The sequence below is a fragment of the Astatotilapia calliptera genome, chromosome 10 (assembly GCF_900246225.1).
Source record: "Astatotilapia calliptera chromosome 10, fAstCal1.2, whole genome shotgun sequence".
NCBI classification, from domain to species: domain Eukaryota; kingdom Metazoa; phylum Chordata; class Actinopteri; order Cichliformes; family Cichlidae; genus Astatotilapia; species Astatotilapia calliptera.
This window is the reverse complement of record NC_039311.1, coordinates 21,047,655-21,191,833: the sequence shown is the minus strand read 5'-3', so window position 1 is coordinate 21,191,833 and position 144,179 is coordinate 21,047,655. Positions and strand designations below refer to the sequence as shown.

The following is a 144,179-nucleotide window of genomic DNA, read 5'->3' as shown; positions in this document are numbered from 1 at the left end:
AGGTGGGATATTTTATGCAGAAAAAACTAATTGGGCCATGTATTAGAACTATAGGTGGAAGGTATTTAAGAAAAGAACTTTCAGATTCTATGACTTAATAATATTATATTAATAATTATTAATAAAATTACAATTGTTCCTGGACAGAAGAATTAGCTTTAGTCATTGTATGTTATGCTTGATTAATTTCTGACTTTTCAAAGAAGTCAATAGGAGAACGTGCACTTTTGCGCTGTATGTTAGAATCCAGATTGTTGCAAAGCTAAATCTGGAAGGGGGCAAATATTTTTTTATGGCACTGTATATCAGTTTTCTCTTCCGCACATTTTGAGCACTTTTTAGGACATGTCATATCACTGCTATGCAGATGACATTCAGCGGTAAATGGCTGACAATTACCTCTGAATAAAGGGAAGGGAAAACAAAACTCCTTGTCTATTCTCTTGCCATATTTATGAATTCTTCTCTCATAAACCTTAGGGTAGGTTTTGACTCTGCTTTCACTCTGGATGTTCATGTTAAATCTCTTGGTTTTATCACTTAGGAAATATTTCCAAGTTGTGTTCCGTTGTGTCACACTCTATTTTGGAAACTGTTATGCATGCATTTATTTCATCACATTTGAATTCACTATTCACTTGTCTCACAGTTTCCTTGGAACACTTGCATAACTCTGTCAGGCTTCTGACTTTGTACCTGTACAATGTTTCCTACCGTCACACTGTTGCTAATTCAGTTGCACTGACCCCTAATTAACTTTAGAGTCCTATTTAAGATTCTGATAATGACTTTTAGAGCCCTGCATAGACAAATACCAGTGTACATCAGCAAACCTTTACATCCATACATCTCCAGCAAGTCCCTGAGAGGGCTGTATGGAGGTCAGGGGCCGCTGACTGTGCATCATACAAGCCTGAAAACTAAAGAAAAAAGCGCTCGTGTAACATTGGTCCCCAGACTCTGGAGCTTTCTCCCACTGAGCCTGAGAACTCTGGACTGTGCTTAAAAAGCAGCTAAAACTATTTATTTTTTTGCTTTAGGATTGTTGTTGTTCATCACTTTTTGATATTTACCTTGAAAGGTGCCATTAAAAAAAACTTAATTACGCATGTATTGCAGGAAGATTTGGAATCTTCCTTGATTAATAATCTTTACAACAAGTTCAGGTGTAACCCCGTGTCTGCATGCATGTGTCTATTCACATGTACTCCTGCTCTCAAACAGCTTCCACTCTGTGTTACCCCTTTCCCCCCCGTTGTTCTTCTTCTCAGGTGAAAGGGATCCTGGGAACAGCCAGGTTCCAGCTTCCCAAAAGCCTCTCAGTGCTCAGATTTTACAATGGAACAAAGATTGTCTCAGTGTTGTAATGCTTCTGGGAAACCAAACCCAAACTATAATGGGCACAGTTTGACAACTGGGAACTAAGAAGAGACTGAATGGAAGCCTGGACCTACTGTATAAGCCTGGGAAATTAGATTTCTACACTTTAATAGTGTTTTAATATCACACATAAATATTGTGATACCCAATATCAAAATTACAATTTAATACAGTGCTGTTAGTCTTATTATTCTTAATATTATTAGTGCTGTGATGTCTGTCTGCATTATGGTTATTCCCAGAGGATGTGGCAGTGCTCCAAGCAAGTTCATATTGTGCTTTTGTACAGTAAAATACTTAACATGATCAGATAACATGTTTTAGCAATTTAGTCCAGAGATTAGTCTATAGTATAGCCCAAACTAATTTGTAAGATTCATCGCCAGCCATGTTACAAACAACGTATGGGAATGAGAGAGCTTCAGTTGCCTCAGGGACTACAACCACAGTAAGAAACAAATGTTGCTGAGGAGAAGAATCCTCCACTCTTCTCTCACCTTTCAACTAAAGCCTAATCATGATGAGAAGGGATTATCGGCACAGGCCCAGCGTGAGTCCAAAAGAGTGCACGATGTGGGGGAGTGGCGGCCCAGGCTGTATGACACGTAGTTAGGAAGAACATACCTCCCACCATTTATCAAGATAAATAACTTTTGTAACATACCAGCACTGCTATAATGGATATAGTGGCAAACAGCTCGATTCAGCATGAATGTGCATGAATCCCATCCTGTGCTACCATACCAGAGAATGAAATGAAATCTGAGAAAGAGCAAGAAGGAGCTTTCTCTCTTGGACTAGTTTTCAAAACTGACTGGGTACTCAATTTTGTTAAATTATAGCTGGTTAAATCCAAGACAGAACGTGATTTTGGAAGATATTTGTACGATTTACTAGAGATGTAATAGAGAATGACATGAAGTAAAGGTCTGTGCATCCAGAAATCAAACACTGTGTCTCGTTATCTTGTGGTACGTGCCCCAATCATTGCATCCTGAGCTGGTCAGACTTGCCATGGCAGCAAACCATCATTTTCTTTGAACAGAAACCCAACAATATTGAAGATCACGCGAAGAGAAAACAGATGGTAAAAGCAAACAGGAGACATGCGTAAACCCCACCAAAAAAAACAAAACAAAAACAGGTGATGAATGATTGAAAGTGCATTATTCATCGGGTGTGACACCACAACAGAGAGTCCAATGGTAAACATGTGTGTTGGTTTGGGGTCTAGTGACTGCCTCAACTCTGAAACAGACTTTCTACTTTGGGTTAGAAACTGTAGGCTTGGCCTGTCTCTCAGTACTCTGTGAGTGGTATGCTCAGGGATTTGAATGTGTTAGTCAATTACCTACTAATCATAAATTTATGTGTGTAAAATATTTGCCTGTACATATCTGTGTAGATAGGAAAACCTTTTCACTTTTTTCAGTCGATCTACCATATCCGAAAATTCTTTGCACATGGTACTGTGTTACCTCACGACAAGAAACTCGAGATTGAACCTCCTGGTTGGTTGAGGCCTGTCTGTGTCTCTATGTTTTCCCTGTGCCTCTGTTTGAAATACATGCAAATTAATTTAAATTGGTCATAGGTATTAATGTGAACAATTGTCTGTGACATACTGACCTGTGTGCACCCCAACGTCTTGTCTTATAACTAAAGGGATAGGACCCATCCCCTCTGCAACCCTGAGCTGGATAAGCGGTTAAGAAAACGGATGGATGGCAAGGGCAATCAGTTAATGGATACAAGATAAACGTTAGCTGCACTTAACAACAAAGAGTCATGCTTTAAAAATTAGCTGGAGTTTTGGAAACCTGTAAACTTAATCTTTCGTCATTATTAGAGCATTCACGTTTTCTGACAAGTCCAACCTTTACCCTGGCATGCTGGACTTACTGTATTCAGAGAGATGCATTGTTCCTGTTCCAAATGATTTGTATTGGTTAAAAAAAACAAACAACTGGATTTCCCAAATCTTCCCACTGCCCATTTACACATGAGTAAAGTATTGGCAGCTTTAGCAAGCTACAATCTAAATCTGCAGGCTTCAATCTGAGGAACTACAGAGAGAAAAAAAAACTAAACCATGCAAAGGCCCTAATCTGACAGTTTTCCAGTCATTCATGGGGTCTACCTGCAATCTGTCTGTCCGTCTGTGTGGGTGTGGTCATGGCTGTCTGAAGTTTCTGAAGTTCAGAGCAGAGCATTGTACAAAGTGACAACCCCATCAAAGAGACTGGGCCTGCATAAAAGGACATTTTATGACTCTGCCCTTCAAAAGAACAGTTTGAAGAGTTCAAAGCACACACACAGGCTGTGGATGGAAAGTTCAGCGCAAAACCAACAGTGAGACAGTGAGACGGTGGAAGAGAGAGCGAGGGGGGGGGGGGGGAGAAAAGTGAGAACGAAACATAAAAGGGAAAGAGAGGAAAACCCTCAAAAGCTATTTGATATCTTTCATCAAAGAGCGACACTAACCTGCCGCACTTTGCATTTCCATCTCGATGCTAAATCTCCAACATGAGGTTGTCATTCTCCCCCCACCCGACGCACATCAATCCCAGCCGTGGTGTTTGATCAACCTCACCAGTTTGCACGTGCGTTTTTAGGGCACACACCTTCCAGCCATATGCCAGGGATTTCTTCTGAAGACAGGAAATGTCATTTCGTGATTTACAGCGAGGTACTGATGTTTGGTTAAAGCAGAAACAATGGCCAGTGCTCATGGTTTGCCCTTTTGTACACCTTTCCAGTACAGTGCAAAGATTTAAAGCCTCAGCTGAATCATCTGGCCCAAAGGCAGACACAGGCAGACACCTACTGTGTTTTTAATTAATGGCTGCAAATCAAAGGTGGCGAGCTACATTTTCTTTCCAAAAAGCTTTAAAGTCATAGCTTGGATATTAAAAAAATAAAACGTTAAAAAAAGAAATCCAGTAAAATATCTCCATTTGATTCATATCATTTGTTTCGCATCAAACCAGTTAGCGAAATATGTTTATTCAGATTACTTTGGGCCCTTTAGAACCAACTAATGCTCATTGACCACAGTGTACCCATTTAGTGGCTGCTTGCATGTTGCAAAACTTCAGTAGTCTCAAACTGGTTTCTTGAGCATGAAAATGGCTTTTCTGGATTTAAAAGTCCTCTGCATTCACCAGATCTCAGTCCAGTAGAGCAGCGGTCCCCAACCTTTTTTTGCGCCATGGACCACTTTAATGTCAGACAATATTTTCACAGACCGCCCTTTAAGGTAAATACAACAAAATAAAATGATACAACCAAGACAAAAATGGTGGTATTTTGTAAATAGAACAATAAAAGCGAATTAACTAATGTAATTGTGTAACTTTATTAGCAGCGTCCTCCTGAATCGCGCCAACACTGAGAGTAACATCCTCCCCTGTGTCCCTCAATGCTTTCTGGTCACTATGGTAACGTGTAATTATTTCTTTCAAAATGAGACCCACAACTACAGCACGGGAAAAGACCCAGGGAAACCGAGTTAATGATAAAAAACACTGAAAACCATACATTTCACAGCTGAGCCTCAACTCTCGTGGCCCGGCACCAAACGACTGACAGACCGGTACTGGTCCGTGGCCCGGGGGTTGGGGAGTGCTGCAGTAGACCACCTTAGGAATATGGTGGAACAGGAGAGTCACAAATATGAATGTGACTGGAATGTCTGAGCAATGAGTCCAGCACCTTGTTGGATCTTTGCCATCAAGGCTTAGTTTTGGAGACAAAAGGGGGTCCAACCTGCTACTAGCAAGGTATACCTAATAAAGTGACCACTGAGTGTAGTATATGCAATTACAAAGGTGAACGCTTATGTTATATACATGTAAAGAATATAGGATTCGCAGTGGCCACAGTACTTCACCTTCATTCTGGTGTTGTTTTTCCACAGCTCAGCTGAGTTACTGAAGTTTACCAGAAAGTTGCTACCCTTGTAGTGCAAAGCACTCCAACATCCACTGAGTCATAGTCTTTCTTGTAGTCAGTCCAGGCAATGATCGGGTTGCCTTCCAAATGTTAAACACAAATCTTTCTCAGATAACTTTAACAATAACAGTGTTCAGAGATCCACAATGAGCAAGTAATCCAACAAATCAAACCAAGTAAACACTAGTGGGTATGACATGAAAGTGCTCTTTTCAACTGCTAGAATGCATCCTAAACTTCAAAATAAAACCCCGTTCACATCTGTGCACACATGGCATTTTGTTTTTTTCATTCCATGCATGTGCGGAGTTAAGTGTGCTATTCTGGTGCTGGTGATAATTGTGGAGGTGTGAGAAGTATGGTGTTGGAGGTGGCAACCCTACTCTCACCACCTTAACTAATCCCCCAGTAACAAAAGCCTGCTTCTCTGCTCCGTTTGACACTGAACCCTGCTGGACTCTGCCTCGGCTGTTTACAGTTTCCCTGCTCCTGCTTAAATGTGGCTTTACCTCCCAAAAAAAGGGTGTGGTCGTGCTAGAGAGATGGTTAGCGAGGCAGAGGAGGAGGACAAATAGGTGTTTTTTTAAGCAGAAATAAGGGAGCTATTACATCGGAGATGCAGAAAGGAAGGGAGAATCATCGGTGGGTGGTGAGTAGAAGAGGAGGAGGAGGAGTAGGAGAAGGCGGGAGAAGACCCTGTCAGGGATTAACCAGCCAGCTGCTCCCTCAGGGACCAGACCTGAGCGACACTTTTATTCTGATAGGAAGAGCAGCTCGAGAGAGCAGCGAAGAAGAAACAGAAAGAATAACTGAAAGAAGTTGAGGGATAACAGAAGGACAACTGGGATGGGATAAAATTTAATTTAAGGTGTTCATTTAGCTAGCAGACATGGCCGGAGGCCATCCAGTGTCAGGGCCAGGAGTTTCAGATTCAAGACAGCACACTTTGAATGTAACTGAGAAAATTAGCTAAATAAAGCAACAAATCAAGTCTTAGTGACCCCGTAGTTTCCTTTTTCTTTTCGGCATGCTTATTATCACTCACTTTAGGACAACAAACTACCTGTCTATGGTAGTTTGTATGGTCAGGAACCTTCACCTGAGCACTTGTTGTCTCATTGGTCACCATCTTTGACCCTTTGCATTAGTCTTCTGTCAGAATCACAGGCATTGTAATTTAGTGAAAACACACAGAGCACCAACTAATACAGAACATTAACCGTTGATCTAATATTTCAATATTTTCTGTCCCCTAAAGCAGTAAACCTCCTTTTTTGGTAACTTTTACAGAAAGGAGAGAAGAAATGATCGATCCAAGCATTTGATTAGACACAGATTTTTATGCTAGATGCCTTTCTTGATGTAATGCTGCTTTGGTTCAACACTAGGGGTACACAAGCTAGAAAAGTAGCAATAAAACACAATGGAAATGTCTCAATATGCACACAAAACTATGGAATCTATCTTTTAGCATTGATAACTTTTTTTGCTTTTGTTTGTTTTTCGCCATACATCCGTAAAAAAAATGTGCTATTATCTCAAAATGTGTCATTATGTCAACCTTCTACAGGAGCCCTGCTGACAGGCTGAATGACAGTTTGGTATGGGAGTTGCTCTTCCAACAGCCAAAATCACTACAGATTGTGGTAGAGGTGGCAGAGGACATATTTTTAAGAGCCTTCCTGCCATTAAGATCCTCTACCTCCAGTGGTGCTTACGTAAGACCCACAGTATTATTGGGTATCATAGCCATCCAGTACACCAGCTATTCTCCTGGTTACTGTCAGGTACACGATACAGGAGTGTGGCTGCAGGGATTACCAGATTAAAGAGCGATTTTTATTGTCAAGCCATCGGACTCCTCACCTGCAACACCTGACACCTGACTGCTGCTTACAACTGTCAGATCTCTCATGTGCAACATGCTGCTTAGCACTGACCTCCCACCTTATCTACATGTGAATATTCAACAATGTTTATTCATTTCTTAGTTTTTTTTTGTTTTTTTTTTAAAAGCCTTACTTATCTTTTTTTTTGCTACTTTTTTTATCTTGTGAAATTTTCAGATTTTGAATGTTTTGTTTTGTCCTTTCATCTCGCCAAACATGTTTCGTTGTAATGTTGACCCTGTGTGAACTTACATACTCAAACAGGAACAAAGTTTCAGGTTAGATATCTCAATTTTGTATTATCTGAAAGTTTCTACTTACTCAGAAGTTTGAGCCATCCATCCATTCGCTTCCATTTATCCTTTTCAGGCTCGCGGGGGGCGCTGGAGCCTATACCAGCTGTCATAGAGTACACCCTGGACAGGTTGCCAGTCTGTCACAGGGCTAACACACAGAGACAGACAACCATTCCCGCTCATATTCACTCCCACGGGCAATTTGGATTAATCAGTTAACCCATCCCCACAAACTGTGGAAGGAAGCCGGAGTACCCAGAGGGAACCCACGCAAAGAAGAGGGGAACATGCAAACTTCACACAGAAAGGCCCCGGCCTGATGGTGGAATTGAACTCAGGACCTTCTTGCTGTGCAGCAACAGTGCTAACCACCATGCCACCGTGCTGCCAAGCTTGAGCCAGTCAGTTGAAAGTTTTTAAATGTGAAACTTGAAGTTTTGAGATGATAACGTAGCTCTTCCTGATGGGTTTTTTTTCAGTGGTGGATACAAACCTTTATATAAAACTGTGCTACTATTGGCAAATTGTTTCGTTTTTTTTCTTTTTGGAAACCTCCTAAAATTAAAGTTTGATTAAAACCTTGTTCTGTAAACCACTATGATTGTGTACAAGGGAAAACATACGAGGATTGTCTCTTTGACCAGCAAATTATAGACCTAACCCTCTGCCTGAATAATGCCATTTTTTGTGCCACCATTATTGTGAAATAGTAAAAAATAAGTTATATATGAGTTATAAATAAAAAATATTACTTCCAAAAAATGTCTTTTGCATTTATTAGCAAGTTATTAAATGCACTTGCACTGGTGATAAATTGTGAATCATTTTATTAAAATTAGATAATATAAGATGCATTTGGCACCATTACTGAAACTCTCCATACAACAGTGTCTCTAGCGTTATGTACCAAGTTTAGTTTTACTTAATGTGTCATGTGTGGCAGAGAAATGTGTCCCTATAGACCGCAGAGACAGAATGAATGTGGTCATGGTTTACAGCCCACAGAAGCTGTACATCTCTTTACAATGAGCCACTAGTATTGATATCTCCATCAGCTCGATGAGACAGCAGGCAGCTCAGATGCATCCCTCGTGTTCATGTGGCACGAGACCTGAACCCATGCGACAGGAAATATTAACATGCTACCGTAGCATCATCCAAAAGATTGAAATTTAAAAACCCTTGAAGAAAACCTCCTACAAGATCATAAAGTATGAAGATACAGCAGAGAGTTTTTCTTCCTTTCCTTCTTCTCTGCCTCTCTGTCTTTCTTTCTCCATATGGCAGCCATTTGTCTGGAGGAGGTCTGTCAGACATAAATAATAGGTTATGAAAAAACAGACGGAGGGAGGGGGGGGGACGCTTGCTTTCTTCCTGAGGGACGGGATCTCTAGAGGGCTGGTGTCCTTCATGGCAAAACAAGGAAAAAGTGAGACAGAGGGAGCGAGAGAGAGTGAGAATGAGGGGGACTGAAGGAGAAACTGAAAGAGAGGGAGAAAAAGCAAACTTAGAGCAAGGAAAGTTGACCGGCAGAGCCTCGCATATTTGAGCTATGAGTTTCCGCACTAAAACATGATGAAGTTTGATTAATTGACCAATCAGTGCAGCAGGAAGGAAGACGAAGAGCCAGGAAGAAAGAGAACGTGAGGGAAAGACGGAGAAGAGAAGGGGGAAAGGGAGATGAAGTGCAAGGCAAAGAACATTAAGGCCTTCTCAAGTTTGTGTGCGTTGATTTTCATCTGAAACCAATTAGTTCCAAACCACGAAGACAACACCAAGCCTAGTTTTTAAAAACATCCTCTCTCTTTCCCCTCATCTTCCCCCCTCCTGTCCATTCATGTGTCAGGCTCTGCAGCTCTCTGCTGGGTCTAGACTCCTTTGTGTGTATGCATGCAAGCATATGAGTGCGTGTGCATGTGTGTGCGTGTGTGCGCACTTAAAGGCATTGTGATTAACATTCGCCCCAATTCGCTGAGGGACACGCATTCTAAGCCCTTCCTTCCTGCTCCGAGTGGAATTCTCATTAGCTGATAACTACTTTTCAAGAGACTGCTGCATTCCTCTGCTCGATACCAGAGGCCTTACACACACACACACACATGCATGCACGCACACACTCGTGCATGTACACAGACAAACGCAGGCACAAATGCACAGGCAAAATCATAGATACAAACAAGCATTCTCACTGGCAGGGAAAACCACAAATGGAACACTCTGATTTTGGACCTTTTCCCCCTGTTTTCATTTTGAAAAGTTTCATGGCTGAAACAACTCTCATACCTGCACTACCAAAAGTTTCCGCAACCACAGACAGGTAGACAGGCAATAAAAATTTCTGATACCTTGCTTCCTGCATTATTCTGTCTTCCAGAGACTGAGGACCAAAGCACTTTCCTTATTAGATTCAAGCCAGAAGTTTATGGTATCTGTTACCAAATGCTCTCCAGCATCTTTCACTCACTTCCCAGGACAATGACGCTGTCAAACAGTGAAATATATAAAGAGAGGTGAAGGTGTCTGTTTTTAAGTGGGAGCAGACAGAGGGGTTGGGTTGGGGGGGGGTAGACGGCGACACCTGGCGCTCTGTTTTCTCATCATCATCACACCTCATTTGGATTCATCATATTGTGAACTTTTGGCAGAGTTGTAGACATTGACTACAGCCAGAGGACATTTATAGTTCCTTTGGGGGCATGGAACCTGTTAATGGGGAAAAGAAATATTGTTATATGTCAGAAGGATTTAAAAAATAAACATATTAGAAAGGATTTGGGACGACATCCATGAAAAAAGAGCAAAAATGAAAGTTCTCTAATCAGCCAAGTCTGGCAACACTGTTACAGTGCAAAAGGTAGCCTGTGAGCGATTAGTCAACAAATGACCAGCTGTCTCATATTCTTCTATATGTAAACTCACCTCCTTTGCCTCTCCATCTGCCTCTCTGCTTACAATAACAATGGCGTGGACTGTTTTGCTTTGCGACATTCAACTCTGTCTAAAAAAACGTCGCGATTTCTCGGGTGCTCAAAGTGCGCCGCAGGCTCGATTTTTCACGTCAACGAATGGGGCTATTAATTTATAATGTGTAATGCAGAGCGGCCTGGTTGTTGTAGAGGAGGAGTGCGTATCAGAAGTAATGGAGAAAGGGAGACTGAAGGGAGGTCACCTTTAAATCCTAAATTCTAAAAAGATTTTTGTGCAGGATCACTGGGGCAAGACACATAATGCAAGTAAGCACTATTTAAATGATGCAAACACAGCAGGGCGTAAGGGCACAGCAGAAACAAGACACAAGTCATGAATCAAAGCATGTTTGTACTGTCCAGTTCCACAAAGGTTCAGAAATCCTGTTAGTTCACAAAAAGGTGGCCACAATGTTGCCTTGCATGTGCCTGTAACTCCTCTTTTCCGCTTGTCAGCTAGAGGAAATCTAAAGTTGTTGCTTTTTTCTGTTAGTATTTCATCGCTCGCAAGCCGCAATTTGTCTCTGTGCTTCCTCTTGTCTACCTGTTGGACCATGCTCTGTTATAGGCCAGTATTGCCACCTACTTTGCTCTCACTCAGCCATTTGTCTGGCTCCTTCCCCTCCCCAGGAACACTTCCCCTTAGCCTGTAAAATGATCACCGGCTGGCTACTTGATTTGCCTCTCTTTCTCTCTGTCTGCTCTTCTTTCTCCCCCTTCCTCTCATCTCCTCTTATTTTCACTCTCTCTACTGGCCTCCCGCTCGCCCACCCCTTTATAACCTTAAGTCTCGTGGTCCTTCCTCTCATTTCTCTTCCTCTATCATTTTGTTCTTCTTCCGTTGCTCCTTTCCTCTCTAAAATGGATGCTGTTCCCTGGGGAGTGGTCAGCAGAGAACAGAGGAAGTAGGAGGAACTTACTGTAGAGCTAAAAACTGATGCTCCTTAAATGAAGGCTGTTAATTCAAGGAGGTATTACGTGTTGGCAGTTGAGGTAGATGAGACAGGCACTCAAAAGGTCCTAAAAGGATTTCCTGTCTTAATTAAAACTGATTAACACAGTTTGTCATATTCAGCTTGATTACCACACTTGGAAAGCTAGGTCTCATGGTTTCTTTAGTGCTCCACATTACCTGCAAACTTACTGCACAAACATTTTGGGCTATTTTCAGCTAAAATATGGAAAAGCATTTACTTGTTATACTAAAAGTTTTGGACTATATGTTGCCAGATTTTAAAGTGAGCAGAACACCAGCCGAAAACAGGAGCAGCTTGCTTTACACAGTCAATAACCTGTAGATCAAACAATCACGACATGGTGTGTGGTTGCATTATAGTCAGGGTACAAGGAGTCCCTTTGCCACAAACTGCATGCTGTTCCAGCTCTGCACCATTCCTGAGTTTGTTTCCCTGCTGTTGTTGCGTGATCAGACAGTCTCAGAGGCCCCTGGTTGCACTGGCTGACTCCACTCCTTTTCAATGGGGTCTTCCGCTGTCATAGTCACAGCCGTGGCCCTGAATTCCCATTCCCGTACACACATAAACGGCCCCTTCCAATCCACCCATATGTGCGCGCACACTCACAGACATCAGGGGTGGTGGTGGAGGCTGAAGCCGGAGGTGGGGAGCGCATGGGGATAGCCCCAACCGGAGGCACGCTTCTAGACTTGTGGATGAGGCAGAAAAGCCATTATGAACTGTTATGGTTGGCTGATCGCTCCCTTTCAGCTGCTGAGCTGCAAACAAAAGCGCCAGGCAGAAGCTAAAATAATGGATCTCTTTTCGGCACGCCCCCTCCGGAGCGTATCTGACTTTGTGTGATCACAGATGCATGTTGAGAGGTGGAGGGGAGTGTGCGTTTGTTTGCATCTATAAGTGCACGTTCTCGGAGAAAGCATGCGAAAGTAGAAACGTCATTTTTAGCAACCCATTCAAAGGCCGGGCTGTTTTCTTGAATGGGTTCATAAATAATAGACTTTCATTGACCAAAAATGTTCACAAGGGGTGATGTTCAAAAGGTATTAGTATGATCCTCAGGTGTTACCAGGGAAACAAGGCTATTTTTAGTAAAACACACACACACATATTGAAACACACAAAAACATGGATGCATAAATGTGGATACAAACTCCCACACGGACATGGAAAGAGCCACATCATAGTGAGTAAGACGGTGTACAGCCCTGCTTGCTTAGATTGCAATTGTGATATTAAATATCATCACCCACACAAAGAAAAAGCTCAGCAGTGATGGTTGAACTCATTGTCATACTATTCTTTTACTACTAGGAAGAAAATGTGGGTTTGAAAATTATGCGGCTTGTCTGATTTACAGGCAGTCCTCAAAATATGTTTGCAGTTACCACTGTGTAAACAGCCTGCTTATTTTGAAAGGGTATTACTAGCACAGCACAATGGTAGTGGCACATCAGCTCCTGTTATGTCATTGCTTTCTGTGACATTGAGAGGAGTTACAGCTATCTATCCATGCACTGGTCTATAAATAGACCTGGAGCCATTTATACACCAATGCCACTCTGTGATGCTTTAATGCTGCTTTTTCAAAATAGGATTATGTCTCAGTGTTATTCTTTTATATTTCTTTACATTGCTGTTTTACAGAGATTTACAAGAAAAGGAAAATGTGTATTATTAGAAAACATACAAGTAGAGATAATATATTTACTTTTTTTTTTTAACAAAAAGAAGATGACTCCAGCACTCATACACTAGCATCTACTGACTATGAGTTTCTTCAAATAGGCACATGCTGAAACCCTCGCCCACTGTTTTCTTCTTGAACCCATCATCGTAGACGTCATCTTGTATTCTGTTTCCCTGAGCGTATGCATATCTGCTCTCTATATGGAGACCAAACTTGCCACAATTGACCTCAGACTTGATGCGTGTGAAATTCTGTGTGTTGCACAACTACTAAGCAAACATCTGCTTCCTCCGTGAGGTTTGAAACAAAACATTCAAACACTTAAAAGGGCACGCAGAGTACACTCTCCACCATAGCCAGCCCATTATATTTCAGTGATTTGGAGCTTAGCTAGAACTTTCCTTGCCCGTACTCCACCCCACCAATCACATTTCATGAAATTCGGCCTGTTGATTTTTCCATTATTTTGCTGACAGCCAAGCAGATTAGCAGAATGATTGAATATCTTATATGCTGTCAGTACAGAGTGGATTTTTTTGTTGTTGTGGAAAAGCTAATCTACTGTATACTGAATGCACTCCCTAACAGTTGGCTACACTTTAATGTCTTGTGAAAATGATTGTTTTGGCTTAAGGCAGACACCAGACTATAACCTGTGTTATAGGTTATATCTCCACCTGGACTTTGTATTTGGGAGCTGCCAGGTTAGAGGCTGTTTAATGTCTGATCTGACTAAAGTTCAGTAGTGAAGACATGTTTTCTTTGTTCACAGATACCAATAACTTGATTGGCATAGATTCTCAGAATCAAAAAAGTGCCTGCCTTAGTTTGATTGATGTCATGTTATATGTGCAGAATTTCCTAGTATGAAGAAATGAAAAATACTGTGCAAGTATAATGAAAAACCCTTCCCCTCTATCATTCATTAGCCTAACCGCTTGTTTTATTTGTACAAAGATTCCTGTAGCAGCTCAACTTTTATCTGAATGGAAACATCGGAGGTGCTGTCAGTGCTGTTTATGACGCCCATTCACACCACAGTTACAAAACTCCTGTAATCAAACTCACAAATCTGTGTGTTTTATAAAGCTACAGCGAAACGGTAACTTTCCCTCCTGCTAGATTTGCTAAACTGAATAAAAAAAGATGAGATCACAGAGTTTAAGGGGTCTTTTTTTTTCTCTCGTGAAAATACAGTTGAATAACATTTTCTTACAGTTAACAGGCAAATTTCTGAGTAGAGTTGATAGAAGTCATTTGTTATCTGGGTTGTTTGGACTTGAGCGATATTATAGCACAGACCAAGCTCTTTACACTTTTCCCACCCACCAAGAAAGCTGCACTGACTCAGTCAAAATGTTTTTTCCTCTCATTGTGCCTGATTCAGAGTCACAAACGCACAATTGACTGTTTCTGATGAATTTTCCAGTGATCTATTTCTGCCCAAATGACGTTAATCAAAGATATTTTTATCCTGTTAATGTCTTCCAAGTATTAGGCGTGTATATATGCATTTATTTAATTTCATATTAATAATAACTTTTGGAAATCCTCTGTTTATCGAGTAAACAAGGTGTTTTTACACTTTACCCAGTTTGCTGCTCATAATTTTTCTTCATCTCTGTCTTAAAGCCTTTTATTTGGGCATTTATTTATCTATTTTTAACATCAACTGGAGATGTTCACAGCAGTACCAAAGTACAAAAAACTTCTTTTCAACTAAAAAAATTCCAATTTCTAAGTTTTGAGAAAAGCATTTGACCTTCTAAGAAATCTTTTTCGGGTTCAAGGGGAAGGGAAGTGCTAGAGATCTCTTTTTCTGAGGACTTACAACACTGACAGTGAAGGCAGCTCTTGGTGACATACAACACTGGGAAATCTGAAGCAGTTTCTTGACATCAGGCAATGTAATGATATGTCATGTCAAGAATTAGACACAGCAGTTGGGGGTGGGCGTCCGGGTGCACACCGGCTCACTCCTTGGCGGCCGCTTGTCGGGGCCTGGGGCCTGGGGCTCGCTCGGGCCCCTTTGGAGGTGGGGTGCCCCCGGCCTCTCGGCCTAGGGCTCGGTCACTCAGGCGCTGACTTCTGCTCCGCGGCTGCTGGGCGAGCCCTCATCTGGGACTCTCCTCAGCTCTTACTGGGACAGTGGCGCGGCTGCCCCTCTGTTGGTCTTCCATGGTCTCTTGTGTTCTGGGGGCCTCTGGATGTCTGGAGTTTTGATCTCCTCCATACCCGCTTCACACCCTGGAGGACGGGGCTGTGGCCCCCCCACACTCCCTAGCAGATCATTACATGGAGAAACCTTTGGAATGCAAGCATGCTGATCCACACAGGTATGCACACACGGGTATTCACAGACGCGGACTAAAGCTTTCTTGGCTGCTGCCTCAAAGCACACTGTGCGCTGTCTATCTTGCGTGCTGCACAATATCGTTTATTACTTAGTAAATACTGATATCTATGACTAGCTAGTTTATTGTGATGGTGCTTTGTTTTCTCTATTATTATGTTGCTCTTTGTTGTTTGCTGTCTCCTCTGTTTGTTTTTGTTTGTTTGTTTTTTTTTGTTTTTCTTTCTCCATACAGGTGACCCAGGAGGTTTTTTTTTTTTTTCTCTCTCTTCCCCCCCCTTCTCACCGTCTCTTCTCCCCTTTGGTTTTCTTTCTTTCTCTCCCCCTCTCTCTCTCATTCATTCCCCCTGTCCTATTTATTTAAAAAAAAAAAAAAAAAAAAAAATGACAAAGGATGAACTGAAGCTCTGCCATCACGTAATGTCGCATACTGCTGTTTCTGATGTCATTTAGAAAAAAAAAAAAAAAAAAAAAAAAAAAAAAAGAATTAGACACAGCAGATTGAGCAGTTCCGTGTTACTACTGTGCTCACTCTCAAAAACCTCAAAAATATTTAGTTCAGCTGCTTATTGGATCATAACCCAATATTTGGTCATATTGGACTGCGGTTATTAGTGATCACTGGAGTCAGAGGTGTTCCTATAGTGTCGTATTTCTGTGGCATTTTGGACTATTTAGGTGGGCTATTTGGGCAGGAGCCTAGTTTGAGTTTTGAAAAAGGAGGAAGGGGATGGGTGAGGGATAGGAAGAAAGAATACAATTACAGCTTCCAGTCTTAGAAGGCAGATCCGGATCCATTAGCTCACTAATCACTAAATCAATAGCCACCAAAGAAGCTGGTAGTTCACTTAACCGTGTCTGAATCACATGCGGAAGCGTTGTGCCTTGGGGAGGAGCACTGACTATGCACACCCTCATCTTTAAAATGGCCTATAGGAAAGCAATACATTTTAATGGCAGGTGACAAAACTGCCAAACTATGAACGCTGAAATAGACTAACAATGGAGATTATTCTGTAGATGGGCTCACATATTCCTGTTGCCCACCCGTAGACATATCTCTTGCATTTATCTTGCTAGACTGCATGCAAAAATAATACATGCAGATATTAAAACTATGTTGACTGTAGAAGAAAAATCTGTGCTAATAAGAAACAGGGTTACATATACGGAGACTCTATTCTCACAAATTCCTACTTCAGAATAAAGCATATATATAGGAGAAGAGAAAACCGTCTATATACCCATTGTTCAGCAGATTTTGGTGCAGAATTTGAATCTGGAACACCTTCTCAACTTCCAACTCAGGAAAGTAGAAGGAATCTCAGAAACCCTGAGTTAACAATCCTAGATGGCGGCAAGGAGCATAAACAGGATGTAAAACAGTTAAACTTTTCATCTGTACTGCCACTGTTGTGTATTTTTGTCTTGCTAAAAAGACTTTATCCATGAATGTGCTGCAGCAGCACTTTTAAGCACAAAGAAAAATAATGCATTATGCTGTACTGATAGTGATACCTGAAGGACTCTACCTTGCCAAGGACCAAAACAAAAACAAATTTGGTCTTTGATTGAGAACAATTTAACAAAAAACATGACATATTCTGATGGCGTGAGGGCAGAGCTAGGTTTACATGAGTAATCTCCCTTTCACTAGGTTTGTGGTGTCAAAGTTGACACACCAGAAGAAAAAGGAGTAATGGCTTCCAGGACAGACAGTTTTATATTGCAACATACCATAAGCGGGCCATCTATATCCTACTCAGGACAACAGCAATAGCGCTAGCCTTGCTTTTTTCCAACACATGAGCCCTGGGGTAAAAACTACTGATATAATCATGTCACCGTCACGGTCACCCTTGTAGCACAGGACATATTTTAATGCTTTGTCTATATGTTAGACAAGAAATCGCTGTGAAATTTGGTAAAAAAAAATGTAATAGATGGTGGAAAAATAGCATTTTGTGCATAAATATAGTGATATTAACAATATTAATATACAACATGATCTATCCCTATATGAGTATTCTTTTTTCTAAAAGGAAAGCACTAGCTCCAAGTGTGCTGTCAGTCCTGATAATGAGTGATTCTTGGTCATGTGTGAGTAATAAAGCCCAGCACACTGTTTATTTCCTCAACTTGACCTCTTTTTAGAGCATGCATAACTAGGATTATTACACCAACTGCATTGAATGATTTCAGCTTTAACATATTCAATATAAGGTAAGTGCGTGTGTCTGTGTGTGAGAAAGAGATTAGCTGTAAGAGATTAACTGTAATGGCTCTAATTCAGAATTCATATAAGAGGAAAACCGTCCATTCATCATATTTGCTTCACTTGACACAACAACAAACATTTCACTTCATTTTGCTTTCTTTCACCCTATATCTCTCTCTTCCCTCCTCTTATCGCTCTTACTCTGCCTCCATTTGACTTTATTCTGCTCTGCATCCCCCCTCTTCTAAGTCTCTTCCCCTTCCGGTCTTCCCATGGGCCCACAGCCCACAGGAGACAAGGTGATGTCATACCTCCGCTTCCTGGCGATGTGGGTAACTGTACACTGTGTGCCTTGGGCCATGGCAGAGTGTGCGTGTGTGTGTGAGTGTACGTGTGAAAATGTGTGTGAGTAGCAAGTAGGTTATCTTTTTGAATGAGAGACACAAATGGAAAGAAGAGGAGGAGAGAGACAGTAGTGGGATGATTGTGAAATTTGTTCCAATAAAGTTTAATTTGTGTTTGCACCATACAATGTTTTCACTTAACTATGGTCCAGTTATGATCATGTTTTTTTGTGGTTATATGCAGTTTTTTGGACATAAATGTTATATATCAGCAAGTCCTCTAGCCTAATCTGTGTATTTGAAACAGCATTTTAACAGCGCTGTGGTAGAATCAGCTATATTCCTCAGTATGGAGCCATAGGCTAGTTTTGTGCCCAGAACTTAATAAATGTACAGTAAATACCTTAGCACTGACAAATCTAAGTATGACTTACATTTAATTTCTGCAAATAACATAGTAAAACGCAACCTTTAATTCTTGTATCATGAGCAGGAAATCAAGCATATATGTCTTACATACTTTTCTCATCTGTTTCATTTGGTTTTGTATTTATGGTTAGGCTTAGGGAAAGATTTGAGATTACCTTAAAAAAAGAAATTTGTTTTCATAGTTTTCATAATAAATACAAATTTAAATAATGGACATAATTTAGAGAAATGTTGAACCTCAGTGTGGAACGTTCCATGTCATCCCATCCATCCACCCTGACCTCCTCCCAGCTTCCAGCATCGTCATCTTCAAAATTTGCTAAGACCGCTTAGATTTGTTGGATATAAGATAAGATCAGATAGCCTTTATTAATCTCAGTTTTCTCTTACCGTAGGTGTGATATATGGTTGACAACATGAGTAGACATCAGTCTTGTTTAAGTCTGAGAATGAAAACCTGTATAAGTGATATTAATATACATGATAAGTTTGTGTCAAATGATTTCAGTACAAAACTCACATAACTGAAATTGTTAAATATCTAAGGCAGCACGGTGCAACGTTGGTTAGCACAGCACAGCAAGAAGATCCTAGGTTGAACTTCAGCATCTGGGCTTTCTGTGTTTGTTTGCCTGTTCTCTCTGTGTGCTCTGGTTTCCTCTCACTTCCTCCCACAGTCCAAAGATACAGTTAATGGGGCAGAAGAAAGTGGATGGAATAATAGCTTATATTTAAAAGTTGATTCGTTTGCATGCAGTATCTGTAAATGTTGCTGAAAACCTTTCTGGTACTGAGTTATTACTAATATATTTTATAAGTATGTATGCATGTATGTATGTAACTATAACTGAAACTGTTTAATTGAATTGAATTTTCTTGCATTTTCTTGAATTTTCTTGAATTTTCTTGAAACCTTGAGTAGCAAGCAAAGGACAAAAAGTTAGCTATGTTTGTGTAGATGTTAGAGAACTGATTTTAAACATTCCCACAGTTTTTGTAACCTGAGTATATGTGTTATTAAAAGCAAGTTCTTGGTATTCATTTTAAACAAAATTATACTTTAAAACTCTCTCAGACAGGAGCAGAGACGAGAGACTGGATCAAAGGGAATCTGACAATAACTAAACCACTGAGAAAAATGAGATCCACCCTCCCCGCCTCCCCTCTTGTACCTGTAAGCTCTGCCTGTGCCCTAAGCCCAGGGCAATAACACTGGATAGCAGCATGAAGCTGTAAAACAATGTTGAGATTGTGCCTGAAGCAGCTCCCATATAAATCAAACATAAAACCATGCTGGCACTGCAGTCCACCTTGGCCCGCAGCAGCACTTTGAACAGACATCACGTGGAGCTTTCACCTTAACAAGAATTGCTTGCAGCTCCAATGCACTTACAGTAAATGGATAGTACTGTGTGTTTTTATTTTTTCTTAACCTTGTTACTTTATTGCTTATACCCTTACACAGTTTTAGGTTGGATGAGAGAAACGTTTGCAGCATTTTTGCTGACTTGACTACAAAAAAAATAATTCTGACATGTCTTTTAAAATAGTTGACGAAGCCTGAAAATCTAACAGCATTAGCCACATTTAAAGGTTTTATAATAAATAACTGTAACTTATATCATCGAGGATTTAACCAACCAGTCCCAGATTCAGCTCCAAACATACAGAGGCACTCTGTTAAATGTCTTCCATGCCAGTGTTATGTTTACTATGGGTTTGCCGAGGGTTTGCTTGGGTCAGCGTGAAATTTCATCATCTCAGTGAACATGAGGCAGACGTGTGGACATCCACATGGGTTGCAGTTTTTTGTGACCCCTGGACTTTTCCATGAGACACTACACTGCAACACACTAACTCCACAAGCCTCATTCATGTATCCTTCCTTTGTGAAAACCAGCAGTGATGCGGCAACCAGCATTGAAATGTATTCATTTGTAGGCTCTGCACTGTTTTTAGGGTGTTAGATGGTAGGACCTAGTACCAGGTACTCAAGCAGGGATCCAAGTGATCTAAGTCAGTGATGTCCAAACCCAGAGGCCTCGAGGGCCGGTGTCCTGCAGGTTTTAGATGTGTCCTCGATCCATCAAAGCTGATTTAAATGGCTAAATTACCTCCTCAATATTTCTTGAAGTTCTCCAGAAGCCTGGTAATGAACTAATTATTTGATTCAGGTGTGTAGACCCAGGGTGATATCTAAAACCTGCAGGGCACTGGCTCTCAAGGCCTGGAGTTGGCCAAACCGGAAGTAATCCAAAAATGTAACGTCAACAGACTACAGCCTGTTGTCATCACCAATTGGCTACTCAAAGAGACATGAGAGTGACTCCTTCCTGAAAACCAAAACCGCCATTTTTGAAACCTGACAGTGAGGGAAATGGCTATACAAACACCCTGGTCCTGGAGTTTGATAAAAAGCCTTAGACTGGGTAGCAGGTATACCTTTGCCTCGACATCCTCAATTACTGACTTCACGGGACTTTCAGCCACGTTGAGTGGATGCACATAAGGTGGAATTGTAGTGGAAAATGTGGAAAATGCCATATTTTTTTGTGATACCCTTGATTTATCAATAAGACACTACTATATAATACAACAACTACACAGGTGTCCATCAGGCAGACTCCTAGCAGACTGGAAAAAAGTGTGCTGTGACTCTGAACATGGTATCCGGTCTTTAAGTCTGCTGTCATTAGCTGTTTCCCGGTCCAAACTCTGCTTCAGATCCCAAAGCCAAAGAAACACTGCAGCATCACTGAGAGTTAAAAACTGTCTAAATTCTTTCGTCTTTAATAAAATGATCAGTGTGGCTGCTCTACCAGGGGAAACATAAGTTTAAAGTTAAGTTTAAACTTATATTTTAAGTTTAAAATCCAGGCATCCATGAAAACAGAATTTATGAAATTTAATAGAGTTAGAATTTAGCAGGGAGTTAGCTTGCTAGTTCCCATCTAAAGATGATACACCATGTTCTGACTGAAAAATTAAAACTTACAGATCTGCTATCACTTCCGACATAAATGAAGACAGAAAACTAAACAGCAGTGATGTTTGCAGGGTTACTGAAGTCGGGCTAACTGGTATATAATTATGTGCTAGGTGGTTGCTAGCTATATGGTTAGCATGATATAAACACAGTGAAGCTAATGTATGCTAACTTTTTTCCACTCGATAAAAGTTAACACGAGGGTGGTTAGGGACAAATTTCAATTGCATGCCAGGATGCTTTAAACTGACCGAACCTCAGTCAGGAGAACAATTGAGATAATCAATACACAATATGAGGTTAGTCATTAATCTTACTACAGCCCATGGCTGGGCTGTAGTAAGATTGTAAGGTTTTAAAAACTGATCTTTAAAATGAACAGTGATAATAAAAACTGAGAGAGGCCGACAGTGGTCACTGACCTTTTTTAGGGGCTTGTTCAGATTAAATAGAACAAGATACAAAGCATTAAAATATGTTAAAAACACAACAGCCTTAATAAACTCAGAGCAGTTGGGAACTGGGAGCACAGTTCATACCTCATTACTAAAAGACCAAATAGTTGCTGGTGTCTGATCAGGTGGATGTGGGTGTGAGTATTTCAGAAACTGATGATCTACTGGGAATTTCCCACACAACCATCACTAGGGTTTAAAGAGAAGTAGTCGGGGGTAGTATTGTGAAGGACATTTTCTTTGCATCCTACAACCAACTGAGCATTGTTTGAAGGCCACAGCCTCACTGAGTATTTTTGCTGACCATGGTGATCCTTTTATGACCACAATAAACCACAGTATCTTCTGATAGCTGGATAATGAACTGTGTGAAGCAAACTAAAATAATCTCAAACTTGTACCTTAAAAGTCACTAGAAAAGGGGGCCCAACATGGCAGTAGCACGGTGTACCTAATCCAATTACAATGCAGATTACTAAGAATCTTTATTTTCTAACCCAGTCTCTCCTTCCTTCTCTCTTGTCCTATTTGTTCATTTTTCCAAAACTCCCGACCTCTCCCTCGTTGCCCTCAGTGTTCACCACCTCTTCACCTACTGAAGTCGGCAAACAATGAACCACTTCAAAAGGTTGGTTTGCTTTAGACATTCCTTTTTGGAGAAGGAGAGAACAATTATAGCTACTCCTTTGGTCTGGGAACACGCAAAAAGGATGTCACCTAAAAACAGAAATGAAAGGAAGTGGCAACAGGATAAAATAGGGAGTGAGTAAGACATAAAGAAAGAGAGAGAGGAAGCCACAGTATCCTGCAATGACATGGCTGCGGCCACAGCCAAACACTCTGAGTTATCTGGGATGTGTGGTATTTAAGATATTTGCCATAAATAGGATCCAGCTGTTTGTTCAGAACTCTATTTTTCCTTTGGTCTGACAGGTTTTTTTCTCCTTTTTATTTTTGTGTCCTGAATGAAAGGAAAAGGAAGAGGAAGAGATAAGAGGTTAAACTCAGACATTTCTTTCCCAGACAGGAGACTGGGCAGCAGCACAGAGAAGAGTGGGAGTAATGGCTTTGCTTACGCATTTAGTGCCAGAATAAGAACTATTCCATGATCACTTCCAGGAGAATGAAAAGAGGATACTGTAATGGCTTTTTCATCATGTTCCTGACATTTGTGAAGTCATGGTTTTACTTAGAGAAACAGGCTTTCTGTTCCCATTGCCACATAAAGAAACAAAATTTATTATATTATGTTGTATTATATAATATTATGTGTTTAAAAACAATTGAGTTGGAATGAAATGGAATGAAAAAAGAAACTCATAGTTTCATAACTTTTTCTCAAAGTTATGGGAAAGCTGATGATTTTTTTTATGGTTTAGAAGTGAATAATACTTAAACAACTTAATAGCAAGACCTTTCCTTTGTTCTGAACGTCATCAGGAAGTCTCAAACGTCAGTCATACTTGGAAAAATGAAGTAATAAAAGGTGTTTTCAGTGGAAGGGGCCATAACTCAGTTAACTCAGTTTCCTGCATAGGATACTGTGAGGTGCCATTTGCCTGGGTGTCCTCTAAAGATTGTAGATTGTGTATTGTAGCTTTCATCACAGAGTGTATCTGTGAATGTTTTTTCATCTCTTGTGGCAGAGTGCAGTGTCAGTAGTGTAAAATTCCTGAGCGTTGAAAAGGATTAAAAAAAACGAAAAGCAATGTGACTTCACTCCTAATTATTCCACTCGGGATATTTTTGACCATTCGCAGGCGTCATAGCTGCAGTTGGTCTAAGTGTGAGAGCGTATTTGTGTATGTGAGACATCGCAGCTGAGACGACAGGCCAGCTTCCGGTCTTGATAAAATGTGTGTGGGTGGGTGTGTGTGTGTGTGTGTGTTGGCTTCCCAACTAAAACAATAGATGACACTGCTCCCACATTTGTGGAAGTACAAACAGTGATTTAGAGAGTCACACTTAGCACGTGTAGGACTGTGGGTGTCTGTGCACAAGTCATACCGAGTGCAGGTATGACAGGGGAAACAATCACGCTGTTATTGTCGTCCCTCTCTTACTATTTTTAGGAAATTTGCAGGATATGAATGTTTAGAAAGTTCTGCTTTGCAATATCTGGTAACTGTGGTTATGTTACACTTTTGTCTGCACTTGATTTTGATGATATTGGTCATATGCATACTTTCGCCTCCACATACAAACCTTTTCATAATATTTTATCAGAGGTGATCCTTTTCCCACTCCTCTCAATAGCTTTGCCTTTTATTCACACTGAACTTGTTAAAAGAGGATTGAAATATCGCTGCTGCCTACTGTGGAGTTTAATTCTTTTATTTCATTGGAACCTTTTAAAAGCTTAAATCTTCTTGTTGAAGCTGACACCTTTAGGGGTCGACTCAGTGGATCAGCTGCTTCCTATATTTATATAGACCATATATAAATTAGCAATCTATGAGACTACTTACATTTAAAAAAAGATTGAATATTAAAAATAACTCTTGCATCTCTGTCCGAGTAACCTAGTTCAACATTACTGTTATTAAAAGTGAATTAACAGTGAAAAATCAATTTGTTTAATAGAAACAATGTCTCATGAACACAAATAATTAAAATCATGGGTATACCCCAGCAACCTGTAATCCATCCACTCATCCATCTATTCATTTTCTATCACTTATCCAGATTTGGGTTTGTGGGGGCACTCTGAGCAGAGAAGCTGAGACTTCCCTCACCCACCTCTTCTAGCTCATCCTGGGGGACACCGAGACGTTCCCAAGACAGCTGAGAAATGCAATCTCTCCATTGAGCCCTCTGTCTGCCCCGGGGCCTCCTCCAGGTAGGACATGCCTGTAATACCTCACCTAGAAGACGTCCAGGAGGCATCATAGTCAGATCCGTGAGTCACCTCAACTCGTAATTTAAATGCTTTTTGTAATGAGATCATGTTTCACATGTTTCATAAAGGTCATTAAAAGGAAAAAAAAGTATAATCTTGCAGCTCTGTAGCACACTTTGCACAGAGGGATCAATAGTTCTGCTTGTGATTGATCACATGACAGTTTTCATATAGGAGCATAATGGATAATAAAGCATGAAGGTTCCGTTTAAATTTTGGATGGAGAAAATGAATTGGGTCAATCTTACTTTACAAACAAGGTTCCCTCATAGACTAAGACTTTAGTTATTATTTAGTTATTTATTTATATCAACTAAGGTGTTCTTGAAATTTTCAGGAACTAATAACTCATAACCTCTATTTGTAAAACCAAGACCAGGACCATTTATATGAGGTAATACCAAAACAGGCGAGTTTTCTGAATACACTGCATTACTGCAGTTCATGCAGTTCCATACAAATGTAGCAATAGCTTTGTATATTTAAAAGAAGACTGCAGAAAAACCATAATGTAGATGCTGTACTGCTCTATTGTGCTGAAGTGAGAGATGAGTGTGAAAGCAAAGCTGATGATTTATTGGTTATCAATGGTCCTACCCTCGCCTGTGTCCACCTGCTGTGGGTAGTGACGGAAAGAATTAGAACACTGAAACCAGCAGTGGAAATGAGCTTCCTTCAAAAATGTTGGGCTCGCCCTTAGCGATGTAGCGTGCAGGGGGAGGCTCTGACAGCAGCCCCTACTCTTACACATTGAAAGGAGCCAGTTGGGGCAGTTGGGGAATCTTAGTAATATGCCTCTTAGATGCCTTCTAGGTGAGGTGATTTCATCCATTTCTAAATGGTAGACGATCCTGGAAAGAACCAGGAAACTCTGGAAAGATTATATCTCTCAAGCTGGCTTAAAGTTTAGGACAATATTTCATGTGGGAAAACAACTTGTTTGATAGGAAGTTCAGTTTTTTGGGAGCATATCGACACATCAGCAGATGTAAAGCTCATAAAGACATTTATTATGCTTTAATTCACTATTCTTTCCCCTAAAAAGTTCCGCAACCAAGGCGTGTTAGCAGTTGCGCTAGTTTATTATGCAGTGACAGTAGTTATTATTAGTAGTGTTCTAATAAAACCTTTCTTTGTGTTGATATTACAGTCTGCAGACGGGGTTTGCACTTACGAAAGGTTTTGATCTTCTCAGGATTATTTCTTTCTTTCCTTTGTTTTTTTTAAACAATCTAGAAAGGACTCTCTTTGCTATATAGTAGTTGAGCTTATTTGTTGAACCGTACCATTTGCTTCTGCTCTGAGTACAAGATGCATTTTTGCAGCCCAGCAGAATGTGTCTATCCAGCAGAAATCATTTATTAGGAAAACAGTTGCAATAGGGCAAACCACAAGCATCCGGACGATTCTCTGAGTTGTCAAAATGCTCCTTCTCGCTTTCTCTGTCCCCCTAGTCTGCCTTCCTCCCCCATTGTCTCAGAGTGCAGTAGCAGATGGGGAGACAAGTGTCAGCATTTCCAGTTGGATCAGCTGACGGATATGCATCCCCTGCTTCCGTTCCTGTTGGTGTGTAAATGTTTGCTTGTGTGGAGGAGAAAGGTGACATGACAGAAAGGTAACATGTAGAGCAATCCTTTTTTAATATCATGAATTATTATTTCTTTGGCCTGCTTTAAAAAGCAATAGACTGTATTTGTTTCTCCCCCGTTTACAGGGCTTGATTATTAAGATTGTTGCTTAACCAAATCTGCATCTGTCTAATAAGAAAATGCAATGCAAACTTTCCAGAGGTATCCTCTCTTTGCTATACAAACTTTGTAAACTTCCCTGATAGGAGGGAGGAAGCAACACAGAGAAAGAAAGAGAAGAGAAAAAAGAACCATAAAAATTAAAAACAGAAGATAAAACAAAAACAAAATAAGGAAGAAGAGCTGTTTGAAGAAAATTGATGCGGGAACGTAGTAGGATGGAGCAGGAGATGAAAGTAGGCTGGAAATTGAGAGAAGGGCAGGAAGGGAGAGTAAAAAAAAAGACGGAATTGAGGAAAGAGAGACGAGTAACAGATGAGAGAATGTGTCCTAGTTCCAGCGTGTGTACGTGCTGATTGCTGTGTGTGTGTGTGTGTCTGCTAGAGTGGTTTGTGTTGCAGGGATCTTGGCTGCTGTCAGGCTAGGGGACTCCCAGAGGAAGCCAGTCCTTGTTCAGTTTACAGTGAATGATTCCCTTCCTGCCCTGCACAGCCCTGCAGGCCAATGGCCAACCAGGTTTGTGTGTATATGTGTGTGTCTCTGGGTGTTTGTGTACTGAGCTGCTTCATAGGGTGGCCTGCTGGAATGAAGGAGAGACACTGTCCTGTAAATGAGAGGTCACAAGTTGTGTAATCGGCAGTGTTTGTCCACCAACAGCCATGTGTCCACTTAGAGTCCTTAAGAAAGAGAGGTCTACCAGTTTTTTTCTTCTTCTGCACATGAAATGTCTTCACAGCATTTTTGTGACAGAAAACAAATTTAAAAAGCAGAAAACTTTTTTTTTTTTTTAAAGCATGTTTATATTTATTCTCCTTAAGTCAGGGACTATACATAAAGAACTCATACTGAAAGCAAAGGCAATTGCTATGCAGAATTGCCCTTTACAGAGAGCTTCATATCTAAATTACTATTAGTTTAGTTTAGTTTAAATGTTATGATGCATTGTTTGCTCTAAACGAATTATCTATGTCCCATATAAATGTTTAGAGTGTAAATAGTTGACAATGACAAAAGTTGATACATCAATAGAGAATTTAAGATTATTGAAAAAATTGTATGGTAAGACGGATTACAAGTATTTTAATTTAGCTCTAATTTAACTTGTGCACAAAATGATTATTTCAGTAGGAAAGGGCAGACCTATTGCTCAACTTGAAACAGTAATTTGTCACACTCATGGTGCTTGGATAAGTAATAATCCTACTGTAATGTTCCCTGCCAACTCTGTTTAAATCCCACAATAATATGGGACTTGTTGGAAACATGAATCAGCTCCAGTCCTCCCGAAAAAATTTTAAACCACGCTCCAGTGTTTCCTCCAGGATATTTTCCTGGCACAGTCGACTCTAAAACAACGTTTCAGGCCATGTTCTGTTTCAGCCGTTACACATTAAGTGTGGATTAGATGAAGAATGCCACTGCTTCCAAAAATGTGGTGAAAATACTTGATCGGGGTGAATGGGGCTGGTAACATCTGTCACAGCTTTGTGGTTACAATCGTTTCGACTGGAGTGGAGAAAGTCTTCACTAAAACTAGTGCATATGGGGTTTCCTTACAGTTTTCAAAAAATTAGCTGCAAGTGCTTTGTTATGCAACTGCTCGGTACACATATTGTGTCTAAGAATGAAAATCTGTCAACAGCAGGAAATTGACACTGGATGTTTGGCATCTATGGGGAAGTTCAGCTATTTCAGATATTTTGGTGGTGGAATAACATTTTAACAGCATAATATTATTTTAGGTAGAAATAAAAATAAAATTCCAGTCCTTCAAAATGTAATTATCTTTATACAAAGAGTTAGATAGTAGAATGACTCCTGGGATGGCTTTCCTTGATTATTTTCCTTCTGCTTTTTCAGATGGTTTAATTTACATTGATTTTTTGTACATACTATAAGACAGTTAATATATAAAAATATACTATATCAATTGTTAGGTATGCCTGTTATATACACGAGTCGTCTTTACTTGGATTTGGACGTGTAAACCCAAGAACCATACATGGAAGTTTAGACAATGCCTCCATCTTGTGGCCAAATGTATATTTTGCCTATAGTAAATATCTTTAACAGTGTAATTTATCAATAAAACACCAGTTTTCACATTGGAATAATGCCATAGAAATTACATCAGAAACAGACTAAATACAAAACTAAAGGCACTACAAGAGCGCAAACATCCGCCAAGGCAGCTCAATAGTAATATTATATTTTGCATATACTGATTTTGTTTTTTAAATGCACTTTAAGAAGTTTCTCGTGTTGTAAAAACAAGTGCAAAGTGGAGGCTTTTGGTATCTGCCATGTTCAAACCTATTTTTATATACTTGACATCATTTTTAGTGTAATTATTTGTTGTTATTTTTTATTTGTGTAATTGTAGTACATCAATCAATACGCACCACATTTGCAAGAATCATAGCTTCTAAGTTAAAATGCTTTTTGTCAGTTTTTGAGCAATAACTTGATCATTTGAAGACCTTGAAGACCTTAGTGGATCCATGCCAGATTTTAATGGATCGTTAACACACACCCAAAGAATGACAGGCACACAACCAAACTCCTACCAATAACATATTGCTCCTTGGCAGAGGTAATAACTATCATAAATACAGTAAATCAAAAATAGTATTTATTCATTCATGTATAATAATACAGGCTTAATCATTACATTTAAATAGAGTGAATACAATATGTATTACTTTGTGAAAAGGTGATATAGTTACCTTTTTATTCCTTCACTGTAAGCATACATTATTTAGAAAATGTCTTTTACAATGTTGAGTAGAATTAAATGTTATTAGCAATAAATCTTTATAAATACATATTCATAATAATCTAGGATAAAGTTACAGTAACAGGATTTTAACTCAAAATTAAAAAGGGGGGAATTTACTTGAACTGTGAAGCATTTTACAAAATAAAAGAAAGCTTACGTTATATACCTGCTATACATCGTACATAAACACACTTAATAAAAGCTTCACTCATTTCTCTGACAAAGTTTTCACATCTGCTTTTATAGGTCTGTCAGCCTTCCAACAGTCACACAAATACAGTATATTAATACAATAATAATTCTTAGCAACACAAATTATTTAAGAGCTGCTGTTTTAAAAGGAAGAATTCTGGCTTCACAGTAACACCATATCATCTTTGCTCTCTTGACTCCCTCGATCGACATATTCATTACAAAATGAGGAATTGTTTAGGAAGACTAAATATCTATTGATTGAAATTCAATTATTATTATTAATTCAATCCATATAAGACATTTTTAGATTACTACTGTAAACCTTGAATATCTTTCCTTTCTTAAATTTTGAATTCAATGCCATATTTTTGGTTTTATTCTTTAATTATATTCTTTTTTTGTGCCAGACATTAGTAATGCTAAATACATTTACGTATGTAAATTGCATATTTTTTCCTCCCTGTGGTGTTTCAAATCAGGGTTTAAATTAATCACTTTATATATTTTCTATCTGCAGTGAGATAAAGTATATATGCTATGCACTTACAAAAAAAAACTGTGCTGGATATGATCACATATCCATACAATGATCATTTATAAACTGTTCAGTCAAATGTTAAATTTGTGTATGAAGAGCGACATTTAGCCCAGTAAGAGTTTTGCCTCAGCCATTACCAGAAATAACAGATTTTCAGTGACCTCATAATCGTTTGTCAAGTGTAATTTTACACTAATAATGTGCATTTAAACATTTTAGCGAATATACAGTGCCTGCTGACATTTGGCTTTACATGTTGCCTGCAGGCCTTGGCAGGAAAAAAACGGCCTTCTGACCCTGGTGGGTGTCTGGTCCGGCTTTGGGCTGGCCGTTCCTCTTCAAGGCGACGTACCAGTTGTACTTCTGAGAACGATACGTGTTGTGATGGTTCTCTTCATATTTCTCCAGGAAGTAACATTCATCGTTCAGAGCTTGCTGAAGCAAGAAAATGAAAGGGGGGGGGGGGGGGAGGATTGATTATATCACCAATATACGGTTAAAGGTAATGCGGGCATTCACAAACAGTAACTGAGCAGGATACAACGAGGAATATTGTAACTTACTGAATCACCAAAATAATAATCAACATAACAACCCTCTAAAATAAAGCTTGTCTGTTTTATTTTAGACATCCCAGTGACAAATTATTAGTCACAGCAATTTGGTAATTACACTGAAACTTTCCACTGTTTTGCAGTCTAGGTTGTTTTGCACAACCGTTACAAAACTGTAACGATCAGCGAGTTTAAACTTACGCTGAGAAAGGAATGAACAATTGTGTGACTTGATGAAAAAAGAATTGAAACTGTTACATAGAAAGACAAACGGGACCAGTGAGCATTAGTTGCAATCTGTAAGTGTTCAACCTTTCCATCCAAAATTCATTTTTAAGTCAAACTGCAAAAAAAAAAAAATATATATATATATATATATATAAACACAACTCACTACTCCACAGAGGCGTCCATTTCTGTTCATAGCCAGATACCTTCCTGTCGCCTCACCTTTGATGACCACCACCCCCGCACTCACAGCCTTCAGCCTCAGGATGTCTGCAACACACATTACACAACACAACACCACAGCGTTATTGCTTTTTTGTTTTTTTCTGTTTTCTTTTCAAAGTTAACTGGACGATCAAATCATGTAAAAACAATGTAACTGTGATATCCCGGAATAAAAGTTTAATAAGTATTTTTCAGGGAAACTAGGCCCTGCTGTCCAAATGTGTACACAGGTTAAGATGCTATTATTGCAAAACCAAATCACTGAGCAGCTTTACCAGCAGCCTAATTATTATTCCTTTAGTGGCAAGATGTCCTCTTTTCCTCATACCCTCATAACCTTTAATCAAAACATCTTAAGTTTACCCATTCTCTTTTGTTTACCATCGTTTTAACAATCACGAAGACTTTTAACCTAATGTTGAAACTAAAGTTAAAAGCCTCCCCTTCATATCTTGCACGTAATCTCTGGCTCCTGATTTTGAAATATAACCAGCAATCACAAATCAAACAGTTCTTTTGTTTTTTTCCTCACCATATGTGTCATTTTCTTGCCTCCCACCATTGACGGTTCCATCTGGTAAAATCCTTAGGTGATAGCCTCCATTCATACTGTAGAGCCTGGTCAGTGTCTGGGCTTCCTGCTTGGACAGGTCCAGGGACCCAGGTCCAAAAGGCAGCACTGTAATGTCTCCCTCAGACATCACACAGAGAGTTTGAGGTATGGACGGAGCAGCGTGATGTCCCTGTGTCTGCAACGACAGAGAAGATCCAACGTTTTCACTGTTCACGTCACCTGGACTGCGGCTGAGACACAAGACGAAACAGGAAGGGGAGGACAACGTCGCCTTCATAACATGATTACAGGAAATGCTCCCCTTTCCTACCCTCGCCTAATCACTTTCTCCATCTGCCTGGCTCTCTGTAACTTTCTGTCAGCCTTTTAAGGAACACACTTTATTATGAAGTGATAAAACCATCCAGGGATCAGTTCTGGATGAAGGCCAGGAGGGGCAGCAACATGACCGGACTTGTTTTAGAACTGAGCATCACTTTGATTCTCTTTGGAAAAATAATTTCCAGATGGTGGGTGATGTAATCTTACACCTGAAATCAGTGTGAGGCTAGACAACAAAATAACCAACACATGGACATAACAGCCAAGAGAGAAATTTGTGGTAATTGTTTAACTTCCTTTAAGTTTTATATTAGCCAGCATAACCTTACAAATAGGTGCAAACACATGACGCTGAATCCTACTCGTGGGATACTGGACCCTTGACATTCTTCCTACACTCTCTGAAGCATTAACACTAATCTATCGTTCAGCTGGATTTAACAGACATGTTAACACGTCAACAAATCAGCGACTATCAATATGAGAATTTAGAGCCCAGGCAGCCCTCTTGGTCTTACCCCTGGATTCCCTGCTTCCTCAACAGCTTTTCCAAAAAACAGTCAAGCTCATTTTAAAGCCACACTGTCAGTATAGTTTTTATTTCCTGGATGCTTGAGATCCCAGAGCAGCGGTAGCTGTCATAAAGTCAATCCAGTCCAGAAACAGCAGTGGCAGACCAAGCCAGTGGGGATACTCTAACACGCACAGGTCTTTGTTATCATTTGAAACCGGAGGTATAGCTGCTGAAGAGCCAAGTTAGCCCACATCTGGAATGTCTTGGAAGAAGCAGAGAGAAGAAGGGGAAAAAGAGAGAGAGCGAGGGAAAGTGAAAGCCACAGGAGGAATGTAAGGCCTACCCACTGGCGGTCTGTTTTTCCTAAGAACAAGATCTGGAGGACAGGATTACTGGATATGAGAGCTTGTGCCAGACTGGCTTGGGGACCTTCGGACAGAGCAGCAAGTGGGAATGACGTCAAAAGTCCAACCAATGACCGAGTCAGAGTACAGATGTGTGGGAGGAGAGCTGGAATCTGTGTGTATTTTAGTGTTTATTTCAGTGTAAAGATGAAGAGCATGACGGTGAGCTAAAGTAAAGTTTGGTGAGCTAAAGTAAAGCGGGGGGGTGCAATGAAAGCCACAAAAATAAGAGGCTTTCCGTTGACCCTGCAGTGGTCCGAGTAAACAACCTTTAGTTTGCACGTTTCTAGCACCTCTTTTACTTTGAATCACTTGGCAATAGTTCTACATGTGCTTCACAAGAAGTTTTCTCTTATTTCATTTGAATTGGCTTCACTGTAAGTTGTTTTGGCCTTTGACTAACAGATTGTACTGTGTGGTAAAACGGACTGTACCACATACTGTAACCACTCATCTACCACAATATTTCATTATTCTCACGTGCACTCTACTGGTTGTTACCTTGTCTTTAACTCTTTACCCCTTGACTAACACTCTTTTCTGACTGAGCAGTTTCTTTCGTATTTCAGGCCTGCCTATAGAACAAAACAACTAGGTTAGTGACAGTGATCACTAACCTATACGTCTACCCTTGGAAAAACCCAGAAGCTGTTCTAACGATCATCAAACCACATCTTTATTGATATATGTATATATATATATATATATGCAGAAGTATCAAAAAGCAGGGGAAAAGTTATGTTACAGATATGTACACACACAGACCAGACAGTCAAAAAGAAAGCACAAAGAAAGACAAACATTAACTTCATTTTTTGTTATGAAGATCCGTATTTAACTCTGCAGCACTAATTACTAGCCAACTTTATTACCACACAGACAATAAGCCATCTTCACCTACCTGTGACAATGTCATGTGACAGTGCCCCCGTTGAGCCAGCATGTCCTCTTTTTTTCCTCTTAACTGAGGCTTGACTGAAACAAAGTTTTTGGGGCCTCTTGTGCCAAACTGTCTTCCTCTTTTCTCTGCCAGTGAAGTGTCTGGCCTTTATACGGGCTTCTTAAGTATGAATTTGAACTCCATCCACTCCTCCCTCACCTCACCCCCTCTTCTAACAACGTCAGAGGACGCATTTTAACAGGCTAACGTCAGGACTAAAATTACCATCCACGACTGGAGAGGGAGAAGGAGGACAAGCCAGACCCTAGAAATGAGCCAGGCCGCCTGTCTGACTGAGCACTGATACATTCTTGTAGTGGTGTCCTCCTGGAGACACTGGCAGGCAACACAATATAAACATTTATAAGAGACACAAAGGGAATGACTTCAGCTTCCAGAATTAACATAATGCCAGTGCCTTTGGATTCCAAGTTCTGCTTCCCATATTACAGGATAATAGGATTCCATAAAATTCCTGCAAAACATATAATGCTCAGGTATCAAAAGTACGAGTGCATTACATGTATACAGTAAAAGTATGTGGGGTGTAAATGGAGGAATACTGTACTTAAATGAGGCATTAAGGAAAAACAAAGTTGTATTTTCAACAAAATACTTCATATCCAAAACAAAGATTCATTAAAAAAAAAACAGAAAGAAGGAAATGTCGAGTTTTGTACCTCCATAATTCCAGCTCTGTAATCTTGAAAAAGAACAGACACACTCTCCTAAAAGGTTAACCAAAAGATATGAGGCTGATTTTTGACTGGCAGTAACACTGAAGCAGCTCTGAGAGGAAAACACATTAAAAAAAAGGAATGTAAGTCCAGAAGATAACACAGAAATGATCGACACCCTCACATTAGCGCTTACACAAGGTTAATGTTGGGAATTTGGGGGGAGTTATAGGAATTTATGATTCAAAATGCTGCAGGACATATTAAAAGCATTTTCCAAAGCCTATAAAAATAGACATTTTTGGATATGCACTGTGATGCGCTGACATTTCTAAAAATGGTGGAAATGGCTTCCAAGACATGGCAATCTCAATATCTATTTTTGCAGCCGTTCACTGTCTTTCCTGCAGCTATGTGAGAATAAACAGTGGCGGTGTGCAGGCTAGGTGATATATTCACACTGACTACTTTGTCCCCGTCTTCTTCTAATGGATTTTTCTCTCCCTAATTCATCATCTGCAGTGCATCTAAAGGTTAAAACCATCACTTTGAAGTCAAGTAATCACGAGGCACAAGACCGTGTCAAGAATGTGCAGAAAAAAAAGAGTGATAACCAAAAACTGAGGAATCTGACCTACTTTTCTCTCACCTGTTCCATCAGCATTGAACTGCTTCTTTTTCTTTGCTTCTATTAACCACAAGATGGCAGAATGGGTTAACCTTAGAGGTGCTTCAGTCTGCAAAAAATCAAGTCTGCTGTTCATGTCCACAGAGCTGACACAGGCATATTTAGAGCATGCACCATCATACTGCATTCTCATTAAACCGGCATTCTCAGTTTTTTATTGGCACAGTATCAGAACAGTGAAAGTAGTATCAAATGCACATTTACACGCTAGCATTTATTGGGTGTTTGTGTGTTTGAGTGTGATCAGCTGGTGAATATCAACTTCAATATTTCCATTCCTGAAACAAATATGCGGCTAATTAGCTTCTTAATGTTGTAGATTGTACACCAGCCTTGCCTGCCAGTGAGATTGTGTGCAGACAGTGTTGTTTGTCAGAGCTTTGACACCAAAAATTGGTGTGAGTGAACCAAAAAACTACAAGCTGCAGATTAAAAAGCTAAAGTCTGATAATTCTCCTTGGGTTCATCTCAGTTCATATTGCATGAATTCATTTTATGGGGCTTTAAAAGGCTAACTGATACTCAGTCATCATATGCTTTTATCTTTGACATGCTGCTGATTAGGTGCCATTAATCTACAAGTATTCTGCCAAAAATTAAATCCCCAATAATGTGTCTGATGCTTGAGGCAGGTTTGTAACAGTGCTTTCTTTTTCTCTAGATAATTCCACCTAAATTCTTGAGTTCCTGGCAGTCTTGGGCTTGTCATCAAAATGCATTTGTTCCAGTTGTCTTATTAAGTGCTATGTTCTCCATTTCAGATACAATTTCTTCCCCTTCAGTTTTTTGTGGTCTATTTTTTCTTGGCGTTATCAGAGAATTATTAAGACCAAATGCTGATCCTAAAGAAAAATCTGTTTCCTGCATCACCTCGTTGTGTGGTGGTTAATTCTGGTTCTTAAACTAGCCTCCTGGATTTTAAAAATTTATACATAAGCAACAGGTGACTTCCTGTACATTGCATGTCTGCGTACACCAGACTGTGACAGATGGGGTAATGAGCAAGCGACCAGATGCAGTGCTCTACTCTGACAGAGGAAGTGACACTTCTAAATATGAGCTGTTTTCGCACAATAACCACATGCACTTAGTGTGCATGTATCAGTGACATGAAGTGAGATCTCAGGACAGGAATCAGTGGCGGAAATGCATTAGGCCTCTTCAAGCTTTACCGGATCTGCCGGTAGATCAGTATCAAGCTGATATCAAATAAATACAGAGCAAGTATTGCCAAAGCCAATAGCCTATGTAGGGGAGAACAGTGAGTCATGGTAAGATAAATCACTATTAATTTGAACAATTTTGAACACAAAGATAAATCACTTTCGTTTTTACTTGCCACAGTTATTAGCTAATGCAACAAATCACGCCTTTCCATCAAATATCGATACTATCGATCTATCAGCCCACCCGTAGTGCTCACAGCTAGATCAGATCACTTTAAAACGGATGTTCCCTCTTATCAAAGAGAGTCATAGAGTGTAAAAAACATATCTAAAACTACCAGTTTAGAGCCATCTGGAACCATATTTATTACAGCCTATTATATATATATTTTGATGATATGGCGTATTTTTACATTATATTATAAAACATCACAGCTATTTTAATGTGATGCAAACAACTATGGACCAGATTTTCAGAAAAGGCAAACTAGTGCGCTCAGGTGTGGTTGGTTTTATGCGATAAATACAAAAGTCGCAGCCAGTTTTTCCCAGTATCCAGTGCAAAAAATAAGGTATGCTCTTTCACTGCGAAATTAACATTAAATTGGCGTGTCGCAAACGACAGTAACTCAGTTTGCATACTCCTCCCAGAAATACATATACGACAGGGTGAGTCGCAAGGGTTTCCGAGTTCCCACCTCTTACACGTAATGCCCCCTCTCTGTTTATGCAGCCTCTTACCAGTAGAGGGCGCCAGAGGTGATGAGCCTTGGTGGGTACCTCTCCTCTCTACAGAAATTCCCCGCTCTGGTTGAAATGACATCACCGTCTCCTCCCACCAACCAGACTCCGGAGCCGCTGCATACACAGATCGTTTATTCACAAAAAGATGGTTCACTCGATCTTTGACAGGTTTTGACCTGTGGGACGCTTTTAAGCCGAAACATGTTCCGGTCATTGAAATAAAATGAATGAAAAGTATTTCATACATGTGACCTAGTTATTAGTCTTTCATCCCAGAGCGAGCCTACTTTCTGGGAAGCTCCAATTGACATTGTTTTTACCCCACGGGTTAAAGTTCACACCATTCAATAGAAACTTTGAAAATTTAGACAATTAAGCAATTTCGACTCAAAATGTAAACCGTTCTCTTCTTCAAATGTAAAGATATGTCTTCCAATCTTTCAGAAATCCTCATTTTATACAATAGTAACCAAATATTTTTGGCGTTTGAGCTTTTGGAAAAACCAAGAAATTAATAAAGAAAGTAATAAGCTCATCATTTCGGTTTAAAGGTAACTGTTGTGTACCTGATACTCCCTTTATTTTCCTCCATGTACACTGTAGTGGGAAGTGCATAGTATGCTGATTGCCCTAGCTTGTGAAGCACTGTGAGTGACATCATCTCCAGAAAAACAGCCTTTTTAATGGGATTACTGATTAGATGACTTGCATTAGCTTTTCATAAATATGATGAATCTAGTGGTAATCAAACACAGCGAATATAACTGCATAGAAACAAACCAAAAGCAGACAACCACTTTGTTGCTTAATTTCATACTTTAATGACATAAACTATTGGCATATAATTTTACATTGCACTAATTATTAACCACACCTGAGATTTGTAAACTAGTGGCACAGGTATGTAGGATGGCAAAGCTGGGGTAGTGGTTGGTGATGTTCAGAAGTGGTCCAGTGGACCGGGATAAAATGCAGTACATACATTTACAGGTCTTAGGAGATCAGATGTGTGTTGACTTTGGTGAGCTATTAACTTTTCTTCCAGTGATTTACTTTCTTTGTTTTTCTGTTTAGAGTGTAACATGCTGACATTGGTTGAAGTATCAAAGGTAGAATGTTGACTTAATAAAATTAAGCCTACCTGCTAAGTATTAATTACTAATTAATTATGAAGGAAGTAGTAATGTGCGAATATTTTCACTGTTTATATGCTGGGTGCTGCTCTTTCCATCTAATTCTAAGAGTTCACTTTTCCAATGCAGTTTCAGGAAACTTGGTCAGAGTGGACCGTCCTTCTTTTATCCCACCCATCTTTGCTCTGGAGAAGCTCACCGCTCGATCCGCCCCTAAATGGTCGAAACTGCCCTCCACGTCGTGCCTTGCCATCTCATTGGTCTAGACAGACGTCAATCAGTGGATTATCCTTGTCGGGGTAGGTTGATTACGGTCTGCGGCGCTGAGCTGAGCGGTGCTGGGAGAAAACAGTGCATTTAAAACCGCCCAGGGAAGACACCGCATTTACGAGCGGAGTTTTGTTTTTTTGCTGCCTCCCTCCTCCTCGGCCCCGTTTCAGTCTGTCCGGTCCAGAATGAGTCGTTCGAGAGGAATGCAGCACCGGCTTACCTGAGCAAGTGGACACCTTTTCTTTGAAATCCATTTCCAGACACTTATTCAGCTCTGTCTCCCCCCCCCCCCCCCCTTTTGAAATTTAATTTTAATTGGATGTCTTGTTGTGTTACTGCTGCTGCCTTGTGTGTCTGCCTGAGTGTTTTCCTTTGCAAAGAAAAACGAGGTTATGTAGGTAGGGATTTCTCTCGGATCCATCTCCGCCCTGTTGTTTTCATGTTGTAATTGGATTTTCTATCATTTACAACAGCAAAAGCAGCACCAGAACAACAGGTTTTCTCCCTCCATCATCATCATCTCGTTCCTCTTTCCTCCTGCTGTCCCAATCGTTTATTCTTTTGCCGGGTGGTGGTGGTGCAGAAGATGGGATTACCTGCCCTGGAATTCAGCGACTGCTACCTGGACAGTCCACAGTTCAGGGAGAGACTCAAGTCTCACGAACTAGAGCTGGACAAAACCAACAAGTTCATCAAAGAGCTGATTAAAGACAGCAAGGCTCTGATCCAGGCTTTGAAAAGTAAGTGGAGGTTGGAAGGGGCGTGAGTGTGTGAGACTGATAAAATGTGTGCGAGGAGGTTGCAGTTGACAGTTATATGTGATGTCCCTAATTATTGAAATAAAGGGGAAAACAGCCAAATCTGGTTCATGTGGGCTTGATAGAATCACAAGGATTGAGAGGTGAGAAGCCCCCAGGTGTGAAAGTCTCAGTTTCATTGGATTCATGTGAAAGGCTTACACTCTGCTTTGTGTGTGTGTGTGTGTGTGTGTGTTTCTGATAAGGCATGCTGAGAGGCTAGGCGGGTGAATTTGACTGATCACAGTGCATAGTGTCCTCTCATGTTGTCAGCACATTTGTTCCCATTAGCTACATTGTGAGGTGTTTACAGTGAGCGAGGAGGTGTGCACTGTGTTTCATCTACATTGATATCTGCTGCTGTTCATCTGATGGGATTTGAGGCTGTGATATGCTACAAACGTTGGCCTTTAATCTAAAAACAAAAGCCTTTATTTTACATTAAAATTTTTATTGTAGAAAGGCATAAAAATCAGAGTGGGATTGAACGGAATATGACTTTTAGGTGTGGTGGTAAAATATTTCTGTTTCTCTATAGGTCAAACTTAGATCAGCATTACAGGCCAAGTCTGTTTATGCATGCACGGAAATGGGCTCAGTGGTTCTCACACATATTTACAAAAGAAATGATGAGGAATAAGCAAACATTAATGCATGACGTGAACGACAAAGAAGGTTGGAAAATGCATGCTAGTGTATACATTTAATGGCAAGGTTTATCTAATGTGTATTCTTCAAAAGCAAGAAGATATGAATTTGAATAATAGCAAATGTCCAACATTCAAATGTTAATCTTATCATCCTAATCAGGGCAGCTCCTATCACATAACACTGGGTGAACCATGACTACTAACCTTAAACAAAACATTAATGTGTAACTTTTATGCATAACTTTACTTCAGTGAACCACGGTTCAGCTAAGGCTAAGCATAATCCCACCTCCCTAGTAAAAGATTAAACTAATAGTTTTTTCCATGCAAAAATATGAAATCCAAGGCTTTCACTTTTGGTAGGGAGTCACGAGCACCTCAGAGGCTGTGACAGCACTTCCTGCTTCGGTAGTGTAAAGTTCATTCTTGTGCCTACACAGTTTTCATCAGCATGTGCAAAGATAAACAAGTGCCATTAAAGACTTGCTGTGTCTTTAATAGTCCTGTCAGTACTATTCAAGTCTAACTTTTTATTGCGCCTTTTAAGTCTGCATTGATGTAAAGTTCATGACGGGCAGGGCTCAAAATGACGTGCAGTAAGGAGGGAAGATTTGGTGGTCAGTATTACTGTGGTATGTTCTAGAGGCTGGTCCAAATGTCTGCACTGACCAGCATGAAATCTTATTCTGGCATAAACTTTAACAAATGAACACATTCAGAATTTGTGATGTCATGGTTCAACTATACTAAAATTCACAGTTAGCAGCTGTTTTTACTCAGTGTAGTTTGCTTGCATACAGTCTTGAGCCACCCCAGATTTCTTTATATCTTCCTAAGAAAATGGGAAATGGGTGCAGAGATTTCATTGAAACATGTGCAAAGATACATGGAAATCCAGTGTCCAAGGCAAAAACAGAGTTTTTACAATTGTAATGAGCATGACGGTCGATGTCAGGTAAGATCAACTTTAATTCTTTAACACAGCCGGAACTCTCTTAGGTAACATTTCATGTTACCTCAGTCATCTTCATGAATAGTTCTCCAAGCATCTTGAAGGACATTCAAAGCTCGTCTGTGGACGTTGGCTGAATTTTGCTCTCTTCACTGTTGAGATGATCCCACACTGAGGTGAGGGCTCTGGGGAAACCAATCTATGATTGATAGGAAAATAAATCAAAGACCACTGGTTCGTAAGACACGATTTTCAGATGCTGCTCATCTGCTATAGATGTGTGTATATTTAGACCTGCCGCTTCTTCTTTTGTCCTCCGCTTGTTTCCTCAATTCTTTTTAAGGACACATTAAACAACGTGCTGTGTTATGCCAGTTTCCCAGTAGCTCTTTGGGATTCCCCTTGTTGGTGCAAAAGCACTGTTTAATGCATGTTCTCTGTAATGGACATTTGTTTTTAGTCTATATCTTTTGACTTATTTCAGGTACCCTATTACGTCCTGATGTACTACGTAGAGGACCTCCTGGGCTTTCCAGTGATATCTCCTGTATTTGGGTTACCTCTTTTAGATCCAAAGAAAAAAACGTTTAATGGGAAGATTCTTTTTTCCTCGGTTCTCAGGAGGATACAGTGCTAAAATTCTTCTGTAATACTACTACTACTACTACTAATGATGATAATAATAATAATAATAAAGATAATAATTTATCAACAAAATCATGTTCAAAGTGATCGTGGGCGATCGTGGCTCAAAGAGTTGGCAGTTCGTCTTGTAACCGGAAGGTTGCCGGTTCGAGCCCCGGCTCGGACAGTCTCTGTCGTTGTGTCCTTGGGCAAGACACTTCACCTGCTGCCTACTGGTGATGGCCAGAGGGGCCGATGGCGCGATTATGGCAGCCTCGCTTCTGTCAGTCTGCCCCAGGGCAGCTGTGGCTACAACTGTAGCTTGCCTCCACCAGTGTGTGAATGGGAGAGTGAATGAATAGTGGAATTGTACAGCGCTTTGAGGGCCCCGAAAAGCGCTATATAAAATGCAATCCATTATTAATAAAGTGCTTTGAAATAAGTCACATTGCTTTTGTGTGAAAACGGCGTTAGAGCAAAGTAAGATCAAGACCTTGAAGCATTACAGAGAAAAGCCAGTGTTCTCTGCTGCTGTTATGCATGACAACAATGTGGAGACAGCCAGGACTGTTTGAGGTGTGGGGAAAGAAAAGAAAGAAAAGTAATGAGCAACAACAAACAATAAACACAGAGTAGCTTGGTTACCTGGAGCCAGAGATCCCTGCAGATAGATGGAAGGAAAGGGACAGCGGGAAGGAAAAAGCATGAACTACAAGAGAGAGAAGTAGAGCAGGGCGATATGGCCAAAAATATTTATCACGATATATATTTGAAAATTTGCGATAACGATATAACTGACGATATAATTGATGCGAGACAAAATACAACTCCACAACATTACTAGCGCAAAAAGACAACCTTCCATTTATTTTCACTTAAACAAGAAGCTGGTTTTTATGTACATTAAAGCTTTATAAAAATGTAACAGTGCAAATGCAAATTCCTTGCTGAAAGTTTAACCAAAAGGCATTTCCAGTAGAAATGGGCTGACATATCCTGAGCATAACCATGTATAATATCCACTGAAGTTAAAAAGAGGTGCTTTGCAACATTAAACTGCAGTGTGCAGTACGCATTTTTCGGACCATAAGGTGCACAGGATTATAAGGCACATTAAGCGAAACAAAGCAGTCAGATAAATCAAACTTTATTAAACTCATTCTTCTTGCTTCCTCCACTTCTGTACCATTGATTCATTAATGTTGAATTCTCTGGCAGCTGCTCTATTCCCATGTTGCAGTATATTAATGACTAACCTCGTATTGTGGATGGATTATCTCAGTTGTTCTCCTGACTGAAGTTTGGTCCGTTTACAGCATCCTGCCATGCGATTGCATTTGTCTCTAACCATGAGGAACCTTCACGTTAACTTTTATAAGTGGAAAAGTGTTAGTGTTCGTCCTCCAGCTTCACTGTTTATGTTATGTTAACATAGCTGTGTTGCTAGCGATCACGTAGCACTTCATTATATACCAGCTAGCCCAACTTCAGTAACCCTACAAACGTCACTGCTGTTTAGTTTCCTGTCTTCATTTATGTTGGAAGTGATAGCAGAGCTGTACGTTTGAATTTTTTCAGAAATCTCTCAGTCAGAACATGCAATATCATGCTTAGGTAACTAGCGAAACTAGCGAGCTAACTTCCGCTAGCTTCCTGCTAGCTTCTAACTCCGTTAAATGTAATAACTTTTGTTTTCATGGATGCCTGGAAGTTAAACTTTATAGTTACACCTGGTTAAGCAGCAATGCTGATCGTTTTATTAAAGATGAAAGAATTTAGACAGTTTTTAACTCTAAGTGATGCTGCAGTGTTGTTTGACCTGAAGAATACAGAGAGTTTAGGACCCAGATTACTCCCAGATTTAAGAGCATCTTAGTCCGACAAATATGACAATAACAACGGCCGCTTGCATGTTCTGCAAAAAAATGTGCTTTGTCGTGTATCTGACGGACAAACACCAAACCAGTTCCACATCACTGAAGTTGCACCATTTTTACAAACCAATTCTGGTTCATCTGTTTCACTCAACAATCGGCCATGTGCGTATGAAAACAAAGGCACTGCGCATGCGTGTTTTATTCCCATTTTATCGCGATATTTCATTTTCCTATCGTTGCCTAACATTATACCGGTATTACCGTGAACGGTATAATATGGCCCAGCCCTAGAGAGAAGACACAAAAAAACCTGCTTGATGGCGCGAGATGGGTGAGTTCAAAAGCGTCCAGTAAATCAAAAGCTTTTGGGGGTATGTTTTTGAAATTTTCATGGATATTTAGCTCCCAATCAAGTTTAGCCTATCACATCTACAAATGGCAATAAGAATTAGTTCTCAAAAGTTTCTCCGTTTCTGTTTTGTCTAATGAACTGATAAAAGTCGTCGTTTGGAGGTCAAACCTTTACCAATGTTGCTGCTGCAGCGGTATAATGACAAAGTTAACTGTAATTTCATTTGAATTTGATTGTGTGATGGGAAATTAAACTGTTGAGCATTAACAATTTTCATAATACAGGCAGTATTTGACCATGATTCTGGTTTCTAGAAATGATAGAATGTCATGCAAGAATGAATGAAACTATGACTGGCACTCCAGAACTGGATAATACCACAGAGATGAGTTAAGTACTTTGAAAGTGACTCCAAAATTTGGTTTAACCATATGTGAAATCATCTCTTTGGCTAAAGCTTAGTAGATTATTGTATTCAACAACATATTCAGTGGTGTGCCGATGCTAAGATGACCAGTAGTAATGTGTTTAACAAAATCTGTTATGATGGTACTGGAAAAAGTCTTCCAAATTCCTCTGGGGAATGAACCCCAGTTATTGAATTACGAGTTAAGAGGAACTCAGGCATGCTATGGCTGCTTTTGTGCATGACCAAATTGGAAGTTGTGTCACTTGGAGACTGAAACAGAGGTCTGTTTCCTCCTGGGAGATGTTGCTGAAGAACTGTTGATGCAGCAGGAAGATGGCATGTTTGTCCAACGTGTCTTCCATGGGGAAGATCCTCATTGCTCATTAAAGAGAGGGCCAGAGTGCACAAACAGTATATCCATTGCCCGTTTGTTGTCGTGAGCCGAGTTGAACCAGTCTCTGAAGTTGGTCATTGATAAATTGTCAAAAATTCTTGGCTACAACTTAACACCACAAAAGACATCATGATGGACCTTCTTGCTCTGTTAGGTAAATTGTTTGGATTACTTGGCCTCGCTGTTGCAGTACAGAGTGATCCTTGCAGTCAGCAAACCACAAACAGGGATGAAGCTTGAACATGCTTGTTCAAAGTAGTTTATTATTTACACTGTTCAGATAGGACAGAACCTGCAAAGGGCAGATGTTCCACTCTGCTAAATATACCTTTTTTAACAGCAAACTAGCCCAATTCTCTTTCACGACAAAGCGCTGGTCAGCTGATGTGTGGCTACGAAGACAATTCTGCTTTTGTCCAATGTGGGATCCAGAAATCAGACGGCGTGACCTGATTCACTAAGGCCGGGATGAGAGAGGGAGATGTTGTTGCGTGTTCTGTGCCATTGTAGCAGGGTGCTGGCAAATAAAGAGCAAGTCAGCAAATTTTTTGAGTTAATCTTTGTATACCTGCGCTGTGCTGCGTCATGTGCTTTTGAATCCGTTGCAACAGGTCTGTAATATCTAACAGCATGTCAGAGTCCTCTTTGCAGTTACATAAGTAACTGTCTGCGCACACGCACCTCCACCTCCTCGGCTTTTCTGTAAACAGTGAGGGGGATGTGTGACTGTCCCGGGAAGCCCCTAAGGTTTAGCTGGTTACAGTTTGCTGCTGTTTGCCTGGGGTAGCCTGACAGCTTTCACTTGTGTTTTTATTATGACAGTTTTAACCTTGGGCTTACTGTAAAATATGCCTGTTCCTGTCACTTTTTTATTTTCAGTTGAGTAGAGTTCGTCATGTGATGAGACTGGTGAGTTAAACATGTGGGTCAGAGGACCCACATGTTTAACTCACCAGTCTATGTAATGTTTTTGTCAAGGTTCTGTTTCTTTTAACTTTGACAGCAGTTACAGTGAAGCAAAACTGTTTTGCCTGCTATATCCTGAAATCCCCTTTCTGCACAGTCCATTTGTACGCCACCATGCCCACGATATCCACCATGTCAAAAGGTCAATCTGACTGGCACGTTGTGAGGCCTGTAGAAAGGACTTTCTGACTTCTTGCAAACTAAAAGTGTGCTTATGACCATATCTCACTTTTGGCCAGACACAATGTTGGTGATGCTATTTTGGGTGACCAAACAGAAACTGTGGCGGTTTTATATACCTTCCTCTGCTCCAGATATACTCATGTTTAGACTTTATACCTTCTTTTCCAGCAGCATTCATATTGGAAGCCTTGTCAAGCATTTCCTGTAAGAACTGGCTTAATTCCCCCAAACATATAAACGTAGTGGGGGGATTTTACTGTATTTTCTTTTTTGCCCTAGTCAATAAACTTCCACATTAATAAAGTAGAGGTAGAGCAGAACAAAACAGCAAAGCTTAACACTGGACTGGAATGACAATGTCTTTATTTTTTCTGCATTTATTTTTTTATTATTCTTCCCAAATTGTTTTTCATTTTTACAGTCTCCAGATTTGATATGTAATTGCTCATCACATAGTCATCATATTATTTACCAAAAAACGAATGTTGCTTGCAGAGGTGCCATCGCCACTGTTGCAAATTAACAGCAGCTTCATCCTGTTTGAGGGTAACAGACTGGCTTGTGTAGCAATTACAGATGTAGACACATTCAGACCAAAGCCTGTACACATGCAAACGCACACAAACTGTGTTTTAGTATAGACTCTGACAGCCACAAACCCTCACTTGAATAAGTAGTTTTGAAGCGTGCACAAACGTGGGACGTGAGATGAACATGCGCATGAGCAGATGCCCATGTGTGCGCACATGCAGATGTTGATGCGATTGCGTGTGTTAGCCAGATGTCATTTTAGGGTCGACCTAGCTTGTTATTACTGAGGCTGTAGAAATGTTTGGCTCTCTGCTCCACCTCTAACATGACACGGCTCAATCAGCCAAGAAAATCGTAATTACCAGCTAAGCGTTCACTGGAGCTCCAAAGGAAACGAGGCAGCATGCTCAGACGCTTGCATGACAGCAACATGTGATTTTTGCAATGTTTTCAGCTAAAAGTGTGTCTCAAGATTCAGAGTTGTGACTTCTATTATCTGTTGTGATACTTGATCATTTTTTGTTTCACATCTTAAATGTGTAAATATAACTCAGTGATTTAGTTCTGGTATTAACACTATTGATTGAAAACATACTATGCAAGTGTTTTGATTTGTAATAGCCTTATCTTGGTTCTTGTGATAAGCTAAAAGGCCTAGTTGTTTTTGGAACCTGTCTAAGACACATAATGAGAAAACTGCTGTAATTATTGTAACCAGTTAAAGACAAAGGACCTGTATTGAACCTAACATGACCACCCCAACAATTCACCATTGCTTTTACCCAATACTGTTTCACAGTTATAACTGCTGTTTATGTTTCAGTTATTTAAACAATGCTTCAGCCTGTAATTATATTCCAGTTTGGAGTCTCGGAGCTCAATTGTGACAATTTTTAAACAATCTGGCCATAGTCTTTGTAGATTAGCCACTAATGTGTGTTTTGGTTTGATTTATTTTTTTTTTTTGGCCCAAGCCCCACAGGTTGTTTTTCTTTCCAGGTACTATCCCAACTTTCTCTCTGTGTTAGACCTCAGTCACATAATCCTGGGGATCAGTCAACGACTCCCTGTCCACCAATGGTCACAAGTGAAATGTGTCGAGTGAGTGAGGGCTCTCGCTGGGTGAACCTGGGTGTAAGGGTGCTACACCAAAAACCTCCTGATGATTGATTTTGTTGGTAGCAGATTGTTTTAGTGGATGTCACAGATTCATCAGCAAACAATTTACTTGCCAAGCAGTACTGAAACTTGGAAAAAGTGTGCTGCTAGCCAGAAATGGAGAGTGTGTCTTCAAAATCTAACTTCTACCTTATTACAGCCACTAACACACTTGAAAAGATGAGGCTTTTACTTTGGAAGAAAATAGTCTCGGTTTCTGGTTTTCACACTTCCTACATCCACTCTACAAGCACTTGGTGACTGCTTGTAGATGAATTGCATGAATTTGTATTGTGCCCAATGCAAACTACAGGCGATCACAGCAGTCTGCTAGTGACATCACCATATACCTCTTTTTGTGAACACTTTTCTCTACAGACCAGTGATCACCAGGAGGTCAACGACTGGTCTCTAGACCTGTGTGACTGAGGCCTTCACTTGGATATGTTCTAGCCTCCCCTTGAACCCTATACTGGTTCCAGTGGTAAATGGACTGAGTCTTATATAGTACTTTTTTACTTGAGCACTCAAAACGTTTTATACAACATGCCTTATTCACCCATTCACACATCAGAGAGTTACTTGTGGTATCTTGCCGAAGGATGAAGCATGAAGAATGGAGCAGCCAATCAGCCACTGAACCACCAACCTTGCATTCAGTAGATGACCTACTCTACCTACTGATCGATAGCCATCCTGTAAGGCCACACATTATGTATGTGGTTACTGTATATAATAAGACAAATTATAACACCCACAGTTTTTTGTGAATTGAGTAGAAAGCAGCTTGCTGATGTATTATAACAGCAAGCCCCCCAACAAAAAGCTCAACGCTCTTAGAATATTTTCTGGTGACTACTCAGTGTGTATATAACTGTTTTAGTCTGATGGTTTATGAATATGATATGTTAAAATCAGACTGTCGTGCAGGCGTGGATGTGCAGAAAAGGACAGCATGACATCCATACAGATAATGTTCCTTAACCATGCATGCCAGGTTGCACATGTTGAGAATATGGACATAGTGCATTCTTTAAGTATGAGGTCTGTGTGTAATATACATGTTGTTTAGTTGGATTTACACTTTTGATGAGATGTTGCTACCAGACGGATGATAAAGATGCCAGGAGGACAAACTGTGCTCCTTTACAACCCAGAAACGAGGGACAAAGAAGTGAATCGTGTTTGATTTTCATGTGATTTTCAATCACTAAGTAACTGAGAATTTTAAAATTTTGTTGGAGTGTAAGGAAAGTTCAGGCATCTGCATAAGTTGGTGTAGCTATGGCTTTACAAGGACCCCTGTCTCTGTTGTAGTTTGGACACAAATGGCTGAATAGTAAAATTTTTGATGACCACAGTATTTTAACTGTGATTGTTATAATGTGCAGACCAGGTTTAGCCAGTAAAACAATGCCAGAGCTGGGTCTGTAGAAGAAATAGTTGATGGCTAAATTTTATTAAAGTAAATTTACTCCCTAAGAATTACAGCTACACGGACATGTTGTAGTAAACCTGTAATGCTTCCTGGCTGCAAAAATATAGTGTGTGCATATATTAAAGGCTAACTAAAATCACAAGCATATTGTTCAGGCATGTGTGCTTAGCTGCATGCTGTCTGTTACTGGTTTAAAAACAGGCTTTCCACCCATTAGGGCCATCTTGATAATGGCTTTCTTTTCAAGCATTTACTCTGACTTCAAATTGACCTTTAACTGTCATTGGCAACCTCACAAATAGGCTGCTGGCTAAGTGAATGTGTAAATGTCCCAGAGGAGAAGAAGAAGAAGAAGAAGCAGGAGTTCCCTGAAGCTCTGAGACCGCCTGTTAATGGCGGGAATATTATGCTTCTACTCCATGTGGCTGTTCTGTATAAAAAGCCTTTTAGCCAGCAGTCTGTGTAGTGACAGAGCCAATTCAGCTCCCACTGTGATGCTGTTGCATTTGGTGCCACACCCCTCTGGTTCTTTAACACCGGCACGCTATGTAAAATCACACACTTTGGTGCCATCGCGCTGGCTTGGTGTGTTTAAGTGTAAACATGCAATTGCGCTGTAAAGCTAGCTGCTCTTAAAGGTAAAATCTGTGAGTGGAAAAGGCTTCATTCTTCTTCTCACATTACCTTCTTTCTTTTTTCCGTAGCCACCCACTGTGTTCTTGGTTAGTAACAACAGGGGTAATGGCGGTTATTCAGTAGTTCAGCTGTCAACTATTCTGATGGATGAGGGTTATACGCACACACAAGTGCACACCACACCATAACTAATTCTCAATTATGGCACGACTGAACCTTTCTTTCTTTCTTCTTCTTTTTAACATCCAGAGCAAAAGAAGAGTTTGTGCTGGGAGGCAAATGAAAGAACCAGTACGTAAGGAGGAAAGGAGGTGGGGGGTGCGGTTGTGTTTCACACTGTTTAAAAGCTAACATGACCTTTTTTTTTTTTTTTCTTTCAAAAGTGTCTATAGAGGAGCCTCTGGCTTGGTGAAACAAAAGAGTAGAAAAAGAAATGTGTGAAAAAGAGTAAAAAATGGAGACAGAAAAGAGAGGCGTTTCACTCCTCTGCATATGTCGCATAAGAACAAAGATGATACAGTTACGTGTGCATGCATGCAGTTATATTCTAACTGTGCACCCTGTACATCGTGTGTGTTTCCTATTAGAGGCACATTTCTGCTTGCAGAAGATTTGTATGCATACAGTAAACGTGTGTGTGTGTGTGTGTGTGTTTCCACCGTAGCACAGCACAGTGGGGGCTGGGGGTCTTCCTCTATCTGTGACGTAGCATGGATGAAAAGGAAATTAGGGCACGACACAGCCCTGCTATTTTGCTGTTGTTGTCTTGCATTGACGCTGGATGGAGACAGTCTGAGACACACACATGCATACACATTTGTACACACAAGAAGAAATTTAAAGGTTGTGTAAATTAAAAAAAATGTCTAGTGGGTATGATGTATGTAAGGCAAAAAGGATTTCATAATCTCTATCTTTTTGTCAGACCAGCGGTCATTGCTTCATAATTGTGAAGCAATAATTGTGGTCAGTAATTTGTGATGGATATGTTTTAATGCGCACGAAAAGATATCCATCTCACATTGTGTATTTATTGCACATTAGCATTGAACTAGCATAATGATGATTAGCATAATCATGATGAAGGAACTGACCTCCCAGTCCATTTTTTCCTTCAGTGGGCTGGTTTCAGTCATTATGCAAATGTACTGTTTATAAGATTTGGGGAAACCTGCAGTAGGGCTGGGCGATATGACCCAAAATTCATATCTCGATATTTTTTAGCTGGATGGCGATATAAGATATATCTCGATATATTTTTTTAAAGCCATAAAGTAAGAACAAGAAGAGAGTTCTTAGTCAAAGCTGTGTCCCAGATGTCACACAGGCACTTTTATTAACATAGAGCAGATGTACATAAAATTTACTCAAAAATAAATTATGAGCATTTATTAAATAATAATGCTCCATAAATAAAAGAAAACAATGTTGTTTTTGTGCATAACAAAAAGCTCACAATTGTGCAGTCAAAATGTAAACTAAAAGACGCTGAGCATAGTAACAAAGACAGATTTCACAGCTGCTCTGTTCCCAACTTGTACTGCGTGACTGACAGCCTGGAGTTTGAAATCCGCTTCGCAACCACGTCTCTTAACAGGTGCCATTTATGGTCCTTATACACAGTAGGGTAATATTACGTTGAAGCACAGTACGTATCACTCCGCGAGGCTCAGCCGTAATGCTCCGACAATCCATCAAGCGGTGCAGCTCCGTAGCTTACCAAAGTCGTACTAAAACATTTTTTGACAGATTGCTGAGCGCCGTGTTCCACATAAAATCGGTTCGTAGCCATCAAGCACAACCAGAATTCATACATAAGGCGCGCTGTCAACTTTTGAGAAAATGAAAGGATTTTAGTCCGTGCAGCCCCTCTGGGCTGCATGGCGTTAGCGTGGTTAGCTCGTTAGCGTGGTTAGCTAGCTAACACATTGACGCCGTCCAGCCCCACGCACGGGGCGATGCGCAGTAACTCGTTAACGGAGATTTGCCGTGTCCATCTTGTCGCTTCCTGCAGGTGAAGCGATGGGGGAGGAGGGGGAGTTGTGTTCAGTGAAAGAGAGGCGAGGCCGAGTAACGTTGCGTAGAGACGGAAGTGGACGAAAGAGAGGCAAACTTGCGGCTCCACAAGTATAATTATAACGTAACATAGACTATATCGATATAAAGGATATTGTCACATCTTATATCTCGTATAAAAATATATCGATATTTTTTAAAAACTCGATATATCGCCCAGCTCTAACCTGCAGTCAGCTGAGACTGAAGAAGTCACTTGGATGAGTGACGAAACGTTTCTCCCACTGAAAACGCTACAACCAGATGAACAGAATCAACTTTTGGAGAAGCATTCATGTTGCAGTATAATAAATATCCTCATTAAAAATCTAGTAGGGTCGTATCAGGTCATTTAAATGTAAAATGGTAAATGGCCTATATTTGTATAGTGCTTTACTAGTCCCTAAGGACCCCAAAGCGCTTTACACATCCAGTTATCCACCCATTCACACACAGGTGATGGCAGCTACATTGTAGCCACAGCCACCCTGGGGCGCACTGACAGAGGCGAGGCTGCCAAACACTGGCGCCACCGGGCCCTCTGACCACCACCAGTAGGCAACGGGTGAAGTGTCTTGCCCAAGGACACAACGACTGAGACTGTCCAAACCGGGGCTCGAACCGGCAACCTTCTGATTAGAAGGCGAACTCCCAACTCTTGAGCAACGATCGCCCCGCAATCGTGACAAAGACAAGCGATTTGAAGCAGAAATGGCTTGTTTATCTATATCAGTTTTAAATTGGCGTTACTACTGCTGCCCTGTCATCTGATTAATTGAAACTTTGACGTGGAGTATTTGGATTCAGAATCAATTAGAATCCGAATACTTGTCCAGTATTCAAGCTGGACGAAGGCTTGTAAATATTTTAGCTTATGGTTATTCAGTTACATTGCTTGGCAGCAATACAGTAACTCAACCCCTCGATGTAGTGAGTACTTGTGTGTTGTGATAATTCTGACTTTTTGTTTTTGGTTCATCTTCCACGTCCAGTATAGGCTCAATAGATGCATACAGATCAGGATGACATATTTCCTTTTGTCTCTGTGGTTGCGTCTACTCGCAAATTCACACATTTGACCATATATTAATGTAGAGGCAGTCTTCACGAGGTGTGAAGCATGCATAAAAATAAAAATGCCGTTTCTCTTTTTCGTTATCTGTTCCTTGCCCTGTTAAACCTAAAATGATTCAGTAAGAATTTATAGTCACAATGTAGAGATACAAAGAGAAGTCACTCAAGGAACTGAAAAAGGAACTGCAAAGCAACAAGTTCGTTTGTTGCTCTCATGCCATGGTTAGAAATGCACAAAACCCATCATGAATTAATTATAGTTGATCGTTCATGAAACTGTAAAGAGGAAGTGGGATTTGCACATAAATGTAAATTTAAAAAAAGCTTACAACTCTTGCACTCCTCACAACCCATACATCATTCTCTGACACGTACAGTGAGTTAATTGCAGAACCGATGCATGTGGTGAGTGTTTGCATATGCATGAAGTCATGTGTGTCAATGATAGAGGCTCCCTATCTGCTTAGCCACAAAGTTGCTGTTTTGTTTACGGGAACTACTGAAATAATTTAAAGGCATCTTGCACTACTTTAACCTAAATAAACCTAACCATTGCTGCGAAATACTGTATAAGTTCTTCTTTTTTTCTCCCTTTTTGCAACATACTTTGACTGAAATACACTTAAAACCAAGTTGTACAACCTATTGTTACTCTGCTAAATGAGTTGGTTACACTGTTTGTAATCCCCTGAAGCTCATCTTCTCTTCTTTCCAAAACCTTTTGAATTTTCTTTCTTGCACAAACAGTAAAGGTGTTCTGGTCATTTAAAAAGGGCTTGTATGAGGGGTTTTAATCACGGTGGTGGGACTGTGATGATTTAGGTTTGTTTTACAGCCACAGGACCTGGACCCTGACAATGAGTCAACCATGAACTCCTGTGTATATAAGACTGTCAGATAGCTAAAGCGTTGCCAAAACTGGACAATGATCCCAACAAAACAGCTGACAAAGAAAAGAATCAAGGTGATACATTGTCCCAAAGTCCAAATCTCAACCAGATTGAGAATATTTATTTATGCATCTCAAACTTTAAGTGATGTTTCAAAAAAAGAGTGAGACTCAACCTTTTGAGAGACTCGTGAAAGTCATAAACAGTAGCTGCTGCTGGTGTTTTATAAGCTGCTGAATCATGTGGTATGCTTTCATGGTGTACACGAAAGTACATGGTGGGTTACTGTCATGTTTTTGTTTTTACATGACATATTGTCATTATGTATGTAGTATTCAGTAATTCTTGCTTTCATAAACAAAATACTTACTTGGGAAAGCAAAACTGATATTTTTTCTTTGCTATTTAAGTTTTAATATTAAAGTGCAGGAAAATATGGGGGAATAAAATGTGTAGAGCACTTACAACTTTTTGCTGACTCCTGACTATACTTTGGATCTTTACAGCTGCATGGAGGAAATGCCATTTTAACAAGTGAAAGCGATATGTTCATTAACCTTAGGACTCGTTTCTCTGCGTAAAGCAAATGAATCCAGCTGCCATTAGTGGAAAACTCACTTGCAATCCAATAAAAAACAACTTGATTAAAGAACGTTTTTGAATTTGGCTTCAGTTTCTTCATGCTTCTGCAGGTGTAGTAGCAGTCTGCCTTTTTCTCCCTTAAAGGCAGTAAGCTATCTATCAACTTTAAGAAAAATGCTGCTTAAAGGGTAAACGTGATGTGTACATTTAACCGGCTCTACATTCACGTTTTCACATTGGTGTACTCTAAAGATCATAAAACACCCGGAATCGAGCAGGAAGTGAGAAGGGAAGCTGAACTCTCAGGAATGCTCTTTTACTTTCTGTACTCGGATAACTGATTGCTGCTGTTCGGTCATAAAAGAGACAGCTGCATTTTTCACAGCTGTTTAAAAATTTACTTTTACTGCAAGAGATTACGGGAGCAAATTGTTTAATTGCAACTATCGAAGGTGATGTTGGTGAATGGCTGTACCTGACAACCCACCTTTCTGAGTGATGTTGCACATTTAGCGAAAGGATTCATGTTGAACCAGGATTTTTATAGTCAATTTACACCCTGCAAAACTGTTAACATACCACTGGCTACAAGTCTGAAGACTTTACTGAGAATTTTAATAAAGAAACACGTTAGAAATGTCATCCGTGCGAGTGTGCTGGGTCTGGCTCTCTATAAAGTGTCACGTGTGAAGGTTAGGTTGGAAAATGTGCTTCAGTGCAGTAATTCCCAGATACTTAAGTTATGGAGTAATAGTAATGGGTATCTGCGACCCTAAAGGAATGTAACATGGTGGGATTTAGTGAGATTTATTTACCCCCAGCAAACCTCTTTAAAGTCAATTTGCAGTTTAAGGTTTTTATTTCTTAGCCTGGAGCGCTGAACCGTCATATCCAAATTCACCATGTCTGTGATAATGTCCTTTAAACTCAGCCTGCGGTGGAGAAAAGGTGTTGCTCACAGTTGATACACCTTTCAAAGAGGATCCTCAGGCCTCTGTAGCCGATGCCCAGACTTGCATATTCAGCAGGATGGTGTTTTTTTTTTTTTTTAACCTTCTGACATATTAAGATCTGTCTGGGAACACTTGCAGAAGCAAGAAGACAGATGTGGCTTAAATGAGATAAATGCACAAATGCATCAACACACACGCCTTCTCTTGCTGACACATGTTGTTAATAAAACCGTCTATTTTGCCTTCACATCAAAGCCCTTGAAATGAGTCAGAACAAAAGGAGAGAGGAGCCTTTGTTGCATGTCACAGCTGGAGTGTGGTTGGACTCTATCCTCTCTTTCCAGGGAACTGTGAGTCCGGAGGTTGTGAGGTTAAAGCAGGTGGTTGCCGTGTCCAGAAGTGCAGATGCTGCCTTTCATACAGGAGAGAACGCTTCCTCTTTCTCGTGTGTAATGTGGAGTCTTTTTCAGGTTAATCGAGTTTCGGTTGAAAGCCTTTTTGCAGGGAGTTTGGTATCCAGCTGCCGCCGTAATTTGAGATCAGTGGTTGTATTTTAATAGTTGCTAAAGTATTACTTACTGAACGAGGTGTAAATCCGACTGACTTTTTCATTTCGTGGCCACATCTTACTAAAACTGAGAAGTGAATCTTTTCCACAAAAATGGTTTTAATATATCACAATGCAACACAGCCTCAGAAAGCATTGGTGAAACTGTGTCTCCTCCTCTCTGTTATTCCTGTCATTCCAGTATGAATGTGGCAAGCTGGGGCATGTGTCTGAAGCTGTAAAAAGACATCTCTACTGCAGATACTCTAAGTGATCTACAAGATGACAGAAAGCCTTGAGGGGGGCATGCCAAGATAAGATAACTGTTGAATTAGTGAAGATTGTCTTTCCAAAACTCTTTGAGGGGAGACCCTAAAACTTGTGGGATTTCTCCTCCTGAGCTCTTATTGTTTTAACCTAAATTCTATCTGTTTCACATTTCACTAGGTTTTATGCTTATGATGTATGACTGCACTTCTCCGAAAGGCTGATATTTCATTTTGGCCTATTTTTATGGAATGGCGAATTCAGAATTCAAACTCTTCAACTTTGTATCCTCAGTGACTTCCTTACTAGCGCTGAAATCACACCCTTCCTTCCCCTTGTGGCTTCTTTTACCAGAGTGAGATTTATCAGCTCTCTCTGGTCACACATTTTTGGTTTTGATAAAGAATTTAAATGTAGTGTTAAAACAGGCCGCGAGTAACTTGTGTCATGTCAACATCCAGCTTGCCACCTTTAAAAATGCTCTTAATTTCAGCTTAATCTGCTAAGAGAAGAAATGATTAATGAAAAATGAATCTAACGTTTAAGGAAGAGCTTCCAAAACAATGATTTCTTCTTTCTGCTTCCAAATCTTCTTTCTCCTGCGTTACATTTTTTTTTTTTTTAAGGTGAAAGTTTTTGATCATTGTATTGTAAATATATTAATCCCATCCTTCGTCATCCTCTTCTTTTTCTCATCCTCATGTCCTTCCTCATTTCCTTTCATCAGCCTGACATGGAAATGACTATTCGCCTTCTTCCTTCCTCCATCGTCTCTTACTCTGTTTCCCTCTGTGTAGTTACCCTGTTTTGTGTTGAGACATTGTGAAATGGCGTGGCGGATGAGTGAAGGAGTGTGTTTTAAATGAGGTGCAGGAGCCTTTAAGTGTCTCCATCACTCCCATTGTTTCATTTTGTACCACAACAGCAATGTCTGCTTTCTTGGCCCGGCTTTATGGTGCCATTTTTGCCAGAACCTGTGTTATTTTTATAAAAACTAGACATGAGCAAACCCCCACTGTGCTGAAGTAATCACACTGGGCATCAGTCCGATGCAAACACGGGAGACTTCTGTAATGCCATGACTACTGGCAGTCTTAAAAAACACATACTAGAATCTATAGTAGTAAAAATACATGAAAATACAGTATATAAGACAAAAACAGAGTTTGTATAGTTCTAACCTGCTTGAAAGTCAATATTTGATATGTCTACCTTTATTCTTAAACACAGCCCAACTCTCTTAGATAAGCTTTGTTGTAATTTCTTTAAGCAGCTTTCAGGAATGGTTTTCCAGGCTGCTTGAAAGACATTTAAAGCTCTTCTCTGGATATTGGCTGCCATGTTTTTTCTGTTATTTGTCAAGATGATCCCACACTGCTTTAATACTGTTGATGTGCAAGTTTTCAGCTAATAGCCCTTTGGAGATCACCTCACTGGTGCATATGTCTGTGTTCTGGCTCTCAGTCATCCAAGTCATGATATTAGTCAAAAGAGCTCAAAAAAGAAAGCAGCTTGAGTTGTTCAAGTTGGTGGAAAACAAGAAAAGTCGGTCACCTTCTTTTTCAAGCCCTTAAGACTTGTTGGTACAAAAATCCTATTTTTATGTCTGTCAAACTATGTTTACTTTGAGATTTTTCATAGATGCAGCTAAAGAAACGGAAACAATGATGCGTTTTTTCTATTTTTTTGGAGAGACTGCTATTAAGAAAGTGGAACTCATACTTTGAGTTAGGTGCCTTTTTGATGCTTGAATAGGTCAGTGTTAAGTGGCTTAAACTCAGAAAATCAGTCAAAAAAAAACAACAACTTTAAAAGGTCTCCAGAAAGCCTGAAGAACTATTGCTTAAGAATACTTAAAAGATCACAAGCCAGTTTGGCTCATTGGAAGAAAAAGTGAAGAAAACTGGGTTGGGTCAAGAATTTTGCACATTACTGTGTGTATGAAACTGTGACTGGAACATCAAATGTCTAATCACACGTATCCAGACATTTGTTTTTAAAGTAATGCTCACAGATACAGGCCACATGTGTTAGTGAGCCAACAGATTAGGTTGGACTTTTGGGGTTAGCGTCTTTGCCAGTGTTGCACTTAGTAGGTGGGAATTGAACCAGCAACCCTGTGATTAGTGGACTGTACTTTTTGGTTTTCCAACCCACCAGATTTAGCTTGAGATGAATGCAAAACAGTCCTAAAAAGGAACAGATGCGCTGAATTATTGAACACAATGCAGTGACCCGAGCTGAGGTGTGGCCTTTCTGTAACTATTGCTGTGCTGTCTTGTGAGAGTCAGCAGGCGCAGATATGAAAGCAGAAGGAAAAGGGAGATGATCAAATAAAGATTTATAGAAGTTTTGCTATATTTTATTTATGGTGAAAGAGATGGTTTGCATGTTTAGAGTCAGCATAGTTGTCCCACTGTATGATCAGAAGGAATCAGGAGAACAGCCAGACTTGATGCAAGCGTATGCAAAGTCAGTGGAAGAAGCCAAAGTTTCAGGTTTCAAGGCTGTCAGATAGACCCATCGTAGTGCAAACCAAGATACAGATGTGTTGTGTTTTTAAAAAGCCTTTTGTGTACCACATCATTGCACTGTTAAGTCTAATGTTCTGTGAAACAAAAGAGTGTTTGTTTTGCATTGAAAGATGTTTTTATGACTCAGAAGAGGCCACCTGTAGTGATGAGCTTTTTTTTTTTTTTATGTCATTTTTTTGTATTATTGTCTTGTTCCTTTGCATGTTAATCACATTCGTCTCACCCACCCTTGTAGGTTTTTCCAGTAAATCTGATACATGGTGTCTTCCTAGCACATGACGCCAGCTGACTAACAGGAAAGGATAGTGGGTTAGGTTGATGTAAAAGAAGAAGAAAAAGAATTCCATAGTCTTTGTGTGGTTGTTATTAATTAAGATGAAATGATGAAATACAGGTCAACAGAATATACTCCAAGACATGCATCCTGCACTTGTTTAGAGCGTCGTTTGTGGGTGGAAGGAAGTGTGCTACGCCTCAACTTCCAGCGCCTTTTCCCCCCCATCCAGTTAAGGCAATTTATGCATGTAATGCAACAAACCTAATATATTATCTCGCTCACTCACTTTACCTCTTAATGGTGTTTAGTATGCAGAACACCGAAGGCACACATTTTAATTTCACTTTGACTGTGTGTGTATGAGTCTACGAGACAGGAGCGCGTGCAGGGGTGGGCTGAGACTTCCCAGAGCCAACCCAAGCAAACCACAGTCCCCTGGCATGGTGAGCGAGGGTGTGCGTGTGTGCGTGCATGTCCATTAAACCGAGTGTGTGTCTGCATTCAGCTCCGGTCTGTTTTGTCCTCCAGAAATAACCTCCCGCTAAGAATATTTAATCCCCAGGTTACCGCTCTTCTCCATCTCGCTCTTTATCTCACCCTCACACATTTGATATACATATTTTACACACTCGTCCACACACGTGCAAGGCTAAGTGGGCTGGGGGTCTCCTGGTGTACAGCCGGCCAAAACTCTTTGGCTTAGTGGGGGTAATCTGGTTGGTGAGTATTGCTTTACTCTGTCTGGGTGTAAAGTGGAATTGGCTTGATTTAATGTCTGGCTCTCGCTCTAGAGGAGAGTGAGATTACACTGTTTGATATTTAAATATTTTATAATATATTTATTTAAATCTTTTTTTTAAGGATTTTTTTAGAGCACTTTTGGTCTTTAACAGATTTTGTGGGGCTGATGGGACTGAGGGTCAGGATGTCAAGACTAATGCTCAAAAACTGAAGGGTTAGGGTGATGTAGGTGGAAGAGGATTGAGTATGGCAGGCTGGGATTAATGCCCATCTCAGCAGGAAATTGTAGTAAACACAGCTTTTTGGGTAGTTTGGTTGATGATGATGGCAGAAGGGTGTGGGGGAAGGGGTTGATTAAGCTGGTCGACCAACTGTATATTTCAGTATGATGGTTGACTCATGAATTTTGACTTAATGCAATGCAACATCCATTCAAGGCCGCACTTCAGGCGAATGACTCATTGGGGTTCAATATGATCTTTGCACTATTAGCTCTACTTAACCTGAAATGGAAAGCTGAAAGGCAGCTATATATATATATAGATATATCTCAAATAAGCATTTTAGTCTACCATATTTAATGTGCTTGTGTGCATTTTTCTAACCGCTACATCAACTGATTATTGCAATACCAAAGAATACCAGTTGTATTTAATTAGGGTTTATTTATATGCTGTCATATATAATCATTTATATCTTTAATTATGGCTGTGTGAGTGCCATTTAAAGCTCGATTTGAAAGTCTTACTCTTATTAGGTGATATGCATGCAGCAAATGGGACAGAAATTGTACTTTTTTTGCTTTTTTTGTAAATAATAGACCTTAAATTATGAGTTTCATTGATTCCCATTGTCATCTAGATATGTTAAATACCTCTGAGCATTTAGAAATATATTCTAGGAAGCAGTACATAAGCATGGGTCTTCAGCACTGTACCAACACTTATGAGTTCTGAAAGCATCTGTGCATCTTATTCCATTGGTCAAAAATTAGTGCATAACGAAAAGTTTTACTTTTTTGATATTATTTTTTATTATTGTTCTCTTTGACGTGCACGATCTCAGAGAATATGTCAGTTTTATATAATTTTACTGGTCTGAGAGAAAAAGTTAATATTTACCCTTACACAGATGTTATAATTTTAACAGAATGAAAATATTTTGGCGTACAAATTTAATTGCAATAGAAATATTATCGTGTCACTATCTGTGTTGACACAAAAAGCCATATGGGCTTGCCTGTCTTTCATTGTTGTGACAGAGGAGTTGCCTAATCCAATTAGACATTTATTTTGGAAGTTTGCACTGGCAAAATTCTTCTCTCTTCTAAATTTAGACCCTTGTATAACAAGACACAGTCTTTCCAAATGCGATTTGTTCTGTTGTGGCTTCATTTGAAGAGGAAAATGAGGGCAAATGCCAACTAATCTCTGACCAAAACTAAACAAATGGAATCCTGGGGGGGATACATTCGCTAAACTATAAAACAGTAAAAGGAAAAACCTTTTAAATGATGCAGCAGTTTAATATTTTTGCTTTGCTTCATGCATCTGGCAATAAATTAATCAATAAGTGAATAAATCAAGATTCAAAGCAGAGCTCTAACATTGAGAGGCATTCTGTGAAAATCAAACGCTGACCACAGGAATGCTGCGGAGGATCATATGGTGATAAAAGCAAATTTTCTGGCCCAGAACTGAAACACAAAAACCACAATAATGTAAGGCTCATTTGTCTCTCTGTGTGCTGTTGGTTACACAGAGTCCGTTTCCCATCTACTGTCAACAGACCATCACATGTAGAATTCTTTGTGTGATCAGCTAATCGGAGGTTTTCCAGTTTCTTTCAGTGGCTATTGATCAGACTGTTAACCCTAAACTAAGCGAACAACTTGTTAAGATGCTAAATTAAGTGGAAATCGCCTCTCGGTTTGTCTGTAAACCATTCCCGCATCTTATTTGTTATTTGTTCTTTGTTCGCTATCATTTTCCACACTGACGCTGAAGTCTTAAGCTGGGATTTTGGCCTCCATTTAAAAATACTCTAAATTCTGTCTCTCCTCAATTAGTTTTGGTCCATTCGTTGTGGTTTCATTAAAATGTGCTTTCACCACTACATGCACCATTTATACACAGTTTAGTGAAGTTTATGTCCGTAATTAATGTTGTGGGTAGGACTAAGGCAATCTCTGTCTCTCATATTTATTGAGGTTTTGCAGACCTGTGATTGCTAACATCTGATGTTAACTTGTTGGCCATTTTGGGCAGGTGGCAATATAGGATCAAGTGAAAAAGCCAACCACGCAGGCTTGGAGACCGGTCCGTGACTATCTGACAACCATCAGTTGTGAGGGGAAAAATGAGTATTCCCCAGCTGGCTGCAAGTGGCTGCTGGAGGTTGATAGCAGAAAATGATAACTAAACCCCCCCCAGTCACACAGGCCCAGAGACTGACCAGTGAGCCCCTGGCAACCACCTGTTGCTAGGGAAAAGTATGTGATCCCCAAGCAGTTGGTAAAAAACCTTCAAGTTTCAGCTTCCTGGGAAATGACAGATAACCTGACAGTTTGTTATGTCTCCCCCCCATGCTTTACATGTGTCAGTTATAATCTGTCACCTTATAAAGATGAAGCGGACATTTGCGGGCCATGAACCTGCCACAGCGGCCTCAGAGGAAGAGCTTAAGCAGACAAGCCACTCAGCTGCACATCCCCCAGGCTGCTGTGATCCATTCTGACAGAGACAAAGCGAGAGAACCAGGGTGAAGAGGGCGAGAGAGAGGCAGTGATGGCTATGCTAACAAAAGAGTTGGAGGGCACAACATGTACTCGGTCTTTATTTCTGGTATTTGTGTAATAGGCGCTGAAGAGAAAAGCAGGCTATGCCTGTGCGTGCAGTTGGTAATAAAGAATATGTGGATGCCTTCGGGGCTGCTTTTTAGTCTTCTACTCAAAGAGTGATTTTTGAGGAAGGAAGTTGAGCTTGCATGTTTTCTGAAATACGTCAGATATACTGTTTAACTATAGCTCATCGGCAGTGTTTCCATTTCTGTATTTCTGTGTGACTTGTTTACTTTTGCAGTTTTTCCGGTTATTTCTTCCATTATTTTTATATTTTAAAGTTTACACACTTTTGCTTGATGACAGCTTGGATGGATGGATGGATGGAGTGATCAATGAAGGGTCTAAAGTTAGCTGATTAGAGATGGCTGTTGGACGTACTATTGAGGGATTGTTTTTCCTCAGACCAAACATGGTGGATTAAACAATTTTTGAAAGCTGCAACACCTTTTTTTTTTTTCTTTCTTTTTTTAAACGTGAGAACTGCATGCGAGCATATTAGGTTACTGGCATTTTGTGTTAAGTGTTATTTTTTTGTTGTTGTGAAGGGATCCTATTCATTGACATACCGAGTGACATTTTTTTGTGCTGTTACATAAACACTCCAATTGTTGACCTTTTCCGACCCTTAACCTATTTAATATCAATCATCATATGGATGGATTTGCTCTGTGCCTTTCTTAACCTCACAGCTTCTTGCCCAGGGCTGCAGCAGGTGTCAGGGACAGCTTGTCCACACATGCCTGGATACACACAGCAGCATATACTCACACACACACTGAGACACACACCTCATTAACTGTCATCGCCTTGTAGCATTGGTGATGCAATATTCAGAACATTTACAAATTTGCAAGTGACTCTCTGAAAGTGCTCTTCATGGTGACGCATGCTACGCGGTAAGAAATGAGAGCTTAAGGGCTTGAATATAACACTAAAATCTTGGTGATTTAATAGGATTGGCCTGATGACCTAGTAAGATCTTGACAGGAACAGACCGAATGGGAGAGCGACAGATTAATGAGAAAAGCAGAGAAGAGAGGGAAGGGAGATGACAACTTCGAGGTGCTTGGTCCGCGTGGGGTTTGGCTTTCTATAGGTCGAGGTTTTAGTGCTGGAGATGGTGGGGGTTGGTTGGGGGGTTGGGTATTGATGGGACAGACATTGAGGCCCATTCATAGAGCCAAAAGAATATTAATTTAAATGCATATTTCTCTGACTCTAGGGAGAGAGAAAGAGGGAATACAGATAAGCGAGAGAGAGAGAGAAGTTTATAAAAATGTTGCTCATATTTAAAGGTTGTGGGAAAGATCAAGGTGCAATTTCTTTTTTTTTATTACTGTTTGCAGATTCTTTTTGAAGCTAGATTTCTCTGACTATCCTCTGATCCCTTGAAAATGTTCTGCTGTCAAAACACATAAAAGGCATTGAGGTATTGAAGGGGGTGCTGTATCCAATGCCATCCAATGAGATGAGTTTTGTGCTCAGAGGACAACTAGTTTAGGCCAAGTTAAAGTTCGCCCTGTGTGGCAGCCTTTCAATCAGTGTGTTTAGTGCTTCATAAAAATAAGATGACTTCTTGCTGTGGGTGTTCAATTTTGGCATAATCAGTTATTTTTGGCGAATACTGAGATCTTTGTTATTTAACTTTACGAACGTCAGAATTAAGTGAAATGTTTGGTTTCCTTAGACTTTAAAAATGTTTAAAGTGATAAATTAATGAAAGCATAGTTGGTTAAGTATGCAAGGTTATCGGGTCAGAATTATAGTTTGTCATGCATAACATTAAAATCAGCAGCATGATATTGTGTTGGTCCATCCAAAAGAGCTTTTGCGTGCAGGGCTGTAGCGAACACTGAGATCTGATGATGACTTGTGGAGCCAGCATCAGTATCTTGGGCTCCTTATCACGTTGCTCGTGCAGGATCTGAGCGCTTTAAGGAATGATGGGAAACAATTTCCTTCTTGGGGATGTTTTTGCCACTGAATGATGCTGCCATGGGGGCATGTGACCATGTTTAGATGGATGATTTCAAAATAACGTTCACTAAAATGCCAGGATGGAAACTTTTCCAACAAAACTTTGCAGTGTAAGAACATTGATTCAGTTTTTCTGGCTGGAAAACTGTCTGGATCGAGAACCTACTTCCTCTTCCTGTTCCTGTGTGGCCTTTCTTGTTCCTGACTTCCCAGACCTATGACAAAGAAAGTAGGCAAAGTGCGGGTTGAAATCTCACAGCCTGGAAAATCGTTTTGTTAAACACAGACAAAATATTCAGGGCTATATTTAGGTTTATTTTACTTAGCAGTGTTGTGTGGAACATGACTAAATCAGGAATCATAGTAATTTTCTAGAACCTAAGCTTCAGATATCATTTTTTTCTGGACAGTCACAAATGGCCAAGAAGCAGTTTATTTATAGGCTTAAGTACTTAAAAAAACAGTGAGAGGCAATAAGTTTATGAAAAATGACAGTTTATCTCAGTTGACCTTACCTACTAATTGTATTTCTGGCTTTTTCCTGCATCCTGTTTACATCGTCATCCTCTCTGTGGTCGAATGCTCAGTTAGAAAGTAGTCGTAGTTTAGATCAGTCATTGCTCTGTTAACTAATGAAGTAATAATCAAAAATATAATAAATACACAAAAAGACGAAGAAACTTGACTTCCAATTGGTATTTTTTGTTACGATCGTAAGCAATAAAGTTTCTCTTGATCGAGTAATTGGCTATTTAAATGATCATTTTTTTTAGATGTCAGAGGTCCGTAGCATTGTGGTTAACACATTTGGCTTGTGCACCAAAGGAGAAATGACCTCCTCAGGGGGTTGTAAGCTAGTGTACTAGTGCTGGTTCCAGCCTTGGGTAAATGGGGCCGTTGTGTCAGGAAGGGCATCCATGCCAGATCAAATATGCAGTCCATCTGTTTTGGCAACCCTTTAGAGAAAAAAAAGGAACAGATAAAAGGATCTTTCTAAGTCTATTTTCCACAGCTTTGTGGGGTCTTATGATCTTTCTTACTAAGCAGTACTTATTCAAAGCTGCAAACTTACGTTTTTATGACTGCCAGCCATTCATCCATTCAACTGCTTATCCAATTTAGTGTCTGGACTGTAACCTATCCCAAGTTTGATAGAGTGCGAGACCACAGTCAGGTCACCAGTGTATCACAGGGCACAGAGAAGCAGACGACGCATGCTTGCATTCACACTTGCAGTCAATTTGGAATCAGCAGTTAACCTAACATGCAGATCTTTGGACTGTGGTAGGAACTGGATTCAAACCCAGGACCTTCAGTGAGGCGACAATGCTACCCACTGAACCATTGAGCTGCTGACCACATTTCGCATTCCAAATTCTTAGTTCACTGCCAGTTTTCACTGCATTACAGGGTATATATATATTGGAGGTAATAAAAAATAGACCAGGACTTGTCATTGTTTTATGCACTACTCTGTCAAACACAGCTTTCTTTTTTTTGTTTTTTTCCTTTGATTTTGCTTCATTTGTGAGTTTCATGCTTTTGTTTGTTTTTTTTGTTCCTCTCTTTATTCTTTCCTTCATCTGTCTCATAAGAGTTGATTGAATGAGGTCAGAGGATTTCACCCAGGCCCACTGGAGACAGCTGATTTATTTCCTGGTTGATGTCACACAGAGTCTTTGCTTAGAGCTGCTGTCCAGTGTTGTCCTCTGTTGTCTTGGACAGAAAACACTGGCAGCTTTACGAACACCTCCAATCCAGTCAGCACTGGCACTCTTGCTCGATATTGGCTGCCAATTCAAAGACAAGTATTTAGCTGTTAGTGAGTTTGGCTTCCCTTCCATACAAGGCAAGTTGCCATGCTGTATGGCATGTAAAGGAGAACTATTTAATGTCTTTAAAACTGGTATGGCAGATGTACTAGTTATAATAGCCTAAATTCTCCTCATCTAAACTTTGTTAAAACTCCATTACACTGTATGGCAGTAATGTCCTCTGACTAGATCCTCTTTTTTAAGCATATTTGAGACGATTAAAGTGTAGCTTTTGATCTAATACTAGCATAAACTGAAGGTTCAGGTCCTGTGTTAGTTAGTGTAGATGAACACTGAACATCCCATGATACATAATATATTTCGGAAAATAATTAGTAAGTGCTGGAAGGAATTATGAAGATTGTGTGAAGATAATTGGTATCTTTACACAATGGGCAATATGCAGACATTTTTCTGGCTTTTGGATGATACTAAAAAAACCTTTCCATTTATGTTTGCACGAAATCATAAAATACACAGTGGTTTAGATTGTCTTAGATCCAAGCTAGATAAGGTTTACATTAAGCAGTACTGCATAAGTAGGACTTACATAACCAGTCAAACATTAGACAATGAATATACCTCTCAGTGCTAATAGGTTAAAAAACCAGCAGTAAACAGTAATAACTTCAGTATAACTGAATTAACAAGGTGACAGTTCAGCTCTCAGGGAGAGTTGTAGGCATTGTTTTGCAGCATGTTTGTGTTTCTGTCTGGAACAGAGGTCAAGTTTGTGTCGGGCGTAGTGGAGGAAGTGGACGAAGGCTATTTGGAGACTGGCACTAATCTGGTTAGTGTGGTTTCCACCCTCTCTCCTCTTTCGTATCACCGCTGCTGCCTTACTGGTCTGATCTGTAATGCGTCCAACAGGCATTCAAACTGTAGGCTGCCACTTGGATGTTGTTTAACTCAAGGGAAAAGCACTTTCAAGATGTGTTTCCTATTGTTTTGTAGTAACTGGTTGTTTTGTAGCCACAAGTTGGGACCCAGGGCAGTTGAATTGTCTTGCTTCATCATAGAGAACACTGCCTTGTGAAACTGGACGTTTTTTGAGAGAAACTTGTGTAAAAATGTGTGAAAGATGTCCTCACCATTGTTGCATAATGTGATTTATTCACAAATTCTTCAAATAATAATGAAGTGTAATTATTCTTTTCCCACTGTTTGTGTTGGAACAGTATTTAGGGTGTTTGTTACCAGCAATGACCTCTAATGGGTCAAGTCTCTCCGGCAGCTCAGCAAAACTGTACACAACAGAAGGAAAACTACTCCATCATCCTTGTTTTCTTCTGTTTCTTACCTTCTGTACGATGAGCTGCTTTCCTCTGCTCTGTCACTCTGTGTCTGTATCTATCATCGCCTGCACTCCCTGTGAGCTCTGTGCAAAGGGAAAGTCATATATTCTCTTACGTTTCCTGTTATGAAGAGTGCGCTTGGGCTTTAAGTAAGTCATGGTTGTCATATGAAGGGCTGCCGTTACTGGAGATGTCTTCAGTTTGCAACTGAGTCAAACTCCAGAACCCTAGTGACCTGAAATAAATATTATTTTGTTCCTTTTTTTAAATTAATGTCATAAAATTGTTGTATTATTATACAAAATGTCTAAATATTCTGTTTAAAGTCATAAAATCTCTCAAACGGTGCATCTGAAAATTTTCAAAGACCAAAATTTGAGCACAAGTTCAAAATTATGATGAGTACTCAATTATTTATCACAGGAAACAGGTGACCTGAGGCTGTCTTCAGACTAAAACCACTTTTTTAATGCTTGTTGCAGATGGTTTCAACATTGTGAACAGGGCTCCAGGGCAAATGATCCTGGGGACACTCGGATACTTGTGGTGTCTGTGTTCTCCACATTTCACAAGAATGTTATAAAACTGGCTGAAATCTTGGTGTTTTCCTTTAAATTACGAGGTAAGTTTTAGCCAGAGCAGGGCATTTCTGGCCCCGAGTCCTCCGCTCGGATTCCAGCTTAGATTGTCCCACATTCCTGCTGCGGATTTTTCCAGCGGCAGTCGGCGGTCTGCAGGATGATTTCACCCCGCAGATGCTCTTTTTAAAAAAGGAGAGAGGAAAACCTCCCCGGTTGTCTCTGTTCGCTGTGTCAGCAGCAGGTGTGGCAGTGCCAAAATGAGAGTTTGAAAGGGAACTACAGACAGTGTGTGAGGCAGGAAGGGGACAGAGTGGGATTGAGTGTAAAACTAAGAGAAGCTGATGGGGACTAAAAACAACAAAACAGTGAAATGTAAAAGCTAACGATGGAAAGGCATAGAGAAAAAAGTGTCAAAGAGAAAGCTGAACTGTAAGGGAGACACAAACGATGACACAAACTAAACTTTCTGCTTGTCGTCGTGGTCTGGCTTCTTTGTGCCAGTTGCTAGGATACGATAGCTATGTGGCCTGGGACAAGAGGAGGGAGAGTGTGAAAGCCTCGGTGATGTACAGTGTTTCTCTCTTGTCCAAAGCTGCACAGATAATTCATGACTGTTTGATTTACTATGAAAATAGAAATGGTGTTTCTCCCTGTCTGTCTGTTTGTTAGCAAGACTATGGACTGACTGTGGCCCAGCTGACCCAGTCTCTCACACACATGGATACGATGCTGTATTCTAAAGAGTCATTTGTGGCAAATTTGCCCGTTTGCGAACCCAGTCTGTTTCGACACTAAATAGAGAAGGGTTCTCACCCGCTGCAAAAGTGCTCGACGTGCATGACATAATTGCATCAGTCGGATCCTGATTGGCTTGACCAGCAGGCTGGAATAGGGAAGAGAGTAACAGTTCATCGGAGAAATTCACAAAAATTTGGTGGACAGATGGAGCATGAGCATTGAAATCTGGTGTGGGAAAGATTACTGTCTTTAAATGTGAGAAATGTCAAATCAAGTTTGGTGGCAGATTTATACTAAAAAAAAAAACTTAAAGAAGTCCATTTGCTTTGCTTTTCAAGCTCCTTAGATGACCATGACCTGGATGACTGAAAACCTACTCAGACAAATTTAATTTAAATGTTGTTATTTAATTATGGAATTAAGTGGGATTTATTAATCCCACTTAATTCTACTTTGATACTAGATCCCTAGTATCTAGAATTTAGGGATCTAGGTACTTTGATATACCCAGATCCCTAAATTCTGTTTATTCCACTTCCTCCCTGAGTCCTTAAACTGGCAAGAAATAGTTCACATTTCCTTCTCTTACAGCTGTTTCTCAGCTTAGTTCCCTCCTTCGTTCACTAAACCTTTGACTTTCTTCCTCTTGTGCCTATGTGTTTCCCCTGAACCTTCCTGCCCCCACTCCAACATACAACTCTCAGTTCATTCTGGCTGGGACTTTGTCATTGTTAGGGTCTTTTTTGTTCCCAGGCTTTATTTAGCCATTGTTCATCACTTTGTTGGGCTCTGACCACCATTGAGACAGTTTCTGATGAGCCAAGTACTATTGCAGTGTAACTAAAGGCCACCATAAACTTAGTGTAGACTTTATAATCTCTGTAAAATTCAGAGGATTTTTAAAAAAGTGTTTGTTTGTTTTTTCCTGTTTTTCTTTCTCTTGTTCCATCTTTAAATACTTTCCATGAGATTCTTCTTTGGGATGGGCAGTTTGACACTCATTAAACAGGAATGAAGATGTTGTTGGGTGTGTACTGTGTGTGTGTGTGTGTGTGTGTGTGTGTGTGTGTGTGTGTGTGTGTGTGTGTGTGTGTGTGTGTGTGTGTTTTCAATTTGAAATATGGGGAAAAATAAAAGCTAATTACAATGAACTCCTACAGTGCACACATAACACGTGTACACTCAGTCACTGCACTGACACATTCAGATGTGATGAAAGCCATCTGCTGAGACAGACAAAGTGAGTGTTTCCAGTGTGTGTGTGTGTGCGTGTGTGTGTGTGTGTGACAATGATGGGTCTGCTTTGTTAACCCCACTGCTGTGTCATGTGTTGGCCTGTCTTTGCTTTTATAAATGCTTCCAAATGCAGGCCAATGACAGCTCATGTAGTTTGTGCATGTTTGTGTGTGTCTGTGTGTGCACTGTCAACTCTCACATTCAAGGGGACTGAAGGGTGTTTATGTATCATGGATTTTCTGTTGACACATGCAAAATTTCACAACATTATTGTAATAACTACAAAAAAACAAAAACAAATACACAAACAATTACCCTGATCTGCTCATGTAAACAAAATGCATTTGTCACCAAAACTATAACCATGCTAGATTTTTACAATTTATGATTTTGGAGGTTTTAATAATTAAAGTTGATGAAAAATATAAATCATACCTTTTTGTATAGTCTGAAAGACAAATGTTTTTTAGAGCAAATGTAATTCATTGTTATTAAATGCAGAAAAATATTCTAGCCAGTGTTCATTTTTAGTATTGTAGCTTCGAAATGACCTTTCCCGTCTTCATTGCTCTCTTTGGTTAAACACGTGTTTAAAATAAAATTGACAGTGAATGGCTGCTGTTGGTGGCAGTTGGAGGGGGTGTGTGTGACTGACGCACTGGACCTCATGGCTGTGTGTCAGCCTGTAGTTAAACCACCAGCAGGAATATTTATACAAGTGGCAGCAATTAGTGTATGATTGAGAAATATGCAGAATGTGTGTGTGTGTGTGTGTGTGTGTGTGTGTGTGTGTGTGTGTGTGTGTGTGTGTGTGTGTGTGTGTGTGTGTGTGTGTGTGTGTGTGTGTGTGTGTGTGTGTGTGTGTGTGAACGTGCACCTGTGGGCGTCTGTATTTGGTAGCTGAGGTTTTGATTTGCCCTGGAGCTCACATCTGTAGTCCCCATGCTATAGAAGGTGAAGCAATGGGGCCAGTACATTACTGAAGCCGCATTCTTCCTCTGACAGATCCCAATAAAGTGCAAAGAATTATTCTATGTAATTTCAAAAGTTACAAGAAATATTTAAAGGTGAATAGATCTTTAAAAAATAAGCAATCATGTGAAAAAGAAAGCTTTGATAGGTCTCCATGGAGTCCTGTGATTAAAGTAAGTACATCCCATGATTCTTGCTTGCTGAACCACCTTTAGCAGCAATAACTTGAAGCAATAGTCTCTGTTTGACTTTATCAATCTCTCACGTCATGGTGGATGAATTTTGGCCCACTCTTCTTTACAATGGTGCTTTAGTTCATTGAGGTTTGGGGGTATTTGTTTAGGCGCAGCCCTCTTAAGGTTGACCACAGCATTTAAATTACTTGAGGTCTGGACTTTGACTGGCCCATTGCAGCAATTTGATTCTTTTCTTTATCAGCCTGTTGAAAGCTGATAAAGTTTGTATTGTTCTCCTGCTGTGTGACACATTTTTGGGCCGAGCTTTAGCTGTTGGACAGATGGCCTTATATTTAACTCTAGAATATTTTGGTATACAGATGAGTTCATGGTGGACTCAATGGCTTCAAGATGCCCGGGTCAGTTTCAGTCTGAGTCAAGTGATTACCAACCAGAGGACTTGAAGTTCTACAACAACAGGATAAAGGTGGTTAAGGGGTGCATGAAAGTCGGTATGAGGTGTTTGTGATGATGTGGTGTATTTGATTTGAACTAAACTGTATATTATGGCCAAAAATCTCCTCTTTGGTCTTGGTCTGTCTTCCAGAAGTCTTGCCGTTTGTCTGTCATTAACTTTAACATGCTACATGCTAATTGAGGCCTCTAGAGTCTGAGATGCAATCTCTTTTTTGTAAACTCTTTGAGCATTGCATGGTCTTACCTTGGAGCCATCCATGAAATTTTGTACAGATGTTCAGATATTCCCCCTTCAGTTTTTGGCAGCTATTGGATGGATACTAGCAATACAGCTTTTTCACGGCAGATACCGTTACAAATTATACGAGGGGCAAATGTGTCTGTTAGAGCAGATTGTTAGACTACTTTTGACTGTAAGCATCTTAGTCATAACCTTAGCTCAGCCCAGCCATTATATGGCATTTTTCAGCCATTTTAGTGTTAATAAGAGGCCATACATTCGTATTACCAATAAACTGGTCCATGTTACACAACTTCAGGAGAAAGAATATCAACCAGACCAAGAACTGGGTGACCCCTAACAAATATTGTAAAGGTTGGTAAGGTAATTCAGTCTTAGCCTGATGAGGTGTAATAAAGTTCTTGATCTCCTGAACCATCATCAGTTTTAAAATGTACTTGTAATCATTTTTGTTTATGACAGCTAATCCACTAACCTTAGCTGTACTTTGTATTTACTTACATTTTGCATGCTGGCATTAACATTTACCTGAAGGATGACATCAAGGACCACCAGTCTGGCTCCAGACTTTTAGTTGTATTGCTGTATACAACATTCTAATAAAGGAAATGTAACCTATATGTGCATGTGTGCTTGCGTCCATGTAGACTGCATAAGTAGGCTATGCGTGTGTCTCCTGCATCTGTGAGGATGTTAGCATAAAGAGTCCAAGCTACAGCCCGGGGGTTGTTTCATGCATCTTGGCAGCAGCTTGTCGTGATGACATACTTGCTGTAAAGACAGCCAGGCTGGACTTTGGAGGGAATGATATAAAATATAACTCTAAACTGTTTTTCTCTCTTTCTCTTCATTTCTCTGCCAATCTCTGACTCTTTTTTTCGATCTCTAAGGTGACGTTATTGTCGTCGCATCCAACTCAAACGTTCTCCCATGCCATAACAAAGCTCTAAGCTCTACATTTTTTGTTCTTACACTCACATAGCGTTTTTTCACACAAAACAAATTACCATCACTTGTGCTGCAATATTTTAATCACTGAAGAGGCTGAATTTGATTCCACCTTAATTTAACCTCTGAACATCAACCGTTTCCGCACAGTCCTCAGGGAATGCATGGCAAGATATTATATGGTATGGACTTAATATTAGCAGACAGCGGTGAGCGTTTTTTCCTGTGGCCCCCCGCTGTGATGGTGGGTTGTATTACAAGCAGATGACGGATATGAAATGTGGATGCGTAACAGGATCTACACTCATGGCCAGATTTGACCTTAATCACCCATATATGCTTCAAAATGATAGTGATGAGCTGTGTTGTGCGACAATGAACGCCCTACCCAGTTAGCTTCCAATAAAGCTGGCTGAGCTGAGTGGACAGACACAACGTGACCTATGAACCTTGCTCCCCCCCCCCAACCTGCACTCACCATGGTAACGCCTGAAAAACAGCCATCTCCACTTCCTTGCCTTTTTATGCTCTCACACTTTCCCTGCTTCTGTGGCCTGTTGTTGCTGTGAAACTAGTGCTTCCTCTCCACTACGCATCAGTTTGACCTTGTGTGCTGCGTCCAACAGGAAAGCCTGCCCATATACAGACGTTCCTGCTCAGCTTGATGATGTTTACTCATTGCAGGAGTCTTTTCCTTTTCATTTTTGGTTCTTGTGACATGTCTGCTTTACTAATGAGCTTTAAGGCACTGATAATGCATTTGTTGCTTTAGATCTGATTAAAGTGTCACTCAACATGACTATCACTAATAAAAGAACAAAGGCAAATTAGGAAAAATAGAGTCCCCTATACAATAGTATGCATCCTTCAGTACATGCAGTAAGACATGGCAGTATAGAGGTATAATAATTATAAGATTAATACAGTTTTGTTTTTTGACTGTTGGCATAGTTTTGTTTCTAATTGATAGATGTATTTTAAGGTGTAATTCAATAAGGAGTCAATGGGTAACAATTATATTAACTTACAAGCTAAGCAACACTGGAGAGGACTTTACATTGACTTCTATTCATTTCCTAGATGTGCTTTAGCACTAACCCTAATGACTACTTGCCAAATGACAACTGACCTAAATGTAGCCAAAACCCAATGTTAAATCTTGTCTTCAGTATAATGATTCATGTATGAGAAACTCTCTATTTGTTCACTAAAGGGGAAGCAAGGCCCAAGAGTGTGCCTTTTCAAACACATTTTTGTTTTGTTTTTTAATCTGTGATTTAGCTAAAAAATATGCACTTATATGTATTTGAAAGCAGTTTTGGCATTTACTATCTAGTAGCCAGCTTAGCTTATTCTCTGGATATGAAAATGGAAGGGCACAAGTGTATGATAATGTTGGTTCCCTTTCAGTCGATTCACTCGGTACAACACATAAGTATGGGATATCACGCCCTCGCGTGTCCTGGCTGAAGAAACCTTTATTCACGCCTTTACGGCAGATGACGTGTGATGACACGCGCAAGGCCCCGCCCGCACATATAGCCGCTGCCATCACCGTCATCCCTCAGTTCTTACGCTCTTCACCTCGCTGAGAACACCTCTGCTGAGTTGGGCTAGCTAGCTACTGCTAGTTAGCTCCGTTGTCTGCCAACTTGAACCTAGCTTAACTGCCCCTGTTGGTGTTAGCCTCCACCGCCCAGCTGGTGCGTAGGCTGCCCGCGGAGCGCTATTTTCAAGTTTTTCTTGTGCAGCGTTTCGCTTTGCGTTTTGGGAATGGACTCCAAACCGAAGCGAGCAAAGCAGAAATCTTCTGTTCGCCCCTGTCCTCAGGGATGTGGTTTCTCTTTGCACGACAGCGACCAGCACGATGCCTGCCCTGTCTGCCTGGGGATCGTCCACGCTAGGAGAGCGTTGACGGAGCCCGAAGCTTGTGCGTTTTGTCGCCAGCTCCGACGCTCGACCCTGGAAAGACGGGTGACGTTTGTGGAAAGAGTGCTGGGACGCTCGGCTGTCGCACGGCATGACCCTCTTCTTTCCGAGTCTGGAGCCCCGGCTTCGTCCGAGTCCGAAGACGAAAATTTTCAGGTCGATGTCCCCGCGATTAGCTGGGCTGACCACATGGAATACGTTGACGGGTTAGCCGATGACGGACCGGAACCATGCAGGAGCGCTGACGGGCTTCAGCCTGGGTTGAAGCCCGCCAGCGCTCCCCAGGAAGACGATGACGTGCTGGACATCGGCCTGGACATCCATGGTTTGTCGGAGGATGAGCAGGAGAGCTCATTGTCGACCCAATATGCCGCCGCTGCTGCGCCGGTCGGCCACGATGACACCTCTCTTGTCTCCCTGTTTCGCCGTGCCGCTGAGAAGCTGCAGGTGGACTGGCCCTCTCCTCCACCAGCTCGGAAGCCGTCGCGGTTTGCGGGTTTTTTCCTTCCACCGGAGCCCGCAACGGCCAAAAAAACTGCCTCCCCATGTTCCCAGACTTTCTCTGCGAGCTAACAGCGTCATGGGACAAACCTCTGTCTACCCGCGTCACTGTGCCCGGCTATGGACAGTACATGGAATTGGACGGCGCCGAGGGAGCTGGTTTAGCTAACCCACCCCCTATGGAGCCGTCTCTGGCTGCTTATCTGGCCCCGTCCCATAACCATGGTGTCGGTGGCCCCGCAACTCTGCCGTCCAAGCACTGCAGATTCTCGGCCTCGCAGCTGGAGAAGATTTATCGGGCTCAGGCCGGCACCGCTCGAGCCATGAGCTCCGTCACCATGCTCCAGACGTACCAAGCAATGTGCCTGGCGGAGCTTGGATCGCTGGTTCCGGAGGACAGCCCGCTGTCACCTCTTCTTAACGAGGTTAGAGTCACCACGGATTACATCCTCCGTGCGTCTCGCTGTGCAGCGCTCTCCCTGGGCAGAGGGATGGCTTCGACAGTGGTGGCGCAGAGGCACCTGTGGCTGACCCTCTCCGACGTCCCTGATAGAGACAGAGCTGTGTATCTGGACGCACCAGCGTCTGCGGCTGGGTTATTCGGACATTCACTTGAAGCCATTCAGGCTAGATTCGATCTGAGGAAGAAGCAGACGGAAGCTCTGCGCGACATCATCCCCAGACGCCAGCCCAAGCCCACTGCTAGCTCTCACAGGCCCGCCGCTCCTCTGACAGCTGGCAAGAGACCGGCGCCCACTGCTGGAGTGGGAGGGCCGCCGGCGAGAGCACGTACTCCGGCCCGAGCTCCACGCCAGTCGGCCTGGGGCAAAGGCCGGGAGACGCAGGGAGACGCTGCTCTTACCCCTCTGTTGCCGCACAAGAGGTGCCGCTTAAGTTCTGTTCAGGTTGTCAGCCCCAGAAGGCGCTGCACTTCCCTATCGCGGTCTCCCAAGCACATAACCCCTGCACACGGTTCAGATGTGTTGAATGTTCAAGCGACCACATCGAGTGTTCCCGCTGTTTTTCATTGTTATGCCCCGGAAAAGGTGCACCCAACAAAATGTATAAATGTACATGTTCCCATGTTGCAATCAATAAAGAGTGTTGTTTACTCTCAAACAATCTCAAATGCTCAACCTGCAGGCGAAATGAGCCAGGTCAGGCAGGGGATGCAGTCCCCTGCAGACACACTGGGGGGCGACGGCGCCCCGCCGTCAGTGCTGCAGGCCAGCCGGCTGGCTGCTCACTTCCCTCAGTGGCGCGCTTGCGCCCCCTCTCCGTGGGTGCTGCAAACCGTTGCCATGGGTTACCGGTTGCAGTTCCGGGTCAAGCCGCCTCGTTTCCAAAGAGTCGTGAACACGATTGTCAACCCCGAGGCAGCCTTGGTACTCAGAGAGGAAATACAGGCGCTATTACAGAAGAGAGCAATGCGGGTGGTCCCCGCTTCGGAGGCGGACAAAGGTTGGTACAGCCGTTATTTTGTCATTCCGAAGAAAGGGGGAGGGCTTCGTCCCATCCTCGACCTGCGAGTCTTGAACACGTACCTGCGAACGTACAGGTTCAGGATGCTAACACTCAGACAGCTCCTGAGTGCAGTCGGCCCGGGAGATTGGTTTGCGACAATCGATCTAACAGATGCTTATTTTCATGTCGCTATACACCCGAAACACAGGCAGTTTCTGAGGTTTGCGTTCGAGGGCGTAGCCTACGAATACCTAGTGCTGCCGTTCGGGCTGTCGCTCGCTCCCCGCACCTTTACGAAATGTGCCGAGGCAGCGCTAGCGCCCCTCAGGAAGAGGGGCATCCGCATCTTGGCCTACCTGGACGACTGGGCTCTCGTGGCTTGCTCCAGAGAACAGGCGGAGACGCAGCTGTCGCGGGTTCTGTCACACATTCAGACACTGGGGTTCTCTGTGAACTTTCAGAAGAGCTCGCTAATCCCAGGTCAACAGATCGCTTTTCTCGGTCTGGAAATATGCTCTCTTTCCAGCCGCGCACGGTTGTCAGAGCACAGAGTGGCCGCGTTTCATCGCTGCCTCGCTCAATTTCAGCTGGGACGCAGACTGCGTTTCCAGACGATATTGCGCTTGTTGGGCATGATGGCATCTATGATCGCCGTAGTGCCGCTTGGGCTGTTGAAAATGAGAGCGTTTCAACGCTGGACTCTCTCTCACCGTTTGTGTGCTTCGCGTCACCTCCGGAGGAGGCTGCCGGTAACTGCGTCTTGCATGCTAGCTCTCCGTCCTTGGAGGGAGCCCGGGCTACTGCACCAGGGCTCTCGGATTGGGAGGGTGTTGTTTCGCAAGGTGGTGTCCACAGATGCTTCCCTAAGTGGGTGGGGAGCGCTGTGCGAGGGTGCGTCAGTGAGAGGGATCTGGTCCGCGGCTCAGCGCCAGCTGCACATCAACCACTTAGAGCTGTTGGCAGTGTTCTTAGCTCTAAAGCGTTTCCGTCCAGTCCTGCAGGGCCAGCATGTCTTAGTCAGGACGGACAATTCAACAGTGGTGTCTTATATAAACAGGCAGGGAGGAACACGCTCTCTTCCCCTGTTGCAGCTGTCTCGCTCTCTGCTGTTATGGTGCAGTGTTCATTTTCTGACTCTAAGAGCCACCCATGTCCCGGGCCACCTGAACCTGGGGCCGGACCTTCTCTCCAGGGGGGGTCCTCTGGTGAGAGAATGGAGGTTACACCCTTCAATAGTGGCTCAGATTTGGGATCTATTTGGCGAGGCGCAAATAGATCTTTTTGCTTCCAGGGTGAATGCTCACTGCCCCCTGTACTTCTCCATAATCGACCACGATGCACCCTTGGGCTTGGACGCGCTAGCGCACCAATGGCCAGACGTGCTCCTGTATGCATTTCCCCCAGTGGAAATGATATCTCCAATTCTGGAGAGGGTGCGTCGGCATTCCCTCTCTCTGATCCTGGTGGCCCCTTGGTGGCCCGCGAAGTCGTGGTATGCAGAAATAATCAGCCTGCTTGCAGCAAGTCCTTGGCAGCTTCCTCTCCGCAGGGATCTCCTCTCTCAGGCGGGGGGGGAAGTGTTTCATCCGCGCCCGGATCTGTGGCACCTTCATGCTTACCTGCTGAGAGGTTAAACTTGGTTGCTAAGGGTCTGCCACCTAGTGTGGTAGCGACGATTCAGAGCGCCAGGGCCTCGTCTACTAGAGGCTTGTACGCTTACAAATGGCGAGCCTTTGAGCGATGGTGCCAGGACCGCCACACTCTCCCATTTCAGTGCTCTATTGTGGATGTTTTGACATTCCTGCAGGAGCTGTTGGATAAAGGCCTTTCGTTTTCAACGATCAAGGTTTATTTAGCGGCTATATCTGCTTGTCATATCGGTTTTGACGGGGGTGACACCAGGTGCGCATCCCCTCGCCGTGCGTTTTCTGAAAGGGATTCGCCGGCTGAGGCCCGTGCTTAAGTCCAGTGTCCCGGCTTGGGACTTGTCTTTGGTGCTGGAGGCCCTTTGTGGCCCTCCGTTTGAACCCGTTGAGTCGGTAGATATGAAACTTCTTTCGTATAAGACCGCATTACTTCTCGCTTTGGCCTCGGCGAAGCGAGTGGGGGACCTTCATGCGCTGTCTGTGCATCCTGCCTGCACACAGTTTTCTCCTGATGGCCGCAAGGTCGTATTGCGTCCGAATGCCGCCTATCTTCCCAAGGTCATGCCTGCATCTTATAGTTCAATGGAGTTTGAGTTGCTGAGCTTTTGCTCCCCTCCTTTTGAATCTGAGGAGCAGAGGAGGGTGCATTCTCTTTGTCCGGTGCGTGCGCTACGCACCTACATTGTGCGCACTCGAGATGTGCGTTTGTGTGACCAGTTGTTTGTCTGCTTCGCTAATCCGAATAGAGGTAGAGCTCTGTCCAGACAGAGGCTGTCCCACTGGATTGTGGAAGCTATCTCGCTGGCATACAGCACCGGAGGTTTTGCGTTGCCCCACGGGGTGGGAGCTCATTCCACCAGGGGGATGGCGACCTCATGGGCTCTTTTTAGAGGGGTGCCTGTGGCTGATATTTGTGCAGCGGCTAATTGGGCGTCGCCGCACACTTTTGTGCGGTTTTATCGGTTGGACGTTACAGCCCCTTCGGTGGCTCATGCTGTCCTTTCTGCTGGGTCTACCACTCACTAAGGATGTGGTGGTCCCGTTCCGGTTCGGTGGCTGCTCTGCGGGGCGTGTATATAGGTCCCATACTTATGTGTTGTACCGAGTGAATCGACTGAAAGGGAACGATTAGTTATGTCTATAACTTCTGTTCCCTGAAGGAGAGGAACGAGGTACAACACAGGGTGGCCCCACTGAGCAGTTGGCTCGGTGAAGAGCGGCTATCGAACTGAGGGATGACGGTGATGGCAGCGGCTATATGTGCGGGCGGGGCCTTGCGCGTGTCATCACACGTCATCTGCCGTAAAGGCGTGAATAAAGGTTTCTTCAGCCAGGACACGCGAGGGCGTGATATCCCATACTTATGTGTTGTACCTCGTTCCTCTCCTTCAGGGAACAGAAGTTATAGACATAACTAATCGTTTCTACTGTCATTTTAATGGTATTCCCCTACAGAAGCTCAGAGATATACAGATATGCAGAGGAAGATTTAAATCTCTGAAAACTTGAGACTTTGCCGAGTGTTTTTATCACCAAGTCTTTGCTTCCAGTTTTGTTGACTTCTCTTCCTATATCAGATAGGTGTCGCCACTGAGACAGTATCCCTACATCCTATCTTTCAGGGGAATACTGCAACTGCTTCCTGCAGTTTAATGGTGAGCAATACGAATATAAGTGACTGCATCATGATGTTGTGGTTGTGCCCGGTACTCAATGTGAAATAAATTGCCAAAGTCTCATTGATGCAAGTCTAAAGACTGGTTAGTGGTCAGAAACAAACATTCTCCATTTCTGGGTTAGTTAGTGAATGTTTGTAGACAAATTGGGATCTTCCAAAATTGAAAACTATAGGTGACTGCAGAAAACTGCTAGTGACAAAAGCAATCACAAGGAGGTTTTTGGTGCAGAACCTTCTTTGCACCAATTGCAAAGCCAACTAGTTGAGGCATGGACACTTTTCACCTAGTTAGAGGGGGAAAAGCAGGGCGTTGCTAACTAGTCCCTAAGACTGTGTTACTACGGCCTTTACTGTGTCAGTGTTTAAACAGAGAAAATTTGCATTAAATGGTTAGAGAATTTAATTTGACCTCCGTATCAGGCTGTGAACAGTTAATTTTCAAGTTCCTGACAAATTCCCGTCAAACAGTTGGCAGTCGGCCATTATGAAAAATGCTTTATTCATATGCACTTTTTAAAAATAGGGTTTTGAAGTTACATGTATAAATAAATTAACATAAAATAATGATGGTCCTTATTTCGTACAATATTAACCTTGATGCAACATATACACTGCCAGTAACATCATAAAAATATGTGTCCCAATGTAAACTCCCATACAGTGCCTCGTACACTACGTAGTGATTTTTACATTCCTTCCACTATAATTGAGTCCATCAGTTCCTCTCCTTGCTTGGCTGCTGGGTCATGTAAAGAATTAGATGAGGAGACTGAAATCTGTCTTTGTCTCCCAGATGAATTGTGTGTGTGTGTGTGTGTGTGTGTGTGTGTGTGTGTGTGTGTGTGTGTGTGTGTGTGTGTGTGTGTGTGTGTGTGTGTGTGTGTGTGTGTGTGTGTGTCCTACTTGATGAATAAAGTTTCTATTCACATGCTCATGGAACAAAGCTTCTGTAGAGTCCAAGCTACTGTTGGATATCCTGTTGACATCACACAGGCCCATTCTTTTGACCGTGTATGTGTGTGTTTGTGACACACATAGCGGCCGTTGTAGAGCTGCTGCATGGTTGTGGTTAATTACAGATTCCTTTTGTGTAGCTTACAGTGCTCTGTGTGTTTGTTTCTCTGTGTTTTTTGAGTAAGATGCAACATTTCAGCAGTATCCAAGTCACTGTCATACAAATACCTTTGTTAAAATGCAGCACTGAGAGGATTTTTCTACTTTTGCAGTGAGATTTTCCACTGTGACTCAGAGTACTGTCTTTAAAAGGGATTTTATCCAATTTTGACAAAATATTTATCACGATATATATTTGAAAATTTTCTATAACGATATAACTGACGATATAATTGACGAAAGACAAAATACTTTACAACTCCACAACTTTATTAGTGCAAAAAACCCCCCATCAATGTATTTTTACTTAAACAAGCAGCTGTTTCTTATGTGCATTTAAGCTATATAAAAATTGAACAGTGCAAATGCAAATTCCTTGCTGACAGTTTAACCAAAAGGCATTTCCAGTGGAAATTGAAAAAGAGGTTATACGCACATAATACACAGTACGTAATACACAGTACGTAATACTCAGCGAGGCTCCTGACTACGGTAGCCATAATGCTCCGACAATCCATCGAGTGGTGCGGCTTCGTAGCTCAGCAAAGTCGTACTAAAACATTTTTTGACAGATTTTTGAGCGCTGTGTACCACATAAAATTAGTTCGGTAAGAACTGTAATAACGACGGCCCGCTTGCATGCTCTACCAAAAAAATGTGCTGTGGTGTGTCTGACGGACGAAAGCCAAACCAGTTCCACACCACTGAAGTTGCACCATTTTTACAAACCAATTCTGGTTCATCTGTTTCGTTCAATGCTCCGCCTTCGCCCTTCTCATTCTCCGTTGCCGCCATGCTTTTTTCGCCATGTACGTATGAAAACAAAGGCACTGGCGCATGCGCGTTTTATCCATATTCTATCGCGATATTTCATTTTCTTACCATTACCTAGCATTATACCGGTATTACCGTGAATGGTATGATATGGTCCAGCCGTACTTGCATATGTTCAAAAAGCCGCCTTCCCACATTTTCTTTTTACATTTGTTCATGAGTGCTCTGATTAGTGCCTGAAAGAAAAAGCTAAGTGTGTCTTAGCTTACCCCTAATTATAGAGTGGCAGTCATTCAGGAGGGGTTCAGAGTACTCCTCCAAACAAAGTTAGTTGAAGTGCTTCTGATGAGATTGCGTCTTAGGCGAGGAAGTTCAGGCATGTCCCAGCTGAGAGGAGCCCTTGGGCTACTAAATATCTGGGTTGCTTTGGCAGCACCATAATATTCCTGCAGAAGAGCTCGATTGATGGATGGGTGGAGTTTGGAGGCCATGTCTTCATCATCATGTTCATCAAACTGTTCTTGTGGAGTTCTCTTGCAGCAGGGCGTTTGTCCTATCGGTGCATGTTTGTGTGTTTCCGTTTGTGTTTCTCTTTTTCGTTGGTGTCTTAAGCTCAGAATTAAAGGAGCGAAGCATGGCAGGAATTTTGTCCTGTGAGTGTGAGAGAAAAGACGGAGAGGCAAGTGTCAACAGGGTCATCTATTTTTAGTTGTCCTTGTCTTTTGCTGTCCTTCCTGCCTGGGCACAGACATACAGGCGCGCACATACAAATACACACATACTGACGACAGGGCATCAACACATCCAACTGTGTGTTTTTATTTTAGCTTCTAATCTGATTCAGCATATTTAAAATGGTTTACATATTTTCTCGTAGAATTTTAAGATTTTTATCACATTGACAGCTGACCTATGCACTAATAACGACAATGGGACAGTGCTGTAGTGGCAAACATGCAGTTCAGTTCTGTTTGGTGGTTAAAAGTAGCAACAAGCAGCCCAAAATTTTGAAGCACACAGTCTGCTATCGTGTTAATAGTTTTTGTATAACTTTAGTAATGTAAACCATCTACTTTTCCCTTTCCTTTTTAGTACCTAGCCAGAAATTGGACTCATGTGTACAAATGACTGACCAGTGTTATAGCTCAGCCTGTCAGCCAGTTACAACCTTTCTTTTAACCTGGAGCTTGAACATGTGTCTTACCGCATTAAATTGGATGCCATAAATGGCAAGCATCACTTCTTGCTACATCTGTAAGTAGACTTTCCCTTTTCCTAAAGCTTTCTGGACAATGTACTTGTTGTGGTGTGATTCATTTTTTTTGTTTTATAGTGATTCCTTTGTGTTGGCAGGATTTTACAGAATCTCATCAGCCAACAATGTGGTTTTGATTTGAAAACATGGTTCATATAAGCCGAGAGACCCGCATGGGGCTGACACGTGTATGTGCGCGTGCATAAATGTGTGAATATATATGTGGATTTATGTGTGTCCTGTTGTGTCATTGCTGCCAAAAATGCTGACTATCCACTGGTCCACTCCTGATGCGTATCTGTATTTATGAGCCAGAGTAAAAAGTTACCTTATCACGCTGTTTGCCAAAGTGTAGAGTGAGACTCTCCAAGGGAAAGTAGGTTAAACAGAATTTCGCACTTTGATTTTTATTTTTCCGTCACATTTTTAAGTGATTCAAGGGGGAAACAAACCTTAAACTTTCATGCAAAAGTGCTATGATGGTGTGTCTGAAAAATAATGCAATTATATCAAATTATTTTTGTCCTGTCTTAATGATGATACTTTGCTACAAATAACAAAAACAGTGTCCGTTTCAATTTTCTCTTAGAAAACCTGAAAGATCTTATCTAGGAGATAAGATTTCTCGAAGGAATTCTTCTTAAGGCTAGTAATATTACTTTTTTAAAATTTTTATTTCAATAGGACAATAACGGCTGGGAGAAAGACCGGGGAAGACATGCAGTGAATGGCCTTGGGGCCAGATTTGAACTCAGGCCTCTGCAATAGCCTTGCAGCATATGAGTTGTCTACTTTATCTAGTGTGCTACACACTGGTGTTTATAATGTATTTGTCGACGTGCTTGGGGTTTCCATGACATGAAAATGAGATTTCTAGGAGGAATAAAACTTCATGTTGTGTTCAAACCTTTAGTTCTTTTTATGTTCTGTTTATGGGCTTCCAGTTCTTCCCTGGATGGAAAGTGCTGATTTTTCTGCTGACATACTTATCAAGTGATATACTTTTTTCATGGGGTCAGGAAGGTTTGGATAGTTTTTTTTTTTTCCCTTTAAGAAAATTAAAAATCACCATTTAAGAACTGCCTTTTGTATTTATTCAGTTTATCTTGCTCCAGGTTGTCTAATGTTAGAATTTGTTCAATGCTCTGAAACATGTAAGTGTTTAAATATGCAAAATCAGAAAGGGGCACTGAGTGTGTGTGTGTTTAGTTTGTGGTTAGTTGTGATTTGTGTGCAGGAGAGCACACAGAGTGGCTGAAGCCGGAGAGGAGAAATCATCGATGGGCACGTTTCACTCACGGGGTGCTGAGAAGAACTGTCAGTGGGAATAAAGGAGGGGGGAAAAAGAAACTGTCAAAAAGGAGACCTAAGGGAGGTGGAGGCCAAAAATAAGAGAGAGGAGACGTAAGAATGAGAGAGTGTAGAGAGAGATATGGTTTTATACAGCTCAGTAGATGTGATGTCACTATTGCCAGGGCTGGATGTGATTCCCGCTGAGGCCACCCGTGCTGAAAATAAATCACCCATGCTACTACACAAAACAAATAAGTAAGTTTACTGAAATGTGTGATAGAAAGCAGGCGCCTCGGTTACCTAAGATCTGGCTCATAGATACCTGAGATCACTCAGTGCAGCCTCATTTGCCAATATGTAATGGCAGTGATTATAAAGCCTGAAAACAGCATGTTTAATCATTGAAACCTAAAAACACCCTGAAACGTTTGAGAGCTGAGACCTGCTGGCTTTCAAAACGACTGAAGAAAAGGTTATATTACTTTATGTATGCTACTTATATTAGTTAGTTATTTATGCTGTAAATTCACTGGCAATATGACATTATAGACGACATTTGGTTTTCATTGCAATTTTCTATTGGAAAAACATATTTGCTTCACTATATACATGTTTACCTTTAAACATTGTTATATATTTAATTTTATTAAAATATGTCACATGATTTCTGTTATGTAATTGCAGCAAAATATTGAGAATTGGGGAAATACTGTGAAAGTACAGTGGGTTGTTTTGTTTTTTGGACACTGACTGGCACCGTAAAACCGCAGTTTATCCTTCAAGTTTGGAGTGTGGTCTCATTTTGGTCATACTTTAGTTATTTTGATGACACAGGGCCACTGTGACTCACTGCTCACGGACATCCTAAATGTTTTTTTGAGTCAGTCCGGAGAGAGAAAGTGGTTTGTGTGCGTTTCTCTCTGCCAGCGTGCACGTTTTTCTGGCAGCACATTTAAGCGGAGCTGCTGGGCCTGCGTTTCATTTCTGTGACTGGCAAACTGCACTGATCTACACGGAGGAGCAGTGGTATTTACTTGAACATGGCCAATTACTCTCTGTCTTTCTTCTGTCTGCGCTTGCTGTCCTTTCCCTGACTCCCATGCGCATTTTCATGAAACTCTTGATCTCTCCTCTTGCGTTTTTTTTAAATTTTCCTTCCTTGCCTGGATTTAATTATACTTTCTATCTTTATTTTACAAAATGCCACAAATACATATTTGCTTGTGTAGCTTTTGTATAAATTTTGTCCTCCTCCCTATCGTCGTGGGTTTCCCTGCTGAAGCTGACCGCGTCATGCATAAGTTTCTTTTCTTTTTTTGAATGTTAAAGTAAAAGAACACTTTATTCAGTATAAAATGATAATTATTTTAATCCATTCCTTCAGGGTCAGTGTCAGAATGGGGAGCAAGCCATTGTTGCAGGGTGCTGTTCCACAGCATGCGATTTACAAGAAAGTTATGTGAAGTCTGTTTCTTTTTTGTGTCTTCCTCTTCATCCTTCCACTATTTCATCGTGATCCTTTGAATGTTGCTGACCTAAGCCAGTCAAGCAACAGGAAATGTTGTAGTGGAGGTGACCCTGCGTTGAGTTTAAATGCAAGGGAAGCCAAGCTCGCCGTGAGTGTCTGTCTCCTAGGAGCTCTTAGCGCCTCATGTATTATTTGAAAGGCATCCAGCTGTCTAAGGCTTTTCAGTTCCTCGCCTGGCTAATGTGACTTAAGTCGAACGGAACTTTTTTTTTTTTGCACTTTTCAGCACGAACACACACAAATATATGAGCTGTCAACCTCCATCACTGATGCCACAGGGGACCCACTCGTGTTGTCCGCCTTTCCACTCACTTTCAGTACCTGCATTAAAAGTATAATCAGGACAAAACAGCTATTCTCGTCCATAATCTTATCACATTATTTAGAACTAGGTTTTCTAGAGTTCAGATTAAGATTTTTCGGTACAGCTTGTTATTACATTATTACAAACTCACTTAAAGTGAGGTGGACCACCATAAAATACGACCTTAACGTTCTTATTTTTTCTGTTCTCTCAGGTCTGTCGACAGCGAAGAGGAAGTTTGCTGACTCTCTCAATGACTTTAAATTCCAGTGCATTGGAGATGCTGAGACGGATGATGAGATGTGCATAGGTGAGTGTGCGGATGTGAAATCCAATACATTCGGTGCACCAGAAGAGGAAAGCCTCTAAATAGACATCAAATGATGTTGTATCATGTCTCGTCACTAAAATAGAATAGCCAAATCAGCGTTGACTTCAAGGTCAGCTTGATTTTCATTTTAGTGCTGCTGGACAGGAAACTGATGAGTCTCAGATTAGGTATCTGCCCTGAATGTGCTATTTTTGTTAAAATATCAAAGCTTATTCTGTACTTAATAAAACTACTGGCACATTTTGAAAACGGGTGTAATTTTGATCCATCTGACTTGTGGCTTAAAATAGTTCAAAAATTGAAATGATTATCAGCAGCTGATGGACAGTCTAATAGTAACACTGTAAAACAAGGAAAAAACTGGACATTGGCTCAGATTTTGCAGCCCTTTCGGTATAATTTCATTATTTTTGATAGCTACAGTTAGTCTTCATAAATGTTGTAGTTATTTCATGAAATAAAATGTCATTACACAAAAGTTTGTGATATTGGTGTGTAAAATATGAGTTCCCAGAACTCATCCGGCTGTTTCTGCTCAAACAGCCTGCTGTGTGAGAGTCTGTGCAGTCACCACACCCTCTCTGTGTCAGTCTGCAGCTCTTTGCTGCCCTGATTCTGACCTACAACCCTGCTGTTGTTTCACTATCGCTGGCTATCTTTCCTGAACAGCTTGGTGCTCAGCTGGATTGCAGCACTGTTGCTGTTAGGCTATTCATGGCGAGACTCATGTCAAAACCCATCTTCATCTCTCTGATGCTATAATAAGTCCTCTTAGAACAATGTGGAAAAAAACAATAGGTACTGATTTACGTCAATGTGTCAACATGAAAGAGTTTAGATTAATCGTCAAGTTTTGATTGCATAATAAGAGCCGTATTACAATTTTATACTATTTTTAAGACATCAGGATTTATTTGTAGAAAGAACTTTGTCTGCATTGTCTCAATAAGTCGGACACATTTGTTTGCGAGTATTATACGCCACCAGGGCTTTCATCTGTCATGGATTTTGGTTATAATTGTTATGGACTGAATTTGTAGCCCAGGGTGGATGGTGTTAGATTCTGTGGTCTCTCTCTGGATGTCATCTCTCCTTTCTGCAGATGATGCGGTTATGTTGGCTTCACTGAATGATGACCTCCAGCTTGTGGTTGGGAGGTTTGCAGCCAAATCTGAAGCAGCAGGGATGGGAATTAGCACCTCAAAGTCTTGAGTTGCTGCTCTAAGTGTGGGAGTTAAAGAATTTTAGGGTCTTGTTCACAAGTGAGGGGAGAAGGAAGGGGGAGATGGACACACATATTGTCAGCAGTAATCTGGATGTCGTACCTTCCTGTTGTGGAGAGAGAGATGAGCATGAAAGCAAAGCCGCCAGTTTACCAGTTGATCTACATTCCTACCTTCACCTTTGGCTGTGAGTTGTGGGTGTCAGATCACAGGTGGCAGAAATGAGCTTCCTCTGTAGGATGTCTGAGCACTCCTAGATAGAGTGAGGAGCCCAGCCATTTGGGAGGAATTTAGAGTAGAGCTGCTACTCCTCCACATCAAAAGGTGCCAGTTGAGGTGGTTTGGGCATCTGATTGGGATGCTTCCGAGGTGCTGTGTTTTGGGCTTGTCCCTGTAGCTGGAGACCTCAGAGCTGACCCAGGACACATTGGAGAGATTACATTTCCCGGCTGGCTTGGGAGTGCTTTGATGTCCCCTTGGAACAGTTAAAGTAGGTGACAGGGGAGGGAGGGCTGTGGTCTGGTTATCTGTACTTGGACTAATAATGGATGAAAGAAGCCATGTGTAGGGTGTAGTGTCAGCTGACAGTACAGATTGCACCCTGATTAATTTCTGTATTCTGGTGATGCTAGAGTTGGTGCTAAAACACAAAATGGAAAAGGCCCTCTGTATGGTTTGTCCATTCTGGGCTTCTATAGAAGCACTTGGACGTGTACCTGCAGGCTCTGTAGATAAAGAGCTTATTCTGAGGCAATGAAAAATTGTCTCCTACACTAAAAATTCAATTCTACGCTAATTAAAACACAACTACAATTATATCACATTTCTGCCATTAGATTCCACTCAAACCTGGACGTTTAAGGCCTGCATCTACTTTTTAATAGCCAAATACAAAACCTATAATTTACAGAAACATGAAGTTTGATGTTAATGAGGATAAAATGGATAACTGTGGAATGGATTATCACAGTGCGCATACAATTTCTGCATGCCTGTGCATAAGGAACACATGTTCGGAACACATGTTCTGTAGGCACACTCTTCAATTACTTGAGGTGCGCTCAGTGTGCCTGAAGAACAAGTCTGTGTGTTCGTGTGTGTGAAGTGTTGGACAGGGTCAGAGGCAATTGAAGTGGAAACTCTGACCTGAACAATGTAGCTGTGGCTCGTTTGCCAGTGAATGGGGTAACCTTGCACCGATCCATGCTGACTGTGAAAGCACCATAGAAACAAACCCTTTAAGTTGCGGTTTCATTTCCAGTTAATTACTCTGCTATGTCATGAGTTTAGAAACATTTCGAAACCTCTAAATAAGTGGTACCGAAGCAGAAACAAAGCACCTTTAACCTCTTTACTCCCCGATAGCTGTATTCTGTTCGATGCTTTTCCCTTGCATCTTTTTTTTGTCTCGCTCTTTATCAGCATTAAAAATAGCAGTGCTTTGCCTTTCTGCCTCATTTTTATTTTCAATGATCTCTTTTGTCTCTTTCTCGTTCACCCCATCTACCAACATGACTGTCCCTAGCCAAGTCACTTCAGGAGTTTGCAGCAGTTTTACAGAACCTGGAGGATGAACGGACACGAATGGTGAGTGACCTACCTAGCTATATTGTCTATATTATAGGTTATTCTTAATGAGAGTGAACGTTTGGTCTTTTATAACCACGGAAACATTAGTCCTCTCCAGAAAATGACTGGCGGCTGTGATAGAAACTGCTGGTACAAATGATACAAATATTAAAATACCTGGTGTATACTGGCGTGTCTGTAACATGGATTTTTATGGTGTGTATATCTGCCTTGTAGATCGAGAATGCCAATGATGTGTTAATTTTGCCGCTGGAGCGGTTCAGGAAAGAGCAAATCAGTGCAGCCAAGGTAAGAAGGGTGACAGTACACACAGAAATGACTTTTAACTGTACATGAGCTGTGGGTTTGTATTGATACATGTATGCTAGCATGAAGAATAAATCAATAATGGCCTTTAGTGCTTCTGGAGCTATTAAAGGATCTGTGTCAGACAGCACCTACTCAAAACATACAGATCAGAAAAACATTCAGATTTTTCTCTCTTTTTTTTGTTCTCGTTTTTATTGTTTTTTGTGCCTTTTGCTGGTTGCCAGGGACACATGCATACAGTTTCACATTAACTCGTGAATGCAATGCCTTTGATTTTGAAACTTTGCTTTACCACAACTAATACACGCCCATTGTCTGGCCTGTTTAGCTGTTGGTAAACCGCAATATGTAATCACGGTTAAAAAATTTAAATGATTAGAGGAGGTGGATTTTGTTTATACATTGAAAAGAGGTCATTTAAGCCAATTGATAGGTGGTAGCCTGGCAGCGTGATAATATCATAGTATATCATGCATAATTAAGTATATGTGGATATGAATAAGACGTTATTGTTGTAAAATTAAAGCAATAGCACATTTTCATATAAGGTGCTGTACGTGCATAAAGTCTAAAAATGGGTCATTTGAGCAGTGTGATGGTGTCACAATATATCATTCAAAATTCAGCTTTTCTCACAAAATAAACACAATACAAATCCTTTACAGGTGAGTAAATACTAAAAACGTGATATTTTAGCCCATTGCTAGGCAGTTGCTTGGTAAGATCATGGCATTATAGCTGATCTAGGGTAAGAACCTTCAGCGGCCCAAGACTTTGGACTACATGTGTGTCTGATGCTCTAGGAATAATTTGCAGAAACTGTTAGAGTAGATGTATGTACAAGATTTTTAATCCAGAGAAACACTCCAGTTTACTCACCTGGTTAGCATTACTGCATAATATCTGACTTTAATACAATAATATACTATAATTATACTATATTTACCAGAGAGTGTCTCGATGCATTTTTAAAAAAAATTGGCTATATAGTTTGTAGAGTTGTAGAGAGATGGTTCAGAATACAGGACAGCCTTTAAGAATTTCCAAATACACCAATGATAGAATAGAAGAAATATAAAGTACAATGCTTAAAGATTTTATTTTGATGATAAAATTTCGTGTTTGGAACTCAAACACATGAGTTTAGTTACAGTTGTTGTTACCGCTGCACAGTGACATGGAACTAATAGGTGCTTTTCATGTATGCTTGGAATAAAAGGCAGCACACTTCACACGAGGCTCAGGGTCTCCCTCTCCTTACGTGATGGGTGTATGTTAAGGTCTGAACCATTACTAAATGACCTGGATAAGAGATTAGAGGAAGACATAAATGCTGCCATAAATCACTGATTCCCTCTTGCATGCAGGCTGGGCTCCCTCTAGCAGGTCTGTGTGTGATTTATTTATCTATTTTTTTAAAAGTGTGCTTAAATCTCTTCATTTGCTTCTTATTCTATAGAAGTAAAACATAAGTATACAAAGTTTTTTGATGTTATGATTGTGTTAATTTTTATTTTTTCACACTCCAGAAAAATAGAAATCCTTTAAAAAGATAAAGGATGAACACTGAACTGTACATTTTTAAATAACGCCGGCCCCTGTGCGGTAAATATACCACGCCCCAGCGTCTTTAATCTCCTTATATAGGGTCATGGTGTGCTTGCTCCATGCTGTCATTAGCCATAGGGCGGCAGGGGGTTCCCCTGATGCATTCAGTGTTTTATCAGTACATGATCTATTAAAACATGCCCATGTTGCAGGTCACTGTCTGATTTTGACATTATGGTCAGATTAAAGTGTGAAGCATAATCACTTCAGTTAAGTCACCGCGAGTGATGCACTAATCCTAGTTTAGCCCCAAAAGAACCGATAATATCTTGGCCTGGCACAGTTTCACCTTGTCCCAAAGCTACAGAGCTGGCAGCCGTCTTGCACGGGACCAGTTTGACCAAAATAGCAGCGAATGGCTAACAGATAAAAGATAAATATGTTTAAAATGTGTGTGTGTGGGGGGGGTTACACATCACAGTTTATTTAAGGAAAACTCAAGGTTCAGATTCTAATCTTATTCACAGAGGAATTCACACCAATCAGATTACTGCAGCCAGTAGGAAACATTAGACAAGAAGTCTTTACATAGAGCTTAAGTGTAAGACTAAATTAAAAAAAAAAATGCTGTTTGCAATTCAAGGTCTTTTTGTATAAAAACACTTCACTCATGCAACAATGACGGATTTCTGTTAAAACGCACTGAGAACATCATCATTTCCAGAAATCCTTTTAGTTGTTGAGAATACGTTGTCAGGAATCACTTTGCTCTTGTGTTTGTTGTCAGTTATCCACTTTAAAGTCATTCCAAGTTGCTGCGAGTGACAGCAAGTGCTGCTTTTGTTAAAAAGGTGTGTTTTAATAATGCACGTCTTGTAAACAAAGGATTGTTGGTGCATTTGTTGGCTTTAGATTTGACTGGGACTTCTATGTAACTGTTGCAAAAGAACCTGATTTGATCTGTGATGAGTCAGTCTGGTGGGGTATGGTCTTGCATCAAAACATTTTCAATTACCTTATATTTCTGGGAAAAATTAAATAAATAAAAAAGGAAGACATTTTATCATACTGTGAAGACACTGCCACCTGCTGGCTGAGGGTGGAAGTAACCTAAAGTAAATGAAGTTTAACACCTTTAACTTTTTAACCCAAGCGTTAGGGAAAATAGAAACAAGTCATTTTAATGTTATAAAACCTTTCCTGATGATTTGTCTCACGCAAATGAATTCCTTTCACAAAGGAAGCCTGTCTTTTTTTTTTTTTAGTTTCAAATTTTTCAAAAGGCTGTAATGAAATCTCTAATAATGAACACATGGGAGAGGGCTGCCACGACACTCGTTTCAGACATGATTTCCGCAGAGAATATGACAAATCAGAGAGGCAGACTTTAAACAGAGGCCTTGTTGTTTAGAGGGGCGTTCATCATTTCTGATGCTTTCCGCAGCTGCTGTCTGTTCCTCCTCTGGCCAAGAGCACTTAGCTTCTTGTTGCTGAAACCAGCTCGGCAGTGAGCAGAGATCATCTTACAGTACACATCGTATTATTTTAGTGCCAGTTCCAGCGTTGTTAAAGAAATGGTTAAAAGGAATAATAAAGGCAAAATGAAATCAGCAAATGCACATGCGGCTCACTGATGTTCAGAAATTTCTCTTTGACTTTTGAAATAAGTCCAAGTTATTTTTTGTTTAATGACCAAACAATTGAATATATATTGTTTTGTCTTGTGTATATATATCATTTAGAACAGAAGTGTCAAGTATTCACATTCAGTAAGCACTTCTCTCATACCCCAGTTTGTTGCTTCAAAAGTAAATAAGATTAACAGGCTGGTTTCTCTTTATGCGTCTTACTGTACTGCTATCTCTATCTTCCTGTTGAAGTGACACGTTTTTAAGTTTAATGATCCTAATCTGACTGGTAATTCCAACATTGCCTGTGTAACAGTTTCTTTCTGTTGCTTTCATTCCATAAACACACACCCTGAGCTCTCTGTCCCAGGCTCATCATCTATCAAAACATGTCTGTCTCTCATGTCGCTGATCTCATTTCTGATGAAACAGTCTGTTGTTTAATAACCAGCTGTGCTCCCTGGAGGAAAATATTCATTGCTTTACTCCCTAAAAAAAGGGAATTTGTTATTAGAAAGCTAAAAGAAATCTGCATTATATGAAGTTTTGCTGTGCTCCCTGTTCTCAAATCCTGACTGCAGATAACTGCTAAAATATACTACAGTACATGTGTTGGTTTATTAAAACTGGAGGAAAAACTCCCCGGTACAAGTGTTGAGACAGTTTCGTTAAACTCAGTCAAAAGATTTGTATTTTATTTTTAATTTTTCCCCCCTGTGACAGGACGCCAAGAAAAAATATGACAAAGAGACGGAGAAGTATTGTGCAGTACTGGAAAAGCACCTTAGCCTCTCAGCAAAGAAGAAAGAGGCACATCTACTTGAGGTAAGATGCCGTGTCTGAGTTTAGACCTTGCTGGTTTCTCTGAGCGAGCAGGTTTTACGTGTAACCCTTGATTATCGGTGTGTCAGTTTCCTTAATTTCCTTCTCTGTTGTAGGCAGACAACCAGGTAGATAACGTGAGGCAGCATTTCTACGAGGTTTCTTTGGAATACGTCTTCAAGGTGCAGGAAGTCCAAGAGAGGAAGATGTTTGACTTTGTGGAGCCTGTAAGATGCTACTAAAAAAGTTCTTCTTCTTCTTTAAAGATGTTGCACACAAACTTTCTTTTTGTAGCAGTGATTTGTGTTATAGTCACACTTTAAGATAACCAAGCACATTAGCTACTCAGTGCTAACTTTTGTTGAGGTATTCCCTGTTTTCCCTTACTTCTTCTAAATTGTCAACCTCTTGCTCAGTCTTCCTGTTATGTTTTCTTTCCTCCACTCAGACACGTGCATTCATTTTTTCTGATGTACATTTTCCCCTATCCCCGTGTTGTTCATCTTTTTTAAATCTTTACCTTCATTCTGTTTTTTTTCTTCTTCCTGTAGCTGTTGGCATTTCTTCAAGGCCTTTTCACCTACTATCACCATGGCTACGAGTTGGCAAAGGACTTTAATCACTTCAAGACCGACCTCACCATCAGCATACAGAATGTAAGATCAAGTACACACACCACACACACATACAGTAGTGTATCAATGGGGCATTATATCATTTTTGAAGACTTTCTCTAGTCTTAACCATATTTACTACTTGTCTAACCATAATCTTAACCATGACCCAAATTGACCTTAAAATCACCTGATGAGTACTTCCTGTTATTTCTCCTATAAGGAAAACATGTCTCCACAGTGCAAACAGCAGATACAGTAACTAACCTGTTTGTTGCCACTTGGTTTTCCAAAGAAAATTGTTTCTATGTTAATGACCCCACAGCTAATTTAATTTATTACAACAGAAAGCACTTTTTTGATGAGTTAATGGCTTTATGTAGTATATAAAAGTATTTATTTAGCATTATATGGTCCAGTTAGAATAAACCTGATGAATAATGCAGGACCGCCCTTACTTGTGATGTGTGTTTTTAACCCAAAGATTCTCAACTTGCAGCTTTAAAATAGGCCTTCAAAACTTGTTCATTCTGCAACATATAAGGCTTGTTATGTACTTTCCCATCTACAAGTTGAATTTCTGAGGAAAAATCTGCACCCCTGTGTGCTTTTGTTGGCAGACGAGGAACCGTTTTGAGAGCACGCGGTCGGAGGTTGAGAGTTTGATGAGGAAGATGAAGGAGAATCCACATGAACACAAGAGTGTCAGCCAGCACACGATGGAGGGCTACCTGTATGTGCAGGAAAAGCGTAAGTAAGCCACATACAACAGTGAACGAGTGTGTGTGTGTGTGTGTGTGTGTGTGTGTGTGTGACGAGGTATAGTGTGTGGATGTTAGTGGCATCTTGTTTGGCTCACACGGTGTCAGAGCAGCAGAACAAACAAGCCATAATGAACCAATGGTTGACAAACTCAAGTCTGATCTGTTGGAGACGTGACAGCAGCTCTGTCCACGTGCGGTAGCCATGGTAACACTAAAGCACTAAAAGAGGTCTGACCAGGACTCGTCCTTTTCTTTTTCTTTTTTTTTTGGTTCTTGTTGTTTTGACCCTGTCTCCAATTCACCCATTTTCTTTTTTTCTCTTCTCCTTTCTTGTGTTTTTGTTTTTTTACCACTCTTCATCTCTATGTTTTCTATCTATCTTTAGGCTCATTTGTATCTACTTGGGTGAAGTACTACTGTACATACTACCGTGAGTCCAAGAAAGTCACCATGGTCCTGTTTGACCCTAAGTCTGGAGGTAAAACGGTGAGTAGCCTGTGCTGTTAAAATATACAGATAAAATCACAAGTTCACTAACAAAATCCAGGTTTGGACTTGTATGGGAGAAAAAAAAAGTACACATTCAGGTTCACTTCACAAGCGCCCTCATATACAGGCGCTCATGCAGGCATTCATGCAAATGTGCTTCGTCCCAGTGTGGATAAGCACAACTTGGTGTGTGTTTTTATTTAGTTATTTTTTTATTATTCCCCATGCCCGTACCACTGTTTTCAGCAATCAGCTCAAAAAGCTGTGCGTTTTCATTCGGTCGCACAGTCACAGAGCGAGATACTGGTTTTACGAGCAAGTGCTAACGACTTCTTCCACGTCACCCTTAATAGGTGAGAGTGCAGTGTGGGTGAATAATGTTCTGAGTAAGCAGCAGTAAGCAGAAAATGTTGTCTCCAACTGTTTTCTCAGAGACCTATCTCTGATCGCCCTCCACCTACAAACCGATTAAGCCAGAGCTGATATGAGCCCGAAGTGCAGCTCAGTTCTGAGAAAGTTGCCACAGTTTCATTTTGAGTAACTGAAGGAAACTTGGAAACATTAAAAGTCACAGAAAACCCTTTGGCTTTAACACAAAGCTCTGAAATCCAAAATAGCAAATAAATAGTAGGTGGACTGCACTGAAAGAAAAAAAAAAGCACTCACTAATGACATCAAACCTGGCCCATCTGCGCTTTGCTTTAGAGTATGGCAATAAAACCTGTACTTTGAATTGGTATGACACCAGAGTGTGTAGCCATCTGTAGATTGTGAGTTATCACACTCATCTACCCATCCATTTTCTTCCCCGTCTGTGGCCATCTTAGAATCATCAATAAAACTAAGTACTAGTTACTACTACTACTACTAAGTTAGGCTGTGGGAAGAAGCAGGAGCATCTGGAGAGAACCAGCATAGGCACACAAAGAATCCATGAAGGCCCCAGCAGGCTTGCAGATTCAAAACCAGTATACCAGTATACCTAACCCTAACAATTGTTACTACCTTTGAAAAGAAGTGATGTCACCATAGCATAAATTGTATAATATTGTTGCTACAGGTAGCAACATTGTCTGTCTGTGTTTTCTTTACTTATAAGAAAACCAAGCTTTTGAAAAGCTAACAAGCTGAGTGTCTCATGGATAATGTGTGAAATGGAAATAATATTGCTGTAATCCTTTATATTGGTTATAAAACTGCCAGATGGCACTCCCCGCACATCAGTTTATAGTGTCTATTTCTTCATATTGTTCTTTTTAAAGCACATATGATTCATTGCCCAGTTCAAACAGCAAGTCTTACTTCTAAAATGGAAGTCAAGGCAAATTTAAAATGCTAAATCTTCAGTTTTACTCCAACGTAAGATATATTTCAACCAGTGATTCATTTCTAATAATAATAACTATATGCTACATACTGGGGTTTTTTTTTTTTGTTTGTTTGTTTGTTTTTCTGCCCTTGCCTCTGTATAATACGCCTTATCGGACAAGCCTTGGAGCACAGAATAAACTGCTATTTAGGTCTTCTGTTTGCGACGGGCAGCCAATTAGAAAAAAGTCGGCTTAAAGAGAGGAGGAAGGGAGCTAAATGTGCTCCTTTCAGACAGGATATATTGACGACCTGCACCAAGACTCCATATGGGAAAAGTACAGAATATTTTAATCAGTGAATCTTGCAGAGCTAGTCTTAGTATGGAGCTGAAAATTACCGTCCTGGCTATTAAATTCCACTCAAACAGTATGGTTGCATTATGATGTCTTAAATGCTCTTCATGTGTTATTGATGTACTACATTGCTTCTTGCTTTTGCTGTGTCAGGGAGAGGAAGAGAGCTTTATTCTCAAGTCGTGCACCAGAAGGAAGACGGACTCGATAGAAAAGCGGTTCTGTTTCGATGTGGAGGCTGTGGACAGGTTAGTGAATATTCACCCAGCTTTCTTTTCACCGGGTTTTACTTTATGTGTCATCGATATGAAAGATTTGGTTAAATGTGGTTCAGTCCCAGCTCATAATCTCAGGATTAGCATGGGCTTTTTTTCCTTTTTTTTCCCCTTTTTTTTTTAAAGCAGGATGTAATTACAGCGAACCAACACATGAGGGCACTGCACAGTTGGTGTGAGCTTGAAGATTGAGGCTCTTTTTCCTGTCTGACTCAGCCCTCTGTGGCATTTCCCTTCTTAAACCGCCTCCACTGTTCCTGTCCACTCACACACAACTTCAGCTATCCTCTATCACACCCTGCCTATCTGTTAACCATCCATCTTTAGGCTTAACTCAGGTCCTTTAGGAACACAAAGCAGTCTCACTCTTAAGCGGGACAGATTGCTGTGGTACAGTAACTCATGCTCCGTGAAGCAGGTTTATTTTAGAGAGCCAGCTCTAAAACATAAATCTTCAAATTGATCAAAACAGTCTGATCACTGCATACACAGACTCGTTCCTGCAGGATCCTGATGGGGGGGAAATGTAGCAAATTATCAAGAGCAACAGAGACGGCATAAATCATTTGTTTGGCATTATAGACAAGTTTTTTTTTTTTTAACAGAGCTTTTAACACAAGGAGGGGGCGTTTATAACACAAAGGGAAGAGTGGCTACACTGACAGAGTTACAGACTGCGTCAGTGCTTATTCATTCTTCTTCCGTCACAGTGACTCGGAATAAGAGGAGGGAACGGTGATCATCTCTGTGATGAGTTTCCCATGCAAACACAGAATTTAAAGCAGCACAAAATAAAAACAAAGGCCAGTAAAATTGCACACAAAACGAAAAGTATGAAGAAGACGGTAATAGGAGCAATACATTACATATTCTCTATGCAAAATACAAAATCATGGAATTAACAGAGCCGGCTTTGTTATCAAGGATTTTTACGATTTTCAGGCTTTATAACCTCCGAAGAGCTGGTCTCAGTTTAAATCATGAGTACGTGCGCATCACACGTTGCCTGTGTGGATGATTTTTCGCTGCTTAGCCTAATGAATTCTTGTTAGATGCTGAATTTTCATGCTGTATTCGTCATCTTTTTGTTATCCTTTTAAGGGGAAAAATCTGATCGGAGCTGCTGATCATGTGATTTACTGGAACACAGTAGTATAGTCATAGCTCTGGCACCCATAAATGAATATGTTTTGCTATAAAAAGAACAAGATTGGCATTTATCTAAGAATGGGCACATCTATTAAGTAGTTTTTAGTTAGAACATATAACTACTTAGTTGAAAACCTTCATAAGAATTTCTTTAGTTGATAAACTTTTTATTTAAATACAATGATTTTATTACAGTTGTGGTTCGATTTATAGGTGCCCCTTGTTGCACCAGTTATCGACATGTTTGTCTTTGTGTGTATTTGTTGAGTATTATTATTTGATGATCTAACACCTAATGTTTGCAACTCACCTGTATGTTTGATAAGCTTATGTGCCTTTCCTGTTATTGCTTGTGTGCGAAGGCCGGGAGTGATCACCATGCAGGCTCTGTCGGAAGAAGACCGTAGATTGTGGATGGAGGCCATGGATGGGAGAGAACCGGTAGGTTGCCATGGTTACCAGTTTGTTCTCATGTGACACAGACAAACAGGAGAGTGAGGCCGAGACAGAAAAGGGGATGGGATGAGAGCTAAACAAACCACGAGGTGTAATTGGAAAACTGTTGGCTCAAATTCTGCGTCTTTTCCTCAGCACATGCTGTCCACGTCTGGTCACATTTAGAGAGACACAACATAAGTCTGAGAGGGATAATTTGGTCTTTATGCTCCACAACAATCAACACATCAGCTTTCTGCCAACCAACTTCCTCAGCACTTGGTTTATACCTCCTCGGTGTACAGCATTTTTGCTCTTTGGCTGGAAGTCTATTTTAACGCTCTTATTCAGATGTGTTCTTGTTCCAACACCTCTCTCATGTCTGCATTCAAGTGTGCAAAGGTAATCCACATTCAGGAGCTCACCACAAGTTGGAACACGCGGTTGCAGAGTTCAGGGGAACGGTCATAAAATAAAAAAATGCTGGCGATCTTGTTCTCTGGCTCCTACTTCTCGTCATTACAAGCTTGCCACAGATCATGACTGTGAAATACCAGCAGCAGACAAAAGGATGGATCTGAGCATTAGAGTCATAGCTACTGTATTTTCTATATAATGTGACTTTTGATAGAAATAATAAGTGGATATTCCCTAAAGAACCCTGACTATATGCTTGCATAACTAGATTTATCTATATTTATATTTATATTATAGCATGTGAAACACTGGTAATGTACTTACGTTTGCTTCCCTAATTAAGCATAACTGTGAAGTGTTCTGTTCTTTATTTCTGCAGGTGTACAACCTCAATAAAGATAACCAGAGTGAAGGCAGTAAGTGTCTTTAATTTATTTGGATTGAGTTGATTATCGTTGCCATCTTCAATTAATATATAAGACCTAATAATACTTGTGCCTAAAAAAGTGCCAACAAACTTTTAGGTTGGAACACTGTGTTTTTAGTGATGTTAAAACAAATCGGTAGTTGGCTCAGATTCATTCTTGTCGCTTCCCGCTCCATCAGTGGCCCAGCTGGATGTCATTGGGTTCAACGTGATGAAAAAATTCATCTATGCGGTGGAAACGCGAGGTACAGTGTCAACCCACGTTATTTCCTTTGTTGTTTTTTTTAAATGCTCTGTAAATCTTTTTGCTTCTTTGCTGTGATACACTGTATTTTTTTATCCAATAAACTTTATCGTCTGCTGTATCCAAATCATTGACAATAGTTTCAATAAATATCAGAAGATAATACTGTTTGTGGACTGTTTGTTTACAGTCTTCTCGTGAATATTTTTACTGCATTCAGTGTTGCAGTCACCGTAAAGCTCTCAATGCTGCCATGCGTTTTTAAGGGTTTATCTCAGTAGAACTGAAGTTTTTCTCAGTTCATTTGATACTAAATAGAATTTTTAGGAATATTATTTCTCTCTCTCTTTTTTTTTTAAATATTTGCACCAAACTCATTGCAAATAATCTAAAAAAATAAATGAATATTTTTTATAATGCAGAACATTGGTTTGCAATGAATTGAAATTCTGTTCAGGAGTTATGAGTGCGATTTAAACCTTCCTGATGTGTCTGGACATCGCTCCCTACAGATCTACAATATCAATACCTCTTTTTATCTGTTGCACTAAGAGCACCCATTTCTGGTCACTCTGTACCTTTTCATTGCTTTGTCAGGTGGTTTTGTATTTAGCTTATATATGAAGGTAACCTTGGATTTCTTAGCTGGGACAGGTTTGCAATGGGACAGATAAAGATTAAACACATTAAATTTATATGAGTTTCATGCTGATGCCAAAAAAGTGCATCAAAGCACAACAATGTGGTGCCTTTTTTTCTGTTCATGCCTTATTTGGCACGATTTTAAGTTGGTGAGAGGAAGACACATCGTAGTACATTAATAACACTTTAACACATACAGAAGAGCATCTAAAGCATTTATCAAAGTAGAGGAACTAAAGTTTCGCTGGTAAAAATCCCCTTGCTGAAATCTCCACGTGCTTGCTTGAGGGAGAATTTTGTAGTATCATAAAGTCCTGATCTTATCATATCAGTTACAGATGATCTCTTGTCTCCTCCTTCAGGTATCGATGAACAGGGCTTATACAGAATCGCTGGCGTCAACTCCAAAATACAAAAACTACTGAGCTTGGCTATGGGTAAACACTGAAGCACATGAATAAAAAGCACATGTTTAAATTGTATCAAAACAGTAACTAAAATATCTTTTTAAAAAATTGATCTCTTTTGTTTCTTTCTTTTTCTCTTCATATTTTTGTCCATCAGATCCAAAGACGTGTGCTGACGTAGAGCTGGAAAGCCCAGAGTGGGAGATTAAAACAATAACTAGTGCTATCAAGCACTATCTCAGGTTTGTGCGAAAACTCTTACATAAATGCAAACTCACAGTGATTTCATTTGTTCTTCTACTAAGAATTATTGGCAAAAAATAATTCTTCCAGTGTTCACCGAGCATGAGTGCATTTTAACCTCCATGACCGTGATGAATGAATTAAATGTGCTTTTTGTGTCTTGGAATTATTCCTCTTATTCTAAATTATAGCACTTTTCTGCACTTATCACATAATAACTTGTTAAAAAGACCTCTGGCCTGAATATATTTTGCTTGATTTTGCTGTCATTTCTATCATTTGTGGTCTGTTTTTCTTTATTTTATATATGTTATTTACTCAGAGTTAATGCTGTGTCAAAACTGCCCGATATTCTGGTCATTATATTGCACGTTATAGTTAAATTACTTCTTCTGGTGCGGTGCAACAATAAGAGAAGGATTGTGATTGTGGGAAGCCAGAGATGAGCAGCTGAAATGGAAAGAAAATGTAAGGAAGGAATGAGAGTAGCAGAGGTGTTCATGCTGTGCTCAATCTGCTGTAGCTAAATGAATCTATGCTGTTCACAACACAAATCCACAGGCATACAAAGATTCGTATTCATTCGGTTGCCCGCAAGCACTTCGCCGGTACATAAACAGACAGATTTATAGAAACACCTGCTGTCAATTCTCTCGTACATACACCCATTTACACCATCAAGACCTCAAGTCAGGCCTCATTGAAGACCAGCAGGTGCCATTATTCACATCAGGCAGTAGGAGAAAGCTCATGTCAAGCTGGTGTGTAGAGAGAAAATATCAGAAGGTGAAGAAAATAGAAAAAGATAAATTGAAGAAAAAATGTCCCAACTAAACACCTAGGAATTATTTTGGTCTAAGCTACTAGATAGCAGTCTCCACTATCATAAAAAGAAGGAGTATCTTTTGTAAGAATAGTCTTTCCTTCCTCAAGTAGAGTTCCAGACTTCTAGAATGACTGCCAAGGCAGATTAGAGCTGTTCTGGCTGCACATGGTGGTCCAATACCATACTAAGACACTTCATCCTGGTGTTTCCTTTAATTTCTCTCCAAACTGTAGTGAGATGAGTGCTCGTACAGAACTCTTCAGATTTATTGGTTTTTCCAGAGAAGCCAATCCTAAGCTCTTGTTCCATTTTCCTTGCTGATAATCTTCTCCTGACATCTTATGTTTCCAGAATGCTACCTGCACCTCTCATGACATACCAGTACCAGAGGAGCTTTATAAAAGCTGCCAGTGAGTAGTTTCCTTTTGCCTCCTGATATCTCGTTTTCTTCACAAAATGTCTGTTCAAGCTGTTTAAGTTGTTTAAAGCCAACCTTGATATTAAATAGTGCAGACTTCTCTTCAAGGCTACCTTGGATAAAAATCGACTAGACAATGCTTAAATAGCTTTTGTTTGTTTTTAAATTAAGCTAATCCTGTTGATTCATTTCAGTTTATAAATGGTTGATTGGAGTTGGTGAAATTTTGCATTATGTTGGTTCTGAGAATAAAAAGTCTTGCACAAACACAAAAACAAACAATGACACTGTGTTGGGGGAATGACCCAGATTCGGATCCTGCTCCATGCCAACTTTTCAACAGGCTAAAACTCACAGCTGTGCCAGTGTGAAAGCTGCCTCTAACTATGTAAAAGAGAAATGAAAATTCAGATTCAGAGAGTCAGATTTTACAGGAGACTCAAAAATCCAGGAAGTATTCCTCCTGGGTGTTAAACACTGATTATCTACATCAGGATTCCCTAGAAGGTGAGACCTGCAGCTTCTTATTTGAACTTGTTAAATTGCAGCGTGGCTGTTATCTCACAGTTAGAGAGTCTTACAAATAAGTGTTTTCTAACTAAATGTTGTGCACACGGTTTGTTGGCTTTGCTGCCGATGGTGCGTCTGCTGTGATGGGCTGATTGGAGCAGCAGCCACACTCCGCTGTCCATTGTGGCGCAATGCACATTGCAGAACACGTTGCAGAGCCGAGAATTATGAAACAGAGTTTCATAAATACTCTGAAACTCTGCTTTTAATGTCAGTACATTAACATGGTGCCTCCTTTCCTGTATGCAGATTTCCAGATGTGGTAAAAGAGGGCCATGTCCTGTAGACCACGCTTCCCAGGGAGGCAGAAAAAAAAATCTGTCTTGAAATTAGACCACTGTCTTTAGAATAGTTAAATAGCATAGCTGGGCAAATGGTTATTTGTATCGCTGGATATGATCAGCTGTGTTTAAAGAGGAAAATAGGCTAAACGTCCTAAATTTGGTTAGTTGAAATTCATAATTATTCTATTATCACATTGACAGCAGTAATAACAGTTCACCAGGCCTCAGAGTATCTAGAACTACTCTGGTTTCTGAATTACTATCATAGAGATGTTCTATTTCCACAAAGGTAACTGCACCTGATGGGTGTGGTTTGAGTCAGGAAACATATTTTATTAAAAGAAAAAAACCCTCAGCTGCCTGGAAGATTGCCTGAACTCTCCAACAGCCATGGCAATCATTTCAGTGTATTAGATTCTTGTCATGAGGCTGCTAGGCTCCAAAATAAACTTTTGCAAGCACCAACTGATTTAGAACATGAAATGGAGACTTTGCATGAACCCCTCCTTTGCTAAATCTGTTCATTTGGATTTCCTTGTTTTTCTGTTTAACCATAGTTTAGCTTGCTTGGGTCGATTAACCATGGTTATCCATGTAGCTGCTTCCTATTTTTTAATGAATATTCGACACAGACAAAGTAGATTAGTACAATTCTAGTGTTGGAGGATGCTTTAGTGATTTGTTTTCTTTGTTTGGCAGTAGCTAATCGTATAGGATGCCAAGCTGACATAGGAAGGAAGTCCAGGAAACGACTGTCTGTTTCTGGCCACCAAGACTGGTACCAAGACAGGCTCTGCAGTGAATCCAATGAAGATTGTTTTTTATGAGTGTATTAAGAGAAAGGAAAAGAGGATGGCAGATAAGTCTACCAAGATAGCTCGGTTGAAAACAAGGCGGACCACCCATGTGATAATGGATGCGATTATGGTTTTTTAGTAATCATTAAAAAATACTTGTGTTTGTGAAGTTGCTGTATAAGTTTACAGTTGTGTGCCTAACCTGACCTCTTTTCCGCAACACTCATTAGTTTGGTTGACGTCATAAATTTCTTTCAGAATGCATATGTGCAAGAAGGCGCCTCTGTCTGTGTGACTTAGCTTTCGAATTTTTTTCCAAGGTGGAATTCTGCCGAAGCAGCAGGGTGTTTTTTAAAGACAGCGTCCTCATTTGAACTCTCTCTTTTAGGTCCTCCCTTTTTTTTTCTCCTCTCTTTTACATGTATTCACCAACTCCGCCCACAAGATCTGATATTGCATCGTGCTCTTCCTCCTTCTCAAATTTCACGAGAGACAGAATAGAAAAGAAAGTATAAAGTGTATGAAGAAAATGCTCTGACTCTGTCCATCTTGTGTCTAATATTTATGTACATCACCAGAATTCCTTCCAATTGGGCTTTATTTCTCACTCCTACTAGGAGGAGTGATATTTTGTAAGGCATCTACAAAGATCTACCAAACGTTATTCACTTGCATTACTTAATGCAGTCCATAAGAAAGACCTGAGATGAGCCTCATCTCCGTGACACGTAAATCAAAGTCTTATTTTTTTAAGAAGCCAATTTAACAAGTACTGTTTCTTCCTGTTTAGCAAGTACTAATTGACATTAATCTTCTAAAGCACAATTATGCATGATAGACGGAGTTGTTTGCCGCCTTTTCTACAAAAGTGTCAGATAATCTTAAAGCTGAATAGGCAAATTTCTGGAAAATAATAGGTCAGGAAATAGCCTGATCTGTAGATTATAAACACATTATACTATGTTTGCAATATTTTTCTTCTATCCCTACATTTTCTATGATTTAATCCTTATTTTGATACATTATGCGTGCCAGGAATACATTAAACTTTAATTAAACATTAAAGTTGCGGGCCATGGAAGATGGTTTAAAAATCATCCTTCAGTTGTGACATCAGCAAACCACTTCATCAGTCACAGATGTACCAGATTTTTCTTAATTTATTTTTTTAATCACTATATCTAGTGAGATATTTCTCTATATTTAATCACTTACTCCTGTGTGAGTTCAGACATATTGGCCTGTTCACTCATTTTAAATGACTGACTCATCTGGCATCCTGGCTGAACAGCATTGTGTCCAGTGAACACCATAGCAGGATTAATGATTAGCCAGTCACCACCAGCATGGGCAAGACACACAGGCTGTTTATAAAGACATTCTGCAGACTAAACTGTTACATTGCTGCTAGCGGTGCATACACACTAGTAACTAGAGCAGTGTGTCTTTGTGGATATTTAGGGCAGATGAAGAGGTAAAACAGAAGAAAAGCTGGTAGTAGCAATATTTCTAAATCCCCAGTCTTGCTTCCAGTTTTAATGCTAGAGCTTAAAGTCTTTTCAAAATGTCAGTTAAATGTTTGAAACAACCGAATGACGATTGAAAACAAATGTTTGTGCCATTTGACATATTAACAATGGATTTGTTTTGGCTGCTGTACATAATCATCTTGATCCGTCGATGTAAGTAACTGCTTCCCTACGGTCTTAAAAGCACCCAAAACTCAACTTGCATCACATTAGCAGCTTCCTCAATAATGAGAAAACAGGTTATTGGTGAATCAAGTGTAATTTCCTTGTTTATCTCTCTCCTGGGATGCGGTTGATGTTGGCTGGATTCCTACTCTTATTAAATTCAGAAAGCGTTTGATGGTGTTCTAAATCTACTCCGAATAAAATTAAAGGTCTTCAGTACTGTAAAACCGAATGTGTATTCGTACTGTGCTGTGACTACACATGTCTGGGCTGAGGTTTAAAGAAAAACAAAGTTTTGTTTTTTTGTCCTTTTGTGCATGTGTGTAAAGCCGTGGGCACCATAATAAGGAATGCTGATTTTTATTTATTTATTTTTTTTTGTATATATGTGTGTCTGCTGGAGCCCAGCCCAGTTATGTAAGAAAATAATAAAAATTATGGTTGCCTGTGTATAAGATGCTCTGTCAGTTGTGGGAGCGTTGCCTGGCACTGACAGCTGGGGCCTGAAGGTTGATATAGTGTGAGTCTGCTGTCATCTCTTTATTGACTAGCCCCGCAGGCTTGAGTTATTATAGTTATTCATCAGCAACAGGCTGTTCTGCCCTGCTTGCCATGGAGCTTTTCCACTTTGTAACAGTATTAAACACACAGTGCCAATAAATACCCACATGCATCCTCAGCTCTGTCTCTGCATCTTGTGGAGATAAACGTTTTAATATGCGCTTCATAACTAGTTTGGCAATGGTACACAGAAACCCTGATTCCCTCTGAATATTTATCACCTACCTAACCTTGTTTATGACACTCAAGCCCATTGCATCAGTTGGTTTCCTAAATCAGCTGGACTATTTTTTTTTTTCTCACAAAAATGGCACAAACATGAGTTTATGGTGCGTTTTCATAGAACTGCAGGTTGATACTCATAGTGATTATATAGAATGCCAAGATGGCATATGTGGGTCTGATTTTTAATTATTGTTGGAAAACAATGTGTTTACAAAAGAATATAAGCAGCTTAAGACTGTTAGGATGATAGTTGGTTGTAGCGACAGGAAAAAGGATGTGAAATATCTGTGTGACATCTAAGAACTCCACCGAGTCTGGATGTTATTCAGACTTTTATTTTATTGAAATCTTGGGTATACTTGTTTAATTTCTGTGGCGTGTATTGGAATGACTGCTTTTTAGTGTCTACAACAAAAATAAAAAAGGCATCACGACTGCCTTGCATGGTTGCAAAATTACCTGTTTGATGGCTTTGTATGTGCTTGTTTGTGTCAATAAAGATATAATAATCAGCGACACACTTGAATCTCTCAAGTCTTAATATGTGTCTCTATCCAGAGATGGACAATCCAGAGGCTAGAGTAACAGAGGTCCACGCGCTAGTGCACCGGCTACCAGAGAAGAACAGACAGATGCTGGAGCTGCTGGTGAAGCACCTGGCCAAGTAAGTGGAAAAATTGCACACATGGGACAAGAGGTGTAACTGCATTATACGCTGTTCATTTCTAAAGCAATTTAACACTGTGTAGTGTTATTAGCATTAGCGACTCCATTTAAATTGCTATAATGCTTCTTTGCTTAATTGCTGTCCAAAAGAATTAATGCTCAGCGTAATCTGTTGACCACATGCGCTAATGCTGTGTGTACTGAAAATAGAAACCCATCCGCTAACCACTAGGCGAAATCTATTTCTGGACTTGGGCCTTTAAAAAGAAAGACGAGCTAGTGGCCGGATGCAGGCATTTCTGTCAGTACCAAGAAGAGTTAATCAGACCTTATTCTCAGTGTCTAGTTTACAATTGGATTAAAAGTGGTTAAAAGGTTAAGAAATTGCACATATATTTTTTTATGTAATGTAATTTTAAACTTTACTTGTTTCTGATGCCAATCCCGACTTTCCCAGCAAGATTAGCGCTCGACTTTAAGTTCACCCACCTAGTAAAACCCCTTGTCACAATTTAGACTTTTGCTTCAATGCTTTAGATGCTGCTGTACTGTACACATGCAGTGGTGCTTTGTATTGTACAGGTGAGAGAAATTGTGAATAAAACCCATTGTCTTTCTGCAGGTCACATTCTGCAAGTTGCTGTAACACATAAGCAGAGATAGCATGATACCGCTAGCTTAAGTCTACTTATTTCTCCAAAGCACCCAACTTGCTTTGTGTTTTCAGTGTAAACCCGCATCTAAGCCCCCATGGCTTTATCTGGCTTTTCTTCAACAGCAACAGCATGATACAATCTGTGGTAATGAGGACATAAGCCGCATTTAAACCACATGTAGGTGAACGCATTTGCAGAGAGTTCCGAGGACACGTTACCTGGGTTTAGTGGATTACAGCTGCCAATAGCTATTATCATCACAGGCTTATAGGTAGAGGCTGGATCACACTGTAGCTCAGCTCTCTGTGTCATTTTGTTCATGTATGATTTAAGATTTATTGCATTGTTCAGTGTATACAATGAGGTTTGTAATGGTTGAGATTTAATGAGAGCGTAAGTGTAAGCCAAATGTATTATTATGTCACAATCAGGTTTAACATATTCTCCCTCATTATGATTTTCCTGCTTTAATGCCATTTTTTTTGGACTGCTTAGGCAATGTGCCGATCTATCTTGACTGAGCTCTTACATTTTATATGAGTTTCTTATTTTTTTTTAATTTTTTTGTAACCTGTGTTGTTTGGCAGCTTTTGAAATCAGGATTGTGCTCTGAATGCAGTGAAAACACATTTGCTTTTCCTGTAAGCTCTATAAAGTCTCTGCAGGCTCCTCCTGTTCATTTGTTTCTTTTGTCTGTTTGTTTATTCATATATGTTAGTGTTACTTCTGTTATTATACACAGGAGAAAAAAAATAGGAGTTGCTTCTCCTGAAAATGGGTAAAATAAGTGAGGCTGTATATTTAGGTAATAATTATGTGAGTGATGCGTCATGTGAGACTTTGTTAATGTAAGAAAAAAACTGTCAGGAACTGTAGCTTCAAATCGTGTCAAGTTCCACGTTTCTAATTTGGATTTACTGTGTCGCCCTTTTCTTTGTGTAACCTTAATAGTGTGGCCAGTCACCATCAACAAAACCTCATGACCATTGCCAATCTGGGTGTAGTCTTTGGACCAACTCTGCTCCGCCCACAGGAGGAGACTGTTGCAGCCATCATGGACATTAAATTCCAGAACATTGTTGTGGAGATCCTCATAGAGCACCATGAGAGGGTAAGATGATGCATAACCTTAATGAGTAGCATAACTGCAGAGAGATTAAATGCACCCGTTACACAGACATTGTGTATTTATACAGACACATAGACAAACACACACAGCTCAAGTTGGCACTCCTCAGTCTTTTGACTTTCCCAGACTACTGCTGTATCTACTGGAATGTGTGAAAATATAGTAAAAGAAAGCAAAAATCTTTAACACGCTTGTCTCACCATAATGAAGAAGCATGTACAGTGTCACAGGCGATTAACACAGCCTGCAATAACAAACTAAAAAGCATATTTGAAAACTAATAGACTTATGTAATCGGTTCGAGGAAGGCGGAGGTAAAAAAAAAAAATTACTGCCTGTGTTTATTTTTATCACGTCGTGGGGATTTTACTTTCCTGACTGTACTTAAAGTGGAAGGAAATTTCAGTAATGCCATGATCACTGCCACAAATCTCAGACTAGACCCAGCAATGTCCCCTGTTGTTAAATCTCTACATGTGTAATTACTCTCATTTAAAAGACGTTTCACACGCAGCTGCAAGCAGCTTTGTTGCAGTGTTCTGTAATTGCAATGGTTGAAGCTCTGCTGCAAAATAAAAAAAATCCAGGAACTAATATTCAGTGTAATGCTTCTGCTCACAAATGAATTAATGTCTGTCCTCAACGTAATGGGCAAGGGCGGTGAATTATTGTTTGCTTTTATATCACTGGAATCAAATTTAAATTTGCCAAAGCACTATTTACATATTTATGCACTGTGCTGTTTCTTAGTTTGTATTTAATTCTGATTGTCTTGTTTGTGCAGATATTCAGAGACATGCCGAATTCTTCTTTGTCCAACACGCAGCTGAAAACGCCCAGGAGGAGGAGCACAGACAGCAAAACTCCTTCCTGCAGCGAAAGGCCACTCACGCTTTTCCACACCCCGACACATTCCCACAAGGGTAAGCTGAAGGACATGACCTCATGCAAATGATATATTTATTTATTTTAGGATTTCTTTATTTAATTTTTGGTTTTTTTAAAAGCATCTGTTTGTTTGCATTAAAACATAGACAACACAGGTATACCAAACAAACCGAACAACAAACAGAACAATTCCTAATCCTAATTCCTTCAGCCACCTATTAAAGGGAGGAAGTTTGTCAGACATGCAGGATTGCAGCGGAATTTTCCTTGCTAACAGCTTTGATAAGTAAACCTCATAATGATCTTTCGTACTCTTGAATAAAGCACCCAAAATAATGCTGTAAGGGGGGGCTCCCTATTAAAAGCCTTGGTGAAAAACAAAAAAAGTGACCCCTAAAGGTCAGTAATCTGTTACATTAAATAAGAATGCAAGGTTTTTACCTCTCAGCTGTAAAAGGCTGTTGGAGTATTTTCGTCACACCGCCAGGTGAGCGGAAGAACGGGTGGCTTTGACACCAGAGTTTGTGAATATGATAACCCAGGAACGATTCAACGTAGGATTTTCAAACTAATACCATAAGTGCATCTACTAAAAATCTCAGATGAGAGTGGTTGCCAGTTTTTCTAAATAGTTCAAACCATTTTTATGAAATGAGAAAGCCCCAAGGAATACATCACTCACACATTTACTCTTACAGGTGAGAAAAGGAACAGTGTTGGCAACGCCACAGCTGCTGACCTGCAACACTCGGTGTCCTCGTCTGCTAACTGTAACAGCAGCAGCAGCAGTAGCAGCAGCAGCAGCCAAGGTCGAACCCCGAGACACAGCCTGACAAGCAATGATGGCGAGCAGGACAGCCGGCAGAACCGGCCCACATCACTGTGAGTAGGACAGCATTACGAAATAAGGTTAACCCAAGTAGTTTCTAACAGATGCACCAGCATAAATATGTGCACTCGATTTAAACATTAAAATGGCACAGTGGTGTGGTGGTTTGCACTGTCACCTCACAGCAAGAGTGTCCTTGATTCGAATGCACTGGAGAGCTGGGACGTTTCTGTGTGGAGTGTGCATCTTTCATAAGGGACTCTGGCTCAATCCCACAGTCCAAAAGCATGCTTCTCAGGCTAACTGATGATTCTAAATCGGCAGTAGATGTGAGCGACCTGGGTGTACGCAGCCTCTCGCCCTGTGACAGCTGTGATGGACTTGTTTTGTTCACTGAAAGCATCTATGAGTTGGTGATTTACATAAAATTAACAAGAATTTTAAGAAGAAAATTAAGGTAGTAAAGATAACTTATCAGTCTAATGGTTTTTTAAAGGGTATTTTGAACATATTAATATATGAGGTACAGCAGATAAAGCTCTGTGCACAAATATGAAAACATTTAACTTCAAATATACATACAAACTAAAAAATATATACACTATGTGAACTGTTTTCAATCACACTGATGAAACACTGTGCTACATATTTGTATATCAGTATACATCTCCATGTATGGTTGACAGGAGCTTAGTGAAGTATACTTTTGACTGGCTGGTTAAATCCCAAAGGATTCTGGTGAAGTTCTGCAGCTGTCTGCTTCTCCTGAATGAATAAAATTTAAAAATAGCTGCTGCATAATCTAGCCAAGCAGGTTTTGATACAATGAAAAAGCATAAATGGTACTTGATATTTGTCATGCTGTGCAAAAGCTGAGTTTTTTTCTTTCTTTCATGATCTGTTGCAAAGCAGCATGACAAAAGTGGCAAACGTACATCCAGTCATAAACCCCTTTCTTCACTGACGAGAGGGTGACATGCAGCAGATGACATGTCCTACGTGGAGTCGATGCACCTTAAATCCAACTTCTAAAAGATTGTGACTTTGGTTTTTTTCAGTGCACTTTTAGTTTAAAACTCAATGTATGGCATTAAAAAGTTGGTATGGTAATAAGTGTCTCAGATTTACCTCTCACAGTGTGTTCGCTTGTCAGATTATCTTGTCTGATTGTCAGTTTAAGAACTGAAACCAGCTGAGATAAAAATATTATCACAGGGCTGACTGAACCTGTCTCCTGCTGAAAATAACCATGTTTTTATGTAAACGTTAAATCTGGAACTCACAGAGACAAAGGTTGGCCAGGCATATGGTCTGACACACAAATGTACAGGAACACAAACAATATCTTCTGTCTGTCATCCTGATATTATTTTATGGTGTTTGTTGTTAACATACACCTAGTTATAAAGACTGCAGGCCCAGTCTGTCACCAATAATTGTTTCTCCTTCTCTTCCACTGATACTGCCACTCATTCTCCTTTATTATCTCCCACGGCTTGGAATTCATTTTTTAATTTTCTCAACAGCATGTTACTGTTCCACCCAGCCTTTGTTTATCAACTTTGTTATTTGTGTGAGTTCTGTGTCAATTTTGCATCTTCAATCTGAACTTTGATTAATGTTAGAAATGAACGGCCATCAGTACTGTAAGGTTTCCTTCATCAAACAACAAAAATACTTTTGGCTGCTGATTACTTGAGTATGGCTGTGGACTGTAACAGAACAGAAACATACCTCCTGCCCTTGTTGATGATGTTGTTCCTGGGATTCACTGGAGCCACTTGCCTAGCTTGGGAGTCACTGTACCTAGTGCTTCTATTACCACTGGGACCACTTGTTAAGTCAAATTGTTGAATGTTGTCATTGTGTTTCTTAAATTTGTAAAGTCTCAGTTCAAGCAGTAGGATCAAAGAGATTCCTTTGATCCTGACCACCTCTCCAGCCACTCTGTGCTGGGGGAGGTTTTATTGTAGATACATCTTATCTGAAAGATCTGTTTCTTTTGTTGTAAGCTTCCTGCTTTTATGACCCTTTTGGTGAGCAGGAGGTCACACAAACGTACCCCCATGACACACACACACACACACACACACACACACACACACACACACACACACACACACACACATAGTGCCTTGTCTTAGAACCATTGGGGGGGTTTACGGTGGGAGGTGCTTGTGCTGTGATGTGTATTGTAACTGTCATGTCAATAAAAAGGCTACGAGGGGAGCTGCTCTTTGAAGGATTTGGGCTAGAGACAGGTGAGGAGCATTGCTCCACTGCCTGGTTCTGACCAAAGCTCTCCCTCGTTAGCGAGTAAAAGACCGGTTGAAGATGTTCTGTCTTGTTTTCGTTCTTCATGAGGAATAAGTCTCTAAACTAGCGGGGCCTGTGGAAACATAGACTCAACACCACTGTTACCTTCACCCTCCACATCTTCTCTGACCCCTTGGTACTTCTGCAGCTTCCTTCTTCTTGATGTTGCTGTCATTCAGAACTGTTACATCTATCACTACGGCCGTCTTCCTCTGTTTGTCTACCACCACTATGTCTGGTTGGATAGCCATCACCGTTTTGTCTCTCTTTATCTGGACGTCCCACAGGATCGTATCTCGGTCATTTTTCACCACCCTTGGGGGCGTCTTCCATTTTGACCTCAGGACTTCCAGGCCATACTCGCCACAGATGTTTCTGTACACTATGCCGGCCACTTGGTTATGGAGTTCCATGTATGCCCTGCCAGCTAACATCTTACACCCTGCTGTTATGTGCTGGATTGTCTCAGGGCCATCTTTACACAGCCTGCACCTGAGGTCTTGCCTGATGTGATAGACCCCAGCCCAGCGCTTATTCCTGTGCTGCCATGATTACTGCCTCTGTGCTGTCTTTCAGTCCAGCTTTGTCCAGCCACTGGTAGGACTTCTGGAGGTCAGCCACTTCCTCGGTCTGCTGGTGGTACAGATAGGGGTCTATCCTTCCATGATGGATCCTCCTTATCCTCTTCTTTCTTGGGTTTCTGCTGCCTGAGGTATTCACTGAGTATGCGGTCGGTTGGAGCCATCCTTATGATGTATTTGAAGTATTTTCCTGTTTCTTATGGTATGCTTATATTTGGCTTAAATGCTATCTTTACTAATCACAATAGATCAATCAGTAAAAAAACAAAATAAATTAAAAAAAATCATCTTTATATCTTTAATACTAATATTACTGAAAGCATTTTTTTTTTCAAACGAAAGCCAATGGCTGTATATAGACAGTATACTCTATATTGTGTGTACAACATAAAACAAAAGATGTATGCCCGTATGCTGTAGTGATACAATTGAAATTTAATGGGCTCCACGCAACTGCTGCTCTGCTTGATGGAGAGAAAGCTAACGGATAAAAAAATGTTTATGCATACAAAAAGTCACAACTTACATTTTTCATCGTTTAATAATTTGAGTGATTTGTGCACACAATTCATAGAAAACACATACTTTATATTCCAGGTGTAATAATAAATGTATTTGGGATATTTTTTTTTTTTTTAAACTGAGCCCAGGGTCCACATTAGGATGTCTAGAGAAGTGTTATTCGTGATATGTGAAATGAGGGGAGAAATAAGAATGCACAGCAGGAACAGGTGCTTTAAGAGATGCTCTGAAGAATACAGAGAACAGCCGACAGAGAAAAGGGCTTTTTTGGAAACTCTTTGCTTTATGAGTCACAAGGAAGAAGCATTTAATGACTGTAGTGAACAACCTGTGATAGAGCACCTAATGGTGTATGCAATTATATGTTCAAAGCCTGCTATCCTTATGTTTTTTCCTTTTATCCCCTTATACTTGTGCTTGGGCAGAACCGTATGTTTGATGTAATTGTTTTTTATACTTTATGTCCCTTTCTGTTTGCACTGTATGTCTCCAAGCATGTTAAAGGTAAATTCGAACTTGCTTAATTTACTTTGCTTTATTTACTTCTGCTTTTTAGTGTATATGCCAAAGGTTACTGCAGGGTCCTTGGTTTGAGGTTTGGGTGTCACTTGCTGTCTCCCTGCTTTCATGCCTGCCCATCCTCTGAAAATAAGGCCTTTAAAATTCCTACAATCGAGAAAGAAAAGAAAAAAATGACCAGCATGGAATCAAAACTCTACCAGCTCAGTGTGAACAGACACACATTAGAGGATTTTCGATTTAGCTGTTGAGGGATTTTCAGCCAGAGTGAATACACTACACCTTGGGGAAAAGAGTCTTTCCTAAGCTGCTGGACTGGACTAGCAAAGATAGATATGTGTAACTGACTCTGATCCCAGCTCGGATCATCATTTCATATTCTCCCAGAGCCACATCACAAATTGGCAGGAAAAACCAGCCTCAGCGACCTCATCATATGCGCAGAGCTACAGAGCAACCGGTTGACATCGTTAGCTCTGTCTGTTCTCCTATTCCCTACTACTATTTGTCAGGTGCTTTTTACAAACCTGCAAACCTTTGACTATGTCTAGAGGCAAACCTAAAAGAGATGTCAGTCTGCAATGCACTGGGGTCTGAGTTGGGTCAAATCTACGAGGTCGACGGTGGCCTGGACCTGATGTTCTAAGGTGAAAATGTAAATGCCAAAAACCTCCTGCTCTGCTCTGCTCTTGTCTCTTTGTGAAAGTCAGTGAATTGTTTTGTATTTATCGTGCTGTTTTTTTTATTTTTAATGAAAAGAAAGCAAAGCAAGAAAATAATTGTTTAGTGGAGATTGATTAGTATAGAGAGAGTGACTGAAAAAAACACTCTCACGTGCCATCAATGAGAGGAAGAAGAAAAACATCCATTAAGGATTTGTAGACAGGCTGTCATCAAGATACTCCCTCCTAACAGCATAACACCCTTTTACACACATGCATTACCAGATTACATGTGTCTGCTTTGGCTGCTTTTATTGATAAACAGCTTGTTTATATAAATATTTTTTCTCCTTCCTGCTCTCAGGATATTACAGATATTACACTGATTACTTCAGAGCTCTAATAAGGGATAAATTCATGCCACCATCAGTAAAAATGGACATGTAGTATAAGTAAAAACCAACCTCTCACTTTTCTCTGCACTACTTTAACCTTGCGTACAGGTAATGCTGGGCTCTGTGACAAAAGAAGTAAGTAAAATTTATGATTCTCATTACTAAAATGTTCTCAGAGCTTTTTGCACCCTTGTGTTTTGAGTCCAGACTCAACATTTGCAGGCAATTCTGGGGTCAATCTGATTTATTTCTTAAACTATAAATTCTTGTTTAAGGCTGTAAACTGTATTTGTCGCTCTCACATCTGCAGAGGCAAACACTACATGGTGGTGTTGTGACTCAGCAGCATGAAGTCCACTTTAAAAACAAAAGAAAAAAAATCAGGCAGCTGATTCCATGAGTACAGGTCATATTCGTTGCAAAATAAACACGAGATTCACCATGAAATATTCAGATTATTTATAATTGCATTGTTAATTCTCAAAATGTATTCTTGCATAGTTTTACTGACATAGAAGTTGGTCCCCTCTTGCCGTGTCTATCACAGTGATCTGTGATTAGTGACAGTTAAAGGGTGCTGTCCACACTGATTGATTTTTTTTTTTAATGTTGATTGATCTCTGAGTGGAGAATAAAGTAGAAAAGGATGGATCAGTTACTGTGACTCTGCTGATCCTGATAAAGCCACGGTGATAATATCAAAGTGCCTTTTTGAGCTTATTTAAACCAAATGATCTCACTTCCTGTCCTGTTACTAGTTTATTTACCAGAGTTCAGAGTTAACATCAAGTTGAAGTAGTTTGACTTTCTAATAATTTATTTTCTAAAGTAAATTTAGAAGTTAGAAGTTGCAAGATTGATCTTCCAACTCGTACTTCTCTCACTCTGGAGTTGCCAAATACTGATGGTGTAAGAAGAGCTCCAAAATAATTATGGAGGGGGTGAAACTGTTTCTAGATGTTTCTAAGGTCAACAAAGATATATGTATCACTTATCATCTTTGTTTATGTGTGTTTGTCTTGTTCTGTGTGCACTGAGTTACTGATCTAAAAGCTATTTTACTGATGCTTTTATTGTAGTGTCCCAAAAACATCCATCCATCCTCAGCTCATTCAGTTTCCCTGGACAGGTTGCCAGTCTGTCACAGGGTCCCTGAAACAAAACATCACAAAACTAACTTTTAAATATAGCTACGTCACCATAGCAACCATATGTTACATCATCAAAAAAAGGGAAAGGCTGTTATAATATAGAATAGAGCCGACTATGAATCTGTTGACGCTGTGCAGAGAGGGAGATAAGAGGAAAAAATAATAATCCTCTGACTCACCAATGTGATGTTATATAAAATGAATGAGGGGATTGATCTGACACTGGAAGAAAAAGAGTACAGTCTGCTTTTGCTAGGCAGGTGCAGATTGTTAAAATAAAATAATAAAGAAGCCATATCTTTACAGTAGCCCATTTATTAGAGTTTCTCTCTTTTTACCATTTTTAGTGGAAGGATATATAGAATTTTTCACCTCACTGTTCATTCAAATTACTTCTTCTGTTTGGTATGGTAAAAAAAATCTTCACAGAATTTAAAATTACCTCTCAAAGTATTTCACAAATAGAAAATTCTACTCAGATTTCCTGTACTTTCTGGCTACCTTTTGAATCCACTATAACATATCAAATGCTACTATTTTGGCACTGTTGGCTATAATATGTTTTAACTCCATTCTTCTAATAAATTGTCACTGATTATGGGGGCAAATTGAGTATTTTAAAGGCCAGTTAAATGTGTTCACTTGTTGGATTCCTGGTGATTGAAGCAATCAGAAGTAGCTCAAGAATCAGTTTGAAATCTTTTTAAACAATTGAGGCAAATTGCTTGTGCTATTAAGAATAAGTATAAGAATAAGAAGACCTGCAAATAAGACTCCCAGGAAAAATTCAGTTTAGAAATAGGTGTATAAATATACGACTTTTTTTTTAGTATTTAGCTTTTATGAGTAATACAAGTAAGAAGAAGCAAAGGCTTCCAAAAGAAAGCCCAAAATAAACGTCGACGTAGGGGATGATGCACAGCAGCATGGCTGTGTTTTCAGTGCTGTGAATGCACAACAGTGGGTGTTCTGGTTCTTTGTGACTCTGCTGGCTTAATTTACATGCCAGTTTTCTGTGATGCATTTACGTTTTAATCTCTGAAACAATCTGGTGTTGCCTTTTATGTAATCTTTGTGTGTTAAAAGTGACAGTTCATCTGCATCCTGCATCATTGGATTAGAAAGACTGAATGAAAAATCTTTTGGGGAAGTCCAGTGTTGGTCAAGTTACTTTATTATTATTATTTCTCTAAGAAAGTTATCCCATTACTTTTCTGAGGTAAATAGTTACTTTATTACTTAGTGACTTTTTAAAAACATAACATAAACTTATTACACTGTTCCTCTGTCTCTCTTGCTGCATTGAGCATGTTTATGACAAAAGAATTTCCCTTGGGATAAATAAAAAAACAAAGTTCTAAAAAACAAAAAAAAGTTCTTCTTCTTATTATTATTATTAAATACACGACATGAATGTGTTATAAATCAATAGACCTTTCAGCCCAATTCTATTTTTTTCTGCATTATCCATCATATAAAATTGAATCAAATGAGAAAGTCTCTTTTTAAAGCTTGTTTTAGTTTGAATCTTTTAACTTTATGCACTTCGCATCAGGCAAAAATTAAATTATACGCAACAGTCTTTGACTTGAAGGAATTTGTTTAACATTTTAACCTATTCTCTGCATATTTCAGCATATGAACTAAAACAATGTTTTGTGTTTACACTCAAATAGATGCAAGTACTTGCAAAGATTCAGCGGCACTAAGTACAGTCGTTCTTAAATCTATTTTTACCTGTTTAGCAGGAGTGGGGCATGTGGAGGTTTGCCTAGTGCCACATCAGTCATGTCAGTGGGGGGATCCGGGGGTTTCTCTGTGAATTTCACATTCCCATGGCAGCGTTCTAGGTGCTTGCTCAGATTTGAAGTTAAATTTTTCGCTGTAGAAAAAGTTTTTTCCCCCACGCAGAGTGTACAGCAGACGCGAATGTTTTTGTCACTTTTTTACAGAATCGAACTCAAAGTAAAGTCAGTACTTCGAGCTTTAAACGCTGCATGGTCGTACTCTCCTTCACAATCCATATTATTCATTGTTGATCTACACACGTCTGTTGTTGCTACGGACGCTGCACGCTTGTTCGTCATTATCATGAGACACTCCCACAAACATCACAAACAAAATCACGGTTTAGTAATGCGGTAACGTAGCGTGCTTATGGGAAAGTAACAGTAATCTAATTACTTTTTTGCCATAGTAATCCCTTACTTTACTAATAAAGTAATCAGATTACAGTAACACATTACTTTTAACACGCTACTGCCCATCTCTGGTGAAGACATGGATCTTGCTGAGAAAGTTGAAATACATTTAACATCACCACGTTGACCAAAACTGCATCTATGACTATTCCCTTACAAAGAGTATCACTACAACTGATTCTTGGATCAGTCCTTTGTAGTTATTGATTTTTTTTTATCCCCACCTAATTAAAGTCTTGTTGATTTTTTTTTTTTTTTTTTGTTACATGTAAGGATAAATATAAGGATATCGTGTTTACCCTCCTACGTCTTTGCATTTAACCCATCCTAATTATTAGGGGCAGTGGGAATCAACTATGCAGCACCCAGGAGACAACTACAAATGCACACCAATTCCTTGGTCAAGGGCAGCATGAGTGGAAAATTAAACCTGTGCAACCACAGGGAGAACATCCACACTCTGACCTCTACCCACTGTGTTTACAGACCGCAAGATTCAACTGGGACTGTGTTAGGACTTCACCAAGGGAAAATTCAAACAGCCTCCATATTAGCCTCCATTATTCTTGTTGTTTTAGTTGAACACGAAGCACATTACACTTTTACAGAATTTGGTATGGTTTGGCTTCTGGATTCACTATTTTAGCTAAGCGAGATTGGAGGGCTACTTTGCTGACTTGTCATTTATTCCTCATGTGGTGGAAAACTCTCATGTAGAACTGTGGACATCATTGTCTCTCAATTTATAATGTACAAATTCATTCCACAATGTATTTTCCCAAGTCCAGAAACACTTCTGTATGTAATAAAATGCACTGATAACAACTGATTGATTCACTTTGTCTTCTTTTCTTGTGTGTGTGTTTCCAGGCTGAACCCGAAGCCTCGCGCCAGCATACCAACAAGGTACATTTAAAACTGCTTTAAAGTCACACTTGCCACTTGTCACACCTAATTTCCAGTACTTTAGGGTATCAACATGAGGTGTTATTTATCCTGTTTTTATCTAATTCTATCAACATGTCATTCTCTGTAAATTTGTCCTTCAGTGCAACGTCTTCCAGTCCCACTTCTCCACGTTCGCCCTCCTGGCCGATGTTCTCAGCCCCTTCCAGTCCACAGCCAATATCTTCTGCCTCCAGTGACTCCTCCCCTGTCAGGTTAGTGCACAGTATTTATGAAATGACATGATGCTGACTTGCCAGCAATAAGAATGAAACTGCAAACTGTGCTCATTCTAAGAAACCTTAAACTGCAAAAGTCTAGGACGGCATGAAAGTAAAAAAGATGGAACTTTTGAAAGATGAAAGCAGTTGTCATCAATTATTATTCAGGAAAAATATATTTATACAAAATTGTAATATTTGCCCAACTAGTTAAAAAACCTTATCTGAAAGCTTATGGATCTCCATTATTGTAGTTAATTTGATCAACACACTTCCAGCCAGCAGAGCTCAAGAGGCATTGGTGTAGTGGATGTGACTGACCTCTCCTCTTCCCCATGAAACGAGAGAGCTTAAGAACTAACTCGTCCCTCGGGGTATTACCGCAGTATCTCAAATCAAGGACACATCAAGCAGCAGTCATTCTAATATGAGCCTCTCTATTGAAACGGCAATAAAAATACGCCTTAATTTGATGCAGTTATTCATCTGAACCTTGGTAGATATATAGTGTCTGTCACTACAGTTCATTTCAGTGCTTAACATTTTAAGCCTTAAGTGTCCTGGTGCTGTTTTAGAAGCTGATAACAGCTAGTATTCTTTTCAAGTGCTTTGCACCCTCAAAATATCAGGTCTTTAAAGCTGTGACCTCTAAATGACTCAGTAGGAGACGGTAGACAGATATAACAGTAAATTATATCTGAATGAAAAGGTAAAGTTTACAAGGCAGAAAGAAATGACAAGCTAGAACTTTAAAGACATACAACACCATGGAATATTACAGTGTCGACATAAAACCATGTCCAGAGTGTCAAATAATTAAGTAAACATATGCAAACACATCCTCATGTGCAGTTAACACTGACGTACAGCTTATTTTTAAAGACTAATTCAGAGTCATGTCACACAATAAGCAGGTAATGAGTGTATTATTTACCAAACAGAAACGCTGTGGTGGGTTCATTCCTGTCCAGTTCCATATCAAAGACCTGGTTCAGGTTTGAACATGTACAGATAATTTTTTTTGTCATTCCTGATATAGAACAAAAAGCTTCATTATCTTTATCTTCAGATCCTCCACACAAGCAAAAGGATAGGGTTGTTCTCACAAGTACTGGGTGCTCCCCCTCAGCAGATTTCTGGACATAGGCCTGTTTCCACAGAGGATCAACTGTAGGGCTGTTAATCCTCTGCTAAGTGTAGCTTTGCATGATGTACAGTCATGCACTAATATTTTATACCTACTCTAAAATCAGGAAAAGGAAAAAGTCCATGTGTGAATTTAACCATCTGATACTTAATAAACAGAGCATATAAAGTGACCAACCTGCCATTTGTGTTAAATTGAGGTACTACTTTGGTGTCTGATTACTGGCTCAGTGTAACTCTCTTCTTATTTCCAGTTTCACGGGCAGAAAAGCTCGAGCTCTATACGCCTGCAAGGCAGAGCACGACTCTGAGCTGTCCTTCATCGCTGGGACCATCTTTGAGAATGGTGAGTCACAATCTGGACTTGCCAGCAGAAAGGAAAAAGGAAAGAATGTGGGTTGGCGTATAGAAACTATTTGTTGTCAAAACAAAAATCCAGACTTGGGAATTTGCTTGGCCTTGGTGCTGAGGCTTTCAAAAAATCCTCGACGTTTATCCAAATAGTCAGCCGTCCAAAAATTATATATGATAGGCTTATAGCACCACTTTCCCTTGACTAGAACTTCTGGAACTTCTTCTTTATGATATGAAGTGAATATGAAGGAGCATAGAGGAATGTACACTGCTAATTCCAGAGACTGGATCCACAGAACATTTGTTTAACATATTTTATCTGGCACCTGGCAATAAAATGTGCTGAGACTTTAGAATCTGGCAAACAGACAAGCTGCTAAAGCAATACACTGGACTGAATATGTAACAAACAGCAAAGACATGCATACTATATATATGAAAGTTACCCAGAGACATACAAACCATGATAAAGGGAAATGCTAAACATTTTCCCCTTTCTTTACTTTCCTATTTACCCACCTTACCAAAGGAAAATAATGCTTGGACACTGCTGCGTAACTAAAATTATTGTCACTGTGTGCAATGATCTAGTGTTCTCGTTTCCTTTGAAATGGGTCCTTTGAAGATGGACACCAGGTCTGTGAGCACTCGATGTCAATTTCTGTCTTCAAAGCACTTTGTGTGTCAAGTGGGCAGTAAGCTAGAGTTGGTTTGCTGTCAGTTTTTGATTGAATGCAGTCGTCAGTTTACTGACAAAACAATGAACTTGAACTGCTTACATTTATAGTTTAGCAAGAACTTCATTAATTTGAAAGGAAATTCTGAAATTTTCCTCAGAAACGATGATATAGTTTCTGTAGAAATGGCAACTTACAGCCAAATGATGTAGAAAACGTTGCTTTTATAAGAAAATATAGGCAGAATAAAACTAGTCTAGTCCCCCATTTCAAAGAGACACAGTGTAGATAAATTATTACCTTCACTTAAAAAAAAAAAAAAAGATTCTTCACCCTCAGTAACCATGAAGCAATAATTTTACGTAAAATCCAACAGAAGTATATAAAAAAGGTTTATTCATTCAAATAATTCATTATTAAGGCAAAAGTGCTCAGTATAAACTTAATATACAGTGGGGCAAAAAAGTATTTAGTCAGCCACCGATTGTGCAAGTTCCCCCACTTAAAATGATGACAGAGGTCAGTAATTTGCACCAGAGGTACACTTCAACTGTGAGAGACAGAATGTGAAAAAAAAATCCATGAATCCACATGGTAGGATTTGTAAAGAATTTATTCGTAAATCAGGGTGGAAAATAAGTATTTGGTCACCTCAAACAAGGAAAATCTCTGGCTCTCATAGACCTGTAACGTCTTCTGTAAGAAGCTTTTCTGTCCCCCACTCGTTACCTGTATGAATGGCACCTGTTTGAACTCATCATCTGTATAAAAGACACCTGTCCACAGCCTCAAACAGTCAGACTCCAAACTCCACCATGGCCAAGACCAAAGAGCTTTCGAAGGACACCAGGAAAAGTATTGTAGACCTGCACCAGACTGGGAAGAGTGAATCTACAATAGGCAAGCAGCTTGGTGTGAAAAAATCAACTGTGGGAGCAATCATCAGAAAATGGAAGACATACAAGACCACTGATAATCTCCCTCGATCTGGGGCTCCACGCAAGATCTCATCCCGTGGGGTCAAAATGATCATGAGAACGGTGAGCAAAGATCCCAGAACCACACGGGGGGACCTGGTGAATGACCTGCAGAGAGCTGGGACCAAAGTAACAAAGGTCACCATCAGTAACACACTACAACGGCAGGGAATCAAATCCCGCAGTGCCAGACGTGTTCCGCTGCTGAAGCCAGTGCATGTCCAGGCCCGTCTGAAGTTTGCCAGAGAGCACATGGATGATACAGCAGAGGATTGGGAGAATGTCATGTGGTCAGATGAAACCAAAGTATAACTTTTTGGTATAAACTCAACTCGTCGTGTTTGGAGGAAGAAGAATACTGAGTTGCATCCCAAGAACACCATACCTACTGTGAAGCATGGGGGTGGAAACATCATGCTATGGGGCTTTTTTTCTGCCAAGAGGACAGGACGACTGATCCGTGTTAAGGACAGAATGAATGGGGCCATGTATCGTGAGATTTTGAGCCAAAACCTCCTTCCATCAGTGAGAACTTTGAAGATGAAACGCGGCTGGGTCTTCCAACATGACAATGATCCAAAACACACCGCCCGGGCAACAAAGGAGTGGCTCCGTAAGAAGCATTTGAAAGTCCTGGAGTGGCCTAGCCAGTCTCCAGACCTCAACCCCATAGAAAATCTGTGGCTGGAGTTGAAAGTCCGTGTTGCTCGGCGACAGCCCCAAAACATCACTGCTCTTGAGAGATCTGCATGGAGGAATGGGCCAAAATACCAGCTACTGTGTGTGCAAACCTGGTAAAGACCTATAGTAAACGTTTGACCTCTGTTATTGCCAACAAAGGTTATGTTACAAAGTATTGAGTTGTATTTTTGTTATTGACCAAATACTTATTTTCCACCCTGATTTACGAATAAATTCTTTACAAATCCTACCATGTGGATTCATGGATTTTTTTTTCACATTCTGTCTCTCACAGTTGAAGTGTACCTCTGGTGCAAATTACTGACCTCTGTCATCATTTTAGGTGGGGGAACTTGCACAATCGGTGGCTGACTAAATACTTTTTTGCCCCACTGTATACCACTGGAGTAATTTTCATTTAACTAGACACTGATAAATTTAACATTTTACATTTGTATGTATGTAATAAAATTACGTGGAAAATTTAGAAGTAATTAAATGAGTTAAAGTTGGAATTTTGAGCATGAATATTCTTGCAATCAAAATAGTTGATGCAGCTACTTGTAAACAGTCGCCGAATATAAAAAAATTCAATGCAATCACTGGGTAACTACTGATTTTTCCCAACTGGAATGAAGACTGCAATCCATTTTTTATTCTACTGTGAATGAGCCATTAGGACTCTGATTATATAATCTCAGTTTCTTTGTGCAGATCTGGGCTTCATTACCCGAGATCAGCCAAATTTAAGAACAATAACTATACTGGGTCTTCTGCTTTGCTGGCTATTATAATTATAGTTGGCCTGAGTAAAGTTTCCTTGTAGACATATACTCCATGTTGGTGGGATGTAGTTTCAAACCCAAACCAAAATAGAATTAACTGCATAAAGACTATTTAGGCTTATGTAATGCAGACTCATGTTATCCGAGGCCTTTTGGTCATAATGTGTCCTTGGGGACATCCAATCCTTAACGTGGTATCTCAGCAATGCAGTCTGCTCACGGCTGGCGAAGGATGAAGCATCCCAGCTGTCCACACGGAGCTCATAATACAACCTCATAGTGCTTTCTTGACATTTACAAGAATAAAGCAACGGTATAATATTCATACTACAGGTTTGCTGAATTTAACATTTCCCCCCTACATAAATAGTAAGAATCAAATACGTGCAAAGGCTTACATGGTTTTATTTTTCTGTCTTTGATGTAAATGTGGTGCGCAGCTTGGTGCAAATTAGATTCCTGGTGTGGACAAATCTGGTGAACACACAATCTAACCCTGTAGCAATGTTGCACTTTCGTATTTATAGGATGTTTAACCACCACAGCACCCCAAACTAATCTAATCATGTTTCCAATTTAAAACTGCACTGCACTTTTACCAAGCTGTTGGAACAAACCATCAAAAGTGGTATGTTTGAGTTAACAATTTCATTCCTGCATGAATGATTTCACAAGAATGAACTTACATGTTCATGTACAGAAAAGACTTTCCTGTTGCAGGACGCGTGCCTGACGTTTCGGGCTCATACTGTGTTTCATGCTCACAAGTAAACAACAGCCAATCTGTGATGCCAGAGATATCCTCTCCAAAGTATTTAGACATTAAACACTCGATGGGGAACATGTGGAAGTGTTAACCATCATCTTAAGCCTGCTTCTCCACCCTCTCACCCTCAGTATGCATAGTGTCTTCACATTTTTATGAACATTTCAGTTCTATGTCAATGCATTTCAACAATATCCATGTTTTCCCCCTTCTGTCTAGTTCATACTTCCAGGGAGCCTGGCTGGTTGGAAGGGACTCTTGATGGGCGAACAGGACTGATACCAGAGAACTATGTTGAGTTTGTATAATTTAACGGCATACATGAACTGGAAGATTGTGGATGGGAGTAGACCAAACTGGATTTTAATGAACTATATTTAACTTCAGAAAACTAAACAGATTGAGGATACAGGCTCAATCACTTCTATTGTACTGGACGGGACCAATGCAGATAAGGTGACTTTTTGTTTTGATCAGACTGGAAACTGAAACTGGACCAAGCAGAACCATATCCAATAGATATGACACAAAAACAAAGCATACCGAAGTGGGGAGAGAACCCTGAATTGCACTGGGGAATGAAAACATATATAAAAAGACGAGACTGCTTTTATTTGATTAGCGTGCGTGGCTTTTAGTCTTGGTGAAGACTATATGGGAACAAACCCAAATTTGTGTGTGTGTGAGCGAAAGAGAGAGAGAACAGTGGGAGGAAGTTAGACAAACTTGTATAAATGATTTGATATTTTTCAGCTGCAATGTGTGTGAGTTCTTTGCTTTTATATTTTGAACTGCACCGTCCCTCACTCCAACCACCTTTTCCACACACTCCTTTTTTTTGGTTAGGTATAAATAGGCAACTGTTTCTGCAGAGATGTTGACAGGACGTATTAACTTTGGACTTCACCTATTGTAGAATTGATTAGTAATGCCAAATGGGACAGTTAAGCTTTAAAAGTTGACTTAAATGATTGGGTTTGGCTTTATGGCTGTAAATGTGTGAGCACTGCAGAAGTGCAGTTATTGCCTGGGACAAGACTCAACCTGGCTAATGTTTCAGAGCTCCAGTTAAGCATCAGGAGCCCCCGGGCAGGTCGGCACAGGATGAGTTTTCTTTGGAACTAGTTCACTCAAAGGTCAGCTATGGGTTTCTCTTTATTTATAATTTTTCCCCTGCAGAGCCCTCGCATAAAATGCGAAAAATTTCAAATAATCCCCACAAGCCCATCAGCAATTTAAAATGCAACAAAGGCAGAACAGCTGATTCCTGTCAGTTAAAACAAGCCCAGCTGTGAGGCATCACCATTTCAGTCCATTCAGGAAGATTGAATGAACTTGGGAAAAACATGTTTATTTATAATATTTTCTTTTAGTTTTAGCCATTATGCAGATTTAGTTACTTGGTTATCTTGGATGCTTAAATCTTGACAGCACGGTGCGACTGAAAAATTGAAATAATTTTGAAAGTCAAGGTATCACACAGTCTTTATTGTTCCATGCCCTTTATACCTCATCACTTTACTTAATATTTCAAAAAAATGTAAAGTTAAGCATCCCTCAAGAGTTGAACATTCATAGTTTCTTCTTTACGCCTAATTTTTCCTGTGTAGGAAACAAGATTACATGATTATCTAATTTAACCATGGCTGACCTAGTTGAGTTATTCTTTGATCAAAAATTTACTGCCCAGCCTGTAATTTGTAAATACATTCAGTTCAGATACTTGAAGGGGGAAAAGGTGATAGATTTTTCAGAATTGTTTTTACTTGTGTATAAAAGCTGGTCAGCTTTGTGGCTTGCTCATTCCTTGAACCACTTGTTAAGAAAATTATTTTTCCCCATTTTATCCTGTATCCAGTTTATAAATTCAACAGAAAAATCAAATGGGAGAGTAAAAAAAGCTTAAATGTGAAATAAGACTACTTTATTCAAATCTAAATTTTTTATTTATGAGATTACTTAAAGGCTAAATCCTGCACGGCATTCTTTTTGGGGTGTTTTCTTGACTTTGTAAATAAATACACAGTATTTGATAAGGTATACTTTTTTCATTATGAAATTTTATATTTTGTATTTTTAGCATACTAATTTAATTCCTTAATTCCATCTTTGTTGCCCTGATTTTTTGTATCATTTAAATCCTGCAGCCTTAAATATTCTTTTGAATGTTTTTGTGAAAAATGTGCAGAATTAAAGACAAATCTTGAACAGCTGTAGCTTGAAGTTTTCTTTCTAGTTTCCAATCCTGATTCCGATTTTTGTCTTCTGGTTTATTATTAATAATGTGTAATTATTCATCCTGTAATCCCTACTTTATATTTTAAAAAAATTGTGCATAAAAACAGCTATTATTGTTTTATCCTTTTTATTCGTTTTTATTTTTAATTTATTTTTGTTTTAATACGGTTTATTTTCAGTTAGTTTCCAGAGTGGAGTCGTACGTTTAAGTTGAGTTTTTAAAAAAAAAAGAAAAAGTTTAAATGTTAGATTTAGGCTTTTAACTTATTACTGTATAGAGAGCATACAGAGGCAAGAATTGAGAAAATCAGCATAGGTATAGCAATAAAAGCGCTAAAAAAGTATAAAAACTAAAGATATTTCTACAATATTTTTATTTTAGGTTTTTAAAATTAACAGAATAGATTTGTTTTAGTTGACTAGAACAACTTTGATGCGCTACACTAGAATTTGAGTGGATTGGCTCATAGGTAAGCAGAACTATTCTCTCTTGCTAAACAGCACTTTGACACAAGGTTAGGCCATCAGTCAGCTGCACTGGACTTCATATTAAGTCATGTTTTTACAGTTTGGATTCCTTTTAAGTAAACGTTTACTGATGTTTATTTAAATTTAGAATCTACTTGTGGTGAGTCATAACTTGCAGCTAAGATGACATGAAAATGTAAGCTTTAAGTTTCAAGCACTCGTGACTGCAGGCTAATTCATTAGCACTTATTAGTTAATTTATAAATGCATTTACATGCTTTCTTTCTCATAAAAGACAAAGAGACTGATACCAGTACATTATGTGTGGGGCTAGCATCAGGAGGCAAATAGCTTACATATAGTTTAGCTTAGCATAACAGCTATATGACACAGGAAGGATACAGCTGGCCTCTTTTCATATTTAAGAACATAATACAACCCAGTCCATACATAAAAATCAGATTTCTTGCACACATGCTCTAAATGTTCACTATATTGCCAAAAGTACTCACTCACCCATCAAAATTATTGAACTCAGGTGTTCCAATATCTTCCATGGCCACAGGTGTACAAAATCCAGCCGGTATGCAGACTGATCTGGAAACATTTCTGAAAAAAATGGGTCGCTCTGAGGAGCTCAGTGAATTCCAGCGTGGTACTGTGAAGGGATGCCACCTGTGGATTATGGTGTGAGGGCATTTGTCAGGATTGGCCCCTTAGTTCCAGTGAAAGGGACTCTTAACGCTTCAGGAACCAAGACATTTTGAACAACTTCATGTTCTCCACTTTGTGGGAACAGTTTGGGGATTAGGGTCACCCCTTCCTGTTCCAACACAGCTGCACACAAGCAAAGTCCATAAAGACGTGGATGAGCAAATTTGGTGTGGAAGAACCTGACTGGCCTGCACAGAGTCCTGACCTCAACCTGACAGAACACCTTGGGGATGAATTAGTGCAGAGACTGTGAGTCAGGACTTCTCGGGACTTGAAGATGTTATTGCTGCAAAGCTTGAGCCAACATCATATTAAACTGTGAGGATTAAAAAAGTCACTCTAGGTCAGAGTTGTGTGAAAGCAGATGAGCAAAAACTTTTGGGAATATAGTTTACTTGTATGTTTGGGCTTGTTTCTTTTTTTTTCTACAAAGAGGTCTGTGCACCTTGTTAGAGCTACGCCATGAAGAATTAAGGTAAATTTAGAAGACAAAAGGGGATCCAGCCTGGAACTAGCAAGGTGTGTCTAATGAAATTACCAGTGTTTGTGCTTTTGGACATGCCATATATTAAAAACATGTAATAATAATAACAATAATAGTTAAAATAACAATAGTAAATAACTATTTCACAATTTAAAGAATAGTAGTGCAAGTTTATATTAATTTCTACAGTTACTTTATACAACTATGCAAGTTTAAACCTCTCCACTAATATTAGGCACAGAAGCCACACTTCATATTCAGGGAATTTTATTGTGAAAGGAAGGAATGGGACGACTTCATTCTGCACATTCATAGAACACAATACACTACACATAAATGTGTGTGTGCGCGTTTAATTTAATTAGTTACATAACTTTAAAAAGGAAAAATGTGAAATGAGCAAAATAAAAATAAAATATAACTGTTTCTTTAATTTTGAAAAAGAAAACTCATAAAAATGAACTAATAGCTAAAATATTATTTTTAGTAGTTCTGTAAAAGTCAGGCTAAACATTTTTAACATTATGTAGGTCTGATAATATACTGGTATACAAATTAGCAAGATAAAGTGTGGCCTCAACACAAAGTCTGTTTCCATGTTTGTGTCTTACATGATCAGGAATTGAGCAACCATAATTGGCACATCGTCCCCCTGAAGGGTCTTATCCATCTATCACATTTTAAGGCTAGTCATGTTGCCAAGCAACCACCATCCAATTGACTAAAATAAACCCTTTGCAATGTTTATGCACCTGGAACAGCTTATAAAAGCATTGTATAATTTTATTTTCATGGCAGAAATATCTAACTCATAACCTCAAACTTTCATTATGCGTGATATATTACTATGCCATCGGCTTGGCTAGCAACCACTTAACAGACTAAAATCTCAGACTTAACAAAATCATGGGCATGTACTGGTAACGTAAAAATATCAGATAATAATGGTTCAATAAATTTAATCTAACACATAAAAGGAATCCGTGGCAGTGAAAGGACGTATGCATGTTTTCACGTGTATGTTTATCAAATCATGTTTCCAGTACATGATTCCAGATTGGGCAGTGAGACCTGTTTTGATATATCAAAATGAAGCTTATTTTCCTTAACTCTGTTCCAAGTCAAAAAAATGAAATCCATGTAGCTGAGTGTTGAAAAACAGGAGACTTTATTGTGTAAGATGCTTTTAACTAAAGAGCAATCAGTTCTTCCAAATTTCCACTCTCGATGTCAAACCCAATGTCAGAGAACGACACGTAACTTAATTCAACATTTAATCAAATATGTGAAACTATTGACACCGACTACAGGAAGGGTGTAATACAGAAGTAATACAAACTACTGTTTTTTTAATGGTTTGTATTTTTTTTTAAACATTGGATTACATTTACATAACTGAAATACGAAGAAAACAGACTTTAGTGAAAGCTATAGCCATATATACCAGTGAAACATGATCTGCCCTTAATCTTTAAAGATAACATTTGCATGTATTTTATACAAAATAGATTATATCAAACAATATCAGGGTAGTGCAATTCTGTCAGGCTCTGGTAAATTTTACTTTCATATGGAGAGTCAACATTTTAAATTTTCTTTTTAAAGTGACCAGTAAATCCTCACAGAACAATACATGGGGTCCAAAGCCACGACCTTTACAAAAGACATCTTTAAAATAAAACAAGAAGTACTAGAAGTTGGATAGTAAGTGCTACTCAAAATGTAACTTGAATACTTCTTTTGTTAATTTTTGTTTTCTCCTCTGCTTTGGTCACTCTTATATAAATCTCCACCAGTCTTTCTCTGTCCCACTCCCTCATTTCCTTATCTTCAAAAACACAGTGAGCTTTCATGTAGACTTTTTCATGGACTCGTAGAATTTACATTTACTTCACAAGACAAACATGTTCAACACTTCCTTATGGATTTAACACATCTACCTTTATCAAACACAAACCAACAAACAGAAAAATATTTACTTTCTTGACTCATTCAATGTACAAAAATGACTGAGCAAAATTAGTCATATCAAAGAGGATCAAGCCGATGTAATCAAAATCACAGAAAATATCATTTTTACAATAGATCAATCTCTAAAAGCATCGATATATGTTAAGGGTTTATCTATTTCCTGATGTGAAATCTTATTTCTATGGCTCTCTGGCTCCCTTTCGCAAGGCCTTTAATCGAGCATGAAGGTGAAATGCAAAAATGTTCTGTAGTCTTAGATGATGTTTACATTGCACTAGATATGCTAGCATTGCTATATGCGCCTATAGCCATTCAGAAATAAGCATCAATATGGTTACATCTACATGTTAAAGCTGGTTTTCTGAAGCACCACCACCTTGGAACAACTGTAATACCATCTCCAAGTTATCCAACCAAATAGTTTAGTCAAATTTTCTCTAGAATAATCAACACACAGTGATGCGAGCAGCAACAAGCCCGTGTTTTTTTACAGCACAAGGACACGCAGCACAGTTAGAAGGTGGAGCTGAAAGCCTGCACTGTCAATGAAACAACCCTGAAGCGAGTGACCACCCCTAAAAGAAAAAAAAGAAGAAGAAAAGATGGCTCTTATTCAGCAGTGGCTTGTATGCTTCCAGTGCCCACTGTGCTGTTAGCCGTAACTAACATACAAATGACCAGTCTCTATGGCAACCTGCTTACCTGGTCTCTGCTAATTGGCATTCAGAGTTATGTGCAGCAGAGGGGTGAGTACTGTTCAGAGTAAACAGCTGAAAACCTGTACAGTTGAAATTTAGGCAGAGAGGCCTGACAGTCATAAGACACATACGGAGGAAAGTAACTGTACTCTACAGGAGGTGGTGAAGGGCATTTTGTTTTAACACTTCCGGCAGAAGCCAGCATACAACTGCACTGCATTTTGCTTTGGCCATCACACAAGCTGGTATGGATTTTCACATTACAAATGTATTTTGAAAATTCAAAAATACAATTTTTTTGTTGATCACAAAAAGGTTTATCGTACAATTGGCTAAATGATAACAATCAGTACTTTAAGCTGGTGTAGGTGTGACACTGAACAATCCTTTTTTTTTGTAATTATTTTTGTAAATAAATGAGCACCCTGAAGCAAAGTTACAACAACCACTTAATGTCAGATCAGAAGTACTCTGTCACATCTCCAGAAAAGAAAAAACCCAAAACAAAATGGGTTTTTCCATTACATTAGGAACAAGTAGAGCGCATCCATGTGAAGTAATCACTCACTTCCTGAGGTTGGATTCACAAATCAATAGACCAACGTTTTGAGCTTTAGAGGGGAAATATTTTTAAAACATAGGTTTCATCAATTATGGGTATCCATTTCACGTCCAGTATACAAAATAAATATTTTATTTTAAACAAATATATTTTTGTATTTTCACAATGTTGGCACAGCAGCTCCATATAATAAGTCCTGATTTTGCAAGTACATTCAGCTAATGGTAATTAAAGGGAAATATTAAATCAAAATGGTATCTTGAGGGAAACCATCAATGTTATGCCTTCATTTCCTATCATGAGTGCTATGTTGCTACCATTTTTGAGCCAGTTAAACCTTTTACTTTGAAAAATGAAAAAATGACAACCATCCTAATGGTAGTACCTTTTGGGGTCTGACATATTGAAGCAGGCCCTTTGATACTTCGGATGGCTTTTTCAAATGCATTTTCGTTATAAAACACTTTTCCCCCCAAATGCAATTAAAGCATAAAAAACTTTTTAAAGATAGAAATCCTAAAATTTAAGTCAGTCTGCTCCCAAGTAGTACAAAACATTAAATGTGTCTTTAATTTTAATTTTAGCAGTACCCATTTAGATCAAAGCTGGCTGAAGCTTAAGCAAGAAAAAAAAAGCTATTTGTAGGTGCATTCATTGTATACGCTGGGTAAACTTTTAACAGAATTTAATACCGACTGGGAGAGGCAGCAAATTTATCTAATATACTTCACATGGATAATAAAATATCAAAAAAATTTGTTTTGGGACTTTTTTTTTTTTTTTTGCAAAGTGATAAAACTAAACATTTAACATTACTTATCTGTACCATAGGCTGTGTTCCTACATGCAGAACAGGAGATAAGAACAAAAGGGAGAGTTTTCCACATTAAGAACACTGAAACGGCAGCTTGGAAATAGAAAACAGAAATTACAACGCGGAAATAAAGAAACAGACAAATCATGTGGAAAGATGTCGACATCAACTTCTAATGCAAAAAAACCTACAGCTTACAGTGGATGGCTATGAAGAGCGTAAAAACTAAAAGGCACTGGTTTTCCCTCAGGTACATCCTGTGTAAACATTTGGCTGAGTGAGTGTGTGCGTGTGTGTCTCTTGCTTCTGTATGTGACTTGAATTGTGTGCCTGCATAAAATAAATAGAGAATATGTCTCTAGCTGATTTCTTTTCTCAGTGGTCTTGTGTAGAATTGTGATTTGAATAATTTCTGAAGTGATAAGTAATTCACAGCAGGAGGGACACTAGGCTTGAACTGCTAATCCTTTCAAGTTGCAAAGTATACAAGGTGTAATGTTCTTGGAGGAAAAGGTGTTTGTACTCTATATGTTAGCTTCTCTGTGAAAACTGCAGTAAAATACTAGAGGCTTGAATTAATATGAGGCACATAGCCATTGTAAGAAAGCATTAAAAATACAAGCACAGGGCTATGGGTGTAGAGTAGGTGAGGGAGGACTGAAAAAAAAAATTGCCCAAAATGCATCCACCCCAAGAGACATTCATAGTCCAACTAAGAGGAAGGGCTATAGGTCGGTTATAGGATACTATGGCAGGACTAGGACTGGGATGGGGGCTTGAGGCCACAGGTATTGTGCTCCAAGATTAGGCTGAATGGCTGAGCCCCGAAGGGGCGTGGCAGAATTTCTAGAGGAGGCCCAGGAAAAACTGAGAAACTGAATCAGAGCGATGAGGGAGGCAGGATATGTAAGCTAGGGGCCCCTGGAGAGGTATATGTGCAGGGCAGGATTTAAGGCATTGATTCACAATTTAAGGCAGTCATTTCTGATGAAACAGCAGAGCTTTGACGTTTCCATCTTTGAATTTTGGTATCTGGTTGGAAATGATCTCTGCCAGCATCTCCGGAAATTCCACACTGAGGGTTTTATTCACAAAGGTGTAGAAACAGATCTGGAGAAGACCCTCGACCATCTGGTTAAGACACAAAGAGGTTAGTAAGAGTTGTTTACTCACTTTACTTAAAAGGATTTCCCTTAAAGTGGAGTAGGTTCTAAATGCAAGATCTTTACGTCTGCAACAAGTTTTTACAGAGAGGCAGAAGGGGAGAGTGCTAAAAACTAACTTGATTGAAACTTAATGCACTACACAGAATATGAGTGTATTCTTTAGGTGGAAAAGACCTGGCTGGTATTAAAAAAAACAAAGAAAGCCAATCTATGGGATAAATATCAAGAAAATGCTATATGAAACAAAGTAGCCTAAAAACACTTAAACGTGTGTGTGTGTGTGTGTTTGTGTGTTTCACTTGCCTCCTGCATGGAGTCAAGTAGCTTAGTTAACTGGTAGAAGCGTTGCCAGTTCTGACTAGGGTTCTCCTCCCTCTTGACGATGGCTTTTCCCAGCTCCTTGATATAGGTCATCCTGATCTCATCAAAAACTGCTTGACTCTTCAGGCCATCTTTTGGTACTGCACACACACAGAGACAACACAGAGCGATATATCAGTATCATTTAAAAAAAAAAAAATTAAAAATACGATTTTTTCCCATGTTCACTTGGAGCTGGTAAGCTTCAAGGACACTGTTGCTCTGTTAGGCTAGTGGTTAACATAGGAAGGGGTTCTGAAGGTATAAATTTAAAAAAAAAACACACACACATAAAAGTAAGACAAAGCTTTTATCAAAGAATTTGTCCTTATCAGGTCTGTGTCTGCTGTTCGTGTGGCAAAAAGAGTTAGGTGAGAAGTTTGCATTCAGACACAAATGATCAACACTCTTCTGGATCAGAGAAGACTGACAGAGTATATTTCTCATTTCATCAGGTGCCAAATGCTTTCAGTTGCTTAAAGGGCTGAACTACAGGCAGGCTTTGCTACTATGAAGCCATGCTTTTTAACAGCTGATGTTTAGGATTGTCTTGCTCAAATATGCCAGCCTTGCCTGTAAAAGAGGTTATCTGGATACCCTGAAGCCTGTATACACCTCTCAGTATTGATAGTGCCTGAGGGTCTAATGCACCCCCCCCCCATACCAGAGATGCAGGTTGGGAACTGAGTTCTGATGACAAACAGGATGGTCTCCAATTTTCCAAAAAGAACTTCAAACCACAGAACAGTTTCCACTTTTCCTCAGTCCAGTTTAAATAAACTTTAGTCCAGAGAAGATGACAGCGTTTCTGGATCATGATCACACACATCGCTTCCTCTTTGCATGATGGAGCGTTAACCTGCATTTGCGGATGGCTGTATTGACAGACAGTGATTTCTGGAAGTGTTCCTGTGCCCATGCGGTGATTTCCATGACATAATTTAGCTGCTTTTTAATGCAGTGCTGCCTGAGGGGCCAAAGATCAGAGGCATTCAATATTGATTTTTGGCCTTGTCCCTTGCACATGTACTGTAGATGATGAGATTCTTTGAGATATCCTACAGTCTTCGCAATTTTACATTGCGGAACTTTTTCCTAAAATTATTCCACAATTTGTAGACAAAGTTTTTAGCAGACTGGTGAACATCTACTTTTCTTTACTTCTGAGAAACTCTGCCTCTCTAACATGCTCTTTTTATTCCCAGTCATGGTACTAAGCTGTTGTAGCTGTTGCTGCCAACAAATTCAAAATGACCTTATTTTATTTTTTGGTAAAGAAATGTATGTTTTCTGTGTACTGTTATGAATGAAATATAGATTTATGAGATTTGAAAATAATTGCAGTTTGCTTAAAATGTTCCAAAGTTTTGGAATTTGGGTTAAAAGTAGTACCAGCTGCAGTGCAAGGTGTCACTTTTGCTTTTTAAATCAGGACATTTGAATACCCTTCAAAATGATTCTCTGCGTTCAAATGATATATTAAAGAGGACACACTGAGGACTTTCGCTGTGCCGGTCACTGCTGAAAAGCAAAAACTTCAAACTTGAAAAGCAATACAGTTGTATCAGCACATTGTGGACTCTTGTCAGTCTGGTGTCAGGCAGTGAGCCGCACAGTTTAGCAGTGACTTGCAGTGATTGTGCTAGGCAACAATGGCACTGCAAACTCATTAAACAACTTGTGTTTTCTTATTCTATGACCTAAAAATTCTTTATTGAGTTATTTATGTTTTGTGGTGCTTTCACGCTGCTGAGCATTCTCTATTCTCTATATTTAACTAAATATGACAGTATATCAAATAGTCTTATAAGTGACTTGAAATTCCATATAATGTGTGCGAGAATGGATAAAAGCAGCTCAAACCAAAGTTGTCCCATCTAATAGTATTTCCATCCCTGAGGGAAACGGATGGAAATCGCTCTAAGGTACAAAAATGCAGCCGGTGCACAGTATGGAAATGTAATTTCCTCCTGCATAACAAGCTAATTGCTTCTGAAGTGCATCCTCTTCTTCGCCATTCTCTGAGAATAATGCTCTCCATCACAGACAAGAAAATTTGAAATAAGTGGGAAAGGTCTGATTTAGTGATACTGTTTCCTTGTGTAGCATGTAGGGTTACGTTACTGATTGGTAACCCACAGCTTTCATTATTTGACCTCTTCAAACATTAAATAAAGAGAGGCCTGATGAACACTGCCTATTTGAGTCTGTCCTTTAACAGCCTTTACTAATTTATACACAGCAAATAAAATGCAGTTGGAATAAATTTACAATTTGTAAAAATGTCTTCTGAATCCAATTTTAGCTAAACTAAATTGTTAAAAAAGAAAATTAGTTGTTTTTTTTTTTTTTAATAATGTGCTTTCACTGGACACTCGTACATAAAAGAAGATTAAACAGCAGTAATAAAAAAGCTAACTGTTTTTATTCAGTGAGATAAGAAACACAAAAGTTATACTAATTCAACTCTCAGTGGAGCCTCTAGTATGGAAATTAAATGACTCTCTACCAAGGTACGATCTGTGAAAGGACTGCACTTTCACAGAGCAGTAACATTTAACAGAAGGCATCTAAAAGAAAATATCACATTGTTACATCGCAGATTGGTGAAGAATGTCAAAAGAACATCAAACTTGCATATTTTGATAGTAACAGTAACACCCGGTCTTTTCTGTGGCATTTTGAATTCATGTGTCCTTCTAAAAAGAAATGGCTCCATATTCGATCGCTGAATTTCAGAACTGAAGAAGACCCCTGAAATAAAACACTTAAGATACACTTTAAACCAAACAATGAAGTTAAAGAAAATGCAAGACAAGTGCTTGAAATGGTTTAGGGTACATAACACCCTGTGAACGTAAAGTGACATAAAGGTCCAGCGAGCACTGACAGACACACATAATAATGCATCTACAGAACAAAACATCTACTGTGCTTTTGTCAGCAGACTGGGTTTAAATTATTGCAGACAGGAATGTTACTGTTCTGCCGTTATGCCTCTGACAGTGTAGACACTTGCGGCATGCTTACCATTTGCTGCTGTCAGCAGTGATTTTAAACAGGATCTTTGAACTGCAGTATTAAAACATACAACCACCGGCCACTTCATTAGGTACACAAGTTGATCTGCTTGTAATGCAAATATCTAACCAGCCAATCATACAGCAGCAACCCAATGTATTTACATATATAGATGACCTGCTGAAGGTTCAAACTGAGCATCAGAATCGGGGAGAAAAAAGGTGATGCAAGTGCACACGGGCTGATCTGAATATTTCAGAAACCAGTGATCTGCTAGGATGTTTCTGTTATAGGGTTTACAGAGAGTGATCAAAAAAAGGAGAAAATATTTAGTGAGTGACAGTTCCCTTGGCAAAAATTCCTTGGTGATGCCACAGGTCAGAGGAGAATGACCAGATTGCGCCCATAGGAAGACAAAAGTAAACACCACAGCATACCTGAGTATTGTTGCTGACCATGCCAATCCCTTAATGACCATATTATGATCAATCCTGATAGCTCCTTCCAGCAGGACAACATGCCATGTCACAAATATCAGATTTTCTCAAATGGGTTTCTTGAATTAGACAGTGAGTTCACTGTACTCAAATAGCCTTAACAGTCACCAATCTCAAGCCAAAAGAGCACCTTTGGGATGCGGTGGGACAGGAGGTTTGCCTCATGGATGTGCAGCTGACAAATCTAAAGCAACTGCGTGATGCTATCATGCCAATATGGACCAAAACCTCTGAGGAATGTTTCCAGCACCCTGTTGAATCTTTGCCACAAAGGCGATGCATTACTGATAAGTAATGAAATTTGTGGCCTTTAGCAGCAGCAATCAAAATCCTCTGCGCATTTATCAAGAGGAACATGACCAGAACAGCCCTACTGTGACAAATTGCAAGGAAATGGAAAAAAGCTGCAGCTGTATAACACAGTAGATACAATAAAAAGTGATTTTTCCAGTCCAGCAGAGAGACTTTTGAAAAACACTGCTGTCATTTTTCTAAGTGAATTGTGTTCCATTACCTGTACTGAGCAGTAACAGCACCTTCATGCACAGGTACTCTTCGTAGGACACCTGCAGTCTGACAAACTCATTACAGATCTTCAGCATCTGCTCGCACTGGTCAGTCATGAAGGGCAGCTTCATGCGATCTCTGTGAGAGGAGAGGAAATGTAGAGCAGGTGAAGACAAGAAACAGAAGAAAACAGAATTAAAAGAGACACACAGGTTAGAGTTGGAGCTGTTTCACTCATGCTGTTATTCAATTCCCAATAAATAGCCCTGGCAGGGATGTGTTACATCCTTGCAGGAGAAATACAGACTCTAAAATCAGTCATGATGGATTTTCACACCTCACTTCCACTAACACACAGCCCACATTACTTTTTTCTTAGAAAATCAATACAGCACATTCTCCTGATACACAGCCTTGGGCTGAGCGCTGTCTACTCTTTCTGACCAACTGCAGTGCCATCGGCAATGACTCCTTCACATTTCATATCTATTTTTTACTCCTCTCTGGAGTTTTTGGACGCGACATCTTGCAAACAGCTCAGGGCTTTCTTTCTAACCATTTTCAATAAAAAGGTTGAGCTGTTTGCAAGATGTCGATGTTTTTAGCACTGTTTACAAATGTAGAACAACTGGATGGGTCTTTCAGAAATCCCAGCAGGTATTTAAATAGCTTAATAGTTCAGTTCTATTTACCTGAATTTGCTTTCTACTGTAAGAAAGAAAACCCCAACAATCATATGATCCCCTATGAGCAAGCAATAGTGGGAGGGAAGAGCTCCCTATTAATGGGAAGAGACCAGACTCAGGGAGGGGTAGTCACTTGCTGTTACAAATAAATGGCAAATGGCAACAAAAACAAATGAGGCTATGTAATCAACATACTGCAGACTAACCTGAGCCCTGCCTCTGTGGCATAGAAAATTATTTACAGTATAGTTCATAATGCAGTTGTTCCTGTATTTTTTTGAATTACTTGAGTAGTGTAACTCTTGAAGTGTTTACAGACTATTATTACAGATATTTGATTCCTTATACTTTATTTTTTTCTAGCCTCCCTAGTCATTGTCTCTTGTATATGATTTCCTATTTAGTTACTTCCTGTTTTATTTTATTAGTCCCCATGTGCTTTGATATTAGTTTTGTTGCCTTTTATGTCTCCGTTTATCCGTTTATGTCTTAATTAGTTTCAGCCGTGTCTTGTTACCCTGGCGTTTCCACTCTCCCTGATTAACTCCTGTGTATATTAAAAACCTAAGTTTGTATTTGTTCCTTGTTGAGTCATACTGTGTTCCTGGGTGTGCTATCTGCAGGATTAATGGTTTTAAATATTTATTATTATTTTTATTTTCCCCCCTTTTTCGGCATTGCCTTAATCAAGGTTTTTTGTGTTTATGAAGTTTGCCTCAGAAAAAGTGCATTTGGACCAGGAACCTGCGAAACGTGGCAATAACAGCTGATGTTCTGGCCTAGCTTATTTATTCATGGGGCCTTTTTGTTGCTTCTGAAAATTAGGTGAGAAGGTCAGTCCTGGGCTCATGTCTGCTTCTTAAGAAGATTAACATACAAACTGGATGAAGTGTTAAGCAGCCTACACAGCTTGGCGATCAGCAAAAACTAGCGAACACCCTTTCCCACGTCCCTCATAATAAAACACAGAACTGGAGTTTAGATTTCAGCAAAAACTATAACCATATTCTCATTGTTAGACAGCAAATTCTCATTTACATGTGACTTTATCCCTCAGCCTTCTGACCTGATTTCTATACTGAGTCACAAAGCTGAGTCACAGATAAATGGTTAACTTTGTAAGTCAAATGATGAAGTGAGACTAACACCGTAAAATGAGCAAATGGAAAAACAAAACTGCTCAAATATTAGAACAGCTGTGATTGTTACCCACTTGTTGATGACAAGATCAGGGGCGAAACAAAGCATGCTGCCATTACACTGCTCGTATGACCTCCAGCCAAGACTGAAAGACATGAGAAAGAGCCAGGAGCACTGCAGCAGAGTCATCTGGTCATCAAGGTGCAGATTGCGGAAGCCTAAGGACGTAAAAAGACTGTTAGAACAACTAAAACCAGATAAACAGAAGTTCATAAAACAACCACAATAACAATTTCAAAGATGCAACACCAAAAAGAGACACCAAATACTGTCTGTGATTTTTTCTCTCTCTAGGACTGACGGTCTTCAAAACAAAGCAAGCTATGAGGTTATTACAAATGTGCTAATATGTAAGCACTGGGGGTGCAACAAAACACAAAATTCACGGTTCGGTTCGATATTTTTTTCGCTACAAAAAAAAAATGTTCATGCCTTTTTAATTTGTCATTTATTAAATTTTCACGGCACATTCCGCACCACATCTCTGTGCGTTCATCATTTGTTTGAAGCCAGCTCACCTCCTGCAACTACTTTTCCGAGAATACGCGCTTCTTTTGTGGTTCGGACTCCTTCTGACATTTCTTTGGAGGTGGAGGAACATCACAGTAATTGCTTAAAGGAGCTTCTTCGACATCTTTAAGACTTCTAAACAAATGTCTGTCCTCCTCCTAAAAATCTTATGTATGCAAACACGCGTTGCAACTTCTTATCTTGTGCCCGTTTTTTATTTTGACAGCGAACGCGCACCTGCGGACCACTTATGTGCAGCCCTGGTTATTTCGCTCGTCATATTGCAGCCACAGAAATTATTTTGTCCATGAAACCATAAAGCTGCACTTTCTTTTTGCCTTATAGTCTGATTTGTCATAACTTTTCCGTTTTGTGGTAAGCTTTTCTTTGGCTGTCACTTCTTCACCCTGACCTGTCTTATTTGGCTCAGCAGAACTAAAATATTGTGGCGAGCTCAGACGAGGAGGAGACGGAGGTGTCGTTTGGTCTTGCTTCCCGTGAGCTAGCCAAGGAGCACAGCCGTTTATTGACATCTGCAGAAGACGTCACCTGTCACTATGGAAACATAAACAAAACATAACTGTACAAACAGAACCCCGAACAGCCCTGACCCGCTACATAGCGCCCACCTAAGGGGTCAGTCGTCCCCGACGACCCCATTACCCCACACAAAGTCCTGCAAATGCCCAGGTGCCTTCTTTTGGCGCACCGGGGAAAAGTCACTCGGGTCAGAACATGGGGTGCCACCATCATCCCACTTCTGACACCAATGTGGCGAGCTCAGACAAGGAGGAGACGGAGGTATCGTTTGGTCTTGCTTCCCGTGAGCTAGCCAGGGAGCACAGCCGTTTATTGACATCTGCATAAGAACACTGCCGTTAGCTAACTGCTCAGCGCAGCAACAGCACAGCAACAACAACAACAACAACAACAGCAACACCACACAGGGCGCCCTCTGACCCCGGAAGGACACACCGTCGCAGCGAGAGGGCGTCACCCGTCACTATGGCAACAGAAACAAAACATAACTGTACAAACAGAACCCCGAACAGCCCTGACCTGCTGCTTTTACACATGCACTCACATAACGCTCAGCGATTCTCTGCGCGATCAACCTCTCATATGTTTAAGCTTGCTGCTGAGATTTCACTTGTCATGTTTGCATAGTAAGCTAACGATTGATAAGACGATGTCAGAGGAATTGGTGCGCAAATGATCATCACTCACCAATCAGTGCTGTCGCTCTCTATACACAGTTCGTGTGATTGCAAAGTGAAAGCAAAAAACAAGCAAATTCAAACGAGATTTCAATATGTCACATATTGACAGTGGCTCACCGATGCCAATGACATAATTACCCAGCTACATTTCTGAAAGAATGCAAAAGCATTGACATATATTTTTCCTTCCTACAATAGGCCCTACGGGCAGAGATTTTGGTAGCCCGACTGGAAAAAATCGCTAGCCCCAGGACATCGGGCAGGCGATTTTGCGAGCCCTGTATCTGATTGAGGAATCACTCATCTTTGGAAAAGAGAGTTTATTACAGAGAAATGGCTCTTTCCAAAATAAAAGCTATACTATACGCTTCTTCTGGGCTATATTCTCAGCAGCATATTAAACATATCAGGTCCCCATAAGGAGAATCATGTGCTAACGGCTGTCTAAATGACTCGGGTAAAGTTTGTAGCATGCATGCTTGTTGTTTTTGTCTGCTTCCACTTGTCTTTGCACTAGGATGATGTCGGTGTAAATGTGCAGTCATATTTGTTGTGTTCCCACTAGTGCTGTCAGCGTAAATCTTGTTGAAATGACGTTAACGCCACAACATGGCAAATCTCCGATAACGAGCTACCGCGGATTGCCCGTGCATGGGGCTGGACGGCCAACACGTTAATGAGCTAACTGCGCTAACACACTAGCTCCCACCCATGTAATTGAGCATTGCATGGCACATCCAACATACTGTTTTACTTTAGTCCATGACACGCTTACCTTCAGGGTCATACCTCACATGAAAACCAAAATAGTTCCAAACGCCAGATCTGAATGAGGGTGGGGGAGGTTCAATTTGCCATGTTGCAAGGAGAGCTTAACTTCTGTCTGCTAGCTTGCCCTGCGCTCAGTGAATCTGCGTTCGACTACTCCGCCTAGGCTGAGCGCTCAACACAGACAGCATCGTCAGAAGGAAAGTTGATAAAATAAATAAAAAATTTATTTTGTATTGTTCATACATATGCGTACCAAACCGAAAGCACTGTATCGAACGGTTCAATATCGATACCAGTATCGTTGCACCCCTAGTAAGCACATATGATTGCATATGTTTCAGGTGATAGTCATTAGTTGTGCATACTTTTAAAACAGCAGTGCAGAATATTTTCATGTTTTCATTTCAGAGAATACAGACATTAAAGACA

General features: G+C 40.1%; 3 protein-coding genes across 11 annotated transcripts in view; 1 reads left to right on the top strand and 2 right to left on the bottom strand.

The window, feature by feature from the left end:
* Positions 1 to 29,365: 29,365 nt before the first annotated feature.
* Positions 29,366 to 33,952, bottom strand: LOC113031221 (putative fibroblast growth factor 1). 5 transcript variants are annotated; one of them, XM_026183210.1, is made up of 4 exons: positions 33,815 to 33,952; positions 31,633 to 31,849; positions 31,042 to 31,145; positions 29,366 to 30,528 (listed from the first exon to the last, which is right to left on the bottom strand). In XM_026183210.1, exons 1-4 carry the CDS (start codon positions 33,854 to 33,856, stop codon positions 30,343 to 30,345), a joined length of 549 nt encoding a protein of 182 aa, XP_026038995.1. In that variant the 5' UTR covers positions 33,857 to 33,952; the 3' UTR covers positions 29,366 to 30,342. The 5 variants fall into 5 exon arrangements, with proteins under 5 accessions (XP_026038995.1, XP_026038998.1, XP_026038997.1 ...); XM_026183213.1 differs by lacking the exon at positions 33,815 to 33,952 and adding an exon at positions 32,853 to 33,030; XM_026183212.1 differs by lacking the exon at positions 33,815 to 33,952 and adding an exon at positions 32,857 to 32,920.
* Positions 33,953 to 38,505: 4,553 nt separating this feature from the next.
* On the top strand, positions 38,506 to 128,071 carry LOC113031220 (rho GTPase-activating protein 26). 4 transcript variants are annotated; one of them, XM_026183204.1, is made up of 25 exons: positions 38,506 to 38,560; positions 39,005 to 39,271; positions 86,415 to 86,510; positions 89,280 to 89,341; positions 89,561 to 89,632; positions 93,553 to 93,654; positions 93,768 to 93,878; positions 94,203 to 94,307; positions 94,886 to 95,015; positions 95,415 to 95,515; positions 97,336 to 97,430; positions 98,969 to 99,047; positions 99,838 to 99,874; positions 100,065 to 100,130; positions 101,134 to 101,208; positions 101,336 to 101,420; positions 102,599 to 102,657; positions 107,355 to 107,460; positions 109,070 to 109,229; positions 110,032 to 110,170; positions 110,834 to 111,017; positions 120,182 to 120,217; positions 120,361 to 120,471; positions 121,878 to 121,969; positions 126,083 to 128,071. In XM_026183204.1, exons 2-25 carry the CDS (start codon positions 39,118 to 39,120, stop codon positions 126,169 to 126,171), a joined length of 2,346 nt encoding a protein of 781 aa, XP_026038989.1. In that variant the 5' UTR covers positions 38,506 to 38,560; positions 39,005 to 39,117; the 3' UTR covers positions 126,172 to 128,071. The 4 variants fall into 4 exon arrangements, with proteins under 4 accessions (XP_026038989.1, XP_026038990.1, XP_026038991.1 ...); XM_026183205.1 differs by lacking the exon at positions 38,506 to 38,560 and adding an exon at positions 38,568 to 38,929; XM_026183206.1 differs by lacking the exon at positions 38,506 to 38,560 and adding an exon at positions 38,633 to 38,755.
* A 2,841-nt stretch (positions 128,072 to 130,912) lies between these two features.
* Positions 130,913 to 144,179, bottom strand: part of LOC113031075 (glucocorticoid receptor-like) — a 66,416-nt gene continuing 53,149 nt past the window's right edge. For both annotated transcript variants that reach the window (XM_026182956.1, XM_026182957.1), the window contains 4 exons: positions 141,263 to 141,407; positions 139,371 to 139,501; positions 135,282 to 135,439; positions 130,913 to 134,943 (listed from right to left, as the gene is read on the bottom strand). In XM_026182956.1, the coding sequence (XP_026038741.1) occupies positions 134,791 to 134,943; positions 135,282 to 135,439; positions 139,371 to 139,501; positions 141,263 to 141,407 (587 nt within the window). In that variant the 3' untranslated portion in view covers positions 130,913 to 134,790. The remainder of the gene's footprint in view (positions 134,944 to 135,281; positions 135,440 to 139,370; positions 139,502 to 141,262; positions 141,408 to 144,179) is intronic.

Coding starts and splice junctions, on each gene's coding strand:
- LOC113031221 (XM_026183209.1), bottom strand. CDS start 31,951: ATGAAGGCGACGTTGTCCTCCCCTTCCTGTTTCGTCTTGTGTCTCAGC. Junction 31,146..31,632: donor GCAAGAAAATGACACATATG/GTGAGGAAAAAA, acceptor TGTGTGTTGCAG/ACATCCTGAGGCTGAAGGCT. Junction 30,529..31,041: donor ATGGACGCCTCTGTGGAGTA/GTGAGTTGTGTT, acceptor TTCTTGCTTCAG/CAAGCTCTGAACGATGAATG.
- LOC113031220 (XM_026183205.1), top strand. CDS start 38,851: ATGTCTTGTTGTGTTACTGCTGCTGCCTTGTGTGTCTGCCTGAGTGTT. Junction 38,930..39,004: donor AGAAAAACGAGGTTATGTAG/GTAGGGATTTCT, acceptor CATTTACAACAG/CAAAAGCAGCACCAGAACAA. Junction 86,511..89,279: donor GGATGATGAGATGTGCATAG/GTGAGTGTGCGG, acceptor GACTGTCCCTAG/CCAAGTCACTTCAGGAGTTT.